Source organism: Ovis aries, chromosome 3 (genome assembly GCF_016772045.2).
Source record: "Ovis aries strain OAR_USU_Benz2616 breed Rambouillet chromosome 3, ARS-UI_Ramb_v3.0, whole genome shotgun sequence".
Taxonomy (NCBI): Eukaryota; Metazoa; Chordata; class Mammalia; order Artiodactyla; family Bovidae; genus Ovis; species Ovis aries.
In genome coordinates, this window is record NC_056056.1 from 140005970 (window position 1) to 140128954 (window position 122985).

Genomic DNA, 122985 nt, shown 5'->3' on the forward strand with positions numbered 1-122985 from the left:
ACTTATCTTTAATATTTAATATTTACCTTCATACTGGCTTCATTTCCTGTATCCCCCAAACTAAGTGGCAGAAATAGCTACTCACGGTGGCACACAGCTCCATTACTGCTTCTACTGGTCCTGTGAGAGAGGCACTATTGCCTTCCCTCTCTTCCCTGGTGGCTCAGACGAAAGAATCCACCTGCAATGCAGGAGACCTGGCTTCAATCTCTGGGCAGGAAGATTCCCTGGAGAAGAGAATGGCTACCATGGCTACCCTCTCCAGTATTCTTGCCTGGAGAATTTCAAATGGACAGTGGAGCCTGGAGGGCTACAGTCCATGGAGTCGCAAAGAGTCAGACACAGCTTAGTAACTAGCACTTTCTGGTCACTGAAGCAACTGAAGCAAACTGGCAACTGAAACAAACAGCTCCCATCTTTGACTCCCTCTTCACTTGTGATGGGCGATATTGGCAGCCAGATGCATCACTTCACCTAATTCAAGTCCACAAATGGTGAGAAACTGGTGTGGGCAAGGCACCACATTAGATGCCCAGGGAACCAAAATCTGAGCTCAATGGAGTGAACTATGGCAGGAAAGGGATTGTGGGCAGCTGGTGATAGGGTAGATGAGTCTTCACATTACGGTTTAGAATCAAACGCTTTATAATAAAAACACAATGATCAAACCCAACAAAGATATCAGACTAGGGATCATATCTCCTTTGAAATAGCCCTGCATCCCCCTCTGGTACCTAAAAAAAAAATTTTAAGGAAAGAGAAATATCTTGAGGATTCAGAGAAGGGATGGTTCTTAGGAGTATAAGTAATGGTTTCATGAAGAAAGCGGTGTTAGAAATAAGTTCTAAAAGTTGAATTATGTATATATAATGCACATTTTTTTGGCCATGCCATGCAAGAGCTTAGTTTCCCAACCAGGGATTGAACTCTTGCCCCCTGCAGTGAAAGTACAGAGTCCTAACCACGGAACTGCCAGGGAATTCCCAATGCACAACTTTAAATGGCCCTATTATATCAGGCTTCCCTGGTGGCTCAGATGGTAAAGAATTCGCCTGCAATGCGGGAGACCTGGGTTTGATCCCTTGGTTGGGAAGATCCCCTGGAGGAGGGCATGACCACCCGCTCCAGTATTCTTGCCTGGAGCATCCCCATGGACAGAGGAGCCTGACGGGCTACAGTCCATGGGGTCGCAAAGAGTTGGACATGACCGTGCAACTAAGCACAGCATTACATACACCATATTACTTCTTAAGACAAGGAGAGGAGGTCCCTCCACATAAGAAGCGGACTGCACATGCCAAACCTTTAGTGAGCACCTACTATGTTCCAGGTGTGAGTGTAGGTGATACAAGGATTCTGAAGCACAGATGTCTGCCTTCAAGTATCATGCAGCCTGGAGGAGAGGCTGACATAGTTGGCTCAGAACACATGTATCAGGTGGAAGCAGAAGATAAAGGTGGGAGACTCTATCAAGACCAGGTGAAAAGGATCACTAAAACTAGGCTAAAGGGGCTGTACTTATTTCAGCGGCGCCACGCTGTGCTCAGTCGCTTCAGTTATGACAGACTCTTTTCGACCCTATGGACTGTAGCCTGCCAGGCTCCTCTGTCTATGGGATTTTTTTTAGGTAAAAACACTGGAGTGGGTTGCCATGCCCTCCTCCAGGGGATCTTCCCCACCCAGGGATCAAACTCACATCTCCTGCATCTCCTGCGTTACAAGATTCTTTACTGCTGAGCAACCAGGGAAACCCTATTTCAGGGGTAACAGAGGATTATTAAAGATTTGAGGCTGAGGAGACATGAAGTGGGTTGAATACATGATTCATTTAGAGCGAATGCATAGGATTCATTCAGAACAAGAAGAAACCTGGAAGAAAAACTGGCTAGGAGATGAAGGCAAAGGTCCCAGGCTATAGATAACAGTGTTCTGAATCTGGTAGCATTAAAGAGGGATAAAAAGAATGAAGAAAGGGGGAGCCAGCTAAACAGACAATATAGGACACTGAATTGCTTGAAAGGAAAAGGAAACGTTTGGTATGGACAGTGCTGAGTCTGGGATGCCAGTAGGATGCAGAGAGGAGGCATTTAGCCCACAGTTGGACAGTCAGGTCTGTGGTATTCAGGTGCTGGCTAGAAAGATATGTTTTTGGTGCTGTCCACAAGTGGGTGGCTGGTGGAGCATGCACAGAAGGAGGAGGAAGAAAACACTTCTGGGGAATACATCCGTTTAGGGGGTAGCAGCATTGGGTGGCCATTCGCTCGGGTTTTTCCATGCACTGTTACAGAAAAACTCGAACAAATTTTTGGCCAAACCAATAGAAAGTCCTGTATCTGAAGAAAACAAGAGAAATCAGAGAAGAGTTGAGGGTCAAGATAATACATGCCAGGGAACACAGAGAAGGAGGATGTTCAAAGGAAGAGGTATCAAGAGTGAGATGCTGAGGAGAAGCCAGGAGATGGAGACTGGGTCAGGATGAGCCATTGGATCTAGTGCTGGGGGCTGGGGCGGGGTGGGGAGGGTGTCACTGGCTGCCTTGAAAAAGAAACTCCAGTGAGGCCAAGAACAGAAAAATCAGCATGCATCAGCAGCAAGTTAGCGAGTGGAAAGAAGGAAGAGACGGATGGAGGGATGGAGAATACAGATGAGCACAAGGATGGATGGACTGATGGGGAAGGGGGCAAAGGAATCAGGTTTGCAGATGGGTGACAGAGCAAGGAAAGGGATGCATACAACCCAGAGACAAGTTGGAAAGAAGAAAGAAAGCATGGAGGGGGGCGATGAAAACACAGAGACTCTCCCCAGACTATTCTCACCCATGCCGATGCATGCAATTACCATCTCTCCCTGGGGTGACTCACACATTTATATCTCCTGCCCCAACCTCTTCCTGAGCTCATGATGTATATACAATATGATCTACTAGACCACTCCGCCTGGATTCAGAAAGATACTTCAGACTCAACCAGCCTGAATCAAATGTGTGATCTTTCCCTCCAAGCAACATCATCTCCCACTGCTCCCTTCTCAACATGACATCTTTATCCGAAGTCATAAGTTTAGAAATTATCTCAGCACCTTGATTCCTCTGAAACCCCTCTCCACCTCTAAAGGGTTTTAATTTATCTCCCCAAATCAACCTTTGCCCTCACCTAAAAGAGGGCATCAGAGGGCAGACACACTGAAACCATACTCACAGAAAACTAGTCAATATAATCACACTAGGACCACAACCTTGTCTAACTCAATGAAACCAAGCCATGCCCATGGGACAAACCAAGATGGGCGGGTCATGGTGGGGAGGTCTGACAGAATGTGGTCCACTGGAGAAGGGAATGGCAAACCACTTAAATATTCTTGCCTTGAGAACCCCATGAACAGTACGAACAGGCAAAATGATAAGATACTGAAAGAGGAACTCCCCAGGTCAGTAGGTGCCCAATATGCTACTGGAGGTCAGTGGAGAAATAACTCCAGAAAGAATGAAGGGATGAAGCCAAAGCAAAAACAATACCCAGCTGTGGATGTGACTGGTGATAGAAGCAAGGTCCTATGCTGTAAAGAGCAATATTGCACAGGAACTTGGAATGTCAGGTCCATGAATCAAGGCAAATTGGAAGTGGTCAAACAAGAGATGGCAACAGTGAACGTAGACATTCTAGGAATCAGTGAACTAAAATGGACTGAAATGGATGAATTTAACTCAGATGACCATTATATCTACTTCTGTGGGCAGGAATCCCTCAGAAGAAATGGAGTAGCCATCATGGTCAACAAAAGAGTCCAAAATGCAGTACTTGGATGCAATCTCAAAAATGACAGAATGATCTCTGTTCGTCTCCAAGACAAACCATTCAATATCACAGTTATCCAAGTCTATGCCCCAACCAGTAACACTGAAGAAGCTGAAGCTGAATGATTTTATGAAGACCTACAAGACCTTTTAGAACTAACACCTCAAAAAGATGTCCTTTTTATTATAGGGGACTGGAATGCAAAAGTAGGAAGTCAAGAAACACCTGGAGTAACAGGTAAATTTGGCCTTGGAATGCGGAATGAAGCAGGGCAAAGACTAATAGAGTTTTGCCAAGAAAATGCACTGGTCATAGCAAACACCCTCTTCCAACAACACAAGAGAAGACTCTACACATGGACGTCACCAGATGGTCAACACCGAAATCAGATTGATTATATTCTCTGCAGCCAAAGATGGAGAAGCTCTATACAGTCAGCAAAAACAAGACCAGGAGCTGACTGGCTCAGATCATGAACTCCTTATTACCAAATTCAGACTCAAATTGAAGAAAACCGCTAGGGAAAACCACTAGACCATTCAGGTATGACCTAAATCGAATCCCTTATGATTATACAGTGGAAGTGAGAAATAGATTTAAGGGCCTAGATCTGATAGATAGAGTGCCTGATGAACCATGGAATGACATTCGTGACGTTGTACAAGAGACAGGGATCAAGACCATCCCCACGGAAAAGAAATGCAAAAAACCAAAATGGCTGTCTGGGGAGGCCTTGCAAATAGTTGTGAAAAGAAGAGAGGTGAAAAGCAAAGGAGAAAAGGAAAGATATACACATTTAAATGCAGAGTTCCAGAGAATAGCAAGAAGAGATAAGAAAGCCTTCCTCAGTGATCAATGCAAAGAAATAGAGGAAAATAACAGAATGGGAAAGACTAGAGATCTCTTCAAGAAAATTAGAGATACCAAGGGAACATTTCATGCAAAGATGTGCTCAATAAAGGACAGAAATGGTCTGGACCTAACAGAAGCAGAAGATATTAAGAAGAGGTGGTAAGAATACACAGAAGAACTGTACAAAAAAGATCTTCACAACCCAGATAATCATGATGGTGTGATCATTCACCTAGAGCCAGACATCCTGGAATGTGAAGTCAAGTGGGCCTTGAAAAGCATCGCTACGAACAAAGCTAATGGAGGTGATGGAATTCCAGTTGAGCTGATTCAAATCCTGAAAGATGATGCTGTGAAAGTGCTGCACACAATATGCCAGCAAATTTGGAAAACTCAGCAGTGGCCACAGGACTGGAAAAGGTCCATTTTCATTCCAATCCCAAAGAAAGACAATGCCAAAGAATGCTCAAACTACCGCGCAATTTCACTCATCTCACATGCTAGTAAAGTAATGCTCAAAATTCTCCAAGCCAGGCTTCAGCAATACGTGAACCATGAATTTCCTGATGTTCAAGCTGGTTTTAGAAAAGGCAGAGAAACCAGAGATCAAATTGCCAACATCTGCTGGATCATGGAAAAAGCAAGAGTGTTCCAGGAAAACATCTATTTCTGCTTTATTGACTATGCCAAAGCCTTTGACTGTGTGGATCACAAGAAACTGTGGAAAATTCTGAAAGAGATGGGAATACCAGACCACCTGACCTGCCTCTTGAGAAATCTGTATGCAGGTCAGGAAGCAACAGTTAGAGCTGGACATGGAACAACAGACTGGTTCCAAATAGGAAAAGGAGTACGCCAAGGCTGTATATTTTCACCCTGCTTATTTAACTTATATGCAGAGTACATTATGAGAAATGCTGGACTGGAAGAAACACAAGCTGTAATCAAGATTGCCAGGAGAAATATCAATAACCTCAGATATGCAGATGACACCACCCTTATGGCAGAAAGTGAAGAGGAACTAAAAACCCTCTTGATGAAAGTGAAAGAGGAAGAGTGAAAAAGTTGGCTTAAAGCTCAACATTCAGAAAATGAAGATCATGGCATCCGGTCCCATCACTCCATTGGAAATAGATGGGGAAACAGTGGAAGCAGTGTCAGACTTTATTTTTTGGGGCTCCAAAATCACTGCAGATGGTGACTGCAGCCAGGAAATTAAAAGATGCTTTCTCCTTGGAAGAAAAGTTATGACCAACCTAGATAGCATATTCAAAAGCAGAGACATTACTTTGCCAACTAAGGTCCATCTAGTAAGGCTATGGTTTTTCCTGTGGTCATGTATGGATGTGAGAGTTGGACTGTGAAGAAGGCTGAGTGCCGAAGAAATGATGCTTTTGAAGTGTGGTGTTGGAGAAGACTCTTGAGAGTCCCTTGAACTGCAAGGAGATCCAACCAGTCCATTCTGAAGGAGATCAGCCCTGGGATTTCTTTGGAAGGAATGATGCTACAGCTGAAACTCCAGTACTTCGGCCACCTCATGCAAAGAGTTGACTCATTGGAAAAGACTGTGATGCTGGGAGGGATTGAGGGCAGGAGGAGAAGGGGACGACAGAGGATGAGATGGCTGAATGGCATCACTGACTTGACGTGAGTCTGGGTAAACTCCAGGAGTTGGTGATGGACCGGGAGGCTTGGCGTGCTGCAATTCATGGGGTCGCAAAGAGTCGGACACGACTGAGCGACTGAACTGAACTGAAGCTCTATACTACAGCTAGAGTGACTTTTTCAAAATACTAGTCTGATCACATCCACCCTTGCCTAGAACCTTTCAGTGATTTCCTGTTGGGCAGTGGCAGAGTCTGACCTGGCTCTCCAGCTCCGGAGAGCCTGGCTCTGCCCTCCTCCCAGCCTCACCTCGCACCCTCTTCTGCATGCTTCTTTTCTCTTCCTTCATCACCCCAGCCACCCTGCTTCTCTTCTCTTCCACCTCTGTGCTCCACACAAGCTGTTCCACCTGCCTGGTATCCATTCCCACCATCTTTTCACCTGCTTAAGTTATATCTCAAACAAGACAGGAGACAGTACAACAGACTGGTTAAAACTCCAGACTTTGCAATTAAATTGAGTTCCAGTATTTCTACTCAAGCTGCACGATCCTAAACAAGTTACTTACTATCTCCAAGCCTGAGTTTTCTCGCCTATATGTTAACATGAGTCCGTAACTCACCAAAAATCCATATAAAGCACTAAAATCTGGGCCTAGTACATAGGAACCACTTGGCAATTGTCAGCCAATGTTCTTATTCTTGTTTTCAACTGAAGGTCAGTCATTCCTTTCTGGGGATAGCTCTTGACCAGGTCACCACCCCCGATCGGCACTCGCAGCCCCCTTGTACCCTCCTTTCTTCACACCCATGACCAATTTAACTTTGCATTTATTAAGAGATTTTTAGGTTATGTCTATGTTCTCTGTCAGATTGAAGGCTCTTTGAGATTCTGCCTCCTTAGCTCATGCAAATAGCCTAGAAAAGACCCTGATGCTGGGAAAGATTGAGGGCAGGAGAAGAAGGAGACGACAGAGGATGAGATGGTTGGATGGCATCACCAACTCAATGGACATGGGTTTGAGCAATTCTGGCAGATAGTAAAGGATAGGGAAGCCTGGAGTGCTGCAGTCCATGGGGTCGCAGAGAGTCGGACATGACTGAGCAACTGAACAAAGAACAACAACCAGCCAAATTGAGTCAACCAATACCAGCCTAGTGGGTGAGTGAGCAAACAAGTAACAGACATGGCCCAGCGGTGGTTGGAGCATGTGACGGTTGGCCCATTCAGCTCATCTTCTAGGTGACAATCCAGTATTCTGTCATTTAGCCCATTACATCCTGTCTCTAGGGAGGGCCAGATAAACAGTGTGTTGTCTCATCTGTGAAAACCAATACATTGTTATCAGTGAAAGTGAAGTCACTCAGTCGTGTCTGACTCTTTGAGACCCCGTGGACTGTAGCCCACCAGGCTCCTCCATCCATGGGATTCTCCGGGCAAGAATGCTGGAGTGGGTTGTCATTTCCTTCTCCAGGGTATCTTCCCTATCCAGGGATCGAACCCAGGTCTCTTCCATTGCAGGCAGACACTTTAACCTCTGAGCTTGTTATTAGCAATATATATTTTTAAGAAACCAAATGATTCTGGAGTAAAATCCATATTCGTGCAGGCCTCATTGACCAAGGACATCTGGTAATCCACGACTGAGGCAGATGACGACAATGAGGATCGTCTCGTAATTAACAAGGCTTATGAATGTTAGCACATTCAGTCCCAGAACACATTGGGCTAGTGAGTGCAAAGAATAGAAGAGAAGCTCTGGAAAGTTATCTCATGTGCCAAGTGAGAAAGGCTGGGGAAGAGCCACCTTCCCTGCACCCTTTAGCCCATCTTAATTTTCTGTGTTGTGGATACAGCCACAAACATCAAACTGGACCCTCCCTGCAGTATGCCCTGCAGCTTTCTCACAGGCTCGAGGGGCAAATCACATCCTCCCTTCCTTCCACATCACTTTCCCTCCAGGTCACTTCTGAGGAGAATATTTTAGTTCAGAAAATATTTTCTGAAGAATTCTCTTGGTGTCTGCTATTGGGCACATACTAAATCCATGGGAAAGTCTGTACAACCTTGGACAAATATGAGAAAAGCAGATAAAAGATCCCTATAACTCCATACAGATCACCTTTACTACAGCAGGCAAACACTTTGATTAATGCCTCCCTTTGCTTCTAATATCAGTGTGTTCTTTCCCTTGATGGAACAGATGATTAACAGTAGCTAGAATTTATGCTGTTATCTGTGGCCTTTCTTCTACTGAATACCTTGTAAAGGCAGCAAACCACAAGGCCCTATGTGCATTCCCTGTACTTGTCATTAAATTGAGCAGTAGTTTCAATGCCTTCAGCATAAAATCTAAGAGCTTTGTACTCTTGATAGAACAGGAAAGGAAAATTGACATCTTTTTAGCACTCACAGATTGTGACCCATCCCCTGTTCTCCCAGGACTGTTAATCTTAGGAGCTTTGTTTGGGCCCTGGCAAGTTGCTGTCTTAGTTGAAACAATAAAGATTACCCACAATATGGTAACTTTGAGAACAGCAATGAAAACCTTTCACTTCCAGAACTTAGATAACCTTTATGAAGAGATCCATTATTGCCTAGAAATTCTACTATAAAGGCACATCAGGGTTTCAAAACGCAAAGTGACTGAGAAAAAAGACTTACGTAACATTAGGAACAAAAACCTGATTGCAAAGTCTTGTCTAGGTTATGATGGTAACTATATGAAAATTAGGTAACATATTGACTAACTGGAAGGAAAGATTAAAACAGCTGGTTTTAAAATGGCAAAATTAGAGAAATGTTTTCCTTTCCTTTTTCTCACATTTGATTTCTGTGGTACTTCTTATGGTATTGTTGGTACAATATAGTTGTCAGCTAAACATTTGTATTATGCTTAAAATATGGTGGAAAATTATAATTCACTTGTAGTATAGACATTAAAATTATACCCCACCTTAAAGTTGAATACAGAAAATATTGAGCTATTCTACCATTCTATCTTTTAAAACAATTACTTATTCTACAAAAAAACAAAAACAAAAAAACCTTCTAACATGGCTCTTAAAATTGGCAGAAACAAATTTCATTTATCTCCTTTGGCATCACGGGCAACAACCTCAAAAATCTTATTTTCTTCAATGAGAAATGATAGAACAAAATTAATTTTTATTAAATTTTCCCTCTGATTATCTAGTAGACCAGAAAACCAGTCTAGAGGAACTACCCTCTGTTTAAGGAATCCTTAGTAAGGCTAGGTTAGAAAATGCTTCAGCATATATTTGCCTCATGACTACAAATGCTTAAAGACAGAATCCTTGCTGGGTGCTGACAGACAGAGTTGAATCATTGCATTACAAGTCTACAAATTCAACTCAGAAAATAACCACCAAGTTTTCTCTTTCTTAACCTTCTGTTATATGGTGTTTCACTCACAAGGCTGTATTGCCTATAAAAAACACAATGTAGGGTTAGGATAAATCTCACACTGAATGGGCATTTCCTTCTGACCAGATATTTCCACTTTTTAAATGAAATAATTTCTATCCATAAGAACTGGCTGTCTTTGCCCTCTAGAATGCCATTAAGAGGTTAAGGGAGTCTGTGGTTAGGTTGGACTTTATCTTTCTTAGAGTTCAGGTCCCTCCTTTTGTCCCTTTCATGCAAGTCATTCCAACAAAAATGTATCCAGCTGAGTGACTTCCCAGAGCTATTGAGTCAACAAACTCTACCAGGAGGCTATGGAAATACCTTATTGGCCCTTGAACGCTGTGTCTCACCCACTGATTAGTTAGCATGGTTCGTGCAGCTTCTAAACAGTTCAATCCGGAATCAGGGGGACTTCATGTTCCTAACTTTCCTCTTCACATGACTGGTTATACGCAGTAAGAGTTATCAGCTGCAAAAATAAATAAGTCCAGTGCTACACTAACAAGCAATCTGCTGACCAACAAATGAATGACTCAATACTGGTGAGTTGATTATTACACTAAAGATCATGAACTTGATTCTGGGGGCAAAGGGGATCGCAGAATGATCTTTAAGAAGAGCATGCATAATGTAACTCCGGTTTAAGATGAGAACTAAGCCTAGAGGCTGGAGGAAAACAAACTGGAGAGGATAGGGATCGGCTGGAATCAAGAAATGAAGAAGAAATAACTGAAATAGTTGAATTGGCTCAAGCATGAAAATCAAATAAACAATAGAGTAAGAATGGATCAAATGATGCAACAGATTTGATACAGATTAATGAACCCCGGTAGCAATCTCTTCCTGTTCTCCCTGTTTTATCCTTTATTTCCCTCAGTTTCCCTCTGCATGGAAAATAGTGAGATCTTGTATACTAAAGATGAGCATCCCATCACTCCTCTGCTTTAAAAACCCCTGAAGACTTGGCATTCCTACCCTCAAACATAACACTCTCGCCCTAGCCTCGGGGCCTTGGCACTTGCTGTTCCCTCTGCCTGGAGTGCTCTTCCCTAGATTCCTCAAGCTTAGCCCTTGTGCATCCTTCTGCTATCAGCTTACATGTCACAATCTCATGGAAGAAGCCTTTTGATGATCCTTCCTTCACCCACCCCAGGCACTCTACATACACTTCCTCTGTTTTTATTTTCTCTGTAGAAAATTATCATTCAAAATGAAAAATTCATGTATTTGTTTACATCTTCTGTCTCCCTCTTCAACTGCAATGTCAGTTCTTGATAGCATGTCTGTCTTATTTCTCATTATAACCCCAGTTCCTAGTACAAAGTAGGATCTTCACAAATAATTGTTGAGTACTGCTCAGTTGCTCAGTTGTGTCTGACTCTCTGTGACCCCATGGACTATAGACCTCCAGGTTCCTCTGTCCATGGAGTATTCCAGTATTCAGGCAAGAATACTGGAGTGGGTTACCATTTCCTTCTCTAGGGGATCTTCCCAACCCAGGGATCAAACCAGCATCTCCTGCATCTCCTGCATTGGCAAGCAGATTCTTTATCACTGTACCACCTGGGGAGCCTAATTGTTGAATGAAAGAATGAATATATATGGAAGTATATGGACCCTTAAATATGAAACATGCATTTCTTCCCCAGTAAGACTGAACAGTCTAACTAGGAAACATAATCCTATGGCCTTCATTTACTCTAACCTGAATGTTTCACTAAGGTAAGCCAATAAACCTCTCTGCCCCCTATTGTCCTTCTGCCAACAATTGCCACTCTCTTGCCAAAGACACACGTAGTGAAAAATAAGCAAGATGAAATTTGGCTAGTGCCTGGACTCTTGCAAGAGGAAGACACTCCACTTAACTGTTCAACCCACCAGAAACATGACAGGCTGAGGCCAAAACGACAGAATCGAAATCCCCAAAGTCACATCAAACCACTGGACTACAAATCCCCCAAATGGCCCTCAAACAACAGTCCGTCAGAATTTCCACCAGGCTATAGGTCACAATTCAACGTGGCAATTCCAGAAATTTTTGGAAAACAAAGCCACTCCCCAGATGGATTACTGATGACAAAGAAAATGTAAAATGCCTTCTGCCACAGGATGGTGAACACCCCAGTTCCCAGGCTTCTGGCTTCCCTCTTTCCATGGAGACCACCCATCAAGTCCCTCAGGTGCCCCAGAGCCCACTGCCAGAGCAAGCAGCCAGCACCCCCTTGGAGTTTACTCTCTGAAAACTTTTTCAAGATACACCCAACCAAACTAAAGAAAACAGTTTAGTCTTAAGCTTCACTTCAAGCCCAGCAAATGGACTTCATAAGTCTAGGATAATGACTCAGCTCAGGAAAACTGACCTAAGCAGCTTCCTTCTCCAGTTACAAACCGCTGCTGCCTGTGAAGTCTCTATTAGAATAAAGGAATTCAGAAAGCTCATCACATCTGGTGCAGGAGTTAAGAACATGAACTGTAGGGACTTCCTTGGTGGTCCAGTGACTGCAACTGTGTGCTTCTGATGTTGGCAGGGGGACGCGGGGGCCAAGTTAGATCCCTAGTCAGGGGCTGAATCCCACATGACACAACTGAGGATCCCGCATGCTGCAGCTAGAACCTGACTTGCACAAATAAAAAAATATTTTAAAAGAAAATGGATTTTGTTTTTTTTACTTGGAAGGCACCAGGGTTTTCCTGATTTTATCACTTACCCAGTTGTGTCACTTCAGGCAAGTTATTCTAAATCCATACAGGTTTCAGTTTTCTATTTGTAAAATTGAATTGAATGCCTCCTTTAGTGGGTTATGGTAGAAGAGACAGAGGAGATTGAATGAACTGCTAAGCATGCTCAATGAATGCTAGCTGTTGTTGCTAATCAATAGGTAATGCTTGTCAATAAAAATATCTGAATTCGTGTTATTTCTTTGTATGTATCCAGCAAATGTTTACTAAGCATCTACTTGATGCCCAGCATTGTGCTAAGTGCTGGTGATGAACCAACAAGCATGGGAGACTGATCCCTGCACTCGTGCAGCCAACAGATTTGGAAGCAGACATTCACAGGGTGGTGAAGTGACTGCCCTTTCATACTGTTCATGGGATTCTCAGGGCAAGAATACTGAAGTGGCTTGTCATTCCCTTCTCTAGTGGACCACATTGTGTCAGACCTCTCCACCATGATCTGTCCATTATGGGTGGCCCCACATGGCATGGCTTAGTTTCATAGAGTTCTGCCAAGAGAACGTACTAGTCATAGCAAGAGCCCTCTTTCAACAACACAAGAGAAGACTATACACATGGACATCACCAGATGGTCGACACCGAAATCAGATTGATTATATTCTTTGCAGCCAAAGATGGAGAAGCTCTATACAGTCGGCAAAAACGAGACTGGAAGCTGACTGTGGCTCAGATCCTGAACTCCTTATTGCCAATACAGAGTGAAATTGAAGAAAGTAGGGAAAACCACTGGGTCATTCAGGTATAACCTAAATCAAATCCCTTTATAACTATACAGTGGAAGTGAGAAATAGATTGAAGGGACTAGATCTGACAGAGTGCCTGATGAACTGTGGATGGAGGTTCGTGACATTGTACAGGAGACAGGAATCAAGACCATCCCCAAGAAAAAGAAATGCAAAAAAGCAAAATGACTGTCTGAGGAAGCCTTACAAATAGCTGTGAAAAGAAGAGAGGTGAAAAGCAAAGGAGAAAAGGAAAGATATATACATTTAAATGCAAAGTTCCAAAGAATAGCAAGAAGAGATAAGAAAGCCTTCCTCAGCGATCAATGCAAAGAAATAGAGGAAAACAACAGAATGGGAAAGACTAGAGATCTCAAGAAAATTAGAGATACAAAGGGAACATTTTATGCAAAGATGGGTTCAATAAAGGACAGAAATGGTAGGGACCTAACAGAAGCAGAAGATATTAAGAAGAGGTGGCAAGAATACACAGAAGAACTGTACAAAAAAGATCTTCACAACCCAGATAATCACGATGGTGTGATCACTCACCTAGAGCCAGACATCCTGGAATGTGAAGTCAAGTGGGCTTTAGGAGGCATCACTACAAACAAAGCTAGTGGAAGTGATGGAATTTCAGTTGAGCTGATTCAGATCCTGAAAGATGATGCTGTGAAAGTGCTGCACACAATATGCCAGCAAATTTGGAAAACTCAGCAGTGGCCACAGGACTGGAAAAGGTCAGTTTTCATTCCAATCCCAAAGAAAGGCAATGCCAAAGAATGCTCAAACTACTGCACAATTGCACTCATCTCACATGCTAGTAAAGTAATGCTCAAAATTCTCCAAGCCAGACTTCAGCAATATGTGAACCATGAATTTCCTGATGTTCAAGCTGGTTTTAGAAAAGGCAGAGAAACCAGAGATCAAATTGCCAACATCCACTGGATCATCAAAAAAGCAAGAGAGTTCCAGAAAAACATCTATTTCTGCTTTATTGACTATTCCAAAGCCTTTGACTGTGTGGATCACAAGAAACTTTGGAAAATTCTGAAAGAGATGGAATACCAGACCACCTGACCTGCCTCTTGAGAAATCTGTATGCAGACCAGGAAGCAACAGTTAGAACTGGACATGGAACAACAGACTGGTTCCAAATAGGAAAAGGAGTATGTTAAGGCTGTATATTGTCACCCTGCTTATTTAACTTATGCAGAGCACATCATGAGAAATGCTGGACTGGAGGAAGCACAAGCTGGAATCAAGACTGCTGGGAGATATATCAGTAACCTCAGATATGCAGATGACACCACCCTTATGGCAGAAAGAGAAGAAGAACTAAAGATCCTCTTAATGAAAGTGAAAGAGGAGAGTGAAAAAGTTGGCTGAAAGCTCAACATTCAGAAAGCTAAGGTCATGGCATCTGGTCCCATCACTTCATGGGAAATAGATGGGGAAACAATGGAAACAGTGGCTGACTTTATTTCGCAGCTCCAAAATCACTGCGGATGGTGATTGCAGCCATGAAGTTAAAAGATGCTTACTCCTTGGAAGAAAGTTATGACCAATCTAGACAGCACATTAAAAAGCAGAGACATTACTTTTCCAACAAAGGTCCATCTAGTCAAGGCTATGGTTTTTCCAGTGGTCATGAATGGATGTGAGAGTTGGACTATAAAGAAAGCTGAGTGCAGAGGAATTGATGCTTTTGAGTTGCAGTGTTAGAGAAGACTCTTGAGAGTCCCTTGGACTGCAAGGAGATCCAACCAGTCCATTCTAAAGGAGATCAGTCATTGGAAGGACTGATGGTGAAGCTGAAAGTCCAATACTTTGGCCACCTCGTGCAAAGAGTTGACTCATTGGAAAAGACCCTGATGCTGGGAGGGATTGAGGGCAAGAGGAGAAGGGGATGACAGAGGATGAGATGGCTGGATGGCATCACCGACTCAATAGACATGGGTTTGGGTGGACTCCAGGAGTTGGTGATGGACAGGGAACTGAAACTGCGTGTTGCAGTTCATGGGGTCGCAAAGGATCAGACACGACTGAGCAACTGAACTGAACTGAAGTGCTATATGGGGAAATTCAGAGTGAGAAGACCTGAAGGACATCAAACATGGGCCAGGGAGTCATGGAAGGTTTATTGGAGGAAGTGCTGCTTAAGCTATATGACAAGTATGTCATCCAAACTTTGGAGAAGCAAGAGCAAGAGAAAATCCTATGCAGAAGAAACACTCTTCACAGATGCCCAAATAATAGAGAGCAAGGCATTTTCAAATTGTTGAAAGCAGGTTTGGCTGATAAGGATCCTAGTAAGTGTTTGTTAAAGAATTTCTGCTTTAATCTGAGTACCTTGGGGAGTATGGTAAGATTTGAAGCCAAAGTGACATGGTTGCATTTGTATTTTAGAATGATCACTCTGGCTGCTGTGTAAAGAATGTGCTGTGCTGTGTTTAGTCACTCAGTCATGCCTGACTCTCTGCAACCCCATGGGGATTCTCCAGGCAAAATACTGGAGTGGGTTGCCATGCCTTCCTTCAGGAGCTCTTCCCAACCCAGGAATCAAACTGGGGTCTTCTGCATTGCAGGGGGATTCCTTACCAGCTGAGCTACCAGGGAAATCCATGTAAAACATAAATTGAGGCAAAGAAACCATTATGAGTCTATGAATCAAGAAAATATCCCACAAGCATGTGGAGAAGTGGACATATTCTAGAGATATTTAGAAGAACAATGACAAGACTTGACAATTGATAGAGTGAGGAAGAGGGAGTGGAAGAAGATAATGACAGGTTAAATGGTGGTACCACTCACTGAAATAGGAACCAGGAGAGGAACACATTTGGATGTTCTGTACAGGATAAGCTGAGTGTGCAATGCCTGCAGGATTCTCCAGGGGAAATATTCATGGATAAGTTGATTAATAAGACCTGAATCTTTTCTTGTCATCACAACTACCTTTCTAGACCAAAATCACTGCAGATGGTGATTGCAGCCATGAAGTTAAAAGATGCTTATTCCTTGGAAGAAAAGTTATGACTAACCTAGATAGCATATTCAAAAGCAGAGACATTACTTTGCCGACTAAGGTCCGTCTAGTCAAGGCTATGGTTTTTCCAGTGGTCATGTATGGATGTGAGAGTTGGACTGTGAAGAAGGCTGAGTGCTGAAAAATTGATGCTTTTGAACTGTGGTGTTGGAGAAGACTCTTGCGAGTCCCTTGGACTGCAAGGAGATCCAACCAGTCCATTCTGAAGGAGATCAGCCCTGGGATTTCTTTGGAAGGACTGATGCTACAGCTGAAACTCCAGTACTTTGGCCAGCTCATGTGAAGAGTTGACTCATTGGAAAAGACTGTGATGCTGGGAGGGATTGGGGGCAGGAGGAGAAGGGGACGACAGAGGATGAGATGGCTGGATGGCATCACTGACTTGATGGACGCGAGTCTGAGTGAACTCCGGGAGTTGGTGATGGACAGGGAGGCCTGGCGTGCTGCAATTCATGGGGTCGCAAAGAGTCAGACACAACTGAGCGACTGAATGGAACCGAACTACTCACTGTCACTATGATCCAGCCACATAGGTCTTCTTCTCTTCAAATATACCGAACTCATTTCCTCTTCTAGGCCTTTGTATTTGCTGTTCTCTCCAACAGGGATCCTCCTACCTCAGCTGGCCAAATCTGGCCAAATTTGGATATCAACTCAAATATTACTTCCATCGAGGGGTCTTCTGTGACTGCTCAACCTAAACTTGCCCCAAAGTCATGCTCAATCACTCCATCCTAAATAGCATCATCACTGCCCTGACAAATGATAACTATCAGGAATCATCTGCTCTTTCATTTATTCTTTTCTTGTTTGTCACCCACCTATATGTGTTGTTCAATACCATAGCCTCATGCTGCTCTGTAAATTTCAATAAATTAAAATTTAGAAAGATTTTTAAATTCAGTACCTCATTTGCACCAACCACATTTCAAAGACTGAAATCACCTGCAGCTACTGGTTTACACTTTCCATCATAGGAGACTGAAATGCAAAATTAGGAAGTTAAGAGATACCTGGAGTAAACAGGCTAGTTTGGCCTTGGAGTACAAAATGAAGTAGGGCAAAGGCTAATAGAGTTTTGCCAAGAGAACGCAACTGGTCATAGCAAACACCCTCTTCCAACAACACAAGAGAAGACTCCACACATGGACATCACCAGATGGTCAATACCAAAATCAGATTGATTATATTCTTTGCAGCTGAAGATGGAGAAGCTCTATACAGTCAGCAAAGACAATACTGGGAGCTGACTGTGGCTCAGATCATGAACTTTTTATTGCAAAATTCAGACTTAAATTGAAGAAAGTAGGGAAAACCACTAGACCCTTCAGGTATGACCTAAGTCAAATCCCTTACAATTATACAGTGAAAGCGACAAATAGATTCAAGGGATTAGATCTGATAGACAGAGTGCCTGAAGAACTATGGACGAAGGTTCATAACATTGTACAAGAGCTGGTGATCAAAACCATCCCCAAGAAAAAAATGCAGAAAGAGCAAAATGGTTGCCTGAGGAGGACTTAAAGTAGCTGAGAAAAGAAGAGAAGCAAAGGGAAGAAGAGAAAAGCAAAGATATGTCCATCTCAATGCAGAGTTCCAAAGAATAGCAAAGAGAGATACAAGAGTCTTTTTAAGTGAACAATGCAAAGAAATAGAGGAAAACAATAGAACGGGAAAGACCATAGGTCTCTTCAAGAAAATTAGAGATACCAAAGTAATATTTCATGCAAAGACAGGCACAATAAAGGACAGAAATGGTATAGACCTAAAGGAAGCAGAAGATACTAAAAAGAGGTTGCAAGAACACACAGAAGAATTATACAAAAAATATCTCAATGACCCAGATAACTACAAAGGTGTGATCACTCACCTAAAGCCAGACATCCTGGAGTGTGAAGTCAAGTGGACCTTAGGAAGCATCACCACAACAAGGTTAGTGGAGGTGATGGAATTCTAGTTATTTAAAATCCTAAAAGAAGCTACTGTGAAAGTGCTGCACTCAATATACCAGTAAATTTGGAAAACTCTGCAGTGGCCACAGGACTGGAAAAGGTCAGTTTTCATTCCAAATCCAAAGAAAGGCAATGCCAAATAATGTTCAAACTACTGCACAATTGCCCTCATTCCACATGCTTGCAAGGTAATGCACAAAATTATTCAAGCTAGGCTTCAACAGTATGTGAACCAAGAACTTACAGATATACAAGCTGCATTTTGAAAAAGCAGAGGAACCAGAGATCAAATTGCCAACATTCATTGGATCATCAAAAAAGGAAGAGAGTTCCAGAAAAATATCTACTTCTGTTTCATTGACTATGCTAAAGTATTTGATTGTGTGGATCACAGCAAACCGTGAGAAATTGTTCAAGAGATGGAAATACCAGACCACCTTAACTGCCTCCTGCAAAACCTGCATGCAGGTCAAGAAGCAACAGCTAGAACTGGACATAGAACAATGGACTGGTTCCAAATAGGGAAAGGAGTACATCAAGGCTGTATATTGTCACCCTGCTTATATAACTTATATTCACAGTACGTCATGAGAAATGCCCTGCTGGATGAAGCACAAGCTGGAATCAAGATTGCCGGGAGAAATATCAATAAACTCAGATATGCAGAGGACACCACCCTTATGGCAGAAAGCAAAGAGGAACTAAGGAGCCTCTTGATGAAGGTGAAAGAGGAGAGTAAAAAAAGCTGGCTTAAAATTCAACATTCAGAAAATGAAGATCATGGCATCTGGTACAATTACTTCATAGCAAATAGATAAGGGAAAAGTGGAAACAGTGACAGAGCTTATTTTCTTGGAGTCAATATCACTGCAGATGGTGACTGCAGCCATGAAATTAAAAGACGCTTATTCCTGGAAGAAAAGCTATGACCAACCTAGAAGGGTATTAAAAAACAGAGACATTACTTTGCTGACAAATCTTTTTATAGTGAAAGCTATGGTTTTTCCAGTAATCTGTGGATGTGAGAGCTGGATGATGAAAAAGGCTGAGAGCCAAAGAATTGATGACTTTGAACTGTGGTGTTGGAGAAGACTCTTGAGAGTCCCTTGGACAGCAAGGAGATCAAACCAGTCAATCCTAAAGGAAATCAACCCTGACTATTCATTGGAAGGACTGATGCTGAAGTTAAATATCCAATACTTTGGCCATCTGATGCTAAAAGCCAACTCATCGGAAAATACTCTGATGTTGGGAAAGATTGAAGGCAAGAGGAGAATGGGACAACAGAGGGTGAGATGGTTGGATGGCATCACCAACTCAATGGACATGAGTTTGAGTAAACTCCAGGAGTTGGTGATGGACAGGGAGGCCTGGCATGCTGCTCTCCATAGGATCACAAAGAGTCGGGCATGACTGAGTGACTGAACAAATACAATACAAATACCGCATTGGGCAAGACAGCTATAGAACATTTCCATCATTGAAGAAAATACAAATGGACAGCTCATCTCTGGAAGGAAAGTTCCATGTTATCAATTCTTATATAACCCAAGACCCTAGAACGTCTTCTAAACTGTAGGCTATATTGAGGATTGGAATATTCAGTAGTTAATGATCAGTACGAGTTTGTGAAATAGAGTAGAAAATAACAAAGCATATAACATTAAACCTAAGAAGAGTAAGGATCTCTGCAGGAAATTTTATTTTGCATAAATTGCACAATTATGCATAAATTACACATTATGCATAAATTACAAAATTACATATTACATAAATACATATTATACATGTATGTCCTAGACAACATTATAAGTTATATTTCATGTTGTAATTGTCACAGTCCAAAAAAAACCTTGTACATAGTGATTATAATATGAAAAAAAGTGTAAATGTTAGTAGCTCAGTTGTGTCTGACTCTTTGCAACCACATGGACTGTAGCCCACCAGGCTCTTCTGTTCATGGAATTCTCCAAGCAAGAATGGAGTGGGTAGCCATTCCTTACTCCAGGGGATCTAGTGTGGACTTATTTTTTGTTGAATCAATCAACCAATAAAATGTTTTATAGTCTACCTGATTCCTCTGACTCCCGACTCACACCCCTTGATGAGGGAATTACTATACTTATTTTAAAGTTGAGAAAAATGGAGGTTATGAGAGTTAAACAACTTGCCCAGAAGACAAAATTTAAAAGGGTTGGAAATTCAGTGTCAAATCTGTATCTGGCTGGCTCTACATCCCATGATCTTAAGCATGGATGTGACTGGCTCCTGCAACAGGAGATGAGATGAGGAGTTTTCAGAGGACTGGGAGGAAATCTGGCGTTGGAGGATGAGCAAAGGAGGAAGAGTCTGAAAAAGAGGAGCCTCCTGAAGGAGAGGGAGGCTTTCGGAAGCGAGGGAGTGGTGGAAGCTACAAAAGGGTCCGAATTTCAAGGAAAATGGAGCCTGAAAATTATAGTCAAGTTAGCCGTGAGGAGGTTGTTAAAGACCTTAGCAAAAATGATTTCAGTGAAGTGACTGGGAACCTATCCCTGAAGGCCGAAGGGGAAAGGGGAGGTGGACGTACACTTCCGCTGTAAGGGAAGAAAGACTCTGCAGTAGGAGGCAGTCACTACTGATTTATTTTCAAAATAGAACGTTCTGAGCATGATAATATATTGATGAGAAGGGAGAGGTTGACATAAACAGTTCCTGAGCTGATGGAAGGAGACGAAATCCAGGAAAGAGATGAAGAGACGGCCCTGAATAACGGGAGGACCGCCCTCTCTAGTTTAAGAGGAGGAAAGGGAGGTTGAGAAATGGGTCCAGACAAACTAGAAGCAGGAGGCTGCCGCAACTTCTCCCCAATGGTTTCTTTTCTCTGGGAAGCAGGAGACATCTTGTGCTATGAATAGAAAGCAAGAAAAAAAAAATGTGGAAAGGGTATTTTCTTAAATTTATTTTTATTGAAGTATAGTTGCTTTACATGTTGATTTCTGCTGTACAAGAGTGATTCTGTTACATTAGTGCATATACATACATATATGCACATTCTTTTCATATTCTTTCCCATTATGTTTATCACAGGATGTTGGATGTAGTTCCCTGTGTAGGACCGTATTGTTTATCCATCCTATATATAATAGTTTGCATCTGCTAATCCCAAATTCCCAACCTATTGCTCCCCTTGGAAACCACAAGTCTGTTTTCTGTCTGTGAATCTGTTTCTGTTTCATAGATAAATTCATCTGTGTCATAGTTTACATTCCACATATAAGTGATATCATATGATATTTGTCTTTCTCTGGAAAAGATTTTTTTTAATAAAAATTTTTTATTTTTTAAAATTTTTAATTTATTTTTAAATGTTTATAGTAGCAGGCTTCCCTCATAGCTCAGTTGGTAAAGAATCCTCCTGCAATGCAGGAGACCCTGGTTCAATCCCTGGGTCAGGAAGATCCCCTGGAGAAGGGAAAGGCTACCCACTCCAGTATTCTGGACTGGAGAATTCCATGGACTATATAGTCCGCAGGGTTGCAAAGATTCAGACAGGACTAAGTGACTTTGATCTACATTGTTAGTTTCTGCTGTACAGCAAAGTGAGTCAGCTATATGTTTACATATACCCCCTCTTTTTTGGATTTCCTTCATTTAGGTCACAGAGAATTGAGTACAGTTCCTGTGCTATACAGTACAGTGTATCACGAGTGTATATATGTCAAGCCCAACCTCCCAATATCCTTTCCCCACTGGTATCCGTATGTTTGTTCTCTTTGCCTGTGTCTCTATTTCTGCTTTGCAAATAAGATCATCTATACCATTTTTCTAGATTCCACACATATGCATTAATTTATAATATTTGTTTTTCTCTTTCTGACTAACTTCACTCTGTATGGTAATCTCTAGGCCCATCTACGTCTTAGCAACTGGTAGAATTCCATTCCTTTTCATGATGAGCAATATTCGATGGTGTCTATGTACCACATCTTCTTTATCCATTCTTCTGTCGACTGACATTTAGGTTACCTCCATGTCCTGGCTATTGTAAATAGTGCTGCAATGAAATTGGGGTGCATATATCTTTTTGAATTATGGTTTTGTCTGGGTATATGGGGCTTCCCTGATGGCTCAGCGGGTAAAGAATTCACCTGTAATGCAGGAGGTGCAGGAGATGCTGGTTCAAGCCCTGCATCATGAAGATTCCCTGGGGGAGGAAATGGCAACCCACTCCAGTATTCCTGCCTGGAAAATGCTATGGACAGAGGAACCTGGTAAGTTGCAGTCCATGGGGTCACAAAGAGTCAGACATGACTAACTAAACTGAGCACTGGTTATATTCCCAGGAGTGGGATGATATGCCCCAGGAGTGGGGTGATATGGTAGTTCTATTTTTAGTTTTTTTAAAGAACTTCCATACTTTTAAAGAACCTCCCTAGTGGCTGTGTCCATTTACATTCCCACAAACAGTGTAAGAGGGTTCCCTGGAAAGGGTAATTTTTATTGTATATTGGAGTGTAGTTTATTAACAACATTGTGTTAATCTCAGGTGTACAGCAGAGGGATTTGATTATACATATACATGGATCTATTCTTTGGAAAGAGCATTTTTTAAAAAAAAACAAGGCTTTATCTACATTTACATGTGCATAAACCCTCAGAACCCTGTTCCTAGTTCTCCTAAGTGAGAAAGCAAAAATTTCCCTTCATCACAGTACCCTGAAGGAGTTAGAACTACAAAATGTTGAGAGAAAGGTACTCTAATCAGCTGACATGGACTACACAGCTGACCTGGAAAGTAGGAATGGGGGGCAGCATGCCCGGACCCCATGGAAGTTGCATCCCATGAACTTCAAGTGACACCAGTCAGCAAGCATCCTGGAAATGCCTGGATAATCTTGGACTTTAATTGAGCGTTTAAGACGTCGGACTTTAGCGTAAGAACCTGACCTCATTCCTCCTGTGAAAACTAAAAGCTGAAAGAAACAAACCTCCAATAGAGAGCAGAAGAAAAATACAATCAATGTGACCATTGCTTAACTAAACTTGTACCCATTTTGCACCCTCCTTTTTGTTTTACGTGTTCATTGAAAGTTTCCAATCTTCGACTTGTAGGTGCCTAAAAGGCTGTTACTATACAAGGTTTGCTTAAAGTTTGAGAAACAAGCCCTCTGTGTTACAAAAACTCAGTTTGCTCTACCTCCTGAGTTGGGAAAAAACTTTTCTTGCCTACCCTGTGTTTCTTTCCTGTCTGTCTCCTTTACTGCTCACACTGCACCCTTCACTTCTGGCCACCAAGTATGGTGGGGGGGCGGGGGGGGGGGGAGGTTCTACTCACACCAAGCAGTTCTCCATGGCACCAGCTGGGTGTCCTACAGCCTAATTCTGACTGTGTCTACCTGGAGAGGAGGTCCAATCCCACATGCTAAGAGCTCAGTCCCAGCAGACTGTCCCGCACCTGAGAGGGCTAGAGCAAACTCCGATTGTCACCTGTGCTTCAACCAATAGGCTCCCACAACCCCCTCAACTGGCTTGAATAATTTGCTCAAATGGCTTGCAGAATTCAGGAAAACAGTTTACTGCACGGACTGGTTTATTGCAAAAGGATATGATAAAAGATATAATGAACATCCAGATGGAAGAGATGCCTAGAGTGAGGTAAATGGGAAGGGATGTGGAACTCCTGTGCCCTCTCTGAGGGTACTGTTCTCCCCACACTTCCACCTGTTCACCCACCTGGAAGGTCTCCAAATCCCTTAATTTTGGAATTTTTATAGAGGCTTCCTCATGTAGGCACAATCAATTCTTAACTCCATTTCCTGCCCCTCTCCTCTCTTTGGCAGATGGGGGAAGGGTTGAAAAATTCTAAGCTGCTAATCATAGTTTGGTCTTTCTGGTGGTCAGCCCCATCCTATCACTTAGGAATTTATAAGAATTTTAGGAGCCCTGTGTAGGGATGTAATGAAAGACCAAATTTTAGAACACAAGATGCTCCTAATACTTTAATGACTTAGTAAATTACAAGGGTTTTAGGAGCTCTGTGCCAGGAACTGGGGGCAGAGACCAAGAAATACATTTTCTATTTTCTCATACCCTAAAAATCTTATGTAGTGTTGTCCTAAATCATATTTTAAAAATCAAATTTAAAAACGTCCACCATCACTATGTAAGGATGAACTAGAAATACAAAATTATTGAAAGGATTTTCATTTCCAGTGGTAACAGCGGCCCTTGCTGTTTCTCTAAAATGTTCGTTCCACTTACACCACTATCCGCATAGCCTCTCACCTGACTCCCTCTCTTCCGGTGAATCAATATTCTCCTCATCACATAACACTCTTAGCAGTTCCGCTGCAGATCCCCCATGTCTTTATTTGCAAACACAATGACAATAAAACAGCATACTACCTTGTGCGTCCAGGGCCCAGTGTAGCTCTACAAGGCAGGGTCACATCTTCCATGCTGTAGCCGCACCCTGCTTTGCCCAGGGCCGCCCAAAGCAAAAAGCTTAGTAAACATACAAAAGATTTTCACGGGCACCCAGGGAGAAAGTTGAATTTGTACATTATACCACATACCCACACAAAATCCAGATGTATCAAAATTTACATGAGAAAAATGAAACCAGAAAAGAACTAAGAGGGGAAAAAACAGGAGAATGTCTTAAAAATCTCAAAGTAGAGAGGAACTTTTTAGATTTTTCCATAAAACCCAGAAACCGCAAAAGTAGTGATTGATAGATTCAGCCAAATAAAATTTCTAAAATTTTACATAAATGTTTTAAAATATCTTAAAATACCATGAGCAAGAGCAAAAGAAACTTTGCTTTACATCACAGACTAAGAGCTGATTTCCTCCATGCATAAGGAACTCTTTTTTTTTTTTTTTTGAACTCTTAAAAGTCAATTAGAAGAAAAAATTTAAAGGGCAAAGTATGGGAACAGATAGTCCATGGAAAAGGATAAACAAATGATTTAGGTGTATGAAAAGATGCATTGTACCATTAACGATAAAAGATACAAATTTAAGGTACAATGAGAGACCAGCATTCAGCAATCAGATTGGCAGAGATCAAAATATTTGAAAATATTATGCTGGCAAGTATTTATGGAAACAGACACATTCATTCCTGAGTTTGTGGTAGAAATATAAATTAACCTTTTGGAAGGCAAGTGACAATAATCACAAAAAAATTGAAATTTTTTATATTAGTTAAACCAGTAGTTGACTCACAGATATTTGCCTCAAAAATGTATTCCCTCAGGTAAAAATGTACCTTTGCCATAGTATCAAAGAATTGGAAACAATCTAAATGCCTTTCCATGGAAGACTGAGATTTTACTACACATTGAGATGGATAGCTCTCCAAGAGACAGTTAAGGGGAAAAAGTATTCTTCAGAACAGTGTATAGAGTATGCTACCATCTGTATACAAATAAAATATATACATATAATTATCATCTTCAGTTCAGTTCAGTCTCTTAGTCGTGTCTGACTCTTTGCAACCCCATGGACTGCAGCACGCCAGGCCTCCCTGTATATCACCAACTCCCGGAGTTTACCCAAACTCATATCCATTGAGTCAGTGATGCCATCCAAACATCTTATCCTCTGTCATCCCCTTCTCCTCTTGCCTTCAATCTTTTCCAGCATCAGGGTCTTTTCAAATGAGTCAGTTCTTCGCATCAGGTGGCCAAAGTATTGGAGTTTCAGCTTCAGCATCAGTCCTTCCAATGAATATTCACAACTGATTTCCTTTAGGATTGACTGGTTGGATCTCCTTGCTGTCCAAGGGACTCTCAAGAGTCTTCTCCAACAGCACAGTTCAAAAGCATCAATTCTTTGGTGCTCAGCTTTCTTTATAGTCCAACTCTCACATCCATACATGACTACCGGAGAAACCATAGCCTTGATTAGACGGACCTTAGTCGGCAAAGTAATGTCTCTGCTTTTTAATAAGCTGTCTAGATTGGTCATAACTTTTCTTTCAAAGAGCAAGCGTCTTTTAATTTCATGGCTGCAGTCACCATCTGCAGTGATTTTGGAGCCCCAAAAAATAAAGTCTCTCAAACTGTTTATTTTTCTTAAAGAAGAAAATAAACAGTTTCCATTGTTTCCCCATCTGTTTGTGATGAAGTAATGGGACAAAATGCCATGATCTTAGTTTTCTGAATGCTGAGTTTTAAGCCAACTTTTTCACTCTCCTCTTTCAATTTCATCAAAAGGCTCCTTAGTTCTTCATCGCTTTCTGCCATAAGGGTGATGTCATCTGCATATCTGAGGTTATTGATATTTCTCCTGGCAATCTTGATTCTAACTTGTGCTTCACCCAGTCCAGCATTTCTCATGATGTACTCTGCGCTTATCTTAGGAAAGTATATATACATATATATGTGTATATGTCTGTAAATATGTAACAGACCTCTAGAAAGATATATATTAAAAGTGACAGTAATTGGGGGAGGAATTAGATGCTAGAAGATAACAGAAGGCTTTTTATTCAACATCTATACGTGAATATTTTGAACTATTATTGAAGTATAGTTGATGTATAATACTATATCAGTCACAGGTATAAAATATGGTGATTCACAATTCTTCAGCAAAAGAATCAGAGATCAAATTTGCAACATTCGTTAGATCATAGAAAAAGCAAGGGAATTCCAGAAAAACATCTACTTCTGCTTCGTTGACCATACTTAAGCCTTTGATCTGTGGATCACAACAAACTTGGGAAATTCTTCAAGAGATGAGACCTGCTGGCCTCCTAAGAAACCCATATGAAGGTCAAAAGCAACAGTTAGAACCAGACATGGAACAACAGACTGATTCAAAACTGGGAAAGGAGTACATCAAGGCTGCATATTGCTACCCTGCTTCTTTAATTTATAAGAAGAGTACATCATGAGAAATGCTGGGCTGGATGAATCACAAATTGGAATCAAGATTGCTAGGAGAAATATCAGTAACCTTAGATATGCAGATGATACCACTCTAATGGCAGAAAGTGAAGAGAAACTAGAGAGCCTCTTGATGAAGGTGAAAGAGGAGAGTGACTAAAGCTGGCTTAAAAGTCAACATTCGAAAAACTAAGATCATGGCATCTGGTACCATCACTTCATGGCAAATAGATGGGAAAAAGTGGAAAAAGTGACAGATTTTGTTTTCTTGGACTCCAAAATCACTACATGGTGACTGCAGCCGTGAAATTAAAAGACACTTGCTCCTTAGAAGAAAAGCTATGACAAACCTAGACAGCATATTAAAAAGCAGAGACATTGTTTTGCCAACAAAGGTCCATCTAGTCAAAGCTATGGTTTTTCCAGTAGTCATGTACAGATGTGAAAGTTGGACCATAAGAAGGCTAGGCATCAAAGAATTGATACTTTCAAACTGTGGTGCTGGAGAAGATTCTTGAGAGCCCCTTGGACAGCAATATCAAGCCAGTCAATCCTAAAGGAAATGAACCCTGAATATTCATTGGAAGGACTCATCCCGAAGTTGAAACTCCAATACTTTGACCACCTGATGTGAAGAGCCAGCTTATTAGAAAAGACCCTGATGCTGGAAAAGATTGAAGGCAGGAGAAGGGGATGACAGAGGATGAGATAAAGCATATCTTCTTTATCCATTCATCTGTAAATGGACACTTAGGTTGCTTCCATATCTTGGCAATCGGAGAAGGCAATGGCAACCCACTCCAGTATTCTTGCCTGGAGAATCCCAGGGACAGAGGATCCTGGTGGGCTGCCGTCTGTGGGGTTGCACAGAGTCAGACATGACTGAAGCGACTTAGCAGCAGCAGCATATCTTGGCAACTGTAAATAACACTGCTGTGAACATTGGGGTGCAGATATCTTTTCAAATTAGTAGAGGATTTTTTCAGATACAATGCCCAAGAGTGGAATTGCTGGGTCACATGGTAGTGCTATTTTTAGTTTTTTGAGAAATGTTCAGATTGTTTTCCACCAAGGCTGCACTAATTTACATTCCCACCATGTACAAGGGTTCCCTTTTTTCCACATCCTTGCCGACATTTGTTATTTGTGGGTTTTTTTGTTGTTGTTTATGATAGCCATTCTGAAAGGTGATATATATCACTGTGACTTTGATGTGCATTTCCCTGATTAAGGCAATGTTGAGCATCTTTTCATGCACCTGTTGGCCATCTGCACATCCTCCCTGGGAAAATGTCTGTGTAGTCTTCTGCCTATTTTTTAATTGGTTTGTTTGGTTGTTTGATGTTGAGCTGTATGAGTTGTTTATACTTTTTGAATATTGACCCCTTGTTAATCATACCATTTGTAAATATTTCCCCCTATTCGGCAGGCTGTCTTTTTGTTTTGTCAATGGTTTCCTTTGCTGTGTACGAGCTTTTAAGCTTAATTAGGTCCAATTTGTCTATTTTTACTTGCATTTCCTCAGCTTTAGGAAACCAGTTCAGAAAAAAAAAAATATTGCTAGGTGTTTTGAATTCTTTATAGGTGTTAACCCCCTGGAGAAGGGAATGGCTACCCACTCCAGTGTTCTTGCCTGGAGAAGTCCATAGACAGAGAGCCTAGTGGGCTATAGTCCATAGGGTCGCAAAGTCAGACATGACTGAGCGACTAACACTTTCACTTTCAACCAGTTAAAAATATCAACGTCCAGCAGACTAAACAAAAGTACTACCAACTCCCATAACCACAAAGCTCACTTAACACTGTATAAAACTATAGAACTTCTAATCAGTGATCCTATGGAATCACCTCTGAAAGATTAGAACCTAAATAATGGGACCCTGAAGTTCATTTCTAATTATGAATTCTGGCTGAACATCACAATTTAACATTCTTATAGGTGCAGAAAATATACACTCTCAGAGGCCAGGAACCACACCACTCCTGGTGAGCAGGATAAAACAATCCAAGTAACTGACATACCAGTCAAGAATGCTTCCTCACCAACCACCATTATGTGACTCTGTCTTAGTTTCTATCTTAATTGAAAATGAATTTTTTAATAATTCGAAATAAATATAATCACAAAAAGTAAAACAGTCAAAGGGAAAAACTTTCCCCCAAATTGTCCTGAATCAAACTAGGGAGCATTTCCTCTCCAAGGAAAAGCCAAAATGGCCTCTGAGTTATTTTTAAGTCTGATTAAAACCTCGCTCCCAAGACAGTACTTAGTTCCCTTTTCGGATTGCTTGTCATCACAGAAATCTGGCACATTATGTTCAAGACAAGGATTAATGTGATCCCCAAGTAAACTTAACAATGACGTGCCACCACAGTTACTCAAGTTGAATGATTTGGAGCTCTGGCACACTGTTGTAAAACACAGTTGACAATTTATATAAGACAGGGAAGCAATTTTATTTCTTATGCTTTCTCCTCTAACCTTTCTGAGCAGTTACATTAGGAAGTGGCTGCTTCTCCTGGCAGCTGGGCTCTGTATCTCTGCCTTTGGAGAAGCAATTCCCTGCGCTTCAAATACCTAGGGGCTGGCTCCTTACAAAAGAACTTCCTTTTGGTAAGAGAGTTTGAAGAACATACTTTAGACCATGCACTAAACACTAGTGTTAATCATTGTCAGAAAGGCAAGAGTAGAATGCAAATAGGTTGATGAGATTAAATCCTTAGTTACTTTAATAAAATTCAGTACCTTGGACTCTAGATCTTATGTGAATAGTGAGGTCCCAGGTCCAGCACCCAGCACACACGTGCACCAAACAATTTCTCTTTCCATTACAGTAAGTCCAGTCTTACTGAGTGAGATATTACACTGCTTTTCTCTGTTTCCTCATCTAAAAGTTTAAGCCTTGACTACCTATATTAGGGCTGTAGTGAAATTCGGTTTACTGTGCCTAATGCCACATAAACTCTGGTAGAAGTAGCTCATAAAATAAATACCTTTTTTAAGTTGTAGGCAAAAATAGAAAGCAGAAAACATATAATTTCATCTATCACAAAATTTTAGAGCTAAAAAAAATAACTATTCAACTATACTCACATATGTAATCATTTTTTTTCCTAACTTGCTTGCACATTTCCCTTTTTTTCTACCATAAAACAAGAAAAAAATTATCTGTGGATACTTCCCAAAGTGGATGTATTTTTTTTTTCCTTGCCTGGGCATACAGCCAATAAAGATTAAGTTGGTGGGAGTCATTAAACATATGACCTTGGACAAGCACATTAACCCTTCAGGATGCCAATTTCCTCTTCTATAAATTAAGAAAACTAGACAAATAAGTCCTTCTGAAAGCACAAAATGTTCTGGAATTATCTAGGGACCATGTATCTTGGCCATTGGAACTGAAATTTCCAGTCTATGAAACTGCATTTTTTAAAGAACTCCCCAAGAGATTCTGATGCACACCAAGTTAGAGAATCTTTAAATCTGATGATCTCTAAGTCATTTCTGGCTCTAACAGTTAGCAGTCTTTTTTAAAACATACTTGTTCTGTGTATGTAGACAACTTCATAAAACTGCACAACTGTAACCATATACTTCCTTTGTTGTTGTTCAGTTGCTCAATTGTGTCCAACTCTTTGTGACCCCGCGGACTGCAGCATGCCAGGCTTCCCTGTCCATCACCATCTCTTAGAGTTTGCTCAAACTCATGTCCATTGAGTCGATGATGCCATCCAACCATCTCACCCTCTTGTCATCCCCTTCTCCTCCTTCTGTCAATCTTTCCCAGCATCAGGGTCTTTTCCAGTGAATCAACTCTTTCACAGGCCAAAGTGCTGGAGCTTCAGCTTTAGCATCAATCCTTCCAATGAATAGTCAGGGTTGATTTCCTTTAGGATGGACTGGTTTGATTTCCTTACAGTCCAAGGGACTACCAAGAGTCTTTTCCAGAACCAGAGTTTGAAGGCATCAATTCTTTGGCATCAGTACGTGCTTTGGGGACCTTTTTTCTCCCTCTTCCTTTTCTTGTGTGGCTTCTGCTGCTGCGCATCCTATTCTATTCATAACAGTCACCTTCCTCCCAAAGGACCCCATATGAACACTCTACCCATGATCTCAATAAATTAAGCAAAGGCCTGCTTGGCTCCTTATTCTAGATATGGGATGCTGAATCCAAAGTCTTAAATGTATTTTTAAATCTAACTGAAAATATAAATGATTTGCCAGTTCTCTGTCTCCTCTCGTTCCATCTCCCTTGCCATCCAAGTAACCTCATGTAAAAGCAATTGCTCCTTCGCCATCATGGTTGTCTTTACCTCTGCATCTCCTGAGCCTTGCCCAGTGCTTAGCGGGCACAGGGTATTGCTGTTGACTGATTGGCTTTGAAAAGAGATATTGCAATCTTTGTCCCTGACTGTTTGGTGACTCTTAATGGGTCATTGTCTTTACTGAACAGATAGGAGTAAGAAGGTCAGAGATGAATGAAGACTGCAAAGGAGATGGAGAGCCAGAACCCAGAGTCTCCTATGATTCTCTGTCTCTCAGTTCACAGGCAAAAGACTCTGGAACTGGAAGTTATGTGTATAATAAAAAGAAGAAGAAATAATAGCTCCTTTCAAAACAGGTAAATAGAATCCTACAAAAGATCAGACCCAAATCGAAATAAAGACTATGTGGAATCTCATAAAAGCTCTTTATCTTTGATTTAGTTTTGTTAAATTTTTAATTTAGCAAGAAATAGTAAATATTTTACTGATAGGTGGGTTATGTTCATGAAACTGAATTTGATTACTTTGGCAAATCTCTATGAATGGGAAATTGAGATATGACTTGTCACCCCCAACCCTCGCAATGTACTTGTAGTCCCTCTCCATGTTTTACTCTGTGTCCACCCAAATCACCCTGACTCATAACCAGGTATATGAGTGGACATAACATTGCATTGCTCATCTCTGAGGTGCCAGGAAGGATGTGCCAAAGCCATCAGGTAAATGGACCATGCTGCCTCCCTTGGCAACAGAAGCCTGTATAAGAGCTCTCTTGCTCAGGTCACACTTTTGGTGCTGTTAATACCTATGACACATTTTATCAAGGATTTAGCAAAGGACCCAAAGCTCAAAAGAGTATGGCTGGTGATGATGACCCACCCTCAGCTACTTAAAAAATCAGTACAGAGCCCACACATTGACCTGTTCTTGAGAACACTTCTGATACTATCACACATGCCAGATAGCTCCCCAGAAAAGACTGTCTTCAGGGACATCAGGCAAACCTCCTGACACGAACATTGCAGTAAACATCAATCACTGTGGCACTTTTAAGTCAGATCTTTGAACAAACTTGGGATATTATTAAGAGTCCTTTAGAGTCACACTTTCATCCTATATCTATGAGTGAGATAACCACATCCAGGTTTGGGGTAAGAAGAGTCAGCAGAAGTACCATGGGAAGGGGACTCTCCCACAGCCCTTTCTGGGGTCTTTTGGAGCCTTTGTCAAGTTATTTTCCTGTTCTTGAGATATTCATATAAAATAGCAGATTCCTTCCTTTTTTCCAGATGCACAGTGAACCACACTGTAGTCGGGAGTACAGATCTTGGAATGTAAACATGTCTGAAATGTTCACTATGGTGAATCTATATTGTTTTGACAAAATTTCCAGAGTTACTCAATTGATGTAGAAGTGTAAACTTGATCCTAGACAAAGCAAGAAAGTCAGGCAGTTACTGCCTGTGAGTTCTAAACATAGACAGCTAAGTTCTATCTATTGTCACTGGCCTCCACATCTGGAGAAATAAATCTAATGTAAACTAGTTCCCCGGAGAAGGCAACGGCAACCCACTCCAGTACTCTTGCCTGGAAAATCCCATGGATGGAGGAGCCTGGTAGGCTGCAGTCCATGGGGTCGCGGAGTTGGACACGACTGAGCGACTTCACTTTCATTTTTCATTTTCCTGCATTGGAGAAGGAAATGGCAACCCACTCCAGTGTTCTTGCCTGGAGAATCCCAGGGACGGGGAGCCTGGTGGGCTGCCATCTATGGAGTCGCACAGTCGGACATGACTGAAGCGACTTAGCAGCAGCTGCTGCAGCAAACTAGTTCCCACCAATTTTCTAAATTTTCATAAGAGACATCAATATCTGGAACTACAAAAAAAAACCTACTAATTATCTTTATCAAAATAAATATTAGCTATAATATATCATTAACATACATTTGCATTCATGGTTGTCAACCCTTCTCTCAAATTACCATTCACCCTGTTGTTCAAGCCCAAAACTATTGTTAATAGTCTCCTTGGTTCCTTGCTTCCCACACCCAATCTACCATTAGCTCTAACATAAGATATATCCTATGTTTCCCCACCTTTCCTCAGTTCCCTGGCCACTGTTCTAGTCAGGGCCAAAAGCATCTCTCTCCTGGACAGCCACAATAGCTGCCAAAATTTATTTCTCAAATTTCCACTTGCCTCCTCAAAGCCATGCTCCAATAACAACCAGAGAGACTGTTATGTAACTCAAACTTTTCATGGCTCTCCTTTGCACTTAAGATAAAATTCAGGTTCCTTGGCCTGATCTTTCCCAATCAAGCCCATGTCTACAGGTCCAACTCCATCAGCTAACACCCTCCCTGCCTCATGACCCTCCAGCCACTGCAGCTTTCACTCTGACCCTTCCACTCACCAAGCTCACCCTATTCTCTTTCACCGGCGCTTGAAAGGGCTAGATCCTGTCCATCATTCAGTTTTCTAGATCTCAACTCAATGTCAGTGCTCCCAACAAAAGCGCTTCTGAGCCATTCTTTCTGAAGTAGCCTCTCAATCCCAGACTCTTGTTTGCATCATCCTGAAACTCCCTCCATAGCAGCAATCACTCCTTCAACTGTCCTTAGCTAGAGAGAGCTGACACATCCAGGGTTACACCCCCTTCCTGCGGTCAGTCTGTATCCACTAGTTGGTCCAGGCAACAGTAGGAAAAAAGAGCCCATTCTCCACAGTGAGTGATCTCTGAAGTCATCCCAGTCTCAGATCTCCCTGCAGAGCTGGCTGAGATCATTCCTGAGTTGTCGACTAATTGCCCCTGCCTGATCCTACTTTCAGCCCCTCCCATCCACAGACAATGATCCCAAGAGGTCTTGAGAATAACTTTTTACCTGCCAATCGTTTCCTGAATCAGCTTCCGGGGATCCCAACCTATAACAAAATTGCTCATATTCTGCATATGTTGTGAAGATATAACCAACAAAATTTGCTGATAGATGTGTTAGTGTGTGGGGAGGGGAGGAGGCAAAAATAACATCAAGATTTTTATCTTAAGCAACTGGAGTAACCAAGTTGCCATTTACTGTTATGGGTAACTCTGCAAGAAGAACATGTTGGGGGTGAGGCTGGGACCCATTATTTGTTTCTGTTCCAATCATAATGACTATGGGGCACCAAAGAGGAGCATCAGGTAAGCCCTTGAATATGTGAGCCTGGAGCTCAAGAGAGAGGTCAGGGCAGAAATAGAAATGTGAGAGTTGTTAGCATGCATAAAGTGAGTGCTCACAACTGGATAAGAACACCTTTAGATCAAAAAAATATATCCATTACAGTTTTGGTCAGGGTTTCCAAAGTAGACTGTCTGCATTATTATTATAGTATTTTTTAATTTTAAAATTGTCATGAGATGTATACTGTCACTAATTAGCTATCTACCTTGAACAAGTCATTTATATAACTTACTGGCCTCTTTGTTCCTTCATCTGACATGTGGAGACAAATTATAATTATAACCTCCAACTTTAGGGGTTAATCTGAGGATCAAATGAAAAGAGATAGGAAAGCACTTTGAAGAGTTAAAACTTATTCTAATGAGACATTTTATTGCTATTAAGCATTTTTTTAGAAATATAGTTTCTTTGTCATTAGGAATAAAAATGAGACAAGAATTAAACATCCATTGAATTTCACACAGGGAGAAATAACAAATGAACCCAAAGGAAAATTTAAAAAGTGAGATAACAATAACAAGATTGAACTAAACACACTGGGAAACATTAAAATTCTCAAAAACAAATAAAACTCAATTTTTCAATAAACTAAAAAATTAAAAAAAATTTTAATTATGAAAAACAAAAGAACTTACACATTAAATGACAATTGAATAAAACAGAAAAGATTTTTTAATAAAAATGAGTATTTATCAAAATTAAGGATTTAAATTTACACATAAGCTTCATTAAAATGGTAATTTTTCTCCTTGAAACATAGAAACAGACTTGTTTCACCTAGAAATTAATTGGAGTTCCTACTAACCCAAACAAGATATATGTGTTGTTATTTTTGATCTATACCTCTACTTTTTAAACTGAGAAATGCAATTTTAATTGTTTGCAGGATTTTTTTAATATTTTCAATGGGAAAATCTGAAAAGAGTACTTAAAATATGTCACTCTCATTCTTCTAATGCCCCATTTCAATTATGCTATCTAGAGGCACTTCATCCTATTCCACTCGTTGCATCCTTGCTGGGGTGGGAGCACCATAGAAACTCTTTCCATTGAAGTATAGTTGACTTACAATATTGTGTTAGTTTCAGATGTACAACACAATAATTCAATGTTTTAATAGATTACACACCAAGCAAAGTTATTATCAAATAGTGACTTTATTTCCTGCGCTATACATTGCATTCCTATAGCTTATTTACTTAGTAACTGGTAGTTTATACCTCTTAATCTCCACTCACTTATTTCATTTCTCTCCCCACTACTCTTCCCTCTAGTAACCATTGTTCATTTTCTGTATCTATAAGTCTGTATCTGTTTTGTTATATTTGTTTATTTGTTTTGTTTTTTAGATTCCGGATATAAGGGAAAATGTATGGTAGGTGTCTCTATCTTAATTATTTAATTAAACAATATCCTCCAGATCCATCCATGTTGACACAAATGACAAGATTTCATTCTTTTTTATGTCTAGGTAATATTCCATTGCATTCTTTATCCATTCATTTGTTGATGGGCACTAGGTTGCTTCCATATCTTGGCTATTATAAATAATGCTGCAATAAGCTTTGGAGTACATTTACCTCTTCAAATCAGTGTTTTTATTTTCTTTGGACAAATGCCCAGGAGCAGAATTGTAAGATGCTATGGTAGTCCTATTTTTAGTTTTTTGAGAAATCTCCATATTGTTTTCAACAATGGCTTTACCAATTTAACATCCCCACCAACAGTGTACTATGGTTCCCTTTTCTCCACATCTTTACCAATACTTGTTATTTGTTGTCCTTTTGATGATAGCCGCTCTGATCATTGTCAGGTGATATCTCATTGTGGTTTTTGATTTGCATGTCTATAGTAATTAGCAATGTTGACCATCTTTTCATGTGCTTATTAGCCATCTATGTGTCTTCTTTAAAAAAATCTCTATTTAGGTCTTCTGCCCATTTTTTGATTGGGTTGTTTGGTTTTTGATACTGAGTTATATGAGCTGTTTAAATGTATTGGATATTAACCTCTTGTCAGTTACATCATTTGCAAAAAAAAAAAAAAAGTCTCCCCATCTGTAGGTTGTCTTTTCTATAGACAAACCACCCTGAACATGTCTGGGTCTCATCTATAGGTTCTTTTTGTTTTGTTGATAATTTCCTTTGCTGTGCAAAAGCTTGTAAGTTTACTGATGTCTCATTAGTTTATTTTTGCTTTTGTTTCGCATATTGCCCATGTCTTCTTCTAGGAATTTCATGGTTGTAGATCTTACATTTAAATCTTTAATCCATGTTGAACTTATATTTGTATATGGTATGAGAAAATATTTTAGTGTCATTCTTTTACACGTACTAACAGCTGCCCAATTTTCCATTCACCTTTTATTTAAAAGAGACTGTCTTTTTCCCATTGTATGGACTTGCCTCATTGCTCATAGATTAATTGACCTTGTAAGTATGGATTTATTTCTGTGCTCTGTTCTGTTCCATTGATTTTATGTGTCTATTTTTGTGATGGTACAATACTATTCTGATTACTATAGCCTTGTAGTATAGTTTGAAGTCAAGGGGCATAATAACTCCAGCTTTCATCTTTCTCAAGACTGCTTTGGCTATTCAAGATCTTTTGTGGTTACATACAAATGTGGGGATTAATTTGTTCTAGTTCAGTGAAAAATGCCATGAGTGTTTTGACAGGGATTTCATTGAATCTGTAGATTTTTTTTAAATAATATGGATACTGCAACAATATTAATTTTTCCATGAAAGCACACTGTCTTTCAATTTATTTATATCATCTTCAATTTCTTTCATCAATATCTTATAGGGCTCAGAATACAGGTCTTTCATCTCCTGGGTTAAATTTATTCCTAGGTGCTTTATTCTTTGTGAATAGATTGTAAATGAGATTGTTTTCTTGAGTCCTTTCTGATTGTTCTTTATTAGTGTATATACATGCAACAGGTCTCTGTTATTAGTTTTGTATCCTATAACATTACTAAATTTATTAGTTCTAATAGTTTTTTGGTAGATCTTCTAGGGTTTTCTATGTATAGTATCATATCATTTGCAAAACAGGGATAGTTTTACTTCTTCCGTTTCAATTTATATGTCTTTTATTTCTTTTCTTGTCTGATTGCTATGACTCTGACTTCTAATTCTATGTTAAATATAACTGATGAGACTAGGCATCCTAGCGTTGTTCCTGAATCTAGAGGAAAAGCTTCCAGCTTTTTATCATTGAGTATGTTAGCTGAGATTTCTCATAAAAAAATCTTTGCTATATTGAGCTGTGTTCCCTCTATACCAACTTTGTTGAGAGTTTTGATCATGAATCAGTGTTGAATCTTCTCAAATCCTTTTTCTGCATCTACTGTGAAGGGATTTTTATCCTTCATTTTTTTTAATGTAGTATACCACTTTGATTTGTGGAATTCCTAAATTTTCCTACTTTTCCCTCTTTTATCATTTTTGTATGATTTTAAAGCTGGAAATAATTTCTGAAAAATTTTAATAAACTTAATTATTAATAAATATCATCTGTTTATTTGTGTATTCTTTTTAAGAATCCAATCTAAACATGCACATTCTTAGAGACTGTAAAACATGAGACTACTGCCAATTTTTTTTTAAGAATACCTCTTTAAAGTAATGTTTTAGGTCTTGTAGCTATTTTATGTTATTCCAAGTCATGTAAGTATGGCATGAAAATGACTAATGAAAAGGGGTAGGTTGGTAAACCATTCATCTGGCTCATCTATGGAACTCTAGTCAAGTGACCCTCTCTGTCATCATGGGGTAACTCATTTTTCCTGGCTGGGCAGCAGTCAGTTTCCATGTCTGTAATACAAAGACTGTGAGGATTCAGAAAAATTTGTCCTCAGCAGAGTACATACTTGAAAAACTTTGCTCAAGAGAGCCCAGCACACAGTAGGTACTCAATGAATATTCAATAAGTATATCAAATTGGTAAAAGTACTGACCAGACTCACAGACATCTTTAGTAATTAAATCTAAACATCTTAACAGTGCAAAGATACAGTTTCATAAAGTTCACACTTACACTGAATTATACTTTTTCCACTGGATTCAAGGAAGAGTAGGAGGATGGAAACTTAACTGTTAGATTATGAGTGTAAGGAAAAGAACCAGGAACACCTTTAGAAGCATCAAATCCAACAACAACTGAATTATGCCAGAAAGTTCGTTTGAGTTTTTCCCTAAGATCTTATGAAAAAACCCAAATGAATTTTGTGGCCATCCCAATACTTCTTTTAATATAATTGTAGAGTTTGGGGTTGTTTAAATGACAATTTCTTTTAATATTCCACAGTTGGATACTGAATGAACAAAGTCTGGCTTCTCCTCAGAGTGAAACAGATTGCGCCCAGCCAGTGCACTCAGCCTACTTTCTCCTAGTGTAATTTTAGACTGCACAGGAAACAGTCAAGACTAAAGTAGTCGGAATGTGACCTTTTACCTGCAATGATACTGGCAACACTGGCATGTGCCACCAGTGACGTGGAGCAGAGCAGACAGACATGCTTTGCTGAGCAAAGCTTCCTTTCATTTGACCTGATATCTATCCCTGTAGTTGTGCAATGTCCTACAATTACTTCGGACATCATTGATCTTAAAACAAGGCATACCTACTTTATAACCTACTCCTTTTAAAAGGAATTGTAAAAATGCTACCATAGTTTTGTTATCCCTGACTGACGATGCAAACCAGTGAATGAACTGGCACTGATCCAGCAGGATTATCCTCACCGTAGGTAGCTACACCATCCTCTGTCCATCAGTGTGAGGTCTCCCTGTGTGAGGTGTCTCATCATGAGAACCTGAGTAAAATGTCTAAATCATTCCGATGTCTGGTCACAAAACATTAAGCAATTTACCAACATTCTGGTCACTAATAGGTAACAGTGCAGCATAATTGTGCTTTGAAAGTCTCTCACACTCAACCATTAAATAACTATTGGAGAACTTTGGAGCCAGTTCATAGAAAATGTTAGGTAATACCTGCTTCCTTCATAGTTACAAACCGACAGAAGATGACATCATCTTTCTTTCCTCTCATTTATTTATATGAATCAGAATCAGGCTTTTAATTCACACCAGATAATAAGTATTCAAAAGCACCTACAGACATTCTGTATATATTAATCGAAAACATAAATTTATTCATTACCCTAAAATTCCCCTGATAGGGTTCTGGGGTAACAATCTGGGAGCTTCCTTTAAAGTCAAGTCTTATAATGCCTCTCCCCAACTTAAAATCCTTCACTAGGTTCCCACTGCTCTAAAATACAATGCTGACCCTCAAAGAGGGTCTAAAAATGACTGGACCCTTGCTGCTTTCTCTTACCTTATGCCTCACCCTATCGTCAAACCATGGTATGTTTTTACTTTCTGAAAAATTCATTAAATAAAATTTATGTTTTCCTAGTTTTCAGATAACAGCTAGCTTTTGTAATAATAGGAGATGGATACTTTTATGTTATTATACATAAAAAGCATCTTTATCAAGCTTATCAATCCATAACCAATCAATCATTTTGTTGAAAGGGACATGAATATGATGAACGGGCATACATTTTAAGCTACCAGATGATTTTATGAGATAATGGCTACAATTTTTTTGAGTTTTTAATATGTGCCAGTCATATATACATACTTCACATATATTAAATCTCATCTAACTCTCCCATGAGCCCTTTGTGGTAGGTAACATACATTTCCACCCTAGAGTTGAGATTACTGGGTGCTGGAAATGAATTTGCTCACTTCCATTCACTCTCACAGTGAAAGACAAAAACTAAATTTCCCGTATTCCCTTGCAGCTAGGGTTCTGGAAGAAAATTCTGTCCCAAAAGGTTAATACACACAAGTGAGACATGACAATATAGAAGGCACAGTGAGGCAGAAACCATTTTTTTTTAAATTCCTTCTTGGCTACTTCTTCTAGCAAGCAAGTTAAGACTCCTTGGCACCATGTTCCAGCATCCATTTTATAGATACATTGATGTTTAGAGACAGCAGCAAGTTCTTGATCCTTGCAGAGCTTTATTGCTGGTCTCAGAGGCAGTTTTGTAGTTTTGCAGTCATTCCTGGACAACTTTAGAACAACTCAGAACCTGTTTCTTCAACCCTTCTATTGCTTTTGTAACTGCCTAATCCCCTGGCTTCCCTGATAGCTCAGTCGATTAAGAATCTGCCTGCAGTGCAGGAGACTGGGGTTTGATCCATGTCAGGAGGATGCCCTGGAGAAGGAAATGACAACCCATTCCAGTATTCTTGCCTGGAAAATCCCGTGGACAGAGGAGCCTAGAGGGCTATAGTTCATGAGGTCGCAAGAGTGGAACACAACTTAGCAGCTAAACCACCAACCACCAATCCCCCTATTGGGATTCCTAGGTGGTGCCAATGGAAGAGAAGCTACCTTCCAATACAGGGGAAGAGATGGGGTTCTATCCCTGGGTTGGGATGACCCCTTAGAGAAGGGCATGGCAGCCCACTTCAGTATTCTTGCCTGGAGAATCCCATGGACAGAGGAGTCTGGAAGGCTACAGTCCCTAGCATTACACAGTCGGACATGACTGAAGTGACTTGGCAAGGACAGACTCAATCCCCTGTATTTAATCCCTAACTGTTTAAAATACTTAAAGTGGTTTCTCTTTTCTTATATCTAATCTGAGAGTGTGCAAAAGCCCATGTGTTCAGCAGACTACAGGTTAAGCTGAAACAAAGGCACTCAAAAAATAGTGTGGCTTAAATGAGAGCAAAGTTTATTTTTCTTCCACGTGATAGTACGGAAGTGGGTGATATCACACAGGTGGGATGTCTCTACTGGCATCAATATGCAGCTCTTCTCTTTGGCCCAGGGAAGGTCCAATATGAGGCTATTTCAAAGCCGTGGAAGGCAGGTGTGAATAGAAAATATCCAAAGATTTTCAAACACATACAAAACTCCTCACATACCATTGGCTAGAAATGAGTTGCAAAGCAAACTTAATCCCAAAGAAAGCTGAGGGAATATAGAGACTAGGTAGGCAACCGTGTACCCTGCTAATACTTATGGGTGCATTGGGGAGGGTTGCAGGGGGAGAATTGGATATTTTGTTAGAAAAAAAGAAAAAAATGGTTATTAGTATAACATCACTCTCTTCCATGGAGAAGGCAATGGCAACCCACTCCAGTGTTCTTGCCTGGAAAATCCTATGGATGCAGGAGCCTGGTAGGCTGCTGTCTATGGGGCTGCACAGAGCTGGACACGACTGAAGTGACTTAGCAGCAGCAGCAGCACTCTCTTCCATGTCTACCCCTCGGTCCAATATCCATGTCTCCCCTTATTTCTGCAAATAGATCGCACAGCCTAAGTGGAATTCTAATCTATTGGCGTCCATGTGAAAGAAACAGTAGCCAAAGACTACTGGGACCAGACTACTCTGGTCACAGCTCTTGAGCCAAGATTCCTCTTTTTTTTTACTAGCCTCTCTATTTATCCTTTCCCTCTTTGTTTCTATTTCATGTTGGCTACCTTTAGTGGCAGCCATTTGAAACAATTAAGAAGGCAGTGCCTTTTATCCAGTCTTTGTTTTGGGCTGATTTCCATTTTCTGGCCAAGGAAAGTACTTAACAGAAGGTCCACAAGAAAGACCTCCATCATCAAACTTATCTACTGTTGTCTGGGGACATGGATCTTCCAACCGTGCATGGTCCAAACTTAAGCTCTAAGATATATAAGATTGCAATCCATAAATGAGAAAACCTCCCTCATCAGAGCTATATTCCCTTCTATCTCCACTTACTGACCAATAATTACCTGACTTCCCTTTCCTCTTATAATACATTATTAACAGTAGTGAGTGGCAATCAATATATACCTATATTCTTAATTGCTCTCCTTGAGCTAGAGGTCATGAGGCCCATGACCTGTCTTCCCAATTATAATAGGTAACTGTCTCAGCAAATGATATGTCACAAAATAACAAGTGCTACCAATGTTCCGAAATGAAATACTGTGCCTACATCACCTCTTCCTGTTGCTATCCAGTGTCACAAAATATAGGTTTTTTAAATGTTCACATCCCATTTCTGGTATCAGTTTCTATATTAATTGGATACATGCTTATTCATTCCTTTTAAGCAAATGTCACTGTTGAGTTGTCTCAGATAGTTCCAAAATGATATGATTAGGGAACTTTTTGCATTTTAACTCAGGTTTGTAGTTCTCTTCTTGTTTGTTCCACAATCTAATGCTTCAAAATATTGCACAACAATGTCTTTGCACGTTTTCAGTTGTACTGCCAGATTCTCTTTACTTGTTTAATTTTCACCTTTAAATTTGTGATGTGTTAGTTATGTGTCTGCACAAAAAACCTAGCATAAGGTTTCATGGTCTCTGTGTGATGGCAGTTGATACAGTTTGTTAACTTTCCTTCTTTGGGGACATGAGGATTTTTTGTTTGTTTGCTTGCTGGTTTGTTTTTAATAAAGATTTCAATGATGACATCTGAAAAAATGTGGATTCATGCTAAGATCTTTTTTAAATTTAGAAAAAGACATCCCAAAATACAATGTCTTCATAATGTAGAAGCTTGCCTCTCTTTCACCTAGCAGTGCAGAGGCAAGCAGGAAGACTCTGCTACCAATATGTGACCTTCATCTCTGGGTGCCCTTTAGCTGTTCGAGTGTCACTGTCTGTCACCCAGCAGGAATTGTCTTTTAAAAGTAATATTCAGAAGATACCACCTCACTTTTGCTGACTTCCCATTATCAAGAACTTAGTCTTGTAGCTGCAAAGGATGCTATGAATTATTATCTCGACCTGAGTATGTGTGTGCCTTGCTAATACTCAGGAATCTCATCACTCAAAGGAGCAAAGGCAAAGGGATCCTAGGAGATAACTAGCACTCTCCACCACTGATTACAGCTGTTTGACTCCAGATCCCCAAGGCAAAACTACTTCCAAAACTCTTCCAATATCTAGAAAAAATGTTAAGTCTCTTGTTCTTCCTCGCCACGCTGATGGCCCATGTTCTCTAGAATAAGGAAGTTGGGGCACTTTGCTTGCCATCTTGTTTCAGCTTATTTACTCATTCATTCATCTAGGAGCTGCGCTCATGCGCTCAGTCGTGTCTGACTCTTTGTGACTCCATGGACTGTAGCCCACTAGGCTCCTCTGTCTGTGGGATTCTTCAGACAAGAATACTGGTGTGGGTTGCAGTCCTGACCCAGGGATCGAAACTGTGTCTCCTGAGGCTCCTGCATGGCAAGTGGATCCTTCACCTGCTGAGCCGTTGGGGAAGCCCATTCTAGGAGCAACGATTTCTCAAATACCTACTATATGATGGAATTCAGTTAGACAACAGGAAGAAAAAGATAACTAAGACAGAATCATCTGGACTCTTTATTCAAGAGTTTCTATTTACTTAGAATAGAATAATTACTTAGAAAATTCACTGTTCTCTTCTGAACATACCATAACACCAAAAACGTATTTAAAAACAATAAATTGAAGAGAAGGACATAAGAGAGTTTTATATTTTTCACTTTCCTTCCTCAATTTTGTATTACTTCCATCAATTGACCTAACTAAAAACTATAATTTAGTGTCAAATGAATCATTTAAAGTACAAAAATCTTGCCAATAAGGACAAGCTGCAACTCAATTATACCTACAACACTCTTTCTACTCAACTGCTATATTGACACCAGTTCTCATCATTAATATGAAACTACAATATGCAAAAGACTTTTTTTCCCTCCACTGAGCCCCCCATTGGGAATCCTACTTCTGTCAGATCTAAGTCAACATCAAAATATTCCCCAAAAGAAGCCATACACAAATGAATACATACTACTTTATTCCATTTATACTTAAGGTATAAAAACAGGAGAAAACTAACATGCTATCAGAAGTGAGGATAGGCTGCCCACCTTGATGAGGGGCATACAAGATCCTTCTAGAATGCTGATAATGTTCTGTTTCTGGACCAGGGTGGTGATCACATGGGTGCACTCTGTTTGTAAATCCCGCCCTATATTCTATGTTGGTAGCAGCTTTTCATAGGATTCAGAAGGCATCTAGAGGGCCTTATGGCATGTCAAGCATTTTGCCAGTCACTGTGAAGGTTTCCAACAACATATGGTGCGTGTGCCACCTTTCCATTTCCCAGCAAAATGAGGCAGCTGCGATGTGAGAGGGAAGATGGGGAATCAGGAGCTAGCCTGTGTGTCCACGTGTAAGTCCAAACTAATAATCCCCTCTCTGAGCCTCAGAATTTCTCAGATAGATCTGAACTCTAAGGCTCTATAATTCCCTACTGGTCCGTCACAGTTGCCCATTTTCCTGTTTGTATCGAAAACACCTTTTTTTTTTTTTTTGGAACTCATAATATCAAATTAGGTGGACACTGAAAAAGCATTAATACATTATAGCGAACTTACATAGCTCTTTACCAAAGGGCTTCCCTAGTGGCTCAGATGGTAAAGAATTTGTCTGCAATGCAGGAGACCTGGGTTTGATCCCTGGGTCAGGAAGGTAAAGGGGATGGCTACCCACTCCAGTACTTTTGCCTGGAGACTTCCATGGACAGAGGAGCCTGGTGGGCTACAGTCCATGGTGTCATAAAGAGTCAGACACGACTGAGTGACTAACACTTTACCAAAGGCAGGATAGTATGACTGGAAAATCCTGGGACCAGGTACCCCTTGACTCCTGATTTATGGTCAACACCCAGCCACTAGCTCATTGCATGACATTAGGCAAAGCCCTTCAGTTTTCTGGATGTCAGTTTCATCATTTGCAAGACAAGGGGCTTAGACCCTAAAGATTCTGTTTCCAAGTTAATGTGTTCAGACTAAGAAGTAGCAAAACCCAGACTCTGGTTTTACGGCTCAATTCCAGTTTTCTTCCTACAAATATGTATCTTAAAAAACAACCTAAATTCATATTTAAAAATTCTTGTTGCCCAATACGTGCTGGACATAGACATCATCTATATGAAGGAGATATGTTACCTGTGCTTTTCAGATTAGGAGACTGCCCATCAGAAGTTGGGCGACATGTCCCTGTATGTGCCGTAGTCAGCACCAGAGGAAGCAGGGGAAGCCTGGTCCGCAGACTGAGGACCTTACTCTCCACATGGAGGCTTGTAAGGGGTCCAGAATCAACAAATAAGCCAAAAATAAATCCAATTCTAAAGCAAAAAAATGTTACTTTTTCTAGTTTCCTCTGGTTGAGAAAGAAAAATAAAAACTAGGAGTTTCACTAGTAAGTATAAAATATCATGTTATTTGTTAAAATGATAAAACTATATACAGTTGAATAAAGCCTCAGGATGGCTCCAAAGTCACAGCATGTTTTAAGACTTGATACACATGTCACCATTTTCACTGCGATTCACATTTTCTCTGGAAGATAAGTTCCTTGGGGGTGTAAATGATTTTACCAGCCTAGAATCAAAGACGAACAATAATTTTCTCTTTTTTTTAATGTTTACTTTATATTGGAGTATAATTGATTCAGAGTGTTTTGTTAGTTTCAGATGTACAGCAGAGTTATTCAGTTATAAATATTCATAAATCTATTCTTTTTCCAATTATTTTCCCATTTAGGTTGTGTTAGTCGCTCCAGTTGTATCCGACCCTTTTCGATCCCATGAAACATAGCCTACTAGGCTCCTCTGTCCATGGAATTCTCTAGGTAATAATACTGGAGTGAGTAACCATTTCCTTCTCCAGGGGATCGTCCTGACCCAAGGATCAAACCTGTCTCCTGCACTGCAGGCAGACTCTTTACCGTCTGAGCCACCAGGGAAGCCCACCCCATTTAGGTTATTAAAGAGTATTAAGTAGTTCCCTGTGCTATATGGTAGGTCCTTGTCTCAAACTCCCAATTTATCCCTCCCCTCAACCTTACCCCCTTAGAAACCATAAGTTTGTTTTTTAAGTCTGTGAGTCTGCTGCTGATGTTTTGTAAATAAGTTCATTTGTATGCTTTTTTTAGATTCCACATATAAGTGATATATATTTGTCTTTCTCTGTCCTATTTATTTCACTGAGTATGATAATCTCCAGTTTTCTTTTCTTTAAAGAAAAAATGTCCTGATAAAGCAGAAAAGCTTAGGTATACCATGCCCCTGCCAGGTATCATGTATGATATGGGGGCATGGTGCCCAAGGAAACAGCTCAAAGATGCAGAGGACAAAAACTCTGGGGTGAGTGAGAGGCTACCTATACACAGTGTTCTCAGCAAGCCTAGAAATGTTTCAAATGTTGTTCCAGCCCAGCTGATGACTGTATTAGAACAAGTCTCCTGTCTAGGCCTGGCCCTTGATCGGCAGAATTCCTTCAAAGACGCTGAGATCGGCAGGCAGGAATATATCATCTGCTAGGGGGACACAAAAGTGCTGGAGGTTGCCATGGCTCTCAGGTTATTAGAGCTCACTTGAGTACTTCTAAAAATACAGCGGGATAGCCTTCCCAGTCTTTTAAAGCTAGACCATCAATGAATAGGCAAGAAACAGCTATCATAAGACCGCTTTGAGAAAAATGTACAATATTTTTTACATATTTTTTATTTTAAACTTGTCATTTTTCTGTGCAGAAACTCCAGTTTTTAACCCTAAATTCTACCATAAACTGAACGCTGAGGTATGGGGTTAACATTCAGTACAACAGGACTGCTTTCTAAATCAGACGTTAACGAGCCTATTTGCTCCTGTAATTGTAAACATAGGGGAATGTTCCAAGTAAAGCCATGTTCCTGAGCCTCTCTACAGTCCCACCCCCAACCCCTTCCCACCCCTCAAGAGAGTGCATGGATAATGTCTCCTGCAAACTGCTTAGTTTCACAGCACTTTCTAGTATCCCAGGTATCATTTGTTAAACATGTTTTTAGAATCTATTCCCCCCGAGGTGAGAAGTTACAGATAGAGCAGAGCAAGTCAGAACTGACCGCCAAAATGGATGTGGCCTGGAGCCCTGGATTTCCCAATGGGAGGGAATTAGAGGGGCCTGCGGAGGCTTATTGGAGGCCATCGCATGTTTTCTGGAAGTTTCATCCAGGATGAGACTTAAAGGGCAGTAAGAATTTTCCAAATGAAGGAAGAGCACGCGGGGGCGAGGAGTAGTGCTGGGGAACATGAGAGAACAGGAGAAACAACATCTCTGGCAGCAGAAGGGGAAGAGGCCCAGCCTGAGTTTAGGCAGGGGCCCACACGGGCCTTCCCTTTGACCTGGGTGCCTAGTGTGAGGGCAGGCAGTGACCATCTTCAGGCAACAGCCGTGCTGTGACATTAAGGATGCTGATAAGAAGTGCTCTGAGGCTCCCAAACTGTTTGAGCCAGACTCTGTTCCACCTTCTTGGCCACATCTCACCAAGAAACCGGAAGCGGAATTCTACTCAGTACTCTGTGACTCTTATCAGCCTGTGCAGTCTGCACATTTATGTGGGGTCCCCGCAGGGGAAGCGAGCAGGGGGAGAGCAGGGCTCTCCTGCCTATTGTCTGCAAGCCTGCATGTGGAAAGCATGCATCATGAGGTGAGCAGTCTCAGGGAGGTCCTGTGAACAGTCACAGCAAACCTGGAACCAAGCGCTGCCCTAAGCCTTTTACACGTTTGGGGATTTTCTCTTTAAATTCTTATAGCCCCTGTGAGCCTGCCTGTGTGTTTTTTTCTGTGGTTTTCCCCCCACTATGATTTCTGTTCTACAGATGAGGGAAACTGAAGCACAGAGTGGCTGAGTAATTTGTCTGAGGTCACACGGCTAGTTCCTAAAGAGAAGCCCTGGAACCCAGATGGCCCAGCTCCAGCCTGCGTTCTTAGGCTCTGACTTCCGTAGCCCTTACTCCAGCACAAGGGAGAGCACCACAGGGCCCCCATTCCTCCAGGAGCTGGGGCATGGAATAAACACCTACTGAGAGCACAGGCTGGAGAAGGCAATGGCAACTCACTCCAGCACTCTTGCCTGGAAAATCCCATGGACGGAGGAGCCTGGTAGGCTGCTGTCCACGGGGTCGCTAAGAGTCGGACACAACTGAGCGACTTCACTTTCACTTTTCACTTGCATGCATTGGAGAAGGAAATGGCAGCCCACTCCAGTGTTCTTGCCTGGAGAATCCCAGGGACGAGGGAGCTGGGCTGCCATCTATGGAGTCGCACAGAGTCAGACACAACTGAAGCGACTTAGCAGCAGCAGCAGAGAGCACAGGGGCTTGACTAGAAACAAGAATCACATGGGTGCAGCTCACAAAACAAACTTCAAAGAGGCCTAGTCCATAGCATGTATACAAAACAGAACTGATTCTGCCTAAGAAAAATGGCTGCTTCATTTAAATTGCCTTGTTGCTGTCTCATAACCACTGGGCAAGGGAGATAGAATCTTCTCATCTGATGCAAGAGGAAACTGAGGTGAAGATGGTTGTGTAACCAGGTCCAGATGGTGAAGCTGAGTTCTTTTCCTATTCAGTGAAGGCTCCTCAAAATTCAGAGCTTTGTCCTCACTCCTAAAAGTTGGCATCCATTTCAAGTAACTTCTCTTTGACGTAGAGAGTAAGGGGAAGTGTTTTCATTCAGGCAGTTACCAGATGCGCTTCCCAAACTCTGCAACAGGAAGCTGATGCAAACACACCAAAACATCCTGCTCAAGGCAGCCTGGCTGTTTAGAGACACCTCTAGCTGCAAACTATTCCATCCGAGGCTGACGGGGACTCTGCTGAGGGCGCTGTAAGATAAAGGGGCGCCATGCTGGAGTCCTAGATCCCACTTGTCCAGAAGAGAAGGCATTTGAAGAACACTGCAAGTCAGGAGGGGATAAAGAGGAAAAAGTGAAAGGAGGAGGGAGGCGTGGGTGGAGGTTGGTTATGGATCAGACATCACAGCACAATCCAAGCTTTGATCCTCCCATCAGGATCTTCCTTCAACAGTAAAGGTTGCCCAGCCCATGCTGGTCAACCCAACATCTGCTTTGGCTGCAAAGCATCTTCCTGGAAAAGAAAAAAGAACTGTTGAGCCAGGGCTTATAGCCAAGATTTCAGGAGAGGAGGGTGCATTTTAGCTCTGAAGTACAAGACACATTGCTTCGAAGAACAGGGAGAAAAATGAGAAGTATAACTTTGTTTTTAGGCATAGAAGTAAAACTTTGTTCCAGTTCTATAATAACAGCTTCCTTCCTCCCTCCTTCAATTCCCCAACCCTGTGAGACAAGGACAATCGTACTAATGAAATCCGCAGTTGCAGAACCTGAAGATCAGTTTATATTGGGTTTTACTCTTTGGGGAAGATAAAAGGGGCAAGGTGTTAGACTTTCCAATGAGGCAAAGAGGCAAACAAAAATTACCCAGCATTTGGGTATCAAGGGTAGCAATGATTCGAGGAAGAGTATAACAAAGGAACTGTGTGGCTGAGTCAGAACCATAGTGACTTGTGTGAAAAACAAAGGGAAATGAGTCCTGTCCTTTCTGGCCAAGGCGTGCAGGCAGCATGCCTAAAGCCTGGGGGCAGCCTGCTTTCCCTTGGGGCTGCTTGAGGGATTAGGTAAATATAAACCTCTTCAAATAACCCAAGATGTGAGAAATTGAAAGCATAGCAAGCTGGAGTAGTCATCAGAGGATATATTTAGGAGAGCTTATTTTGCAAGCTAAAATTACGGAACAACAAGATGCAGTCAATTAAAAGTATTAAAGGGTAAAGTTTCTATGATTGGGAGAGAGTTGCCATCTATGACAAAAAGTCAGAAGGGACCATGATTCTCCAAAGATCAGGCAATCATTTTAATAAACAGGCTCATTCTCCCTTGCCCCAACAGCCAGTTTCTACATCAAGACTAGTTCAAGATTTCAACAAGAGGAAGTGGTTTACAAAGGAATCAGCAGGAACCCAGAAATGTTTAATTAAAAAAAAAAAAATGACCACACAAAGAAAAACTTGCTCTGTATACCATTTAGGTTACACGTGTTTTTTAAGTAGCAAAGGGTAAGAACTTTAAAAACAGACACTGCTACAAAATTTCACTATATTCACAGAATTCTGTATAGCCTTTTAGGTACTGTCATATCCCTTACCTTGGTGGAGCCTCATAATTCCCTACTTAGGTAGAGCAAGAATTATGGTCATTTTACAGATGAGGAAACTGCAGCTCTGGAAGGTTAAATATATTGATATGGTCACACAGCTAATAGGGCAGGACTGAAATATGAACCCTGTCCGCATCATGCTTTTTTTCCATAGGTTCCTCAAAAAAATAAAATCTGGGCTCAGCTAACACGTCATCAGTGTTTTTCATGTGCCAGACACATGCTAAATTATTTGTATTTATTGTTTCATTTAATCCTCAACCACTTTCCTCAGTTGACAGATGAGGAAATAGAAGCACCGAGAAGTGAAACAACTTGCTCAAGGTCACAGAGCTTGTAGGTGGCAGATTCAAATCCCCAAGAGCGGCCACATTTTAAAGAGGTCATTTGGTGTGATTACACATAAATAATAATTCTATGGTCTTTTTTTTCATGCTTATTGAAATATTATCAATTTATGTGATTTTTCTGCTTTAATTTTCACAAAAACACTTTAAGGTGTGTAATACTGTTCTTCTGGATCCAACATTTAAAAAGCTCTGTATCTTTTAAAATGTTACTAAAGCTGAGCGCCTTTGCCTATGTTTCATCCTCTCTAAAATGAGAAGGTGAATGGTTATCATTAAGATTAGTTTATTCATGGAAAACACTTGTAATTAGCACCAAGTGGTGCCCATGGCAGGCTTCTGCCTGTATAAACTATTTTCATTATTGCCCATGGCCTGCCTTCCCCAGTATGGCTAAGAACTTGAGCTGTAGAAATCCACTTACTACCATTAAGGCAGATGCATATGTCTCGCCAGCATTCAGGATATGCTTTAAAACAAATTGGAATAAATGATCAAAAGTTCAAACAAGAAAGTGAATGGCTGATAACAAAATTACCAAGTTCAAAATGATCTGCAGGACCTGGAAATAAATGCCTCCAAAGAGGAGTAAAATGGAAACCACATTTTTTTTTTTAACTTTCCAAGAAATACATTTCACTTAATCCACTGTGAACCACATTTCTGTTAAAATGAAATGATTATTTTCCAAAAATAAGTAGTATGAAGTCACATAAAAAGCTAATAAAGTCCACGTCCAACTATAAGAGAGCCTTATTGAGATCTCACTTAAAATTGAGGAAGGAAATCTGTGGTCAGGTTTTTATTTCATCTTTAATTTCCCACGGTTTTCAAAGAGCCATATTACAACTCTCTCTCAAACATGTGCAAGGAAGTATTGTGATTGTGAAAATAGATACTCCGAATACCTAAGCTAAATATTTACATTCTGCCTTTTTTAGTTGAACAATTGACTTTGTTCTTTAGCATTTAGGTCAAAATATTTAAATGCTGTAAAACATCAATAACAAGAGGATATGGCTTTTCACCAGATAGTCTAAACTTACTGGTTTTAGCAAAAGCTTCACAAGAAGGAATTGGGCACTTGAAAAAATGTTAACTTGCATACACCCTGGAAATAAGGAGAAAAGGGTGGGGGAGGTGTCAGTCATTTATTCTTTTTGGCACAACACCACATTTCTTCCACTTCCTTATGTTTCTGTAGTTAAGACTTGCTGAGCATTTACACCTACTTACATCATTGCAACAATAGCTTCAATTTTCTGACTTTACATAGGATTTACTTCAAAGTAGTTCTTGGATTGACATGCCTTCGTTTATTTATTTTCAGAGCATGTCTGTCCATAATAGGTATGGGACTAGCATCTTATCTTTATCCTACAAAATTAAAACTGGAGGTACTAGGGGATGAAGGGACCTGCCTCCCAAAGACCAACTATTATTAGGAAACTTGCCTTATAACTCACATCTTCTTTAATATGGTAGGGTGTTTTCCCACTGGATTATTTTTCCTTCACATAAGGGAGCAGCCAGGTTGACAACTGGGCAGGACAGACTACCTGGGCAAATTCCAAGAACATTTTTGGAGGATGGGTTAATGTGACCCAGCAGTGGCTCTGAGGCTGGAAAGAAAAAGGGAGGCTCAGAGAAGTGTGTATGTCTTGTGATATTCAGTGAGCTACATGTAACTACTGTTAACAAGACAGTCAAATCAAGCTGTGTAAGAAAAGGTGAGAAACAGAAGTGTTTTCTAACAAAGTTCTTTCCTTGTTAGTTTCATCCGAGGCTTCCGCTCAGGCCCTGTGTTTTGTGTGCGCCTCGTGCCTGCCCAGCCCGAGTTCTCCTCTGTGTTATTGGAACTGCTGTTGCAGGAGCTGGAAGGCCAGCTTCCGCAGCCGCCAGCTCGGGGCAAGAGGCTTTATGCTAGGAGACTACAGAGGGGAATGTCCGACTGCACCAAGCCGGTGATATTGATGACGCTGGAATGGCACATTCTTCAAGAAGGAAGCCATTCAGACACCCTTTGCTGCAAAAGCCACAAGGAAACATTTGGATTCCCGCAGTCACTTCTCTCAAACCTGACTTGAGCTGCCAGGACTGAGTCACTTTCTTTCCACTGTGGCTCACATTACAGGTGGCAGGTTCCACCTGTTTCAATATTTGAATGATGACAAAAGTGACCCTTGAGAGCTGAGTGACGTGGGCAGCTGAGCAGGCTTCCACACCAATTGTAAGAGAAACCAAATAACCTGCCCTCTATAAAAGGGATTACAAAGACAAATAAGGCCAAAAGAGGGTGTTCCGAGAGGCTCTTTTGTCTAAAGCTCTTTCTGGGGGTTAACGAGTGTTGGAGGGATCAGTTTAAACAGTAACAAGAGAGGGCATAAGCTTAAGTTACAGCAGAGAGAATGAAGGTCAGATATATTAAGGACCTTCTGAACACGAGAAAGCTAACACAGGAGAAAGAATAGACCATGCAGATCTCTGAAGTAAGATCTGTCACAAGTCTTTCTCAAACTAGGATTTTCGGCAAGGAAATAGGTTTCTGCCCAGTGAGGCACCTTGAGAAGAGAAGATTCAAAATCCTTCTTTGTGATTTTGAAACACTCTTCCCCTCAATCCCTCCATCCTCGCCCTCCAGTGCAAACCTCACCATTATCTGTTTTGTGTGTTAATTGCTATAGTACTGACTATAATACCAGGAACAGATTTCTCACAGCTCTGCTTTTCACCGCATTCACCTTCTCCAAAGCACTACCCCTTTCCAACCATCTCTCATGAGAGGATGAGTGATTAATTAATAATGATTTAAGCAATGGGGAGAATTTTACCAGTTCTCCTCCATCTTAATCTTGCCAATCCAAGAAGTCACAGAAAGAGGGGACAAGGTTAGGGAGTGGCAGAGTAAACAAGCACTTTAAAGAGAAGCTCAGAAGATAGGGGGTTTTGTTTTGCTTTTGCTACTCAATGTTTTGTGCAGCTTTGTGTTCGTAACTCCACTGCTCTCTGCCTGCTTCCCTCATAAAGCCTACCCATGTCTTCTCCTGATGCTATCTAAATAACAAAGAATCCAGCAATCAATATAGAGTCTTTCTTCCTCCTGTATCTGGTCACTCACACTAAAGGTTTCTGGAAGATATAAATTTCCATCATCAGAATCTCAGAAAATGACCGTGAGTTGGACAAAGCTGGCCCTTTCAGTTCAGTTCAGTTCAGTTCAGTCGCTCAGTCGTGTCCGACTCTTTGCGACCCCATGAATCGCAGCATGTCAGGCCTCCCTGTCCATCACCAACTCCCGGAGTTCACCCAAATTCATGTCTATCAAGTCGGTGATGCCATCCAGCCATCTCATCCTCTGTGGTCTTCTTCTCCTCCTGCCCCCAATCCCTCCCAGCATCAGAGTCTTTTCCAATGAGTCAACTCTTCACATGAGGTGGCCAGAGTACTGGAGTTTCAGCTTTAGCATCATTCCTTCCAATGAACACCCAGGACTGATCTCCTTCAGAATGGACTGGTTGGATCTCCTTGCAGTCCAAGGGACTCTCAAGAGTCTTCTCCAACACCACAGTTCAAAAGCATCAATTCTTCTTCGCTCAGCTTTCTTCATAGTCCAACTCTCACATCCATACATGACCACTGGAAAAACCATAGCTTTGATTAGATGGACCTTTGTTGGCAAAGTAATGTCTCTGCCTTTGAGTATGCCATCTAGGTTGATCATAACTTTCCTTCCAAGCAGTAAGTGTCTTTTAATTTCATGGCTGCAATCACCATCTACAGTGATTTTGGAGCCCCCAGAAATAAAGTCTGACACTGTTTACCAGTGCTTATATGATGTGAATAATATTTATCTCTCTCTGAAGTCTATAGTCTCTCACTAAAAGAATTTATAGAACAAGAATAATCTTGTGATTAAAGATTATTTTAATTTAGGAATTGTTAGTGAATTCAATTATAATAAAGACATGGGGATAATTGTATTTCATGTCTGAAAAATCAATATACATTTGATGCCTTTCTTTAACTGCTACTAGCACTGATATTTTCAGGATTAAAACATCTGTAGTTAAACCATCACAATTCAGCATTTCCCACTGAGGAAAAGGCTATGGCTGGATTTTCATTAGATGATGTTTATGGACTTTTTATCAACGAAGATCATGGGATCCAGTCCCGTCACTTCATGGCAAATAAATGGGGAAACAATGGAAACAGTGACAGACTTTATTTTCTTGGGCTCCAAAATCACTGTAATTGTGACTGCAGCCAAAAAATTAAAAGATACTTGCTCCTGGGAAGAAAAGGTATGACCAACCTAGGCAGCATATTAATTAGCAGAGACATGACTTTGCCCACAAAGGTCCATATAGTCAAAGCTATGGTTTTTCCAGTAGTCATGTATGGATGTGAGAGTTGGACCATAAAGAGGCTGAGCACTGAAGAACTGATGTTTTTGAACTGTGGTGTTGGAGACTTTAGAGAGTCCCTTGGGCTGCAAGGAGATCAAACCAGTCAATCCTAAAGAAAATCAATCTTGAATGTTCATTAGAAGGACTAATGCTGAAGCTGAAGCTCCAATACTTTGATCACCTGATGCGAACAGCTGAGTCATTAGAAAAGACCCTGATGCTGGGAAAGATTGAGGGCAGGAGGAGAAGGAGACGACAGAGGATGAGATGATAGGATACCATCACTGACTCAATGGACATGAGTTTGAGCAAGCTCTGGGAGATGGTGAAGGACAAGGAAGCCTGGCGTGCTGTAGTCCATAGGGTCACAAAGAGTCGGACACGACTGAGCAACTGAACAACAATGAACTTTTTATAATCATTAAGCCTCATCACATAACTAGATTTTCATCTTCTACAAAACTTTAAGGATCAAAACAAATATATTAAGCAAGAAAGGATGGATGTGTTGCTGTATCTCCTCATCAAATGGGAAAAATAGCATAGGAAAACAGCCAAGTTTACCAAAAATCACAAATACAGATCATCGAGATAAAGACAGAGAGCAGAATTCCTGAATCCCAGGCAAGGACAGATGATTCTGTGTCCTCTCTTCCACTGTGACACACGTGCCCAAAGGGATGTGCAGCTGACACACTGTTTGTCCCTTAACCCCCCTGGGATTTACAGGTAACACCCAGGCCCACAGAGTTGAAGTCACATAGCTAGTAAGAGAGGCCTCCTTCCCACCTAATGACCACGGCCCTCTCCCAGACACTGATCTGTTCATCGCATGTTCCATCCCAGAGCAACAGGAACAGACTGCCTCATTCATTCAGCCAACATATACTGAGAACCTAGCAGGCTAAGCCCCAGGAGGAATGGCTAAATCTCATCTGCTAAAACACATTCCTCGCTCCCCTCAGTGGGGAAAAAAAAAAAAAAGAGAGAGATCAGAAGTCAAAATGTACAGGGCCCTAGGTAAGGACAAGGTTTGGACAGGCTTTAAGGTTAGACAGACCTGGATACATAATCTGACTACACTTTGCTAACGTGTAACCTTGGGCTTCTACATCCTCTTCTGTAAAACTGTGAAAATTCCTCAGAGGTGGTTTATGAGGATTAAATGAGATAGCACTTAAAAAATAATAATAATAACATAGTGTCTGGACATAGTAAGGGACTGAGTAAGTGTAAGCAGTCAGCGCTACTGACTTACACCAGGCTGGGAGTGAGAAAAGTATCAATACTTCTGCCGCTTTTTCTTTCTTCTCCCATCAGATGGCCTCGGGGCACACACCTCATGCCATCTGAACCACATCAATATGAGAGTTATGGGTAAGTTACAGGCGGCCTTGCAAGGCCACTTTTAGTGGACTCTGTGTGTGAGGTTTCCTAACTCTGTGTGTGTGTGTGTGTGTGTGTGTGTGTGTGTGAGAGAGAGAGAGAGAGAGGCTTTCTTGCTAAACCATGGCTTTTAAATTCCTTAGAGTCTATGAGTCATCCACCTGTCCAAACTTGTACATCTTCTGCAAGTAAAACTTCAGAACCTTGCCTAATAAGTTTTTGGTTAATAGATACCAGAAAAGATGAGAATTACTAAACTGAGAAGCAAAAAGAAGTGTACTGAGTTTCCCCCAATACACCCTGTATGCATTGTCTCTATAATTCCTTTAATCCATAACCATGCAAGGCACTCCATGAAAAGAGACACGGGATACTCTGAGTTCCCCTGGAGGACTTAGGATAAGTGCTGGGAAACACAAAGTGACGGGCATGGAGATGCCCAGGCAGTCAGAGCTATATAAAGACAGGCGCGTCAGTGCTCAGAAGGGCGAACATCTATAAGACACAGGGGTTAGCAGGATGACAGTCAAGAGGGAAGCAAGACAACACCTGTTTGGAAACACTTCAAGGAAAAGAGTTCTGAAGGGCAGTGGGGTGACAGGCAGATGTCAGAGTTGACAAGAGGGAGCAGAGCAGAGATGGCAGGAGATAACAGAAAAAGTGACCACTGGAGAGCAGAGCAAAAGTGAAGGGATTTGCCAACTTCTCCAGGACCCCTTGACACCTACATAGTCGGAGAGAACCAAAGAGTGGAGTATGGCAAATTAGAAGCATATATAATTATGTTGTCCATTTTCCCCCTTCCATGTTCGTTTGTATTAAATGTGGAATACAGACAAATGGTATTTAACTTTCTACTTACACTTATCATAGTGGGAATGTGCATGCCCCAAACCCAAAGTCATACAAACAACTTCAAAACCCCAGAAGTGAATTATTAGCCTCACATGGCTCACTGAAAAGTGGAAGCATCCAGGAGGAACCGTAGAAGTTCTTTTAACTACAGAACTACCTATAATTTAAAGACAAATAAACTTCCAGAAATGGTTTTGTTAACATGGCTTGCCATATATGATGGCAAGTTTTTAATGACTAGAACATTTACAGTTTTACTTTTTGAACAACAATGTCTAATCCAGCAGTACTGTGTAGTCAGTGGAGACTTTTATAAAAATACTCGTTGACTAAGCTGGTCATGCCCTTGACTCAGGTCATGAGACTCACAGGCATATTCCTTGCAAGAAACTTTGACTAGATCCTCCACGAAGGCCCTGTGGGCCATGTGGGTGACAATTTATATATTAATAGTAAAATAATATCTCCTTTAAGGAGCACATTTGAGGTGACAAACACTATTCTAGTGCCTTCCTCCTCATCATCTCCAATCCTTAATTAAGGAATCCCACCCTGTAATAAAGCAGATGTCTTTAGATATGAGAAAACAGGGGCTTTGAAGGAGAGACCGTGTTCCCAAGTTGCATAAGTCATGGAAAGGAGACTACAGTCCAGCTCTCTTGAATTCCACAGCGAGGTTGGGGAAGGGAGAGGGTGTCTTACCTAAGAATCAGATTACACGAAGAAATCTCTTAAATCTATGCTTTAAACTGAAAAAACAAAATAAAAAACAAATGAAAAAAACTATCTTTGTAGACCTGTAGATAGTTTTTCAAATAGAAAATTAAATACCCAGTAAATAAGCCCCAACAGTTACCCCTGTAAGGTTGGAACTAGACCCTGAACCGCAACTAAGAGCCCTTCCCCAACCCATCCCCTGAGGAAAGGAGGTCAGATTCCTCCAGGCACCCCAAGGCCTCCATCCCATCAGCCTGCCAGAAGTTCTGCTCTCCAGGTCTGACCCCAGAGGTTGAAAATAATTGCAGTCTGAGCTCTCACCTCATTGCCACTGACAGCTAAAATCAATCTTACTAGTCAAGACAATCTCATAGGAAACAATCTATAATATCCTTGAGACATTTGCCTCTGAGAAGATGGATCTGGTACAGTCGCCTCCGCGCCCACCCTGGCCCCTGCTCGGCTGGCAAGGGGAGGCGCCTGTGGGCGGAGAAGAGCCGCCAACCCCAACACCGGCCTGGCCTCCCGCTGGCTCCGCATCCTCGCCCCCAGGAGGGTGCCTGGCCCGCGCGCAGGAATAACAGCAGCCTCCACCGAGGCAGCAGCGGGGAAAAGCCAGTATGTTCAAGTTGTTGTTTCTGGCTGGGTGAGCAAGTCTAGACCTCGGGAACTAAGAGGCCGCCTGGGGACTGGCAGAGGCCCGTGTGGAAACGGGGCTGCCTCTCCTGCGTCCTGCCTGACTTCCAAGGTGACGCCCACTGCTCCTGCACTCCCCGTCTTTTTACCTGAACCCCAGAAAAACCACAGTCACCACCTTGGGAAATCACTGTGACCAACACGCCCCGGGGACGGCATTTCTGGCGCAATTGGACAATGCCAGCCATTCTGCACTCTTTAAGAAGGTGTAGGTGAGGGGGCTGGATGAAGTGTGAAGCTGTGACACTGTGACTTTATACTGTGAGACAGGAGATGGCCAGGATATACAGTAGAGCCTAGACAAAGCCAAAGTACTGTTGATCACAATAGGAAGAAATTAAAAATCTAGAAGAAAAGGGGGATTAGTATTTAACACTGCATCCTTCATAAAGAAGGCACAACTTCTGAATTCACATCACTTGTATTTTCCAACACAGAAAATGTTTATCCAGCTGCAAATGTATTTGGAATGCATATTATTCTACAATCCCTCTTTCCAAATTCTATTTTCAAAGTCCTTCTTCTATTACTTTTTTTTGCTAGGTCTTTTTAATATTGATAATCATCTTTTTGAATCTCTTCCTCTCTCCTAGTTTGAATCTCTAGGAAAAATGATAATAGTAGTAGTAAAGTCAGATATAAAGGAAAGAATCAAGAAGAAAGAAGGCTTTAGATCTGAATCCTGATTTCAGAATTCCGTTTTGAAGCATGATTTCTTTCTAAGCTGCGTTTATGAACACGTGCTCCACAGTGGCTTAATGATCCCTTTCCTTAGAAAGCATCCTGAATTTCAGGACCCATGCCCTTTCTCCTCCACTTGCATTGCTTTGGTTTAATCCCGCCTTTACTTTTTTGCCTCTCACAGAGATCGGCAGCCACTGCTTTCCAGGGCTCCAGGCTCACCCTCTCCATGCCACCCTACCCTACTGCTCTGATACCCAAGTAGCATCCTAAATTTTAAATCTCTTAATGTTCGCCTTAAAACTTTTCGTTGGCTATCTATGACCTAGAGCAGAGGTTCTTAATAGTTTGGGACATTTGATTAGAGTTTTGGTCACTCTTTGTCACTCTTTAAAAGCAAATCACTCAGGATAAATAATAAATCCTGAGTTAAGAATTTCTTCCTTGGTCTCGAGCAGAAGTCACTAAAGTGGTGTGGTGTACCCTGGGGATACATTAGATGGCCCATGGTGGTACAGAGAAAACAATTGTTAGCACTTTTATGTTTACACATTCTTCGTCTTTAACAAAACTAAAAGAATATGATTAGGAGGTCATTTAAATGTATACTGATACTGATGTATGAAATGACACTGGCACTCTTGCCCTGTCTGGCTTTTACCTAACACATCGAAGATTCTCTAAAAAGAAAGGAAATTCCACAAACACGGGGTAATGCTGCATCCTCATTCACTTCTTCACCTTCACCTATGGTCATGATTTGCATGCTATAGGTTGTAAGATGCCATGGACGGTTAGGTTATGAAAACTGAGTCCTTCATAAAGGAAATTCTTTGCAATTCTTTTAAGTTAGATGAAAAATTTCACACCCATACCAGTCTGCTAGTTATTTTGTATCCAAATAATTAAAAAGAGTTATTCCACTGCAAGATGATTTGCATATTTTCCTTTTGCAAATGACAAGGATCCCAAGCTGTCAGACTTTTTCATGTGAGAACTAGTGGCTGCCAGAATTATGCAGATATTTTCAGGAAAAGGAATATGCTTGGTCAATCTCTTTAAGGTAAAGATGGCCTTTTGATGGTGAATCAGAATGTAACTGCTTTTCTAAAATAATTTGCTATTTTGAAAATGGGTATGGTAGGCAGTCTCTGAGGTTGCCCCTCCCCATCCCCATCCCCTCTTCCTGGTGTTCATGCTCTTGTGTAACCCCTTTCCCCTTGAGGGTGGGCTGGACCTCAGGACTCACTTCCAACAAAAAGAATATAGGAAGGTCGAGTTCATGCTCAGTCGCTCTGTGGTGTCCAACTCTTTTGCAACCTTATGGACGATAGCCCACCAGGCTCCATGGGGTTTTCCAAGCAAGAATACTGGAACGGGTTGCCATTTCCTTCTCCAGGGGTCTCCCCAGCCCAGGGATTGAACCCACATCTGCTGTGTCTCCTGCACTGCAGGTGGATTGTTTACTGCTGAACCATTAGGGAAGCCCATAGCAAGGTTACCTTTGAGATTAAGTTACAAAAAGACTGTGATTTCTGTCTTATGCTTGCTCTCTTTACAGAAAAGCCAACTGGTAAGGAAGTACTCTCTCTGCAATAGCCATGAAGTCTCAAGTGAGGTCTGCCAACAGGCATGTGAGTGAACTTGGAAGCAGATTCGCCCCCAACCCAGCCTTGAGCTGCCTGGAAAACTGGCCACCACCCCAGTTGTAGCCTTGAGACAGGAGAACGCAGCAAAACCACCCCTAGATTCCTGACCACAGAAACCATGAGATAATAAATGTCTGCTGTTTTAAGCCACTAATTTTAGGGATACTTTGTTACACAGCAATAGATAACTCATGCGAATGGAGAAAGCTTTCCAATCATCAATGAGCTGATGGCTGAAAATCATATGAATGCATTTCATTAAATAAAAGAAGATAAAAAAACTCTCCCATCTGCACATTAAAAAAAAAAAGAAACAGAATTCGCTAGCCTATTTTTTTTTAATCCCAGATAAAATTATCAGTGGATTTGAACTAACTGCTAAAAATACAGAAATGCAACACCTTCTAAAGAATTTTCAATAATGAATGAATGATTGACACCAGAGAAGATGAAGTTATTAATTAAACTTCAAGAAAGATCTGAATGTAGTGCTCAAAGTAAATAGAGTTGTGATTTGGTCAATCCTGCTAACAAACACTCCTGTTGAAACTCTCTTTGTGTAGTATCTTGTTTTGATTAAAACTAGAAATTAAAATAAACTGAACTTAAAACCAGTCCTTCAAATTACCCTATCACAAGGTATCACACAAAAGTTTTCAAAAATATATAACATTTTCAAACACATTGCTCATGCTAATATTTAATAATATTTTTGTAGGAGTAAAAATTTTAAATGTTGTCTATGTAATCTTATCTCTGTGTATTTTGTAAGAGATACAATAAACTAGTATGATGTACATGTACATAAACAATTAAATATCAATATAAATTATTAAATAACTACCTAGTTGGAGAGGACAGGCTCAAGTTATTTTAACAATTGAAACAGTTTATATATCCCTGACCTTGAAAGAAAGTCCAAATGCTTTCCCTGAGTGTATATAGCTTCCACCTATCTTTCTAGCCCTGTGCTTAGAGCCACTTGCAATTCTCAAGACACTCTTGAGTAAGCTTAGAAGTGAATCCTCCCCCAGAAGCCTTTCTTCCAGCACCACCCCTACCTGGCCGCTATGTTTACTAAAAGTTTCTTCTCATATTTCAATGGTCAGCTTACTTGTCAGCTATTCCACGGCATTTCCTCTTCCCCTTCCCCTCCCTCCACCTCCCGAAATATACAGTACCTTTGTAATTCCTTGATTACAGGACTTACCGCACTGTGATAAACGTCAAGGATTTATTTTTCATCTACCCTTATCAAACTGACGGCATCCTACAAAATTTTCTCAGTAGATGCATGTACAAATGAACTCAGTTTTTCAGATCATTTTCCTCCATGGTTCAAAGCCTAACAAGGTGAGAAGAGACTCTTCCTTCATCTTATCCTGGCCAGCTATCTGGAAATTTTACCACCAAGATTCTGTTTAATAAACTTTTAAATATTTTTTCCGAAATATTTAAAAATTGATTTAAGGGCCAGATCCAGCATTTGAGAGCAGCTTTCTTATAACGTTGGGTAAGCCAGCATTGTCTGCCAGACTGCCTCAGGTTAAATCTACTTCTGCCGCTTGGGCACATTAAATATTCTCATGGCACTCAATTTCCTCATCTAGTAAATGAGGAAAATAATCATTAATGCATATAGGTGTGGCACAGAGTAAAAGTTCAATAAGCGTTGGTTATTATCCTGTGCTTTTGATATTCAGCAAATGAGTAATAAGTGTTAACTAAGCTCCCAGAGTGGATCTCCCATGTACCTACCCCAGTGAACAGATACGTGCGTCCACAGAGAGAGGCATCTTAAGGACAGGGCTGTGTCTACTTTTATTTTCATTGTTGTAACCCCAGTGCCTGGCATAGAGTAGGCGCTCCATTAATGTTTATTGATTTATTTCAAAATTCCCCATACATTCCTGCCTTGTACAGATTTGAATTCGCATTGTGGTTCAGACCACCCTTTGGAAAGCATTCTCAGGGTGGCTATTGTCAGAAACAGGATGTGGGGAAACAGTTAACGAGGCTGATGTTGCAGGAAAAGCTGAGAAAGAGACATGGGAGGAAATTATGGTTCAATAGGGTCCAAAAGTCTATCAGTAATGTGATGGGAAATGATTCACAAATGCAGTATTTACACACAAGTACAAAATGTTCCAGTGACTTCAAAAAGTAAAATGGCTTATTTTAAAACAAACAAACAACAACCTTGACATATTCTAACACAGAATAAAAACTGTTTAAAATTGAATCAGTGTTGTAGTCAGAATTCTTTCAGTTATAGGTGACTAATGCAAAGTTAACTGCTATAAGAAATGAATTTTATGGGCTTGCATAAATAAGAGTAGAGGTTTGTCTCGGAGACATGTAAATTGTCGTCAGGTGGGTCTTTCATCTATTTATTCCTTTATTTATACATCTACATGTCCATCTCTCTGACTTCCAATCTATCTCCCTAGCTTTTGATTGTCTCTTACTTCAGGCAAGTGTTCTCCATTTGGCAGAGAGAAAAGGGGGCAAAGCCACCAACAACTCCAAGCATACATCATCTCAGTTCATTAGCCAGAGATGGGAAGTTCCTTTTCCCTCCTGGGTCTGTGTAGGGTGAGAAGGGTTGTTGGATAACTGGAACAGTATCTGTCTACCACAACCATGATGGAAAAACCACTCCAAATTCTACTACTTCAACACACAAACCACTTGCCACTTTCACATTTCCTGGCCATGCTAGTGAATAACTTTCATATAGTATCCTGGCACATATTTTTTCATTTGACATTTTGTCATAAGCATTTTACCTGTTGCTACACAGACTTTATAATGACCAGTTTTAAGGGACCGTGTAAGATTTAACTGTGATTAGTCATTATGCAATAATTTACTTAATCATTTCCTTAGTGATTTCTGCAATTTCCAGTGCTGTTATAATTTTAAAATAAAGTAATTATTCTCTTCCTACCTTTAGTCTGAAAATATATATTTCCTCAAGATACTTCCCAGAAATTGGATTAATGAGTGAAATGGTAAGAACAGTTACATAGATCTAGTTCTTAAGATATATAACCAAATGTATATTTAAAAAGTTGAACCAAATTTCAGTGTATCCAATGATGTGTATATGCTACATATCACCATATTATACTGAGTATCATGTGCAGATAAACCTTCATGAAGTCATGATGCCTGAACATTCTCACCGGTTCACAGTGTTTTCATTAATAGCCTGACTCTCTTGAGGAAACATACACGAGATGACTTAGCCCAGTACATAGTACATAGGTAATAAAAATTAGGTAAATCTGCAAAGGAATCTATTATGTTCCTACTTATGTTTCTAGGAAAGTCCACCCTTTGAAATTTGGGCTTTGCAAATTCAAAGCACAGCACAAAGATAAGCAAAAATAAATCTGTGGGGTTGTTTCTACATTAAACTATACAGAAGTTAATTTACCTGCTGACTTGCTTGAGCTTCTCTTATCTGTTTTGGAAAACAATCAAATAAATCTGAGGGTGTTATTCTCACAGAAGCATAATGCAATTATTTGGAGATTCCTTCTCTAAGATTTTTTTTTTTTCCCAAGATTAACCAAGCCCACCATTGCTCAACATGGTGTGTCAAAACCCTGGGTGTGTCAGAATGACTTATGGAAGGTCAGGTCATGATTTTATGCTGTCTCCTGGGCCCCATCCCCAATCTTCCCACTGAGAATTCCCATGGAGAGCCAGGCATTGGTAACTTTTTCAATCTGTTTAGGTGATTCTGACACAGAGTCAGAAGCCAACAATCAGGGAAGCAAATAAATGAGTCAGTAATGAGGTATTAGTATTTCTGCCAGTTATTTTTAACCCTTCAATTTAAACTGAGAGCAAACTTGATTGGGGGCTTTCCTTATACCTTTGTCCCGTCTCATGGTTCCATGAAGCACCTCTGACCACTCTCTGTGGCCCCGCCTGCTGCACTTCCTGCTTCCCACAGGAGACTGTGCTTCTTTAGGTTACCAGTTCCTGCACGTGGGTACATCCACCCAAAGCCTTACTGAAGGATCAGTGGGTGCCCTAGGCTGATAGATCCATGCCGTGTTCTCCAGAATCCACCTACGTCACTCTCTCAATCTCCTGGCTCCCAACTCTGCCAGGAAAAGGGCAGCTATTTCTTGGGCCTCCTCAAGCCCCATGAGTAGTCATCTATTTCTGCATCTCACCTTTCTTTCTAGACCACACGCTCGTTGAGGGCAAGCTGGCACATCTTCCGTATGGTTTATAAGACAGAGCCTGGAGCCTAACAAACATCAGATAAATGTGCAATGAACAGAGTGTGAGGAGAAATGTGACTCCTCTCCATGCATGCTCCATGCCAAACAGCATGTGAGGTCTTTCCGTGATCTTATGTTGCCTGCATCACAGCCCCTGGGAGGTAGGATTTAATATTCCCAATCTGCAGGTAAGAATAGAAATTATCATCAAATAGAGCCCATTCTGTCTGAGAGTATTTATTAGTAAGAACATTAAAAAGTGAGAATTCATTCCCCCTTCTCTACCTGCTGCCTCGTTTTCTTGAGATGGTTTGCTCTAAGCACACAAAACTCCACAGATCCCTGCCATTACAAACATATAACTACCTAGAGATGTGTGCTTTTGATTGGAAATTATCAAACCGATGAGCTCTAACCCAGACAAGTGCCCTTTCCCTTTCTACATCATTCATTATCATGAGATCTTGGTATTTCAGGTAGGATTGTGCCATTTGGGCTGGGTACTTAAGATTCCTCTAAGGCTGAGTCATTTTCAGGTTTTAATGTCAGGAAAGAGACATCCTGAATCACCTTCTGAACCTGTGCTACAGACCTGCTGTAATACCCAGTATCAGTTGTTCTAGAACCTTACATAATTGATCTTGTGATTTGAAATTGAATCACTTTCCAGTCTTCTTCCCAAGTACTCGCCCTCCTGAACTGCACTCTATTACAGCTACACTGAGTCAGGCAGCTAAAGAAAATGAAAATGATCATTCCTAGCGCTTCCACTTTCACTGAGGAGCTTCGAAGTCACTCTGAGCCCCCTTTAGCCTCAAGGGCAGAGTGAACCACAGGCAAACTTTTCCTCAGTCAGAAAAAATACTGAGGGTGAAAATCAGAGGAAAAGGAGATCCTTGCACAGGCCCAGGGATTCGGGTCCTTGGTCCTCCAAGGACTCCGGCCCACCACTCACCCTGAGGAAGTGATCCGAGTTATGCTCACCCTTGTGCCCATCACCAGGTAGAGAATGTGCATCAGTGTGAAAAATGTCAGTGTGCAAAGTGTGGTAAAATTCATCAGGACAGACCCCACTTATTTAAAATTTGAGGTTGTAAAACCTGAATGTTGACACTCACTCCATTTACAGATAGGGAAACAAAGGCTCAGAGAGGTTAAGTGACTTGCCCGAAATCACACAGCTGTCAAGTATTACAACTGTGGTTTGAAGGTAGTCCTCCCAAACTTAAATTCAATGTTTTGTTTAATAAAGAGTACTGCTTTTAAGGGGGAGAGAAAGCTGAAATTTAACTTTATTCCAAGATAAAATAATTTATTGCCTAAAAAATAGCATAACAGGATATGTAGAGAAGAGGGTTTTTCTAGTTTAAAAGAGATAGTTAGGAATAAGGAAGAAGTAGGAGATTAGAATTAAAAGTCCGCTCTTCAATTTACCAGTTGATAATCTTGGGAAAGTTGGTTGACAGCCATGAACTTTGAATTTTCTTATATATAAAATGGACTACCTACAGGATTATTGTAAGACTTAAATTAAGTAATCCAGATAAACTAGCAGAAACTCAGGTGCTCAATAAACACTCTTTCTCTTCCTTGACACAGACGTGTTAATCATCATTCTCATCATTCTTATTCATTCATTGACGAGTCCTCTTAAGGACTCTTAGATAATGTGACCCTTACGGTCTGTAACTGTGTATATTTATTTGCTTAAATATTTATTTTTCTGCCTCTTCCCACTAGGAGGTAACCTCAGAGAGGACCAGTGCGTTTCTGTCCTGTTCTCCTGGTTCCTAGCACAGGGCCTAATTCATACTGACAATTACAAAAAATTAGCAAATGACAGAAAATAATTAAAAACTTCGTAGATGTAAGGTGCTTTTCCTCACCTTTTCTTAAAAAGAAAGGGTAATATTTTTGCCAATTATTTTAGCTTATATGTGCCCTATATTAAGAATATGATTATATATATATATATATTTTTTTAAATTATGTAAAATTGAAAGCGTTAGTCACTCAGTCGTGTCTGACTCTTTATGGCCTATAGACTGCCAGACTCCTCTGGATTATGTATCAGTTCAGTTCAGTTGCTCAGTCATGTCCGACTCTTTGCGACCCCATGAATCGCAGCATGCCAGGCCTCCCTGTCCATCACCAACTCCCGGAGTTCACTTAGACTCACGTCCATCAAGTCAGTGACGCCATCCAGCCATCTCATCTTCTGTCGTCCCCTTCTCCTCCTGCCCCCAATCCCTCCCAGCATCAAAGTCTTTTCCAATGAGTCAACTCTTCACATCAGGTGGCCAAAGTACTGGAGCTTCAGCTTTAGCATCATTCCTTCCAAAGAAATCCCAGGGCTGATCTCCTTCAGAATGGACTGGCTAGATCTCCTTGCAGTTCAAAGGGACTCTCAAGAGTCTTCTCCAACACCACAGGTCAAAAGCATCAATTCTTCGGCATTCAGCCTTCTTCACAGTCCAACTCTCACATCCATACATGACCGCAGGAAAAACCATAGCCTTGACTAGACAGACCTTAGTCGGCAATACATATATATCCAACACGGTGTATACCAATATAGTTATAATGTAGTACACTGAATTATATATTGGAGTTTCTGTTATATATTTTGGGCTTCCCTTGTGGCTCAGCTGGTAAAGAATCCACCTGCAATACAGGAGACCTGGGTTTGACCCCTAGGTTGGAAAGATCCCCTGGAAAAGGGAAAGGCTGCCCACTCCAGCATTCTGGCCTGGAGAATTCCATGTATAGTCCGTGGAGTCGCTAAAAGTCAGACACGACTGAGCAACTTTCACTTTCATGTTGTATATTATAGTTACATATATAGTTATGTATTTTGTATAATATATAGATATATATTTAGTTCAAATGTAGTATACTAACTTATATACTAAAATAATGCAATAAATATTATGTATTATATAATAATATATTACTGTAAACATGTTATATATGTAATAAATTATATTTAGATATAAAAATAAAGGATATGACAAATATGAGATGGTAGTTGCCACTGGAGAGTGAGGTAAACATATAAGCACTTGGAAAGAAACAAAGAGAAGCTCAACATAGGTCTGCAAATGTCCTACTTCTTTTATATTAAAAGGGGGGATATACATGCACCTCAGTGTTCACAGTAGCACGACTATGGAAGTGATTCTAAGACATGGAAGAAACTTAAGTGAATGGATAAAGAATATGTGATATATATATATATATATATATATATATACATATATAAGTAAAAAATAGTGAAATCTTAGCCATCCAAAAAAATGAAATAATGCCATTTGCAGCAACATGGATGGACTTGGAAATTTTCATACTAAAGTGAAATAAATCAGACAGAAAAAGACATATCATATGATATCACTTATATATGGAGCCTTAAAAAAATGATACAAATGAATTTATTTACAAAACAGAAATAGACTCACAGACATAGAAAACAACCTTATGGTTACCAAAGGGGAAAGGTGGGAGGGAGACAAATAGGAGTTTAGAATTAATGGATATGCACTCCTGATATATAAAATAAACCACAAGAACCTACTGTATAACATAGGGAACTATGTCCAATATCTTGTAATAACCTACAATGGAAAAGAATTTGAAAACTTATACATATCTATATCTATATATCTATCTATATATATATGCATATATATACTGAACCATTTTGCTGTATACCAGGAGAAAATATTTTTTTAATAATTTAGAAAATGATAAAGTCAAACAGAAAAAGAGCTGAGAGGATCAGCAGAGGTAAAACTTCATGGGAAAGAGGCATTGATATGAAAGAAATACACCAAAACTGACTCTGCCTTAACAGTTTTAGGAAGTGAATAGTCCTGTTCCAAGTTTACAGGTGGGGAAGCTGAGGCTCAGCAATTTTTCAGGGACAAGTAGGCAGTAAGCAGCTGGGCCAGGGTTTGTCAGCCTCAGACGTTGCTTCCACCACTAGGATCCAGTATGATTTCCCAGCAATCAGATTATCACAGCAGAATTCCCAGTGTATCTGCCCTTAGAAGAACTTATATAAGCATCATACAGAGCAATGTCACTCCGCATAGGAGAGGTTATCACTGAAACGGCTTTTAGGCAAATACAGTATTTGTGAATCGTCCCACTATTGTAAATCCTCAGCTGCTAAACTGTATCCCCCTCTTTGCAACCCTTTGAACTGAGGCCTGCCAGGCTTCTCTCTCCTTGGGAGTTTTCAGGCAAGAATACTGGAGGGAGTTGCCATTTCCTCCACCCAAGGATAAACCCCAGTAGATCAAATGTGTCTCCTGCATTGCAGCCAGATTCTTTACTCACTGCGCCATGGGGAAGCCCATTATGATCATTCGGTTCAGTTCAGTTCAGTTCAGTCGCTCAGTCGTGTCCGACTCTTTACAACCCCATGAATTGCAGCACGCCAGGCCTCCCTGTCCATCACCAACTCCTGGAGTTCACCCAAACTCATGTCCATCGAGTAGTTGATGCCATCCAGCCATCTCATCCTCGGTCGTCCCCTTCTCCTCCTGCCCCCAATCCCTCCCAGCATCAGAGTCTTTTCCAATGAGTCAACTCTTCACATCAGGTGGCCAAAGTACTGGAGTTTCAGCTTTAGCATCATTCCTTCCAATGAACACCCAGGACTGATCTCCTTTAAAATGGACTGGTTGGATCTCCTTGCTGTCCAAGGGACTCTCAAGAGACTTCTCCAACAACACAGTTCAAAAGTATCAGTTCTTCTTCGCTCAGCTTTCTTCACAGTCCAACTCTCACATCCATACATGACCACTGGAAAAACCATGGCCTTGACTAGACGGACCTTTGTTGGCAAAGTAATGTCTGCTTTTCAATATGCCATCTAGGTTGGTCATAACTTTCCTTCCAAGGAGTAAGCGTCTTTTAATTTCATGGCTGCAGTCACCATCTGCAGTGCTTTTGGAGCCCAAAAAAATAAAGTCTGACACGGTTTCCACTGTTTCCCCATCTATTTCCCATGGAGTAATGGGACTGGATGCCATGATCTTAGCTTTCTGAATGTTGAGCTTTAAGCCAACTTTTTCACTCTCCACTTTCACTTTCATCAAGAGGCTCTTTAGTTCCTCTTCACTTTCTGCCATAAGGGTGGTGTCCTCTGCATATCTGAGGTTCTTGATATTTCTCCCAGCAATCTTGATTCCAGCTTGTGCTTCTTCCAGCCCAGCGTTTCTCACAATGTACTCTGCATATAAGTTAAATAAGCAGGGTGACAATATACAGCCTTGACGTACTCCTTTTCCTATTTGGAACCAGTCTGTTGTTCCATGTCCAGTTCGAACTGTTGCTTTCTGACCTGCATATAGGTTTCTCAAGAGGCAATAATCCCCAAATCTCAGCAGTTTTTCAACAGCAAAGATTTATTTCCCTTTCACGTTTTATAAGTACTCTGTGGCTCTGCTCCACGCAGTTTCTCTATTCAGGATCAAAGATCAACGAACAGCTTCTTTAGAGGACAGGAGGCCTGTGATAGGGGAGAGTGGCAAATGTAAAGGCCGATAGTGTTTGCCTGGAACTTCATTCAGACATGCGCACGCTGCTTCTTCCCAGTGGGTTGCCCAAAGCAAATCAGGTGGCCAAGCCTGATGTCAATGGGACCAGGAGGCAGACTCCCCCCACAGAGAGGCCCCATAAATCATCTAGATACTAACAGGCATGTATCAAACTATGAAACGGTACAGCAAATGATTGAGATTAATAATACAGTATTTCACAGATACTGTGTTTTCTGCTCTTTGTAGTCAACAGGTAGACTCCATTTCCAACAAACGTAGCATTCGTTTTTCATCATTTACCCAAATTAGTTCTTCAGAGGCTTAGGCTGCTGGTGAATGTATTTAAATATTCCCTGACGTTCCCTGTCCTTTTGGGAGGGTGGTAATACAATAAATAATAAACATTCACGAGCCATTGTAATATCCTATGGTTCTTCCAAAAATTGTTATAGCCACACCAAATTGATTCGAAAATATTTTCTTAGATCCACAGATGTTAGTTGCATCATAATAATACTTCAGAAGAAACAAATGGCATGAGTGCCCAGACCAGGTTTATTTTGTTAAACAGTGGTTTGGAATTTTCCCACTGTGGGTGTCGCAGTCTAAGTGGAAGGAAATTCATTAGAAACACCTGTGTCTGACTGACTGCTCTGTTGTCCCATTTTGAAATTCTTAATAGTTTTAAACAAGCAGTCCACCTTTTCATTTTGCAGTGGACTCCACAAATGATGTAGTCAGTCCTGTTCAGACCCGATGTTCCCTACCCTGAAACAATTTCTGTTACTTGTGCTCTCATAAGGCCCTGTGATTACAGCCCTTGATATCTCTCTCATACTGGAATTTAATATTATATTGTCTTCCTTCTGGTCTGTGAGTTCCTTGAAAGTAGGAACAATGATTAATTCATTGTGGTACTTCCAGCATCTACTACCCAACAAATATTTGATGAATAATGGATTATCAGATATGGGGTTATTTTCATAGTTTCCAACTTTGAAATTTTTCTGTCCTGCAAAAGGAAATCACTCAGTCCTTCAAGAGTGTTCTTCCTGTGCTCTTTGTCAAAATTTCCAAGTAAACCAATAGCAGCGGTGTGCCATCTTACATATCTTCAGGTTGCTGCAGTGCTCCCCAGAGGGACCTAAGGGTCCAGCTGAAATCTCACATCACTCAAATCTGTCCCCCAGACCACTTTTTTCCTCCCATACAATACAGAAAATCATATACAGTAGCTCACTGATGTCTGTTACTTGAGGTCTCTGGCTACTGCCAGAAGCATACAGAATAAAGACAAATACAAATTACCCCACTCCAGGAAAAAGATAAATTAGAGACTTATGGAGTACATTTTCCCAATCCTACACAGAAATTAGGAAAGTTCCCTGTTGGCTCAGGGGTAAAGAATCCGCCTGTAATGCAGAAGACTCAGGTTCCAATGGAAATGGCGACCCACTCCAGTATTCTTGCCTGGAAAATCCCATGGACACAGAGGAATCTGGCAGGCTACAACCCATGGGGTCTCAAAAGAGTTTTACATGACTTAGTGACTAAACAACAAACAACACAGGAATTAAAAGATTCTATTTTCAATTCATAATGTCTTTCTGATGCACAATAAGGATTAAATACAAGCTAAACTTCAACAGGCCACAAAAGGAACTACCTCTCTCTACAGACCCTTATCTTAGAATAAAAATAAACTGGAGCATGTGCCACTTGTGTTTAAAAAAAAAAAAAAAATTCTGAGCAGTTCACCAAAGCCAAACTGGGAGAAATTATCGTAAAGTCAGTGTTGTTTGACCGGCATATGCATCACGGTCCAACACAAAGACTTGGAGCCCAAACATTCATGAATTGGAATCCTGACTCTGCTGTTTATCTGCTGTGACAGCTTGGGTTATTTACCTAAATCTTTCTGAGCCAGTTTGCTCATTTTTAAATACAGGTGATAATATCTGTCCCCTCGTAGTCTTATTAAGAAGAATAATGAGAAGATGTATGCAGGGCGCTTAGCACGGAGCAGGAAAAGCACAGAAAATCTCAGGAGCAGCAGTTACATCCTTCCAGCTGCTCTCATGCCCCAATTCCTAGACAGCCTTTGGGCCCTCCTCCACCTCTACCTCATTCACACTATATTCCATTCCCTTTGTCTTCTCCTCTAAACTGGTCTCTAGACAGACTCCATTAATCCCCCAAACCACAAAAGTCAATAAATATCTTTAAAAGAAATACTTTCAAACTTTAGGTTTCTGTGGACAATTTCTTCCATCCCACAAGAACATTGTACTGTGTATTTTAAACTTTGTACTGTGTACTCTTAAAAAATATGAATAGACATACATCAGGAATGACCTCTCTGATGCCAATAAATAACTCAAATAGGTCAAAGAAATTTTGCTTTGCTTTACTGAAAGAAGAAATGGCATCACTGACAAGAGGCAACTAATATACAACATGACTCAACCCAAGGGAATTGTTCTCTGTGGCATTTTTCTTCTCCGGTTGCCCTTAACATTATTCATAAATAACATTTGACAAGGAAAAAAACGCAATAGTAAAACTATTTTAAAATCTATCTCCAAATATGTACATATTATGTTTGTTACTGTTTAATTTTCCATGATTTCACAGTCCAATAATTCGGAAGTGGAGGGGAGGGAAAATGATGCCTTTAAAGCCTCAGTTAGCAGGTACATGCCTAGATCAAAAAAAACAGATAATTACCAAAATTTTCACTCTGCATAGAGTTATGTAGATACGTGTGACAGTGTTTAACAACACCAGAATTTGCTGCTAAATAAACCATGATTGAGTACCTATTCTGTTTAGATGAAAATATTGTGCTATAGTGACACCAAATCAGAGACTACAAAGGCCCTACTAAATACTATTTAGCTAAACTCTATAGAGTCCCAAGCCTGTAGAGTAGAATGGTAGATCAAAGCAGAGGAAAAAGAGAATCGGATTTAAAGTTAAAAAAAAAAAAAACAACCCAGATTTGAGTGACAGAGAGGCCTCAAACAAAGCACTTGATCTTCTCAGTCATTAAAATTAGAATAAATATTATACCCTTGATTTATTTCAGAAGGTTGGGATGCTTGGATGAAACTTCAAATAGGAATGAATTTTGCAAAATATTGTATAAAACACAAGTAATTTTATTTGAGTGAACTAATGTCCTGAGAAGGTTCAACTGCTACAGTGTGAGTTCTTAACCTGAGATTCACTGATGGACCATCGTCACTGTCACCTGGGTATGCAAAACCATAAATATATCTGTCCATGGACATTTTTTGAGTGTAGGGGCCATAATTTTCATGAGTTTCTCCAAAGGATCTTTGGTTTTTCTCTTCTTTCATGCCTCACTCCACAAATTAAATACATCATTCTAAAATACTTTGGTATCTTGACTGAACTGTGATCACATATTTTTGTAAATGAAATATCCTCTTCTAATGTATATAAGTTCAGATTTCCACTGTTAGGATTTTTTTCATAAAGGCATCATGTACATTTGGAAAAATTTAAGGTTAGAAGGAAATGTGGCCCTAAACTGGTTGGTTGCATTGCTTCCATGCAAACAGGGATGGAAGGAAATGGTTTCTTAATATCTCTTCCCATCTTAAATGCTTAGTTACCTTGCTGCCCTTTATTTGAATTGATCCCTATGAATCACCTTAGAAATATCCTTGGTCCTGAAATAATAAGAACATAATGCAAACTCTTTATATAATGATGTTCACCCACAATGCTATTTAAAACATCAAAATACTGGGGGGAGAAACTAAATATTCAATAAGTGATCACATAGCCTAGTATGGAATATTATGCAACATAAAGCGATACTTTCAAAAGATTTTTAACAACATGCTGAATATTAATACTGATAAAGTAAGCTTAATACAAAAGGAACTATACATACAATTATGTTGCAAAATTACATGCAGTGTGTATATCTCTGTGTGTATATGTATGTATATATATAATATATATTATATATATGTATGTAATATATATATATTACATATTGCATATTGTATTCTAGCTAGCCTGAAAGCAGTTGTACCAAACATTAATAGTGGTTATCTTTAGGTGGTTGGATTATGGGAATTTTTTTATCTATTTAATTTTCTTTTTGTTGCTTGTTTTTCTTTTTGCTGTGTTGTCTTGTCTTCAAAATAAAAATACTTTTTTATTCCTGATTATAAAACAACTGTAAAATATTTAGGTAGTACATAAAGACACCAAATGAAAAGCAAAAACCATTCAAAACCCCCTACTGGCAGACACCGCTGTTAACATTTTGGTGTAGTCCTTCTGAATTTATTTCTACACAAGTCCCCCTACACTCACACACATTCATACAGTACAGAAACAGAATCAAACATACATGTGCTTCATAGTCTGTCTTCTTTTAAGCTAATAGACTTTATTAGAACAATTTTAGGTTTACAGAAACAACAAACATAAAGTGCAGGGAGATGACACCACCACCCTTACGGCAGAAAGCAAAGAGAAACTAAAGAGCCTCTTGATGAAACTGAAAGAGGAGAGTGAAAAAGCTGACTAAAAACTCAACGTTCAAAAACCTAGGATCATAGCATCCAGTCCCATCATTTCATGGCAAATAGATAGGGAAACAATGGAAACAACGGCATACTTTATTTTCTTGGGCTCCAAAATCAATGCAGACTGTAACTGCAGCCATGAAATTAAAAGATGCTTGCTCCTTGGAAGAAAAGCTATGACCAGCCTAGACAGGGTATTAAAAAGCAGAGACATTACTTTGTCAACAAAGGTCCATCTAGTCAAAGCTATAGCTTTCAAGTAGTCATATACAGATGTGAGAGTTGGACTATAAAGAGAACTGAGTGCTGAAGAATTGGTGCTTTTGAACTGTGGTGCTGGAGAAGATTCTTGACAGTCCCTGGACTGCAAAGAGATCCAACTAGTCCATCATAAAGGAGATCAGTCCTGAATTATATTGGAAGGACTGATGCTGAAGCTGAAGCTCCAATACTTCGACCACCTGATGCAAAGAACTGACTCATTAGAAAAGACCCTGATGCTGGGAAAGATTGAAGGCAGGAGGAGAAGGGGACGACAGAGGATAAGATGGCTGGATGGCATCACTGACTGGATGGACATGAGTTTGAGCAAGCTCTGGGAGTTGGTGATGGACAGGGAAGCCTAGCGTGCTGCAGACCATGGGGTCACAAAAAGTCAGACACGGCTGAGCAACTGAACAACAACATTCCTCCCTACACGTACACCCATTGCCTCTGCAATTAACATCTTGGCATGGTAAATCTGTTACAACTGATGAAACAATATTGGTATATTATTAAATAGGGTTTACAATAGGATTCACTCCGCTATGGTTTTTACCAAATACATAGTGTCATGTATCCACCATCAGAGTAGCACACAGGAAAGTTTCACTGTCCTAAGAGTCACCCGTGCTCCACCTATTCAGCAGTCCTCACTCCTCCCCCAAACCCCAGCAAGCTCTGATCATTTTACTGTCTCCATGGTTTTGCCTTTTTCAGAATGTCATATAGATGGAATCATTCAGCATGTAGCCTTTCAGATCAGTTTTTTTCACCTAGCAATATACATTAAAGTTTCCTCTGTGTCTTTTCTATCTTTTTAGGATGTGATAGTTGTTTATTTTTTTAATTGCTGAATAACATTCCATTGTCTGGATGTACCACAGTTAATGCATCTATTTATTTACTGAAAGATGTCTGGGTTGCTTCCAGTTTTTGGCAGCTATGAATAAAGCTGCTATAAAAAGGCATGTGTAGGTTTGTGTGCAGGCAGAAGTTTTCAACTCCTTTGGATAGACACCTAGAAGTGTGATTGCCAGTCATATGATAAGACCATGTTTGGCTTTGTGAGAACCTGCCCAACTGTCTTCCAAAATGATTGCTGTAGCCTGCATTTTAATTAAAAATCTAGTATAGACATCTTTCCATATAAATAAATAATAATTGCTTGGTATTCCATACTCTATACTATAGTTTATTTAACCATTTGTCTATTATAGGCCTCAAGGTCATTTCTAATTTCTCACTACTGCAAATGATGCTGAGATAAACATTCTCATACATACATCTTTGACCACATGTTTAGTTATACCTGGGGGAAAATCTGAGAAAATTTGTAAAGCATATGTAGTTCATATGTAGTTCTGAGGAAAGATTATACAAGTTTACTCTCCCATTAGAAGTAAATGAAAATGCTATTTCCCCTTTGTCTCTCATAATTAATCCTCTTCAACCTTACCAATCCAACAAGTAATAAATTGCTTCTCAATGTGTGTCAGCTTATCTTTCTTTAATAGCTCAAGAGGTTCAACACTTTTTCAACTTTGTTGATTATTTCCATCTCTTTCTTTGTTAATTCTGTTCATATTCCTTTCACTTGTGCTGTTTGAATATGCAAAAAACATTTTTTTGCTTCCTAAAACTCTTCATATATCTTATTTCTGCTTTATAATAAGTAGTTTATAAGAATATGTACTATCAGTTTAACCACTGTTAAGAACAAGGGGAAAGAAACATAACATTAAATGTATATACAAGTTTCAGGAAGGGTGAAAAAAATAGAAAAAGGAAATTCAGTGTTTCTGTGATGTGTGTTGTTTTAAAACAACTAGTGTAACTTTCATAAGTGAGGATTTTATTTTTTGTTTATTTTGTTTTGTTTTGCTACATTAAATTTTCATATGGTCAACTCCGTGGACCTTCTATTTTGTTTTCTGCTTTGTTATCACATTTTAACAGGCTTTCTCTAGTCAAAGCATTTGAGTACAAATATATTTACTTAAATATTTACCCTGTGGTTTAACGTATATAGGCTGTGCTGTGTTCAGTTGTTTCAGACTCTGCAACTCTTTGGACTATAGGGCTGAGGCTCCTCTGTCCATGGAATTTTCCAAGCAGGATAGCTGGAGTGGGTTGTCACTTCCTCCTCAGGAGATCTTCCTGAGCCAGGGATTGAAACCGCATCTCCTTCGGCTCTTGCTTGCAGGCAGATTCTTAACCCACTGACCCATCGGGTATGTATTTCAACATTAAAGTCTTCAATCCATTTGCAATTTTTGTCTGTAAAGGTAGGATCTCAACTTTTTTTTTTTTTTTTTAACAAATATCTAGCAAATTGTTACAACACTGTTTATAAACAGGTGATCTTTTTGGCCACTTTATCACATGCTAAATCTTCACATGTATTTGGGCCAATTCCTGAACTCAATATTTTGTTGCATTTTTTCCCCCTGTGGCTCTTTGAAGCTAAGACCACACTGTTTTAATTACTGTAGCTTTTAATATCCCAGATAACCCCATGACTCACCTCCTGCAGGTCTTTACCCAAATACCACCTTTTCTGTGAGATCCTTCCCAAGCAGCCTACTTACAGTTGCGGTTTCCCTCTCCCCTCTCCCCTGCCCTCCCCCTGCCACAATGCAGTCTCTTCTTTGCTTTATTCTCCTCCTTAGCACATGTCTCCATCTGACATCCTAAGTGTTATATTTATTCATTTGCTTATTATCTGTAATCTCTAAACTGAGTTCTACGAGATGACAAGTTTCATGAGAACAGGGATTTTATTCTCTTGTATTCACTTTTGTATCCCCAGTGCCTGGAACACTGACAACAAAAGAATAGATTCTCAAAAATATTTGTTGAATGAATGACTATCTGGTAGAGAAAAACATACTACATACAACCACTACTCTTTTTTTTGTTTGTTTTTGAGACTTCACTAGTTCTTTTTACACAACCATTCTTCCATGAAATATAGTATTAGGCTGACCAGGTCAAAACAGAAAATCCATGAAATTTTGATTAGTCTCAATTCAGTTGCTCAGTCCTGTCCAACTCTTTGCAACCCCATGGACTACAGCATGCCAGGCTTCCCTGTCCATCACCAACTCCCAGAGCTTGCTCAAACTCATGTCCATCCAGTCAGTGATGCCATCCAGCCAACTGATCCTCTGTTGTCCCCTTCTCCTCCTGACTTCAATCTTTCCCAGCATCGGGGTCTTTTCCAATGAGTCAGTTCTTCGCATCAGATGGTCGAAGTATTGGAACTTCAGCTTCAGCATCAGTCCTTCCAATATAATTCAGGACTGATCTCCTTTATGATGGACTAGTTGGATCTCCTTGCAGTCCAAGGGACTGTCAAGAATCTTCTCCAACACCACAGTTCAAAAACATCAATTCTTCAGCAATCAGCTTTCTTTATAGTCCAACTCTCACATCCGTATATGACTACCGGAAAAGCCATAGCTTTGACTAGATGGACCTTTGTTGACAAAGTAATGTCTCTGCTTTTTAATATGCAGTCTAGGTTTGTCACACAAGCAGCCTGGGTGGCTCAAATGGTAAAGCATCCGCCTACAATGCAGGAGACCCGGGTTCAATCACTGGGTTGGGAAGATCCTCTGGGGAAGGAAATGGCAACCCACTCCAGTACTCTTGCCTGGAAAATCCCATGGATGGAGGACTGTGGTAGGCTACAGTCCATGGGGTCGCAAAAAGTCGGACACAACTGAGCGACTTCACTTTCGCTTTCAGGTTGGTCATAGCTTTTCTTCCAAGGAACAAGTGTCTTTTCATTTCATGACTGCAATCACCATCCGCACTGATTTTGGAGCCCAAGAAAATAAAGTCTCTCACTGTTTCCATTGTTTCCCTATCTATTGGCCATGAAGTGATGGGACCAGATGTCATGATCTTAAGTTTTTGAGCATTGAATTTTAAGCCAGCTTTTTCACTCTCCTCTTTCAGTTTCATCAAGAGGCTCTTTGTTCCTCTTCAGTTTCTGCCATAAGAGTGGTGTTATCTGCATATCTGAGGTTATTGATATTTCTCCCGGCAATCTTGATTCCAGCTTGTGCTTCCTCCAGCCCAGTGTTTCTCATGATGTACTTTACATATAAGTTAAATAAGCAAGGTGACAATATACAGCCTTGAGATACTCCTTTTCCTATTTGGAACCAGTCTGTTGTTCCATGTCCAGTTCTAACTGTTGCTTCTTGACCTGCATACAGATTTCTCAGGAGGCAGGTCAGGTGGTCTGGTATTCCCATATCTTTAAGAATTTACCACAGTTTTGTTTTGATCCATACAGTAAATATCTTCCCTTTTCTCCTTTGCTTTTCACTTCTCTTCTTTTCACAGCTCTTTTAAGGCCTCCTCAGACAACCATTTTGCTTTTTTGAATTTCTTTTTCTTAGAGATGGTCTTGATTCCTGTCTCCTGTACAATGTCATGAACCTCCATCCATAGTTTATCAGACACTCTGTCTATCAGATCTAGTCCCTTAAATCTATTTCTCACTTCCACTGTATAGTCATAAGGGATTTCATTAGGTCATACCTGAATGGTCTAGTGGTTTTCCCCACTTAGAATAGCAAGGAGCAATAAGGAAGACTTCCTCAGCTATAAATGCAAACAAAAGGAGGAAAACAATAGAATGGGAAAGACTAGAGATCTCTTCAAGAAAATTATAGATACCAAGGGAATATTTCATGCAAAGATGGGCTCAACGAAGGACAGAAATGGTATGGAACTAACAGAGGCAGAAGATATTAAGAAGAGGTGTGTGTATTACACAGAAGAACTGTACAAAAAAGATCCTCACAACCCAGATAATCACAATGGTGTGATCACTCACTCACCTAGAGCCAGACATCCTGGAATGAGAAGTCCAGGATGGACTAAGTGGGCCTTAGGAAGCATCACTACAAACAAAGCTAGTGGAAGTGATGGAATTCCAGCTGAGCTATTTCAAATCCTAAAAGATGATGCTGTGAAAGTGCTGCACTCAATATGTCAGCAAATAGGAAAACTCAGCAGTGGCCACAGGACTGAAAACAGTCAGTTTTCATTCCAATCCCAAAGAAAGACAATGCCAGAGAATGCTCAAACTGCACAATTGCATTTATCTCACAGCCTAGTAAAGTAATGCTCAAAATTCTCCAAGCAAGGCTTCAGTAATACATGAACCATGAACTTCCAGATGTTCAAGCTGGTTTTAGAAAATGCAGAGGAACCAGAGATCAAATTGCCAGCATCTGCTGGATCATGGAAAAAGCAAGAGTGTTCCAGAAAAACATCTATTTCTGCTTTATTGACTATGTCAAAGCCGTTGACTGTGTGGATCACAATAAACTGTGGAAAAATCTGAAAGAGATGGGAATACGAGACCACCTGACCTGCCTCTTGAGAAAGCTGTATGCAGGTCAGGAAGCAACAGTTAGAACTGAACATGGAACAACAGACTGGTTCCAAATAGAAAAAGGAGTATCTCAAGGCTGTATATTGTCACCTTGCTTATTTAACTTATATGTAAAGTACATCATGAGACACACTGGGCTGGAGGAAGCACAAGCTGGAGTCAAGATTGCCGGGAGAAATATCAATAACCTCAGATATGCAGATGATACCACCCTTTTGGCAGAAAGTGAAGAACTAAAGAGCCTCTTGATGAAAGTGAAAGAGGAGAGTGAAAAAGTTGGCTGAAAGCTCAACATTCAGAAAACTAAGATCATGACATCTGGTCCCATCACTTCATGGCAAATAGATGGGGAAACAGTGGCTGACTTTTTTTTTTTTTTTTTTTTTGCTCCAAACTCAATGCAGATGGTGACTGCAGCCATGAAATTAAAAGACGCTTACTCCTTGGAAGGAAAGTTATGACCAACCTAGACAGCATATTGAAAAGCAGAGATATTACTTTGCCAACAAAGGTCCATCTAGTCAAGGCTATGGTTTTTCCAGTAGTCATGTATGGATGTGAGAGTTGGACTATAAAGAAAGCTGAGCGCAGAAGAATTGATGCTTTTGAATTGTCGTGCTAGAGAAGACTCTTGAGAGTCCCTTGGACTGCAAGGAGATCCAACCAGTCCATCCTAAAGGAGATCCATCCTGGGTGTTTTGATCATCAGTTCTGAAGGAGTGATGTTGAAGATGAAACTCCAATATATTGGCCACCTCATGCCAAGAGCTGACTTATTGGAGAAGACCCTGATGCTGGGAAAGATTGAGGGCAGGAGAACGGGATGACAGAGGATGAAATGGTTGGATGGCATCACCGACTCAATGGACATGGGTTTGGGTGGACTCCAGAAGTTGGTGATGGACAGGGAGGCCTGGCGTGCTGCAGTTCATGGCATCACAAAGAGTCGGACGTGACTGAGTGACTGAACTGAACTGAATTGATCCAGTCAAAGGCTTTGGCCTAGTCAATAAAGCAGAGGTAAATGTTTTTCTGGAACTCTCTTGCTTTTTCGATGGTCCAATGGATGTTGGCAATTTGATCTCTGGTTCCTCTGCCTTTTCCAAATCCAGCTTGAACATCTGGAAGATCTTGTTTCATATACTGTTGAAGGCTGGCTTGGAGAATCTTGAGCATTACTTTGCCAGCATGTGAGATGAGGGCAATGGTGCAGTAGTAGAATGAACCATTCTTTGGCATTGCCTTTCTTTGAGATTGGAATGAAAACTGACCTTTTTCAGTCCTGTGGCCACTGCTGGGTTTTCCAAATTTCCTGGCATATTAAGTTCAGTGCTGTGACACCATCATCTTTTAGGATTTGAAATACTTCAACTAGAATTCCATCACCTCCACTAGCTTTGTTTGTTATGATGCTTCCTAAGGCCCACTTGACTTCACACTCCACGATATCTGGTTCTAGGTGACTGATCACACCATCGTGGTTATTTGGGTCATGAAGATCTTTTTTGTACAGTTCTGTGTATTCTTGCCACCTCTTCTTAACATCTTCTGCTTCTGTTAGGTCCATACTATTTCTGCCATTTACTGTGCCCCTCTTTGCATGAAAATTTCCCTTGGTATCTCTAATTTTCTTAAAAAGACCTGTAGTCTTTCCGATTCTATTGTTTTCCTCTATTTCTTTGCATTGATCACTGAGGAAGACTTTCTTATCTCTCCTTGCTATTCTTTGGAACTGGGCATTCAGATGGGTATATCTTTCCTTTTCTCCTTTGCCTTTCATTTCTCTTCTTGTCTCAGCTATTTGTAAGACCTCCTCGGACAACCATTTTGCCTTTTTGCATTTCCTTTTCTAGGTGATGGTCTTAATCACTGCCCTCTTGTACAATGTCATGAACCTCTGTCCATGGTTCTTCAGGCATTCTCTCTATCTAATCTAATCTCTTGAATCTGTTTGTCACTTTCACTGTATGATTGTAAGGGAATTTGTTTAGGCCATACCTGAATGGCCTAATGAATTTCCCTACTTTCTTCAATTTAAGTCTGAATTTTGCAATAAGGAGTTCATAATCTGAGCCACAGTCAGCTCCCAGTCTTATTTTTGCCGACTGTATAGAGCTTCTCCAGCTTCAGCTACAAAGAATATAATCAATCTAATTTTGGTATTGACCATCTGGTGATGTCCATGTGAAGAGTTATCTCTTGTGTTGTTGGAAGAGGGTGTTCGCTCTGACCAGTTCATTCTCTTGACAAAATTCTGTTAACCTTTGGCCTGCTTCATTTTGTATTCCATGGTCAGACTTGCCTGATACTCCAGATATGACTTCCTACTTTTGCATTCCAGTCCCCTATGCTGACAAGGACATTTTTTTTTTATTAAATTTTTATTTTTACTTTATTTTACTTTACAATACTGTATTGGTTTTGCCATACATTGACATGAATCCACCACGGGTGTACATGAGTTCCCAGGACATCTTTTTCTGATGTCAGTTCTAGAAGGTCTTGTAGGTCCTCATGGATCCATTCAACTTCAGCTTCTTCAGCATTAGTGGTTGGGGCATAGACTGGATTACTGTGTTGAATAAAGTGATTGTTTTAGGAAAAACTGACAGCTTTACAGTCTCAGATACTTCCAAGTAAGATTCAGTTATTCACTTTTTCAGCTCTTCTTTTATATCCCTCAGTGTAGGTTAATGATTTTCTGTGTAAGGGCCCTATATATTTTACATTGATTGCTCCTAGTCATTTTGGTATGTTTTCATTATTATTCATGCACTTATTCAATAAATGTTTATTGCTGTCTCCCACATGTCAGGCACTGTTTCAGGAGCTGGGAGAGCAATAGTGAACAAAAATTGTTCTCTCCCTTCATGGTCTTCGTGTTCTAGTGAAAATGGAATTCTTTTTTCCCTTATATTTTTTAACTGGTAATATTTGGTATATAAAAGAGCTTTTGAGTTTTATGTACTTACTCTCGATCTTTTTACTAAATTCTTTTACTGCCTCTAAAAGTATTTTAAATGACTTTCTAGTTTCACCAAATAGACAAATCTACCCTCAGATAGTGAAAACTTTGCCATCTCTTTCCAAACATACTTATTTCTAGTTCATTTTCTCCTTTTATCTATTAGCATAGTGAAGTTTTCTAATAGAGTCCCTGTGTTTATCCCATACTTAATATTTTGGAAATTAATTCCATTTTAACAGTCAGGAAGAAAAGATATTAAAAATATTTTTTAATCTTAGGTCCATATAAGCTACAGAAATTTTAAGTATCAAATTATCTGATATGATTCAAATATTTGATTTGATACAATTGACATTAGCTGGGGACAGCTGATGCTAAAGTCATTTTGAGAAAATACTAATTTTTTTTCTCTTTGCTGCCAGATTGTTGATGTAGAATTAATAAAAAGAAAAGAAGACAAATTGGTTGAGGCCTAGAGGCTTAAATAATTCATTGAGTCAGCTATTGCTGAATCTATCTGTTAAAGTAAAATATAAAATCATGTTTCACCGTTGAAATTAGAAAACATTAAATCTACTTATTTCTTTTATATTTATATTTGCCTATTACTAATATAAACATTGAAATAGCTACAAATTTAATTCGTATATCCAATTCCATTAAAAAAGGGTTGCCTGAGTAAAGCTTTACACCACATTTGTAAACTAAGTTTTTCTGAGTCATTTGCCCTAATAAAATAAAACAGGGATGAAGAGCAGTGATACGGCACCCATTTCTGCAGCTGAAGAAAATGAGACTTGGCAGACCTGAGTGTCTTCCTCATGCTCACGCCATGCACACAGAGCCCAGTCTCAAACTCTGGTTTTCTGCCTCACGTGAAATATTCTCTTCACAATGCTGTCCCTTTCTTGCGGCCTTTTCTACGTAATTAGAAATACTCAAATGTGTTTCCTCACTTACCTAGGAAATTTTGTTAATTGCTACCTTTCCCTATTATTTTAGCAGGAAATTATTTTTTATAAAACTCACATGTGGCTTTTGATTTTTTGGTGCCCTTTTCCTGAAGGTTCAAATAATGAACGTATGTTTGAAGAGTAAATTCTTACAACAGTCCTGCGTGAGGGGAAGCAGAAATGATGAGCCTTCTGTGATGTAAATCAACGTTCTCATTGTTAAAAAATAGATGCACTCATTCATGAGTGTCACAAAGCACTCCAAACTGAATAGGAAGGAATCTCTGAGTGGAACTGATAACAGCCAAGCCTGGAGAGGAAGCAAGACAGCCCGTTACCAGCTATTGAAAAGTTCCATGAAAAAAAAAAAAAAATGACATACAGCAGGAAATTCCTGACCAGTAGTGTAATCTCTTACATAAATGTGTTGGCAGATAAATGGATTTTTATGATTTTCGCTTACGCCCACTGTTCATTGCCCCTTTACATATGTCACCTTGTAACTGTACTGTAACTTCACTCTAACTCTGTTTAATGGTCTGATTCAATAAATTTTAAGTTCATCTTAATCCCTTCAAAATATTCTTGGCCCTTTGCCCAAAAGTAGGGGAAAGCGTAACTAAAATACCACAAGAAACTTGATGTAAGCTAATTCTAGGAAAAGTATATGGAGGATAAAATGCAGTAATACCCTAATTTACTATTATAGTAAAGAAAATAGGCAGTGGAAATTTTAGTGTAGTGACTAAGGCCATAGCTATAGACCTATGGAACTAAAAGAGCAGAAAGTAAATGAAATAAATATGTGTTAAAATCCTGGCATATGTTAAATACTAACCTAAATGTTTTACTTACATTTTCTCATTTCATTTTTATAACAACACTGCAAAATGACTATTAGGCTTATTCCACAGAAGCATAATAGAAATTTCAAGAAGATGAAGTTATATAATCCATACCCTCCCACCTCCGCGGCAGACCTCGATTTAGTAATTCCTGGCGCTGCCACTTGCTGCCTACGCAACCCTGGGCCAAGTGTGAGCTTAACTTTCCTCACTTGTAAAATGAGAATGAAGACACCGACCTCACAAGGTTACTGTGAAGACATTTAATAAACGGCAAAACTAAACACATTGACGATTACTACTATCAACACAAATAGTTTAACTAATAAGAGAAAGTGATGGGAATTGATTTCCAAATTGTTTTCTAGGACACTTTGTTTTTCAGCGCTTGATTACGCAACACTGATCTGTGTTTTCCAGGCAAGGTCTTTCTGGTTGAGCATCAGTGAATCATTTCCTTCATATTCAGATGAAAGATATGCCTGGTTAGGTCAGGTTCCACCCTGCTTTATCTTAACAATCCATACATTGCAGGTAAGCAAACAATTAAGATTGTTAAGAATTTCACTCCTAGGAGACCAAGATTCCCTCTCTGCAGATATTTCCAGCACAAAAAGGGGAACTGTAGGGTCACTGACCTACTGACACTGAGTCTACCATGACAAGTTCTATGCCAGTAAAGTGAGAGGCCGGGGAAATGATTCCAGTATTTCTGCCTTTCATGTGAACTAAACTCAGTTTGCAAATGAAATCTCATGTAGCTCTACAACATAAACGACAGATAATAACAGCAATATTTTATCAAAATATTTTATTGGTCCAAATTTGTCACATACGTTTATTATAAAATTAATAAAGGAAAATGGCACGGTTTAAGGAACACAAAAAATTTTGACATTGGAGATTATTCATGATAGTGATATACATCTTAATGCTCAGTGCGCCAAAATTTCATTTTGTTTTGTTTACACAAAATTGAGATGTCTGATTCACAAGTAATTGCAGATGAGAACAGTTTATGTTAGTTGGTTTTTGGTTTGGTTTGTTTTTGTGGTGACTGTAGGTTTGGATGTTTTGTTCTGTGTTCATATTTAACAGTTTATATTGCTTTTCTATTAAGCAATTAGCCAGAGAGACTTTATTTGAAAATGTGCACAGGTGTAAGTTACTAGCCATACAGTGTGAGATCACCATAATTAATATTGCTCTGAAGGTCTATGTCAATAAAATAATTGTTTAGGTGGAGAACTCAAGAGAATCAGCCGAAAAACTGTTACAAACAATGAAGATTTGTATGGTGAAAAATGTAATATGGAAAAATCAAGTTTTCATATACACAAACAACAATCAGAAGATGCAATAGAGGAAATCACTCTATTTACTGAAAAAAAGGTTAAAATCCTTCAAGATTAACTCAATAGTTATTTTTTTCAAGACTCAAACAATTGGAAAGGCATATCATGTTTTTGGTTTAAAAGACTCAGCATCTTAAGATGTAAATTCTCTCAGAAGGTAATTTATGAATACTAGGCATCCCACTCCCAAAATTGCTAATAGGATTTTTTTCAGACTAGGCAAGCCAATTTTAAAGTTCCTGTATAAAACTAAATAAGCAATAAGAGCCAGTAAAAAGTATCTAAGGAAAAAAAAATTTTTTTTAAAGAATAAGGAAGGGTTGATCATACCAGTTATTAAAACTGATGGGAGAGAAGAAAGGAAGAAATGGAAGGAGGGAGAAATTTAAACATAGAATTATCTGGAATTGCACTGAACATCTCAGAAGAAATTTGCTATATTGCTTCATTCTGTGGAACAGAATTATATGCCTTTTGTATCAGTTTTACATTTTTTTATCACTACATACATGCATGTATGAGCCATTCAAAAACTTTAAAATAACTTTAATATACAGATATAAATTGAATAAATGAAGGCTGTAATAATCTGCAAAGTTAAGGGAAACATATATCAATTGCATTTAAACACCTACAATCCATTACATGTATTAGATTTACAACCATAATCTGTGATTAGTTATACTTCTTAACAGAAAATAGTTTATAATGTGGTATATTTTGAAAGTCTTCCCTGCTGCCTCAGCAGTAAAGAATCTGCCTGCAATGAAAGAGATACGGGTTCGATCACTGGGTCGGGAAGATCCCCTGGAGAAGGAAATGGCAACCCACTCCGGTATTCTTGCCTGGAAAATCCAGTCCAGGAGGTTGCAAAGAGTTGTGCACGACTTAGCAACTAAACAACAATATTTTGAAAACTTCATCCTAGAATCTAGGCCACTCTAATATTCCAAAACCATATAACATTAAGCCATAATAATACTCAGCATAAGTATTTTCTTAATAGGAAAGAAACTAAAGGTAAGAAAGGAACCAGTTTCCATAGCTGCTGCTTTGGAAATAGGTTAAAATACAGTTTTCAATACAAATATATTACTTTTCCCCTCCTTTGTCACCAGTATACAAATGTCTTTTTATAAATTTAATGGAATAAATGAGCAATTATTAAATTAGTACTTTTAAATCTTAAATTTCAGCAGAATTCCAATGATACTAGGAGGCATATAATCGCAAACCCTTAACATTAATCCTGGTACATAGAGGCACTCAAGAAATATTTGTTGAATAAACACTACTAGTATTATGTCTTCCTTAGTGGCTCAAACAGTAAAGAATCCAGAGTTTGGAGTTCGATCCCTGGGTGGTGTCAGGAAGATCCCCATGAGACGGGAAAGGCTACCCACATCAATATTCTTGCCTGGAGAATTCCCTGGACAGAGAAGCTTGGCCAGCTACAGTCCATGCTATCTTTTAGAATCCTAATGTCGTTAAGTGGATTTTAAAACTGGTAATTGGGATTTTTTTAAAGGTAATGGATATCTTTTAAAGTCAATTTGAAAAGTCAAAATCATAGGAATTTCAGGGCAAAAGTAACCAGAAAAGAGTGTCCTTATTTTAAATAAATATAGCAAAAGTATTCTAATCATTCTCCAATGGTCACTTGGCCATGCTGCTGCTGCTGCTAAGCCGCTCCAGTCGTTTCCGACTGTGCGACCCCATGGACGGCAGCCCACCAGGCTCCGCCGTCCCTGGGATTCTCCAGGCAAGAACACTGGAGTGGGTTGTCATTTCCTTCTCCAATGCATGAAAGTGAAAGGTGAAAGTGAAGTCACTCAGTTGTGTCAGACTCCTAGAGACCCCATGGACTGAAGCCTACCAGGCTCCTCCATCCATGGGATTTTCCAGGCAAGAGTACTGGAGTGGGGTGCCATTGCCTTCTCCGCATTTGGTCATGAGTAGAGATCTATTTTATTCTTTTAAATAGTTACACAGTGTTCCATTACATAAATATATCAGTGTTTGTTCAAAACCAGAGAGCACCACAAAATGTATTATTATAAAAAGGTACATTATTCTTTGCAGCATTATAATAGTAATAGCAGAAGTCTGAAAACAGTCTAAGTATTTATCAATAGAGGACTGGTTTTGGACAAAAGCAAAAATCAAAAGTGGGACTACATCAAACTGAAAAGTTCCTGCATAGCAAAAGAAGAAAGTGAAAGAAAGTGAAGTCACTCAGTCATGTTCGACTCTCTGCAGCCCCATGGACTCTAGCCTACTAAGCTCCTCCATCCATAAAATTTTCCAGGCAAGAGTACTGGAGTGGGTTGCCATTTCCTTCTCCAGGGGATCTTCCCAACCCAGGGAACGAACCCAGGTCTCCCACATTGCAGGCAGACACTTAACCATCTGAGCCACCTGGGAAGCCCCGGTGGGCAAAAGAAGCAACCAGCAAAATGAAAAGGCAACTTACAGAATGGGAAAAAAGTATTTGCAAACCATCTGATAAAGGTTAATATCCAAAATATGTAAGGAACTCATACAACTCAATAGCAAAATATCGAACAATCCTATTGAAAGATAGCCAGAAGACTTGAACAGATATTTTCCTCAAGACAGCATACCAATGGCTAACAGGTGAAAAAGGTGCAGATTGCTTTTTTGGAGCTGTTTATTTGTAACTCTTCCTTTCTCTTTGTACTTTAAACTCCTACGATAGGAATTTGAAATTGGTGTTGATGTTTGACTGTGCTTCTGAATAACTTATTTTTACTCTCTGATGGCATTAGATTTGGAGTGTTAGATCTATCAGAATAAAAATAACAAACTAGACTTGGGGAATATTCAGAAAAAAAAAAAAAAAGCCAAACTTTCTTCAGCCATAAAAGAGGAGACCTTGCAACATGCAGCAACGTGGATGAAACCTGAGAGCATTGCACTAAATGAATTAAGCCAATCCCAAAGGAACAAATAGTGCATGATTTTATTCCTATGAGGTATCTAAAATAGTCAGACTCAGGTTAGAATGGAAGTTCCAGGAGATGGTGGAAGGGGAAAGGAGGCGTTGCTAATCACCAGGTATACAGTTTGACGATGTATATGCATGCTGACTAAGTTCTGGACGTATGCTTTACAATACGGTGCCTAGAGTTAACAATACTGTATTGCCCACTTTAAAATACTATATTAATATATTATACTGTTAAAATACTGTATTGCCCTCTGTTAAGAGGGCAGATCTCGTGTTAAGTTTTCTTACCATACTACAATAAGAAGCCGGTCTCATTCCGGGTGCAGGGCTGTGCATATGCTGAAAGTGAGTCCAGGTGAAGGAGCAGGGGTTGCTGTGTCCATCTCCTGCTTAGTCATTGAGTGGAATGGCAGGTGAGATCACCAGCACGGATTTCTCCTGCTTTAATTTCTTTTATTTTGGTGTTATTGTTGTTGCTTTTTTCCCAAGTACATGTAGGGAACCCTATTTTTCACTTCAGATATATAGAGTAGATTTGAGTCATATTCACCTACGGTACACTTCCTGTGCAAAATTCTTCCACTTGTGTAAAATAACTAAAAGTACATAGGTGTGTGACCCTATGGACTGTAGTCCAACAGGTTTCTCTGTCCATCGAATTTTACAGGCAAGAATAGTGGCGGGGGTTGCCATTTCTTTCTCTAAGGCATATTCTGACCTAGGGATAGACCCTCATCTCTTGCCACTGTGCTACCTGGGAAACTCTTCACATATCCACATACATACTTACCTGTACATAGACTATCTGAAGGGCCACTCAAGAAACTGGAAATGCAGGTTACCTTTGCCAGGAAGGACAAGGTATTTGAAGAACTAGAGTCACAAGGACATGTTTCACTCTGTAATATCTTGGTGTTATTCAAATGTTTTACCATATATCACATTCCTTTAAAAATACAAGTGAAAATACTGTTTAAAAATGTACAAAACATCTGATGGTTTAAGATTTATTAATAGCTGTAAGCTGAAGACTGATTAACCTCCTGCTAATAATGACTTACTCTTCCTCTTCCCCAGTTCTTAACTTTTGGAGCTCATAGAGTCTTTAAAAGTTTGATAAAACTAAAAACCTCCCCCAATGGAAAACAGATACATACATATACATAAACCCATGAAATGGGTTTATGAACCCTCAGTTTAAAGCTGTTACATTACATCAACACCTATCTGTGAGATTCTTGCCACAAAATGTTCAACCTGAATCTATTCATGAAGATATAATCAGAGACATTCAACATAAGGAATATTCTCCAATTTAATCAGCATAAATTCTTCAAAAATTCAATATCATGGAACACGGCAAAGCAAAATACAAATCTAAAGAAAATAAGACACACACAACTAAATACAATGGGTGAACTTTGATCAAATCATGATTTGGGGAAGAAAAGAAATCTATAAAAGATATTTGGGACAACTAGAGAAATTTGAATATGGATTCTATATTAGATGCCATTATAGGATTATTATTTATTTTAAGGGTGTGATCATACCTATTAAACAATCCGCCTGCAACTTACTTTATAATTTAAACCTATTGCACACAGTGCAAATGAATATAACTAAATGTTAGCCACTGTTAAAGGTTAGTGCCTATAGAAAAGGGTATTTTTTCACACTATTTTTCTAACTTTTCTGTCAGTCTGAAAGTTTTCTATAGAACAAGTTCCCTTCACTCTCCCCTAACTGTGGCAGAGCACCATCACCAGATTTCCCCCTTCTTGCCACTCACCCATTGGGCTTTCCACCTCCAACTGTCTTGCCAAAATGCATTGTTGATTCAAGAAATCTAGCACTTGATCCATTTCTTCCACACATATTATGAAGCGTAGGCAGCATCTCACCCTCAGCCCAGGCTGCCTTTGCCTTCGTCTCTCTTGGCTAAGCCATAAGGAACTGTGCTGTTATCAACTTTATAACTCCAGGATTACAAATGCAGTAAGAGGAAGCAATAAACATTTACTGAGCTGAGACTTTGGGCCAGTGTCCCTGATCTTTAGTACCTATTGTACTACTCGTTAGCAAAGTAGGTAACAGATGTCACAGGAGGATGAAACAAATGCTGAAACCAAACCCCCAAAATCAAACTCTAGGGTCACCTCTCCCATGAGTACAGATCAAAAGAGTCTGGCTCACAGTAGCTTTGTGCCACGTTAGCAAGAGTATGGGAGCACAAAGCATGCTCCAAGTAGAATGCAGTTAAGGTTTTTGCACTGCCATCTGTGCCTGCTGCTGGCTTTACCCAGCTTCCACCTGTTAGCTTTTTATTCTCCAATACTGCACTGATAGCATTTTCTGTAATGAGGGAGCCACAGAGACCATCACTGGCAACATAAGCACCATCCTACTTTAGAGTAAATAAAACTATTTCAGGCAAATTGGAAACTAAGTGACAGAAAGTGTCACAGATGGGAAACACTGGGAACAGGAAGGGAAGGCTGCGTTGCTCATCATCCCTGAGGTCCGTGATGGAGTCGATTCTGAAATGCTGGCCATACATCCAAGCTGCGTATCGCCATGCATATGCAGAATAAGCCAACTGAATTGCATTCCTCTTTGGGAAAACACCAATACAGTATACTAACACATATATATGGAATTTAGAAAGATGGCAGTGACGACCCTGTATGCAAGACAGCAAAGGAGACACAGCTGTGTATAACGGACTTTTGGACTCAGAGGGAGAGGGAGAGGGTGGGATGATTTGGGAGAATGGCATTCTAACATGTATACTATCATGTAAGAATTGAATCGCCAGTCTATGTCTGACGCAGGATACAGCATGCTTGGGGCTGGTGCATGGGGATGACCCAGAGAGATGTTATGGGGAGGGGAGGTGGGAGGGGGGTTCATGTTTGGGAACGCATGTAAGAATTAAATATTTTTAAATTATTAAAAAAAATAAAACAATATTGCAAAAAAAAAAGGTAGAGGGCTATTCTAGATTAAAATATACTAATAAAAAAAAAAAAGATGTTCCTGTACTCTCCATTACAACCAAAATCAAATCTATCCACTGCAATCGGTATTGCACTTTTTAAAAAATGTTTCCTTTTAACTTTACTCATTGCCCATTATTTTTCCTCTTCTCTTTTCCTGTACCTTCCTTTCTCTTCAGAGGAGTCTCTAGAAAGAAAACACATGACCCTCAATCTGGGAGATCAGAGAATCTGATTTACCATCTCCAACTCCCTGCTAATACTGGAACCTTTGACCTGACTAAAGGAAGAAAAATAGTGATACATGTTTCACTGCCTAAGTAGTTTCAACTCCCACCTCTTTCTGATTTGGAATCCAATCTTCCCTGGTGGCTTAGAGAGTAAAGCATCTGCCTGCAATGCAGGAGACCCAGGTTCGATCCCTGGGTCCAGAAGATCCCCTGGAGAAGGAAATGGCAACCCATTCCAGTACTCTTGCCTGGAAAATCCCATGGACGGAGAAGCCTGGTAGACTACTGTCTGTGGGATCACAAAGAGTTGGACATGACTGAGCAGCTTCACTTTCACTCTTGATTAAGCTTTAAAAATAAACAAAGAAATGGAGATGTTTGCAGAGTAATGGCAAAGCACACTGGCCCAAGACAGCGATTAGGAACTGGGTGAAATAATATGTTCCCTATCGTATTCTCTTTCTCACCGTCAGGTGCTTCTTCATCTTTCTGCCCTCTCCCCTTTTTTTCCCTCTTTTGACCCTCCCCACATTCTGTGCCAGTGTCAATTACTGACTGCCAAAGCTGAAGAGCCTGACTTGCTGAAACTATTTCTGTCTTGTGGAATCAAGGCTATGAGTTCCCTTCTCCTTTTCACTCCTTTGTCAGCAAGAAGGTTGAGCCCAAATTAGTCCACAGCAATCCACTGGCTCTACATCCTCTGATGCTTGCTGGGCAGTGCACTGTTCCAGGTATAAGCAAAGAGGAGGAAGCCTCATCCTACCTGCAAGAAGCCTCTGCTCCAGCAGAGGAAAGCATGCCTGCCAACAACCAAATCTAAGGCAAGGGAGAATCACCGAGGGACAAGTGATTAAATTTCAATGAGTTCGACAATCCCCACCAGGAGATTTTACCGTAGAAAATTTTTTTCTACAAACACTTCAATAAACAAGAGTACAAAGTAAAGATTTATTGGATGCCACACAAAAAAAATCCTCAACCTCAAAAAGCATCTCTCCTTTTTGCAAGGGGTGGGGTGTTGCACAGGAAAAATGCTTATTCTTTAGCACAAGAGGAACTAAATAGAAGATCAGAGGAACTTCTTATAAAGCTATGTTTCCACCTCTTAGTCAGGAAAAACAACACATACCAGCATGTATCTGATGATCTCAGTGGCTCAGTATCCTTTTCCTGCGTTGGATATAGCACCAGGATCATTCTAGTCTTAACTATGCTGTCACTTCAGTCGTGTCTGACTCTGTGTGACCCCATAGACGGCAGCCCACCAGGCTCCCCCGTCCCTGGGATTCTCCAGGCAAGAACACTGGAGTGGGTTGCCATTTCCTTCTCCAATGCATGAAAGTGAAAAGTGAAAGTGAAGTCGCTCAGTTGTGTTTGACTTCTAGCAACACCATGGACTGCAGCCTACCAGGGTCCTCTGTCCATGGGATTTTCCAGGCAAGAGTACTGGAGTGGGGTGCCATTGCCTTCTCTAGTCTTAACTATACCACTGATAATTATGACTTTTGGACAATCCAAGCCATATCGAAGTGAGGACTATTGAAAGAACTTTAAAAATATTACAAATCTCATCAATAGCACCTTCATTCAGACTCAGTTTGGCATGGCTATTGGTCCTGAGAGTTCCAGGAAGGTAATTTTAATAGATGAATGCTCAAGAAGATCACGGGTTGTGCCTTTCCCAAAAGATGCTGCACTTAAAGCTGCATAAATTGTCTAGGGTCTCCCAGGTCATAAGAAGGGAGATTCCCTTTCACTTCTTTTAGTTCTCCAGGAAATGAAGTGAGTTCAGAGAAAGGGGAACTGGGTTAATGAACTAAAGAAACATTTGTCTAGAGTTGGGCAACCCTAATACATGGAACTGATACATGGAAAGGGCAACACCGTTGGGAGAAGGCAGAAATCCAGCAGAGAAGAGAGTGCCAATAGAGGCAGCCATCTGAGGTCTCTGAGGCCCCGACTATAAATAACTGCTTTCCCCCATGTTCCTGTCACCTCTTTCCAAAATGAGAGTTGGATTCCCAGTCAAAAGTTAAACCTCAGTCCCATGCCTTCCTCTGTCTAACCTAACCTTCTCTTTCCTAATTCGATATGGTGGTGGGCCATCAATCAGCAGGAGGTCCAGAGTCAGGCGCCTCCCTGTTGGATTCCTGCCTTCTATTCCCCAGCTTCCTGAATCTCTGAGCTGTCACTTCATCTGAAAAATGGAGCACTGATTATGATGATGATAACTAGCAACCATAAAATAGGTACTAATCTTCAGGGGGGAAAGTCAGGGCAGTATTAATTATTATTAGAAGTAATTATACTTCTTCCTTTAGAGATGAAAAATTGCAGTTCTGAGAGGAGTTAGTTAACTTATCCAAGGGCTAATCCTTGCCTATGCTTATAAGTGGAAGTGTTAGTCGCTCGTTCGTGTCTGACTCTTTGTGACCCCATGGACTGCAGCCTGCCAGGCTCCTCTGTCCATGGGATTCTCCAAGTAAGAATACTGGAGTGGGTTGCCATGCCCTTCTCCAGGGGATCTTCCTGACCCAGGGATTGAACCTGAGTTTCCCACATTGGAGGCAGATTTTTTACCATCTGAGCCACTAGGGAAGTCTTGGTTATAATACCTGCCTAAACAGGATACTGAAAGGGTTAACATTAGTGGGTATGCCTACTAGTGAACACTACTGACATTATTTTTGGTGCTATTGCCTTCTGTGATGATACTTTTGTTTTGTTGCTTTCCGCTCTCTCCAGATCCTGGGAGTTCTGAGGCCCATCCCCAGGCACAAATCATGAGCCCATGCACCCACAAGTCTAAACCAAGGCCTTGGGGACAATTTTGAGCACCAGATAACAAAACTGATAAACCTTTCAGATATTTCATTGTTGAAATATACCTGTTAAAAGTAAAATAAAAATTAAGAAAAAAAACAGAAATAAAAACTTTTAGAGCTAATAAATCAGTTCAGTAAGCTTGCAGGATACAATAAGATCAAAATACTAAAATCAGTTGTATTTCTGTAAACTAGCAATGAACAACCAGAAAATAAGATAAACAAAATGCAAATAGATGAATAGATTTTAGTTAATAGAATAAAAAAGTTTTATAGATATGGTTTCTACTTCCACATTGCAACTAACCTTCAACAAACTATCACTTTCCTAGTTTTGAAATGTCAAAGAAAAATATTTCTATCCCTAAAGGCTATTAAAATACTTCAACCCTTTCAAGTACAAAATATATATACATATATACTTTCTGAGTATGAATGAGATTATCAAGAGGCAAGGGAATGAAATTCAGTACTAACTCTACCTAAAAGGGTCCCCAGAGCTTGTGTTTTCTTAGAGTTCAGAATGACAAAAGACAAGAAATATTGTCCTTATGTGTCCCACTTAGATTTCCTAAATTAAAATTATCCTATGCCAACTTTCAACTATCCAAGCTGTACTTTTGCTCCATTCTTATCTTTTAATTCACGTTTGACTGTCATGAAATAACTACAATAAAGGTTTAAACCTCTGACATGCCAAGATGCCCATCAGATTAAACACAGCAAGCATTTAGCACACATATGGAGAATTCCCTAAGTAATATAGAATTATTACTGCATGTCATCACTTCCTTCCCATTGCCAGCTAATATCCCCATGTCTGAAAGTGTATCTCCAAGCTACACATCTATTAATAATAGTGTGCTCACTGCCTTCCTTCCTCTGGTACGCTGTCTGTAACCTTGACCATTTGAAGGCTGACAAAATAGGACCATCAGCATACGTTTATGAAACTCTAGACATCTTGTGAGAGATTCTGTAGTTATTAAAAGCAATAAAAAGTGACAAGGATAGTTCTAGACTATAATACTGCCTGTCGAGAGAAAAACATCACCCTTCCCAGAAAGGACCTAGAGACATAATTAGGAGATAGAAAAGACACATTAACAAGAAGCTGGGGCAAAATATAGAAGCAATGGAAAGTGCCTTCTCGCCAACTTGCCTAATTGACATCCCTCAGTCCACATCCAAAGAGTCCAGGTAAGAGTGAAGACTCCATGTCCAAAATATGCAGCGTGAAAGAACGCCCAGCCTAGTAGCCCTCCTGAAGAGGGGCCGGCAGGAGTTTCTAGGAGGAAATGTGGCTTTTCCTAAGAGCATCAGTATGAAAGCTAAAATAGTGAATCCACCAGGACACCTACAAAGAACATTAAAAGAATCTAAGCTTCATAGTTCCTGAATGTCCATACCCATAAACACAAATCCATACCCGCCACAGTGCTATAAACAAGTCTTGCCTGAAAGCCTCCTTCCTATTCACATGTTTCTTCCTAAGATCTGGTAGGATCTCCTTCCCTTTATCCTAGCTTTTGTCCTTGTCATTCCTGTCTGTCAGGAACAGAAAGTAAAGAAATACACAAATATATGAAATCACTCATATATGGAAGTTAATTTTTAAATGAATACGAATGAACTCACTGACAAAACATAAACAGACAGATTTTGAAAACAAATTTACGGTTACCAAATGGGAAACTTAGGAAGTAGGGGTAAATGAGGAGCTTGGGATTAACATACACACACTACTATATATAAGATAGAGAACCAACAAGGACCTACTAGAGCACAGGGAACTCTATTCAGTATTCTGTAATAACCCACAGGGGCAAAGAATCTGAAAAAGAATGAGTATACATATATGTATGACTGAGTTACTTTGCTGTACCTCTGAAACTAACACAATATTGTAAATCAACTACACTTCAGTAGAATTTAAAGAAAGAAGGACACAGATAAACTGGGCTCCAGATGCTTTCTCAGTTAATTGGCCCCTGAATGCTGACTTTCCTAGGATCAAAGTAAAGGTGTCCCTGGCAACCCAACTTATTAAGTCCATGCGGTACCTTAGAGACCTCTCTATAAAATGTGGGGTGTTCATGTAACCCCAACTATCCTCCCAGCGCAAATATTTTATGATTCTGGGATGCATAGTGGTGCATGAGAAGAGTCTCAGCAGCTGCCCCCACGCAGCCCTTCTTCTGATCCTTCTCATCCTAGTGGAGTGGAACCTCCCTCAGCCCGCATCCCCATTCCCGAAGGCCAGAGGCAGGGAGGTGGATGCCACTCTCTCGCCTCATGGTTAGCAATGGCTACAAAGATGGAGCAGCCTTTTCCCAAATGACTCTCTTCACCTCACAGAACAATTTTACCTTCTTCACTTTAATTATTGGAGAAGGCAATGGCAACCCACTCTAGTACTCTTGCCTGGAAAATCCCATGGATGGAGGAGCCTGGTGGGCTGCAGTCCATGCGGTCGCTAAGAGTCGGACACGACTGAGCAACTTCACTTTCACTTTTCATTTTCATGCATTGGAGAAGGAAATGGCAACCCACTCCAGTGTTCTTGCCTGGAGAATCTCAGGGACGAGGGAGCCTGGTGGGCTGCCGTCTATGGGGTCGCACAGAACTGGACACGACTTAAGTGACTTAGCAGCAGCAGCAGTATCATTCACCTGCCAGCACCGTCACCTGTCCCCGATCCTCCACCTCTCAGAAGTATGGCCTCTCAGTCGCCTCATCCATGAGAGGAGGGTAGTAACGGTATCTGTTGCTATAGCGAGGATTAGACTGGTTAACACAGGGAAGGCACTTAGTCCCTAGCACATAGTATGCACCAGGTAATAGCTGTCATTTGTATTGTTATTACTGCTTGTAGCAGTAGTGGTAAGACTAGTTTTCTCTGTCACCAACTCAAGGATTCCAACACTGTCATCTTTCCCTCCCTTATATTTGGCTTAGGGTGAATAGTTCAGATCCCCACTTGAAGAGTCTGTACTCTCAGGACAAAGCCAGTGCTCTGGGGACTTTACCGGAAGGGTTTCACTTTCTCTTGACAGGAGGCGCTGTGTGTTGAACGTGTGCTTGCCACCTCTACAGTATTAATAACTACCACACGGGATGAGAGAATCATAAACATGTCAGTGATTTGATCCCACACGTTTACGTCGTGACTCAAAGAGTCAAGGTCACAAACAATGGGATAAAGGAAGATGACAGCTCCAGGATACCAACCCCACATTTTCTCCAAATTTTCTGTATTGTGTTAAAGCTTTTTAGCATTTTAGAGCCCTATATAGTACCTGTGTCAGATGGAGTGATTCTTCCCTAAGAATGTTTCATATTTTGAACAACACCCCAGTGAATAGATTGAATCAAGGTGATAGCAGCAAATGGCAGAAGAGTAATAGTCTAAAATTGTTCCCAAACCCAAACCTCTTCTCTCAGAATGAGGTCTGGAGCTGTGGCAAGTAGAAACCAGATCATCACTGCTTCTTCTACCCACAGTATCTAGCAATACTCAAAGGCTGTGGTTTTTTAAATTATATTTTAACTAAGGTTTGAAAAAAATAACAGATCCAATCTTTTTTTTTTTTTTGCCAATCCAATATTTGAAATCTTTATAAGCTCTAAAATAATGATACATTCCAATCATTGAAGGTTTTCTTTTACAGGATTCTATCATCTCAACACATGTCATAAACTAATTTATCCTTGTTCGACTTAAATCTAGAGGGACATCCTGGCACCAGCCAAAGTAGATGTGGTGAGAATCACTGCCAGAGACTGGTTTACTTAACACTGTACCATTCTTGATGTATGGGGGGAGATGTGTTCAGAAATGGGTGACTAAAAAGTATAATTTTCTCAAAAATTAACTATACCTTAGTGTAGATGGAGTAGAATAATCACAAGTCAAAGTGCCACCAGTGGTAGATTGATCCAGAGGCAACTCTGTTCTTAGCCCATCACTCCCCCAAGAAAGGTCCAGACAACTCTCTCTGTGTATGGTTAGGGAGGTTCAGGTCCTACCACTGACTCTGATCAGCACCCCCAAAAGGCAGAAGACTGTACAGGGTCTTCACTCAAGTCCGGGTGTTGCAACCTATTGTGTACAACATCCCAAGTATGATGAGGAGTTGAGGGTGAGGTCTCTAGCCTAGCTAACTCGTTCCTAGTACTAACTCTGGGAGCAGGGCTCAGTCTCTGTTATAGGAGCCCCATATGGCCTCACCACCGAGGGTCTGTGAGTAACTCCCTCTTGCCAATCTTCCATACATCCTCTCTCTCCTTCAGTTCTTGTCTTTCTGGAAGTTCCCATCTCTGGTCTCCTGGCCATCCGAGTGTGTTCTCAGTTATCCTCATGATCCACTCCACGTGACTCTGCTGTGAGACAGGGAAGATGCAGACTTCTGTGGGCGGAGGCAGTGGGGGAAGATCCCTGACAGTGAGCTGCTCTCTAGGTAAAACAAGGTCACACTGCCAAGGCTAGGACAATTGTGCTAGCTTATTCAGCTATGACAGTGTAGCTCTCCTTTCTGGCTTTCAGTTGTATTTCCTAAAGCTGCCTTCACGACCACACTACCCTACATAAAGCAACTGCCCCAACACTCTATTCCATTAAGTAGATTTATTTTATTATTGGTGGTTAATATTAGGTAAAATCTATGTGGGAGCTTCCCAGGTGGAGCTCGTGGTAAAGAATCTGCCTGCCAATATAGGAAACTTAAGAGACATGGGTTCAATCACTGGGTTGGGAAGACCCCCTGGAGGAGGGCATGGCAACCCACTCCAGTACTCTTGTCTGGAGAATCCCAGGGACAGAGGAGCCTGGCAGGCTACAGTCCATCGGGTCGCAAACAGTCGGACACAACTGAAGCGGCTGAGCACAGACACATGCACACAAAATTTACTTGAACTCTCTTACATATGAATTGCTTCTCTCCTCACCTTCCCCCTCCCCTCAACCCCACCAGAATGTAAGCTCCATGGGAACACAGGCATCACCTCTCTCGGGATATTCACTGCTTCATGCCCTGTTCCTATCAAGGAGCCTGGTACAAGGCAGTGAGTTTCAGTTCTGCATTTTCAATTGTTGGTTAGTTTTTATCATGTGGGCAGTTCAATTACAACTTGGAAAAAAACTGAATTCAGGAAAGATGTTCCCAGAACACCTCCTCTTTATTCTTTTACCGTTCTCCCCAGCTGGAGAATTCCGTCTTCCGGGAATTGACCCTCTCCTCCTTTCTCCAGCTCCCACATTCCTATCTTCTTGCACCGTTGTCCTCCTTCTTCCGCTGCACACATCTCACTGGCACAACCCCCTTGCTGCATCTGATTGGTTCCCTCCTCAATCATCCCTCCTTCACACATGTAGGCGTTACCACTGATGTGAAGCCTGGTCCTTCCCACTACAGTTAGCGGCTGTCATCCTGGGGCCTCACACCCCTGTGCCTATTGATTCACTCAGTGCCTTTTAGGTCCTTGTAGGGTTTCGCACCTTCTCAAGAGTTTGATCAAAGTCATGAGTCCAAGAAAATCCATGTGTTCTCACATGGATATAAAATATCAGGGCTCTGTATTTTAAACCCTTTACTACAATATACACTCTGAGTATTTTGTCATATCTATTTATGGAGGACACACCTGTCTCCCTCACTAGAATGTAAGCAGTTCTAGGCAAGTTTGTATGTTTTATCTTTTTTCTTTAATCTTGTCGTGTGTAGCACTGTGCTTAGTATGTTCTAGCTACTAAAAATTGTCTGTCTACAGACTGTCTACAGTGATATTTAGGTGTAAGGTTAACACAGTGTCTTGTAAATATCAGTCATGTAAGTAACACCTTTACAATTTTTGGCATCTCTGCTACAACTTGTCCTATTGTTTACTTACTTACCTTTTGGGGTGGCTTGTTTGCAAAATGATTGCCAAAGATTCCTTCCACCCCTGAACACAAGTGCCACTAACCTCCCCTCAAATATGCAAATCTCTTTCTCCTCCCTTTGAACCTAGACTTGTCCTGTCACTTGCTTAAACCTATAAAATGGAGCATGAAAAATGCTGTGTGACTTCTAGACCTAAAGTGTAAGAGATTTTGCAGCTTTTTTTTTTCCCCACTGTCTCGGGGGCCAGGCACAGTATAAGAAAGCCCCGGCTAGACTACAGAATGATGAGAGACCACATGAAGCGGGATGAGCCAAGTGCAGTCACCCCAGCCGGGCTACCGGACTCATGTGTGAAGCCATCTTAGACCTTCTCAGCCAGTTCAGTTCAGTTCAGTGGCTCAATCATGTCCGACTCTTTGCGACCCCATGAATCGCAGCATGCCAGGCCTCCCTGTCCATCACCTTCTAGTCCCAGTCAAAATCTCAAGCCATCGGAATGATCCCAGCAGGCAGCATATGAAAAAGAAGAACTGCCCAGCTGAGCCCAGTCAATTCACAGTCCCAATAAGTCATTGCTTTTTAAGCCACTATGTTTTGGAATAGTATGTTAACACATTATCAATAACAACTTTAAATGAAGAACAGACCTCTTAGAACTCCTTTAGAAGGTTTTCTCTGCTGTCTAGGACTAATTTTGAAACATGTTTTCTACTGCTCAGACTGAACTCTGAATGGGTATTTAATCTGAAATTTGTGCCTAATAAAATGTTTGGGGTGGAGGGGAGCATCAAGTTCTTCCTCCAATATGTTCTATGTGCATATTCAGCAATGTCTGCCTGGACAGGCATTTTCTGTCTGTGCCTGCTTAGGTCAATGTTGAATATTTTAAACGGTGTGGCGTTTATTGACATACTGCATAAAGCAGTCTCGCAATGCCCTTCACATCCGGGGGCTTGGGGCCTCTCCTGGGCATGAAAGTGCTGCTGTTGATCTGTATGCTTTCCTCACTGCTTCTCCCTTAATCCTATTCTTCCAAGATAGTGATTTTGTTTCTCTCTGGAACATAAATTCAGTGAAAAACAGACACCACTAAAATGTTAGTAATTTCATCAGAATTTAAAAAAAAAAAAAAAAAAACTTTCTTACTTTCTTTAGCCATGCTATAAAGTGAGTGAGCTAAAGTTTCCTCTGTTCAAAGTTCTTGAAGGTTTGACATTTAAATTTCTTCTAAAATAGTTTTTGCATGAAAAACCAAGAAAGGGAGGATTGTGGTTTGTACCTTGGCATGGGATTTTATACGAGTGGGACAGAAACAGAGCAGTGGTGTTAAGCTGTCTGCAGCATTGCTGGCACTGCTCTGGGCAGCAGTGGCCCAGTGTCCAAACAAGCACATAATTCATATGACTAATTCTAGCTTTTGCCTAGTCCTCCACCTCCACCCCCACCCCCACCAGATATATGGAACACTTAGAAAAGCCGTCATCTCATTCCACCAAAATGATGGATTCTTCCCATACCCATGCCTGAGCTTCTCCACAAAGAAGGGGACCTTTGCGGCAATGAGCAGCAAAGCAAAGTGAGCACCCATGCAGAACCTTCTGTGAGAGCAGAGAACTAAACGTCTTTCATTCCGAGACGTTTTCCTGGGGTATGCTTCTGAGTGAAAGTCACTCAGTTGGTCCGACTCTTTGTGACCCCATGGACTATACAGTCCATGGAATTCTCTAGGCCAGAATACTGGAGTGGGTAGCCATTCACTTCTCCAGAGGATCTTCCCAACCCAGGGATTGAACCCAGGTCTCTGGCATTGCAGGAGGATTCCTTACCAGCTGAGCCAAAATATCTTATTTACATACATAACCATATAGGCATATATATATATATATATATATATACACACACACATATACACAAACACTCTACCATTTTTTTTCTAAACACTTGTTTTCTAAACTTTAATTTTAAGGACTTTTTAAGTGTCATCTAAATACACTCCTTATTACATGTGTCCTATTCCAGTACCTGAAATGCCCTTTTCATTCATCTATAGCACTGAACCTTGTTAATAACACCTCATTACAACTAGGAGTTTGAACGGATCAGCCGTGACCTGACACCACTGTTTGCAGAGACTGAACACGTGTATATTAGTATGTGTAATAGAAAACGCCTGCTGCTTGGAATGTGCGGTGCATCTGACACAATGTAGCAGATTTTGAGGAGTGCGTCCCTGTGGGTGCTGCTTAGTCATGTCTGACTCTGTGTGACCCCCATGGACTGTAGCCTGCCAGACTCCTCTGTCCATGGAATTTTCCAGGCAAGAATGCTGGAGTGGGTTGCCATTTCCTTCTCCAGGGAAACTTCCTGACCCAGGGATCAAACCCGCATCTTCTGCTTCTCCTGAATTGGCAGGCGGGTTCTTTACCAGGTGAGCCATCAGAGAAGCCCCATTTTGAGGAGAATGCATCATAAATAAGGTAATGCCAGAAGCACGCTAAAGCCCTACCTCCCAGGCCCCCAAAAATGATTCCAACGACAGTCGTTGGAAGAGCAGGAGAGTTGTTTCCAGGCCAAACCCCCATACCTTGTTTCTGAGAGTTTCTTCCAGAAAAGAACCAAGCAAATGTAGGGGGGTGTGTGTTTTCCTGAGTTGAGATAGAAAGTTCTAGAAGTAGATGTTTGGTGGTGCTTGCCATGCCAACACAGAAGCCGAATATAGCAAGGTACATAAGAAGAGGGTTACACCAGAGGTCCTGGAATGGTTCCTTCCAAGTTCAAAAGTCTGCTCTCCTTCTAGGGGCAACTGAACGAGCATTAAAAGACTGCTTCTCCCCAGATCTAAAACGCAAAAGGAAAACGTGGAGCATCTACTGAAAAGTGGTGGAAGGCTGAGCAGGCAGGGAGGTGCCGCCCAAGCGCAGTCCCTCAGAAGCTATGGAGAGCGGGAGCCTCTGGAGTGCTCTGAGACTCCACTCAGCATATGGGGCATGTATCCCCATCTCCTCCACATACTGGCACCCCCTCCACATGATGAAGAAACATGTGGCAGTCTGCATGGACTTGAACTTACACTATCACCCCTGGGGTGGGCCCCAGTGCAGACAGGAGCGGGAGAAAGATGTGGAATCTGAATCTTTGGAAGTAAAATCTCCATTCTCTGTCTCCTCCATCCACACTGATGATGGTGCGGAAGAACCCAGAAACAGTCAAAGTGTCTGGGTCAGTTCTCTGCTCTACAATTTACTCGCAGATGACCTTGTGTCAGTAACTAAATTGGTCCGAGCGCAAGTCTTTTCTTTTTCCATTATGGTTTATAACAGGATATTGAACATAGTTTCCTGCGCTATACGGCAGGACCTTGCTGTTTATCCATTCTATATATAATAGTTTGCATCTGTTATTCCTGTACTCCTAGTCCTTCCTTCCCCCATCCATGCTTCCCCTTGGTAACCACAAGTCTGCTCTCTATTTCTCTAAGTCTGTTTCGGCTTCATAGATTGGCTCCTTTTGTCATATTTTAGATTCCACATATAAGTGATATCATATGGTATTTGTCTTTGTCTGACATACTTCCCTCGGTGTGTAATCTCTAAGTCCATCCATGTTGCTGCAAATGGTGTTATTTCATTCCTTTTTATAGCTGAATGATATTCCATTGTATTTATGTACCACGTGTTCTTTATCCATTCATCTGTGGAGGAGCAGTTGGGTTGCGTCCATGTCTTGACGATCGTAAATAGCGCTGCTGTAAAATAGGGGTGCATGTATCTTTTCAAATTATAGTTTTACCTGTCTAGATAGATGCCCAGAGGTGCGATCACTGGATCCTGTGTGAGCCCAAGTCTTTTAAACTGCAAAATGGACAAAAGGGTAGTATTTGCTTAAATTGCTGAGAATGAGCCCAGGCCAGGGAACAGCCCCTGGGCTCGTGTGCCTACGAGAGGAGGGGCAGAGAGGTGGACCTTCACAGACAGCACATGTGTGCATGGGACAGAGGCCAGGCACCTCAGTCTGTCAAATACATCAGCTGCTGGCCAGAGTCCACACGAGGAACACTGAGTGGACGTCTGGGCCTCCCCCAGCACAGGGCCCTCTGTGCCCACAACCCTGCCTCACCCTTGTGGCCATAACTGACCGCTTCCTGTCTCTGCCGCTGTGCACTGGGGCCCAGTCCCTCTCACCTCCTCCAAGATAATGCTCCAAATTGTATACTCACTCTTGCATCACTGAGCTGTTACTCTCTACTGAGTCATTCCCAGCACACAAATGTGCTGTCAGAATCTCTCCCACTTAATAAAATTGTAAAACATTCCTGGTCCCATATCCTCTTTCAGCTACCACTCCATTTCTCTTCCTTTTAAGAGTAAAACTCCTGTAAAGAGTAGCCTTAGAGCCTGCCTCCTGTCCAGCTCCTCCTATTCCTTCTGGAATCCATCCCAAATTGCTCTCAGCCTTGTTACTTCATCAACATAGTTCCTCAAAATCACAGATGCCCTCCACATTGCTATACCCAGGGTTAGCTCCCAGCCCTCCTCTCACCCACCCCATCAGCTACACACTGGAGGCCTGCTTCTTTCTGAAAACACTTGATTCACTCACCTTCTGGGACTTCAACTTAGAACCCTAGAATGGTATTCTAGCTCACTCAGAATAAAAACCTTAGAATGGCTTTAAGGCCTTTTTGGAGTCCTCTTCTGGGAATGGTCTTCTAGATAACCACTAAACTTCTTCCCTCATCTCCATTAGTTCAAATGTTACCTTATCAACCTGAGGGTCTTTCCTTGGGTAAAATAACTGCCTCCCTTACCCACTCCTTCCCTTGTGCTGTGCTGTGCTGTGCTAAGTCGCTTCAGTCCTGTCCAACTCTGTGCAACCCCATGGATGGTAGCCCGCCAGGCTCCTCTATCCATGGGATTCTCCAGGCAAGAATACTAGAGTGGGTTGCCATGCCTTCCTCCAGGGGATCTTCCCAACTCAGGGATCAAACCCACATCTCTCATGTCTCCTGCATTGGCAGGCAGGTTCTTACCACTAGCACCACCTGGAAAGCCCCTCCTTTCCTTACCAGAAGATTAATATTACAATTGCCCTTGTAATATATCTTATATAATTACACAGTTACAGGTTAATCTCATTTACATTAACTGGTTTTGTCCACTGCCCTATCCTCAGCACCTACAGCACTGTCTGCCCATAGTAAGGATCCAGGTATTTAGAAAAGTAACTGAATGAAAGAATTCTAAGCCCTGGAAACTGGACAGAAGCTGTGCACATAGCCAGCCTTCAGCGTTTAGTGAGAGAGGAAAAGTTGTCAGAACAGGGCTAGGGCCGTAAACAGTACACCCTGTTTATACTGGGCTACGTAGAGCTCTCCCTGACCAAAGGCAGGACAAAAGCAATTCGATGCCTTTGAAAAGATTTCGCAGTACCAGGGAAAATGTCAATGCCTTTGGTGTCCTAAATAGAGGTGTATGAACACATGATCTCCATGAAATCAGAGGACAGATATTTAAGAATGAATAGATTACAATGAAAGGAAAAAAACAGAATGAAAAAAAATATGCAAGGGAATTCAAATGCCATATCAGAATGAAAGTCTTCCCCTGAAGTAATAATGATTACATTTGGTCCTGCACAAAATCACCTGTAGTATGGATGGATAACTTGAGTACCTCTTCTGAAATGCAGCACAAAGGCAAAAGAACGCATAAACAAGAATAAAAGAAATTTTCCAATATATTAACAAGGTTAGAATTTTCAGCGATTTTTTTCTCCTTCTATATAATTTTTGCTATTTCTAAATTTTCCATAACATATGTGTAGAATTATAATACAGAAAAAGGGGAAAGAGAAAAAATTATATATATATATATCTTAAATTGTTTGTTCATAGTCTTTGGGTTTTTTGAGAGAGCAGGAAATTATTCCCTATCTGACTATGCCCCTGCAGTCTAATAATGCAATTCTTCCCCACTGCACCCACTCAGTATTCTTGCCTGGAGAATCCCAGGGATAGAGGAGCCTGGTGCGCTGTAGTCTAAGGGGTCACACAAAGTCGGACACGACTGAAGCGACTTAGCAGCAGCAGCAGCAGCAGCACTCAACTACCTGATTCAGAAGTGGCCGTGAAATTTATTCTAGTAGTAATTACTGTAGGACTTGGCTCTTTTAATACGGCTAGATCTCAGGAAGGTCCCAATACTCGGAGTAAAACTAGGAGCACTGAGAAATCATGAAACTGGGAACACTTTATTTCATAATCCTCTGTTTGTCATAGGAATGGGTATACAATCATTTTGTTTAAATGCCTGTTAGGATGGAGAGTGAGAATTCCACTTAAATGTACACATTTTAAGTAAGGGATAAAAAATATCCTCGAGCTACTGGACCTAAATGAGTGTTAGAGCTTTGATGAAAACTCTGCCTCGAGATCCTAGAGCCCTAGGTGGCATTGACTGCTTTGGGCATGTTTCCAAGACTGCAGTTAGGGTTTTCAAACCTCCATTGGCTCTGCTAGTATGTAGTGCTATTTCTTTCCCTCCTTCCCCAAATTTGCAAGCTTGTTTCTTCTTAAATGTGCCATGAGGTGATGCATGAACGCATTTTATTTCCTCAATGGAAATGTAGATGCTGCACAGCTGTTAGACTTAAAATCACCAGGTGGTACTTGGCATGAACGAAGATGCTGTTGCCAGGGTAACCACACATTTTTCCAGCTATGGGAAGAGCTGCCATGTTTTCTATGCTCTTAGGAATATATGTTATAAAAGGACTGGCTTAGTGTATATGAATATCTACTATTTTAAAAGAGCTCCCATTTCTTCATAAACCAGCGGAATTTTTTTCATCTGCCTTTCTCTTTTTAAATTAACTTTTATTGGAGGATAGTTGCTTTACAGTGTCATGTTAGTTTCTGCTGTACAGCAAAATGAGTTAATGCCCAAATCATCCAACCCCAAACTTTTATCTTTTGGGGGCATTAGGTCTCATTTTCCTTTTGCCAATAGAATTGTTAAGGATCCAGTAATAACTCATATTTTATGCTACCCATAATGTACTGGTGCATCTCATTTCATGCATTAGATAGATTCATTTTAAATATGCAGTTAGAGCTCAGTATTCATACCACTGTGAATTCTATGCAAAAATACATTTACAGAATTACTCAATTCATCAGTTATGAAAATCATTATTTCCATTCACAGTAGATTCTGAGAGATATAGAGGCTAAACTTCTGAGCTCCCCAAAGTTGCAATGGAGTTGACAAACTTTTAGTACAGTTTGGGACCACCCTGGCAAGGAAGAAGCAGTTCCTCAACACCCAGAACAAAGAAAAAGAAGTCAAAAACATACATTTTCTTCCTTCCTCCCTCCTTCCTTCTCTCCTGTAAGTTCTATACACTGAGCTCCTACGTGGACTATGGTTGGTACAGTGGGACTTCCTCCATGGATTAAACCCAGCAATGCAGATACAGGTAGTATGACAGGCTCATCTTCACCTGTACTACATTTTGTCAAAGTGTTTTCCAAAATGGTAATACCAGTGAAATTCTCCCACAAGCAATGCCTAAGATTTCTCTTTGTTCTGCATCCTCACCAACACTTGCTCTCTGGTGGGACCAGACTACAGACAGTTTTCATGTTGCTTTACCCTGATCACCACATTCTCGTGATTACTAGCCATGGGGGGTGATCTTTCTGTGCACGACCTGGTCTTATCATTTCCCCATTTTTCTATTGGGTTGTCTTCTCCATATTGATTTTGAGGGATTATTTATATATTCTGGGCATGAATTTTTTTATATGTTTAAATCTCTTTCTTACTTGCTCATTTGTCTTTCACTTGAGTCTTTTGGTTACAGAAGGATCTAATTTTAACATAGTCAAGTTTATTTACCCAGTCCGTACATTGTTTAAGAAATCTCTACTTATCCCAAGTTCATAAAATATTTTCTTTTAGATGTTTGAAACATATGATTTTCACATTTAAGCCTTTACTCTGTCTATAATTGATGTTTATGTATAGTATGATTTAGGAATCTAATGTTACTTTTTTTCCTGTTATAACAAAATCCATTACTGAGCCATCAAACTTTCTCCAATGTGACCTCTCATATATGCCAAGTTTTGAACCTGGTCTATACATATATAAAAACTTGATATGTGTAGATGAGGTTCTAAACTTTACATTCTGTGCACAAGCATAAATATCTAAGCCTTTGCCATTACTATTCTATCCTGATTACTACAGCTTCATAGTAAGTCTTCATATCTACTAAAGTAAAATTCTATACTTCTTTTAAAGCAAAATTCTATTATTCTTCAAAATTATCTTAACTATTTTTGGCTTTTTGCTCTCCTGTGCAAAATTTATAATAATTTGTTGAACTGCTATTGTCCTCATGAGCATTTTATGCTATGGATTGTACAGCTGATTTTTACAAACAAAGGTTAAATAGATATATACCATCTGATCAGTGGGAGCTTAAATACTAATAAGTTACATATACACATTTGAAAAGTGCCATATCCTCAAATCATATTAAAAAACGATTGCTGTAAAACATTGGTTAATTGTGAATATTGACAGATGTTGGGTCTTTCATCGATATGAGACTTGGCCACCTCACTCTGCTTTATATAATGGCAATCAGTGACCAACGATTCTTTCCCCTCCTGATTAGTGTCAGTAGCTGGCAGCAGCTTCTTCAGTTCCTGATGACACAGGAGAAAGTCCCAGCACTGTTTCACTGGCCAGTGTGCAAGGCGAGATTGGAGAATGTCTCACTTCAACTATACTGCTCCCCGGCACTGCTCCAAACTGCTTGCCCTTCAGAGTCCTCAAATTCTGAGATAGGATTTAAATTAGTCTGTACTTCTTTGGAAACTTTAGGCTTGTCACTGCCTCCATCCCAAGCGTAGGAATCTTACAGAGCTAGGAGAATGTTATATATTATCTTCACATTCTTATCACATGGTTAATACCTACTGGCACTCAAAAATCTCTTTATCAAAGTGCAATAATGTAGAGCAGTTATCTCTGCTTGACAGTTATCTCCATGACAGTTATCTGTCTTCATCAACTGCTGACCATAAACTCAAAGCACAGTTTACGCATACTTGTATACTTTGCATGTTCTGTTTCAAATGATCCCTACAGCAATCTTGCAGAGCGGGCCATAAAATCCCAAACTTGCAAGTAAGGAGGCTGAAGATCAGAGAAGTTATTGCCTAAAGAAAGTGTAATAACAAGCAGTGAATATTAGGGTGAAGATTCAGATCCAGATCTTTCCAGATTCCAAAGTCCTTGCTTCTTCCTCACCACTTCAGACTGTGTCAAAACCTTCAAGTTTAAAACCATAAATATAATGTGATTATTTGTATTTAGGGATATGTATTTACAAACAGCCATGTGTCCACATGTTGAACAATTCAATCATTTACTCGAAATGCATTAAATGCTTATAATATGCTAGGCACTGGCTGTCCTTAAAAGCAGTTCAGAATTAACCTAAGTGTCAACACACCCGGAAAAAAGTTAGAAAAAGTGAAAATGTCAAATTAACTCGGGCATATAATATGCAAAACAAAACAGAAATTCAAGGTTTTCTGACTGATTTACTTGGAAAGGCTAGATATACTAACTACTTAAAATTTGCTCCAGAGTTGTTTTACTGTCCTTTGTCTAGTCTGAGTTGAAAATCCCAAGAATTTTAAATCATTCCAAAAGTTTTCTCTAAATAAATTGGATCAAATTCACAGGCTAGCTACCAAGGTATGTGTTTCCCACCACATGAACTATGCTACACAGAACTAAGCAAGTGAAAGATGTTTTTAAATTGTTGTACTGGTTAGTGGGAAATAGGGAGACAAATATCTTTTTTTAATCAATAAGAGGTGAAAAAACAAAGCCTGTTTCTCTTCCTATGTCCTTTAGGTAGCAGAGTAGACAGCACTCCAGTTTGCCAGTTTGTAAAAATGAAGAAAATCATCATAGCCCTCTCAAACGCTCAGGTTGATTAAATGTGATAACGCATTTGAAAAGTATTTTAGAAACTGTAATGTGTTGAATGCATATTACTTACTATTAAACAGAAATCTGATAATAGAAACAACTGTTTCTAGAGTTATGCTTATACCACAAATGAGCTAAAAAGCAGAGTTCCTACTCATTTCAGAATATAAAAAAAAAACATAGGGCAGGAGATGGGAATGGAGAGGAAAGGTTTCTAAATGAAAAAACGGATAAGAATAGAACCGATAGAAGTTCTTTCAAGTTTCTCTGAGAATGAGAGTAAATATATTTGCGACAATAAAACTCTGAAATGCCTTTTTACATGTGGCACTCTCCCTGACGGGCTAGTAGAGATATTAATTGATTCCAGAGATGATGACCACTGAAACTGTAATAGAAGAATCTGCGGAGGTAATGTCAAAGAGTCAAGACTTTCCGCTATGTTTGGTTGAAGTCCAGACTTTAATGTGATTTTAATCTATTGCCTGTCCAATGAGGAATTTAACTGATGATAATACTGAAAAGGTATATTGAATGAGAAACAAGAGAGGCCAAAACCCACAAATCTTGTGAGGCCACTCTTGACATGATTTTATGTCAATAGACTGACTGGTTGTTAGCCAGGGCCTTCACCAAATACTTGGTCTTTCAGCTTGTAAATCATTGGAAACAGAATAAAAAGCATCATCTTAAATTGTAGGTGCATGTAGATAAAACAAACCAACGGCATTGCAGAAATATGATTTCTGGCTAAAAGGGTCTAATATTCTGATGCCTTTCTCCTCATTTTTAGACACATATAGAGTTCAGCAGGATCTTAACCCTAAATTAACTACCTTAGTAAAACCTCTGAGAGAAAACAGTCTTGGACTGTCAGCAAGATGCTTGTGGATTATCTTAAGTAGTAATTAACAACTGCCCAATGGATTCAATGACAAAAACCACTCAACCGTCTCTTCCCCAGCTCCAACTACTTAAGTAGACTATGATCAAACCAAATGCACAGCACATCTGAGTCGAGGTATAGGAGGTAATATTCAAACACCTGCTTTCAGGGCTACCACATTCAATGTGCACTCTGTGTACCACACCAGATGCTGGGTGGAGGAGGGGGTGGGGGCTGAAATCCAGCCTGTATTCCACTTGTCAAGCCTTGCACCCTGGGATGGGCCTGCTCGCTCAGTCCTGTCCAACTCTTTGCAACCCCACGAACTGTAGCCTACCAGGCTCCTCCCTCCATGAGATTCTCCAGGCAAGTATACTGGAGTGGGTTGCCATTTCCTTCTCCAGGGCATCTTCCCAACCCAGGGATTGAACCTGAGTCTCCCGTATTCCAGGCAGACGCTTTAACCTCTGAGCCACCAGGGAAGCCCAGGAAGAAGGGAGCCTTCTCCAGATCAAAAGCCCATGAGTCTGAAGGGCTGCAAGGCTAGCTGTCACAAAACTGTCATAAAGACTAGTGGGCCTTACCTAACTGACTTAGTAGTGAGTCACTAAATGATTTTGGGAAAAAACATGACTTTTTCCATTTTCTCCAGAGTAAGCCTTTCACATGATCAAACTACAACTGCTTGACACTCCACACACTGACTAAGGCCCATCTCACACTGAAAGGTACTACCAAGGGCCTTTATCTCCAATTGGAAATAATATAAACAAATCAGTATGTAGCAAGGTCCCCGCCTGGGGCTCTAAGCAATAGCCTTCACACTCTGCTATGTGTTCCTCATCTTCTTGTCCTCCGATTGTAGCCCCAGTCTGATAGAAACACCTGGGAGGTGCTTCATAAGAGGGGATAAATCACAAGGTTCATCTTCCTTTTAACTTTAACAAGTGATATATTGCTTAAACTGCCACTTGACATTAGCATCTCTGACATGGCAAAGAGAAAATTTCAGATTTTTTGTTTGCCTAAAAAAACACTAGCATAATGGTTAACATGAGCTAGGCAGGATTCTAAGTGCTTTCTTTGCAAGTACAAACTCATTAAATCCTCAGAAGTTATTATTCCACTTTACATTTGTGGAAACTGAAGCTCATAGCTATTAACAAACAGAACCAAGAATCAAGATAGTCTGTCTAGACCCAGAGTCCATCCCTTGGTCTGGATTGCCTTGGAAAGATCAGGAAATGGCAACCCACTCCACTGTTCTTGCCTGGAGAATCCCATGGAGAGAGGAACCTGAGGGGCTGCAGCCCATGGGGTTGCAGAGAGTCTGACACAAGCACAGCACAGTTGCCACTCTATCTGCAACAAAATGTCACCTCTGAAAAACATATTTTCCAGTCCTTCCATGTTGTAAATAATGTCCTAGGTTAAAGTCTGGCGAATAAATGCTGTGGTCCTTGAAGCCAGATATAACACCTGGTTGTTGTTTTTTAATGTTTTAGATATCTTATCAAAAGAGTATATCAGGATATAATGTTCTCAAGTAAACAGAGACCAGCTAAGAAGATCTGCTTTGTATTCAACAGAAACCATAATTTTTGCAATCTGAAATAGTTTAAAGCAAGATGAAACACTCACCCTCATCTTCTCTCTCTTCGGGACCAAGGGATGCAAAAATCCCACTCTTAATAATCATCTGACTTGTCAGAGAAAGCATTCAGCAACTTTTCTCTTTAATACTTTGTAAATTCAGGTTACAAAGTTTATGAAGACAAAAATTTCAAGTTATGTTAAAAAAAAAAAAACGAGTGATGGGGGAGAATTTTAATGATGACTTTTCATGAAATTTCAGAATCACAAGCAGCGTGATTACTTAGAAGGAAACTAGAATACTACTTTTCAGACATATGTTCTCTTTACTTTTCATAATGAAATTTCCAGGACAAAGGAACTTAGTGATCATAAGTCAGTACTCAAAATGAATTTCTAATTGTAGTCAAAGATATATGTATGCATGAACACGTGTGTGTGTGTTAGTCGCTCAGTCATGTCTGACTCTTTGCGACCTGATGGAGTATCTGTTCACGCTTCTGTCCAACCCTCTGTCTGGCCCTCCATCCATGGGATTTCCCAGGCAAGAATACTGGAGTGAGTTGCCATTTCCTTCTCCAGAAGGTCTTCCTGACCCAGGGATTGAACCTGGGTCTCCTGTATTGCAGGCAGATTCTTTACCACTGCACCATCAGGAAGCCCATGATTACTTGGACGTATGTGTAAATATACAATACTTTGGCCACCTGATGTGAACAGCCAACTTATTGGAAAAGACCTTGATGCTGGGAAAGACTTAAGGTAGAAGAAGAGGGTGAGATGACTGGATGGCATCACCAATTCAATTGACATGAACTTGGGCAACTTCTGGTGAGAGACAGAGATGCCTGGTGTGCTGCAGGCCATGGGGTCGCAAAGAGTCAGACACGATTTGGCAACTGAACAACAACAACAATGTGTAAATATATGTTTTTTCTGGTTATAATCAGGTAACTTGAAGTACATTGCAAAGTAAGGCCAATTTAGAATCAACTTTACAAAGTAACTAGAAATTACTAGTAAATCAACTAACTTCTGGTTCTCCAAAATTGAAAAGGTAGATTTTTGGCTTAATGAGTTAAAAACATTAAGTACTAGGTACTTTCTGAGAGCACATCTGGAATCACTTTCTCTGGAACTGTTGTATAATGAGGTGCGAACATAGCCAACTATGGCTCACCCCCCACCGAAACTAGTGTGTGTGTCCTGGACTTAACCCCTTTCAGTAGCAAGCTCAAATTCCAGAACGGCTTGTCCGGGGATCATGTTGGCAGGAATGTGCTTGTCTTGGAAACCTTCAGAGCCAAATATGCTCATCCTTAAGAAAAGCAAGTCCTGCAGATAACGGGGCTGACAGTCAGGATTCTCAGATGTCTCAGAATGGCTGCTTCTCACGCATCCTTATCCTCTTTTCAATATCAAGCCCACGTTCTCTTCAGCAATACTTGTAAAGCAAAAGGCAATAAGCAAGGAGTGGTAATAAGTCCTGACAAAATATCCACCACAGCAAGATATCTGGGGAGAGGCAATTTGGGGAAGAGAAGGGCAATTTTTCACCATGGCAATGATGAAGTCTGTGAATGTGCCATAGATCTTATGGCTGTCAAATCACAGGTTTTCTGGTAGAAACAGATTATCTAATGGCTGAATAATACAGCTCATTAATACCCATGATTCCCTGAAGTGGATGAGAACACAGGAGACCTGTGATAATCTCTAAAGTTCCTCCCAATTCAGAGAAAAGTGCAAGTGGCTCAGTTGTGTCTGACTCTTTGTGAACTGCAGCCTGCCAGGCTTCTCTGTCCATGGGATTCTCCAGACAAGAATACTGGAGTGGGTTGCCATTCCCTTCTGTAGGGTATCTTCTTGACCCAAGAATCAAACTCGGGTCTTCTGCTTTGCAGACAGATTCTTTACCCTCTGAGTTACCAGGGAAGCCTCCCAATTCAGAAGTTATCGTATATTCAGTTTTTTACTGAATCTCAAATACATGTACATATGTGTAAATATATGTATATAAATGTATGTATGTATATATACGTGTATACACATGCGCACACACACATATATATAGAGAAAAAGAATCCAAACAACCCATTGAAAATTAAAGTAGGCAGTTCAGTTCAGTTCAGTTGCTCAGACTCTTTGCTACCCCATAGACGGCAGCATGCCAGGCTTCCCTGTCCATCACCAACTCCAAGAGCTTGCTCAAACTCATGTCCATCAAGTCGAGGATGCCATCCAACCATCTCATCCCCTTCTCCTCCTGCCTTCAATCTTTCCCAGCATCAGGGTCTTTTCCTATGAGTTAGTTCTTTGCATCAGGTGGCCAAAGTATTGGAGTTTCAGCTTTAGCATCAGTCCTTCCAATGACTATTCAGGACTGACTTCCTTTAGGATTGACTGGCTGGATCTCCTTGCAGTCCAAGGGACTCTCAAGAGTCTTCTCCAACACCACCACATTTCAAAAGCATCAATTATTTGGGGCTCAGATTTCTTTATGGTCCAACTCTCACATCCATACATGACTACTGGAAAAACCATAGCTTTGACTAGATGGATAAAGAAGATGTGGTAAAATGGAATATTACTCAGTCATAAAAAGGAACAAAATTGGGTTATTTGCAGAGATGTAGATGGACCTAGGGACTGTCATACCGAGTGAAGTAAGTCAGAAAGAGAAAAACAAATGTTGTATATTAACACATATATGTGGAATCTAGAAAAATGGTATAGATGATTTTATTTGTGTCTAGAAATAGAGACATAGACATAGAGAATAAATGTATGAACACCAAAGAGGAAATGGGGGATGAGAGGGAGAAATTGGGAGATTGGGATTAACATATATACTCTATCAACACTATTTATAAAATAGATAACTAATGAGAACATACAGTATTGCACAGGGCACTCTATTCATTAAAAGTTTTAATTTCTCATATGGTAAATATCAAAAAGTTAACTCACATGAACAAAACTCTTCATGGTCCTCAATAATTTTTTAAAGTGTGTGTGTTGAGGTGGGGGGTTGGGGGGAGGGAGGGTTGTCCTGAGACCAAGAAGCTTAAGAATTGCTAGTGTAGTGATTAAGATCACAAACTGCAGAGCCAGACTGGCTCAGTTCAAGTCCTCCTTCTGCCACTTAGGAGTCGTGTGACATTGGGAACAGTTGTTTAACATCTCTGTGCCTCAATTTCCTCATCTACTGAATGGGGATAAAAATAACAGTGCTTATGCATTGGACTGTCGTGAGGCTTTAATGAGTTGATACATGTACTGTGCTTAGAACTACTGACAGTATGCAGCACTCTCTTTGGCATCCTTCCCTTCCTCTTCATCCACCACCACTCCCCTGTTCAGTCTCGTTTTCATTCCCTCTCTTCTCTCTCCCTTTCCCCCAGCCCTCGATGCCATTTTTATTTGTCTTTATTTGGTTTGATTTGATTTGCTCTGGTCTAACTACTGCTTCCTCTGCTTTACAGGCCAGCAAGTAGCTGTGACTGGCACCGCTACCTCAAGAGTTAAAGGCTTAGCTGCCCAGGACCACTCAGAAACACAACCACCATTTTCCTCCCCCTTTGCTGTGGGAGTCAGTTGTACTTCGAATTTGCCCTTCACAGAAGCTCCATCAGCAAAAGACAACTGGAAAATCAAAGTAAGCAACATTAAGTTTTTTAAAACACGCTCTGTTGGATGAATTAGGATGTAAAGTAGAAACTTTAGCCTTAGGAATAATCAATGAAACAGAAGATGGAAGAAGGGAGAAAATGCAAGCAATTACATTCATTCCTTAAAGGAAAAGGTGGTATTTATACAAACTCTTGCCAAATTTGAATTATTTTCTTTCACAGCCTTCCATTTCCTTTTTTAAATCTTTTTCCATCTCCCAGAACACCTCCGCAAGCCTCAGATCCTTCAAACCATCAACTCTGGCTTAAATATTCTGATAAACCAGATTCTGACCATATGCACATTCGGGGTCATTTAACCTTGGGGTTGAGTGAGCTGAATTTTATTAAGATATATAATCATAGTCTCTTGTTTTGCATTAATTTTCTAATCTATAAAGTATTTTCACATAAATGTTCCTTTAATTCTTGACAATTAGCACGTTATGATTCCTATTTTACAGTTCAGAAAACTGAGTCTTAGAGAAGTGAGGCCACAAAACCGAATTACAAATTAAACTGGAGAACTGTAAAAGACTGGGGGAGTGACAGAGAAACAGAAATTCAACATGGAGGGGCAGAGCCTTGTGGAAAAAGGTGGAGCTAGACTATTTTTGTCAGGGGGATTACCACTTAAGCAAATCTGCTCTACTGTAGAAATAACCTCTATCAATTCCCCAGGGTTTTTCTCAGCGTCTTTACTGCCTCTAAAATTGAAGCTATCCATTCTCTAAAGATTCCAAGATTTATTTATTTATTTATTGACTAATTTTTTTGTACTATGACTACCTTGGCAATACTGTCGTAAGGAGGAGATTAAGGAAAGTACACCAGTGTGTTTTATATTTGGGCTGCTTCTGAATAGAGTGTTTGTAAATTGAGAACTGTCTCTATGGTATGTGTGATGTCATTAAATATATATTTGGTCAGTCCAAAACTATCTGGCATTTGTCCTTTACCAACATTACTGAGTATTCTAGTTTCTCAATCACGCGAGCTTAAAATGCACAGCCGAATCTAATGAATGTCAAACTTGTGCAGTGACTCAAAGTTGATCAGAGTATTTTAAAACAGAAAAAAAATTAAGATTCCCAAAGGATTGACTGAGGGCATATTCACATTAGGGGTATATAAACAGGAATACTTTTGAACCATCTATATTCTTCTGAATACGTTTAAATGTGCATTAAACACAACTACTAAGGAAAAATCTTTATCTATGTGAAATAACACACATCTTAGAGAGGAATGTGCTGTTCTTTGTATGTAAAAGAACTGCTGTGATACTTTTTAGTATCACATGAAATATATCACATGATATATTTAAGTTAATAAAACTATACCCTTTTACCTACTTTTTTTAACTTACCAGCTCTGTCCAATAGTACCTTCTGCAATAACGAAAATCTCTATACTACAGTACTCACCAATAAAGGAGCCACTCCTCACATGGGCTATTAAGTCCCTGAAATGTACCTAAGGCTATGGAGTAACTTTTTTAATTTTATTTTAATCAATTTAAATTTAAATACTCTCTTGTGGCTACTGGCTGTCTTAGAGAGTTATCAGGTTTCCTTCAGCAATTAAAAGAAAAAAAAAGGAAAATCCTGTGATTCTGTCATTCTAAAGACTGCAAGTTGTGAGGTCAGGATTAAGGCTGGGATTATTAATTGGGTGCAGAAATAAAGTTAATTAACCTGACACAAAATTTTTCAGGGTGTTTTGTTCTCATTTAATAAACATTAAAAACTGTTACATGCAAAATAACAAGCCGGACAATAGGGTCTATACACACACTCAAAATATACAGCTGGTTTATATCTAGTGGGAAAGGAAGGGAGGAAGAAAACAAGGAAATGTAAGAAAGGTGCAAAGTGGGAGGGGTTTGGATGGAGACTGTATTCAGTGGGTATACTGGTCTTCTGTGTGCTCAGTTTTGTAGCCCGCCAGGCTCCACTGTCCATGGAATTTTCCAGGCAAGAATACTGAGTGCATTGCCATTTCCTACTCCAGAGAATCTTCCTGACCTAGGGATCAAACCCACATCTCTTGCACCTCCTGCACTGGCAGGTGGGTTCTTAACCACTATGCCACCTGGGAAGCCCCTACTGGTCTCACAGTTTCTGTTATAATCTCAACTCAGTACATCCCAACAAACCAAGCTTACCAGTAAACTCATCCTTTTAGCTAGTATTGCTAAGCTCCTTCTTAAGACAAACAACTGTGCTGAGATCTGGAGACACACTGTTGACAAGGACAGAGTGCCCCTCAAAAACTTAAGAATCTCCTGGGAAGTAGAGTCAGGCGAGCAAGCAATGAGAATACAATGTTTCATCACAGGCATAGATTCTAGGTGCCACAGGAGCATACAGAAGAGGCTTCTAACCCAGTCATGGAGGGTCAGTTCAAGGGCAGAGAAGAAGGTTCCAGAAAAAAGAAAAAAAAACAAAAAACCCTGGAGTATCTTCCCTATTGAATCCACCTAATAATTATGTTTCTTTTCAGAAATTTCCTTTTCATTTGGCATTATGTCATCGATCACTTCAAGGGTGTTCACTTCTTGAGCACATTTAATCAATATATATTTTTCAAACTGACGATTGAAGAAATTCATTATCATTTTCCTGGAGGGCTCACCATGTTCTCAGGGCTCAAGACATATGAAGACAAACAAGTCTACTAACGAAAATAAGCTCCTAGGTCAAAAAGTTCAATAATCTTACATGTAAGAAAAGCATAAAACTGCCCCAGAATGTATGGTTTGTTCTCAAGAGTTTCTATTTTAAATTATGTGTGGTTTTCTATCCACATTAAATTCAGACATTTCTCCAAAATAAACTTCAGGAAGGCTAAATAAGTAAAAGGAAAATAATCTCCAACAAAATGTAAATTTCATGTTTCAGTACAATCATGCTTGTTAGTAGAGCGTTTCTATAACACTGTGACCACAATATGGATTTTAACTCAGACAGTTTGGGGTTCAAATCCCACTTCTTCCACTTACAAGCTGAAAGAGCCTTGTCATCTAACTTGACTGTGCCTCCATTTCCTCATCTCTAAGGAATGAAGTAAGCTGAATAATGGGACAATAATAGTTCATACTTCACACAGTGGATGAATTAAATAATCATATATTTATAAACAACCGTCTCAAGTACTATATGAATATTAGCTATTCTTATTAATTACAATAATTCTAATTACAGAAGCCTATAAGAAAAAAAAAATGCAGTTCTGGTGGGAAAGTTAAAACCTGTGTGGAAAATCAGGGACCTCGGGCAAGTCCCAGTCTGGGCTTTTTTCTCAAGGTGGGAGTGAGAGGAAAAGGCCCCCAGAAGAGGCTGTTAGGAAGCCTGAACCTAGCAGATCCATGAGGCTGTCTTTTCAGGCAAAGCAGTCGGTCAACAAAGATCTTAACTTTCTAATTTGGTCTAGTATTTTCTTTTTTCCTTTTTTTAATTTGCTTCCAAGACTTTGATGGAATGACTTCGGGAGAAGGAAACGGTCACAGTTACTAGAAAGAATCTTAAAAAAAAAAAAAAAGAAAAACACGAGAGATGAAACAGTTGGGAGTATTTCTGTAACAAACGTTTCCTTCCTTACAAGAGAAGAGGTGGGGCGGGGTGTCTCGGTAACGTCTATTCAATGCAGTAGCAGGATCAGAGGAAATTTTTGGTATGCCAATTTCGATTTCCAAAAGTCTTAACGGGGGACCATCTGGAACCTGCTGCTCGACAAATCCCACAGTCACCGAAAGCCTCGAGAATTTCCTGGTGAGTCCGGGAATTTCATCTGAAAAACACCAGTGCCTCCAGGACTCCCCAGGCATAGGGGATGGGTCAAGGCCTCACCCTTTCGTCCCTCCCTCCTGTGCAGGCTGTCACAGCCACAGTTCCCCACGGCAGGAGCCACGTACACAAGCATCGACAGCTGCCAAAAGGGCGTGATCACTTTCCAGGCTGCAGTCCTCCGCAATGCATGCCCCCACGCGGCCAGGCGAGTCCGCGAAAACTCCCCGGGGCCTCGAAGCTCCCTGCGGCTTTCCTCAAAGAACCCCAGATTAGCCCTGATGTTTAGGGCTCTCTAGGTTTTCCACGTCGCAGACGCGAGCTGGGCGCGTCCCAGGCGAGCCCTGCTGGCGCGCACTTGGCAGCCTCCCAGTTGGCCGAACTGGACGGAGGAGGGGGGGTTGGTGGGGCCTAGATAAACGCCCATCCCCGCACCTCTAGCCTTCTCTCCAGTTTCCCTCTGCGGCCTTGCACTACCCCGCCTGGGACCCGGGAGGCGGCGCCTGTTGAGTCACGGTCACGTGGCTGTGGAGGCGCAGAGGCTGGCAGCGCCTCGGCTGCTCGATCCCTTTGGGCCCTAGTGGAAAATTTTCAGAGACCTACTGCGGCTGCGCGTCCGAGGCCCCGCCCCTCCTCCCTCCCCTCTGTC

The 122985-nt window shown here is 40.5% G+C and overlaps 1 long non-coding RNA gene across 1 annotated transcript; it reads right to left on the reverse strand.

The window, feature by feature from the left end:
• Positions 1-35083: 35083 nt before the first annotated feature.
• LOC121819119 (uncharacterized) lies at positions 35084-92396 on the reverse strand. Its single transcript, XR_006059334.2, has 2 exons — positions 92239-92396; positions 35084-49481 (listed from the first exon to the last, which is right to left on the reverse strand). It is a non-coding gene; the product is annotated as an uncharacterized LOC121819119 (long non-coding RNA).
• Between the last annotated feature and the right edge of the window lie 30589 nt (positions 92397-122985).